The sequence below is a fragment of the Bombina bombina genome, chromosome 9 (genome assembly GCF_027579735.1).
Source record: "Bombina bombina isolate aBomBom1 chromosome 9, aBomBom1.pri, whole genome shotgun sequence".
NCBI classification, from domain to species: Eukaryota; Metazoa; Chordata; class Amphibia; order Anura; family Bombinatoridae; genus Bombina; species Bombina bombina.
The window spans coordinates 27,866,770-28,010,948 of NC_069507.1; the positions used below are offsets into that span (position 1 = coordinate 27,866,770).

A 144,179-nucleotide genomic window follows, 5' to 3' on the forward strand; every position below is an offset into this window, starting at 1 on the left:
TCTTTTACCAATAAAGCTTTTTTGAAAAAATAAAAAAAAATAGGTGTTTTTGGCCATTCTACATATAAATATTCAGATAACTTCTTATCAATAATGCCATTCTTCAAAGCCCAATTTAATACACTCTTTGTTTCTATTTGTATTTTACTCACAGGATTACTTTGTAGCAGTTTGTAAGTATTAATATCTCCTAATTGTTGTTTAATCTCAGACATAATATTCCCTGTCAAGGATTAGTGGCTCCTCCCTTGTCTGCTCTCCTCACTAATATGTCTTTTTCTTTAAGGGAGTCAATAGCTTTTTTCTGAGGCAATGTTACATTTGGTTTGTACTCATTCAATGTTTTATTGCTGTGACTTTTAATTTCATCATATATTTAACTAGGTCAATATAAGTTTCAAAACTGTTATTGCCATAAGCTGGCGAACAAACACTTTTTTAAAAAAGACCCGTAGATTTTAATGTTAACATGTCATTTTTATAAGCAGTCGTGTTTTCAATCAACCGTGGGCTCTCATTAAATAAACATTTTAACTTTAATGTCCGAAAGAACCTGTATGGATCTTTTTACTTGCGATTATTTACCAACATGGAGTTACGTAAGGAACCCTACCTTAATACAGTGAGTTCACTAACTTCTGACCCGTTGAATTGCCTGTCTCCATCCCCATATGTCAGGCCAGAACAGCCCGCACATGGAGCGGTAACACCCGCTGTGCATTGGCACTCAATAGCTCCTTCCATAACTATTTCTAGTGCAACCTACCACCTTAATGTGACCGATCCAATCCTGTCCCCGGAGAGAGTGCAGAGGAGGGTGGCCGACTCCCTTGCCTTTAGGCCGGACCTGTGGCGGGCTGGAGGTTCAGACCATGCGATATGTGAGAATAGTCTCTCATGGAGCGTGCGACTTGTACTAGTGTCCCATCATAAGCAACAAAGTATTCACATCAGGATGGGACAATTAGATCTGCACCTTAGTTTGATTGTAAATCTTCTCACAAGGACTGGAGTGGGCTATTTTAATTATCAAGCCAACGGACACCTGTCCAATATGAAAAGCAGGTACACTGCATCTCGGACTACCTAACATGACCAAACAACATTTGATGTTTACCCCCTTTAACAAAGTATAGACAAGAAGATTAATTACTGACTTTTTCATTGACTGTATGAATGAAGACTATGTCTGATACTTTATAGTCACAATTTATTTGTTCAGGTTCCTTGTCTCATAGACACACATATATTGATGATTTAACTTGCCATCACCCTTGCGATTTTAACTAATTAACCGTGCTTCAGTTAGCCTCTTGTGACTAAATTTTACTGCATATCAGGTCTAAGATTTAATTATTGAGATACGCATACTCAAAATTCAAGTCTCAGTGAGTCATATGGCCCAAGATGCCAAAAGCAAATACTTTAAGCAGTCAAATTATGCGTAGGGATATATCTATGAGGGGTACAAATAGGGAGACCTACAGATGCATATATCTTTTTACATAGATCTCTTAAGAGGGTTCCCATATGCTTTTTAGTTTTAGTATATCCTCTCGTTCTAAGGACCACCTCAGCACCTAATAGCAGGCTAAAGATATCCCTGCATCTCCTATAAGACTGTATATGTGTTTTATCTAGCCCTAAGTGCCATTTACATCCTACCTATGCTACTACTAATGTACCAGTAGTGTTGACAATAATATATTTTGCAACCTACTTATTTTATAACTTGCTAATTCTACTATAATTTCTACATTATGTAATACGTGCCATATATTTCCCATTCGCCCCTTTTGAGTTATCAGGGAAGGCACAAATTTCTCTGGCTGTGATTCTAAAAGTTTTATGGTTATATTAATCTCATATGTAGATCCATGATTAACACTACATCAGTTGCTAGTTTATATAAATTATTTCTCCAATGGTCCACAAGTGATAGTTTATAATATTAACATCCCTCTCTTGTACTAAATATACTTTCTTGGGTCCAAGAGTCGCCCAGTGAAGCTCTAGAGGGATTTACTATTACTATGAGTTATAAAATGAGGTTCCATTGTTATGTTTATTATTTTTCTTACCAGAATATCTAGATAGGTACTCCCTGACATTTCTTTTCGAGAATTTATATTAACACAATATAATAGTAACTAATGTGCTATTTACCAATTCTGTCATAGGTATGATTATCGATGTACTTGTTAACAACCTCAATAAAAAAATATTAACTTGATTTCCCTACAACTATCTGGCAGTGTGTAAGATTATTGTTTAACCAATTATCTTCTGCCAGATTAAAGTGTTAAACGCATAAAGCAAATGCCGGAAACACCACATACAGAAGAAATACAGATTTTATTTTAGTTTTATGTCCCTTTACCAGAATAATGTATGCTGAACTTACAATAAAATGTTTTATAAGCATATTTCACAATACAGCAGATCAGTATTACTAATTAAACATTTTGAAATAATCTTCGCATTAAGACAGTATATGTTTGTATCATCTTTATTATTTTTCTTGGGTTTAGTCTGAAGATGTCTGATGTAACAGAACCAGATGATGTGAGATCATTTGTACTTTTCAAATTTACTTTCTCTTGCAAGATGTATCGAGTCCATGGATTCATCCATACATTCTCTTTGCCTACTCTAAGTACTAGGAAGGGTAAAGTGAGTGTGGTGACAAAAATGTTAGTTTTTATTTTCTCAAGCAAAACTTTGTTATTTTAAATGGTACCGGTGTGTACTATTCACTCTCTGGCAGAAAAGGGATGAAGATATCTGCAAGGAGGATGATGATCTTAGCACTTTGTAACTAAGATCCACTGCTGTTCCCACAGAGGCTGAGGAGTACAGGAAAACTTGCATTGAGGTATGTTCAGTCATTTTTTTTCTAGACAGACTGTGATATTTCTAGAAAAGGCTGTCAGTATCCCCATGAGGGAAGGGTAAGCTGTATTCTGATACTTAGTAGGGAATCCCAGCTTGCATAAAGGGCTCAGTTGTTACTGGTGACACTTGTAGAAAAAACTATTTTTTATTGAAAGATTAACGTTTTGTGAGGCACTTTGAGGGCTCAATTATGGCTTATTAAATGTTATTAACCCACATGGCTAGTTCAGAAACACTTTAGTGTGTTTCTTTTAGGCCCCACTAACATCGAGTGAGGTGGGAGGGGTCTATTTTGGCGCCTCAGTTGTGCAGTTTCTTTTACACAGAAGACATCCAGCTGCTTCTCCAGAGGGTCCTGCTGTGCTTGAGGGCCTAAAGGAAGCTTTTTCCCCACAAATTTATCCCTAAGGGCAGGTAGGCGCCACAGCAGAGCTGTGGCAAGGTGCTGAACGTTTTTTTTACCGGTTTTTGACGTTTTGTCAATCCGGTTTTTACATTAAGGGGTTAATCGTGTATTTGTCTGGTGGTGCAATATTACTAAGGATTTATGATTTCACTGTAAAAATTTTGAAAAGTTTACTGCTTTTTTACACTATTTTGCAGAGTTTGTGCATCTTTTTTTCTCTTAAAAGCACAGTACCGTTTTTTTCCAAGTATTATTTACTTTGAATAAAGTGTTTTCCAAGCTTGCTTGTTTCATTACTAGCCTGTTTAACATGTCTGACATCAAGGAAACTCCTTGTTCAATGTGTTTAGAAGCCATTGTGGAACCCCCTCTTAGAATGTGTCCCACTTGCACTAATATGTCTATAAATTTTAAAGAGCATATTATAGCACTTAAAAATATAGCAATAGATGATTCTCAGACAGAAGGAAATGAGATTATGCCATCTAGCTCTCCCCAAGTGTCACAACCAGTAACGCCCGCACAAGTGGCGCCAAGTACCTCTAGTGCGTCGACTTCGTTTACTTTACAAGACATGGCCACAGTTATGAATACAACACTCACAGAGGTTTTATCTAAACTGCCTGGGTTACAAGGAAAGTGTGACAGCTCTGGGTTAAGAACAAATGCTGAGCCTTCTGACGCTTTAGTAGCCATATCCGATATACCCTCACAATGTTCTGAAGTAGGGGTAAGGGATTTGCTATCTGAGGGAGAGATTTTTGATTCAGGGAAGACACTCCCTCATACAGATTCTGATATGACGGCCTTTAAATTTAAGCTTGAACACCTCCGCTTATTGCTCAGGGAGGTATTAGCGACTCTGGATGATTGTGACCCTATAGTGGTCCCAGAGAAATTGTGTAAAATGGACAAATACTTAGAAGTTCCTGTTTACACTGATGCTTTTCCAGTCCCTAAGAGGATTGCGAATATTGTTACTAAGGAGTGGGATAGACCAGGTATACCGTTCGCTCCCCCTCCTGTTTTTAAGAAAATGTTTCCCATATCTGACACCATGCGGGACTCGTGGCAGACGGTTCCTAAGGTGGAGGGAGCTATTTCTACTCTCGCCAAGCGTACAACTATACCTATCGAAGACAGTTGTGCTTTCAAAGATCCTATGGATACAAAATTAGAGGGCCTCCTAAAATTTTTGTTCATCAAGGTTTTCTTCTCCAACCTATTGCGTGCATCGTTCCTTTAACTACTGCAGCTGCTTTCTGGTTCGAGGCTCTAGAAGAGGCTCTTCAGATGGAGACTCCATTAGAGGATATTATGGATAGAATTAAGGCCCTTAAGCTGGCTAATTCTTTCATTACAGATGCCGCTTTTCAACTGGCTAAATTAGCGGCAAAGAATTCAGGTTTTGCCATTTTAGCGCGCAGGGCGTTATGGCTTAAGTCCTGGTCTGCTGATGTGTCATCAAAATCTAAACTTTTGAACATCCCTTTCAAAGGAAAGACCCTATTCAGGCCTGAACTGAAAGAGATTATTTCAGACATCACTGGAGGGAAAGGCCATGCCCTCCCTCAAGATAAAACAAATAAAATGAGGACCAAACAAAATAATTTTTGTTCCTTTCGGAACTTCAAGGGTGATCCCGCTTCAGCTTGCCCTGCTGCAAAGCAAGAGGGGAATTTTGCCCAATCCAAGTCAGTCTGGAGACCTAACCAGGCTTGGAACAAGGGTAAACAGGCCAAGAAGCCTGCAGCTGCCTCCAAGACAGCATGAAGGGGTAGCCCCTGATCCGGGACCGGATCTAGTAGGGGGCAGACTCTCTCTCTTTGCTCAGGCTTGGGCAAGAGATGTTCACGATTCCTGGGCTTTAGAAATTGTGTCCCAGGGATATCTTCTGGACTTCAAAGACTCCCCCCAAGGGGGAGATTTCACATTTCTCAATTGTCTGCAAACCAGACAAAGAGAGAGGCGTTCTTACGCTGTGTAGAAGACCTACATACCATGGGAGTGATCCGCCAAGTTCCAAAAGCGGAACAAGGGCTAGGGTTTTACTCAAACCTGTTTGTGGTTACCAAAAAAGAGGGAACTTTCAGACCAATCTTGGATCTCAAAATTCTAAACAAATTCCTCAGAGTACCATCATTCAAGATGGAGACTATTCAGACTATTCTGCCCCCGATCCAGGAGGGTCAATATGACTACCGTGGACTTAAAGGATGCGTATCTGCACATCCCTATTCACAGAGATCATCATCAATTCCTCAGATTCGCCTTTCTGGACAGGCATTACCAGTTTGTGGCCCTTCCTTTCGGATTGGCCACGGCTCCCAGAATTTTCACAAAGGTGCTAGGGTCCCTTTTGGCGGTTCTAAGACCGCGGGGCATAGCAGTGGCGCCTTATCTAGACAACATCTTAATTCAAGCGTCGACTTTCCAGCTAGCCAAGTCTCACACGGACACCGTGTTGGCTTTTCTGAGATCTCATGGGTGGAAGGTGAACGTAAAAAAGAGTTCTCTTTTCCCGTTCACAAGAGTTTCCTTTCTAGGGACTCTGATAGACTTGGTAGAAATGAAAATATTTCTGACGGAGGTCAGAAAATCAAAACTCTTAACCACCTGCCGAGCTCTTCATTACATTCCTTGGCCATCAGTGGCTCAGTGTATGGAGGTAATCGGACTTATGGTAGCGGCAATGGACATAGTTCCTTTTGCCCGCCTACACCTCAGACCACTGCAACTATGCATGCTCGATCAGTGGAATGGGGATTATGCAGATTTATCTCCTCAAATACATCTGGATCAGGAGACCAGAGATTCTCTTCTCTGGTGGTTGTCTCAGGACCACCTGTCTCAGGGAATGTGTTTCCACAGGCCAGAGTGGCTCATAGTAACGACAGATGCCAGCCTGCTGGGCTGGGTTGCAGTCTGGAACTCCCTGAAAGCACAGGGCTTATGGTCTCGGGAGGAAACTCTCCTCCCGATAAACATTCTAGAACTGAGAGTGATATTCAATGCGCTTCAGGCGTGGCCTCAGCTAGCTGCAGCCAAATTCATCAGATTTCAGTCGGACAACATCACGACTGTAGCTTATATCAATCATCAAGGAGGAACACAGAGTTCTCTAGCGATGATGGAGGTAACCAAAATAATCTGATGGGCGGAGACTCACTCTTGCCATCTTTCAGCAATCCATATCCCAGGGGTAGAGAACTGGGAGGCGGATTTCCTAAGTCGCCAGACTTTTCATCCAGGGGAGTGGGAGCTCCATCCGGAAGTATTTGCCCAGCTGACTCAGCTATGGGGCACACCAGAATTGGATCTGATGGCATCCCGTCAGAACGCCAAACTTCCTTGTTACGGGTCCAGGTCCCGGGATCCCCAGGCAGTACTGATAGATGCTCTAGCAGTGCCCTGGTCCTTCAACCTGGCCTATGTATTTCCACCGTTTCCTCTCCTTCCACGTCTGGTCACCACAATCAAGCAGGAGAGAGCTTCGTGATTTTGCTAGCACCTGCGTGGCCACGCAGGACTTGGTATGCAGACCTGGTGGACATGTCATCTGTTCCACCGTGGACTCTGCCGATGAGGCAGGACCTTCTAATCCAAGATCCATTCAAGCATCCAAATCTAATTTTTCTGCGTCTGACTGCTTGGAGATTGAACGCCTGATTTTATCAAAGCGTGGTTTCTCTGAGTCGGTCATTGATACCCTGATTCAGGCTAGAAAGCCTGTCACCAGGAAAATTTATCATAAGATATGGCAAAAATATCTTTATTGGTGTGAATCCAAGGGTTACTCATGGAGTAAGATTAGGATTCCTAGGATATTGTCTTTTCTCCAAGAAGGTTTGGAGAAGGGATTATCAGCTAGCTCCTTAAAAGGACAGATATCTGCTTTGTCTATTCTTTTACACAAGCGTCTGGCAGATGTCCCAGACGTTCAGGCGTTTAGTCAGGCTTTAGTCAGAATCAAGCCTGTATTTAAACCCGTTGCTCCGCCATGGAGCCTAAGCTTAGTTCTTAAAGTTCTTCAAGGGGTTCCGTTTGAACCTATGCATTCCATAGATATTAAGCTTCTATCTTGGAAAGTTCTGTTTTTAGTAGCTATCTCTTCGGCTGGAAGAGTTTCTGAGTTATCTGCTTTACAGTGTGACTCACCTTATCTTGTTTTTCATGCAGATAAGGTGGTTTTGCGTACCAAACCAGGATTCCTTCCTAAGGTTGTTTCTAATAATAGGAATATCAATCAGGAAATTGTTGTTCCTTCGCTGTGTCCTAATCCTTCTTCAAAGAAGGAACGTCTGTTGCACAATCTTGATGTGGTTCGTGCTTTAAAGTTCTACTTACAAGCAACTAAAGATTTCCGTCAAACATCTTCATTGTTTGTTGTTTATTCTGGTAAGCGGAGAGGTCAAAAGGCTACGGCTACCTCTCTTTCTTTTTGGCTGAAAAGCATCATCCGTTTGGCTTATGAGACTGTTGGCCAGCAGCCTCCTGAAAGGATTACTGCTCATTCTACTAGAGCAGTGGCTTCCACATGGGCTTTTAAAAATGAGGCTTCTGTTGAACATATTTGTAAGGCGGCAACTCGGTCTTCGCTTCATACTTTTTCCAAATTTTACAAATTCAATACTTTTGCTTCTTCGGAGGCTATTTTTGGGAGAAAGGTTCTACAAGCAGTGGTGCCTTCCATTTAAGGTACATGTCTTGTCCTTCCCTTCATCCGTGTCCTAAAGCTTTGGTATTGGTATCCCACAAGTATGGATAAATCCGTGGACTCGATACATCTTGCAAGAGAAAACAGAATTTATGCTTACCTGATAAATTTCTTTCTCTTGCGATGTATTGAGTCCACGGCCCGCCCTGTCTGTTTAAGACAGGTAGTATATTTTTATTTGAAAAATTTCAGTCACCTCTGCACCCTATAGTTTCTCCTTTTTCTTCCTAGCCTTCGGTCGAATGACTGGGGGGGGTGGAGCTAAGGGAGGAGCTATATAGACAGCTCTGCTGTGGGTGCTCTCTTTGCCACTTCCTGTTAGGAAGGAGAATATCCCACAAGTATGGATGAATCCGTTGACTCGATACTTCGCAAGAGAAAGAAATTTATCAGGTAAGCATAAATTCTGTTTTTATTATTTAGTTTACTTCTTGTTTGCCTTCTTTTAAAGCCTACATAAGTAGGTGCAGAAACAGCTAGTTCCCAGTAGGGCATTGCTGCAATGCAGCGGATTTATAACTAACTATGACCTAGATTTAGAGTTTGGCGTTAGCCGTGAAAACCAGCGTTAGAGGCTCCTAACGCTGGTTTTAGGCTACCTCCGGTATTTGGAGTCACGCTCACTTTTCAGCCGCGACTTTTCCATACCGCAGATCCCCTTACGTAAATTGCGTATCCTATCTTTTCAATGGGATTTTTCTAACTCCGGTATTTAGAGTCGTGTCTGAAGTGAGCGTTAGAATTCTAACGACAAAACTCCAGCCGCAGGAAAAAAGTCAGTAGTTAAGAGCTTTCTGGCCTAACGCCGGTTTATAAAGCTCTTAACTACTGTACTCTAAAGTACACTAACACCCATAAACTACCTATGTACCCCTAAACCGAGGTCCCCCCACATCGCCGCAACTCGATTAATTTTTTTTAACCCCTAATCTGCCGACCGCCACCTACGTTATACTTATGTACCCCTAATCTGCTGCCCCTAACACCGCCGACCCCTATATTATATTTATTAACCCCTAACCTGCCCCCCACAACGTCGCAGCCAGCTACCTACAATAATTAACCCCTAATCTGCCGACCGCAAAGCGCTGCCACCTACATTATAGCTATGTACCCTTAATCTGCTGCCCTAACACCGCCGACCCCTATATTATATTTATTAACCCCTAATATGCCCCCCTCAACGTCGCCTCCACCTGCCTACACTTATTAACCCCTAATCTGCCGAGCGGACCGCACCGCTATTATTATAAAGTTATTAACCCCTAATCCGCCTCACTAACCCTATAATAAATAGTATTAACCCCTAATCTGCCCTCCCTAACATCGCCGACACCTAACTTCAATTATTAACCCCTAATCTGCCGACTGGAGCTCACCGCTATTCTAATAAATGTATTAACCCCTAAAGCTAAGTCTAACCCTAACACTAACACCCCCCTAAATTAAATATAATTTTAATCTAACGAAATTAATTAACTCTTATTAAATAAATGATTCCTATTTAAAGCTAAATACTTACCTGTAAAATAAATCCTAATATAGCTACAATATAAATTATTATTATATTATAGCTATTTTAGGATTAATATTTATTTTACAGGTAACTTTGTATTTATTTTAACCAGGTACAATAGCTATTAAATAGTTAAGAACTATTTAATAGCTAAAATAGTTAAAATAATTACAAATTTACCTGTAAAATAAATCCTAACCTAAGTTACAATTAAACCTAACACTACACTATCAATAAATTAATTAAATAAAATACCTACAATTACCTACAATTAAACCTAACACTACACTATCAATAAATTAATTGAATACAATACCTACAAATAACTACAATGAAATAAACTAACTAAAGTACAAAAAATAAAAAAGAACTAAGTTACAAAAAATAAAAAAATATTTACAAACATAAGAAAAATATTACAACAATTTTAAACTAATTACACCTACTCTAAGCCCCCTAATAAAATAACAAAGCCCCCCCAAAATAAAAAAATGCCCTACCCTATTCTAGATTACTAAAGTTCAAAGCTCTTTTACCTTACCAGCCCTGAACAGGGCCCTTTGCGGGGCATGCCCCAAGAAGTTCAGCTCTTTTGCCTGTAAAAAAAAAACATACAATACCCCCCCCCCCCAACATTACAACCCACCACCCACATACCCCTAATCTAACCCAAACCCCCCTTAAATAAACCTAACACTAAGCCCCTGAAGATCTCCCTACCTTGTCTTCACCTCACCGGGTTCAGCGATCGGTCCAGAAGAGGGTCCGAAGTCTTGATCCAAGCGGAGCAAGAAGAGGTCCTCCATCCGGTTGAAGTCTTCATCCAAGCGGGGCAGAAGATGTCTTCCATCCGATTGAAGTCTTCATCCAAGCGGGATCTTCTATAGTCATCCATCCGGAGCGGAGCGGCAGGATCCTGAAGACCTCCGACGCGGAACATCCATCCTGGCCGACGACTGAACGACGAATGACGGTTCCTTTAAATGACGTCATCCAAGATGGCGTCCCTCGAATTCCGATTGGCTGATAGGATTCTATCAGCCAATCGGAATTAAGGTAGGAATATTCTGATTGGCTGATAGAATCAGCCAATCAGAATCAAGTTCAATCCGATTGGCTGATCCAATCAGCCAATCGGATTGAACTTGATTCTGATTGGCTGATCCAATCAGCCAATCGGATTGAACTTGATTCTGATATTGATTCAGAATATTCCTACCTTAATTCCGATTGGCTGATAGAATCCTATCAGCCAATCGGAATTCGAGGGACGCCATCTTGGATGACGTCATTTAAAGGAACCGTCATTCGTCGTTCAGTCATCGGCCAGGATGGATGTTCCGCGTCGGAGGTCTTCAGGATCCTGCCGCTCCGGATGGATGACTATAGAAGATCCCGCTTGGATGAAGACTTCAATCGGATGGAAGACCTCTTCTGCCCCGCTTGGATGAAGACTTCAACCGGATGGAGGACCTCCTTTTGCTCCGCTTGGATCAAGACTTCGGACCCTCTTCTGGACCGATCGCTGAACCCGGTGAGGTGAAGACAAGGTAGGGAGATCTTCAGGGGCTTTAGTGTTAGGTTTATTTAAGGGGGGTTTGGGTTAGATTAGGGGTATGTGGGTGGTGGGTTGTAATGTTGGGGGGGGGGGCATTGTATGTTTTTTTTTACAGGCAAAAGAGCTGAACTTCTTAGGGCATGCCCCGCAAAGGGCCCTGTTCAGGGCTGGTAAGGTAAAAGAGCTTTGAACTTTAGTAATCTAGAATAGGGTAGGGCATTTTTTTTATTTTGGGGGGCTTTGTTATTTTATTAGGGGGCTTAGAGTAGGTGTAATTAGTTTAAAATTGTTGTAATATTTTTCTTATGTTTATAAATATTTTTTTATTTTTTGTAACTTAGTTCTTTTTTATTTTTTGTACTTTAGTTAGTTTATTTCATTGTAGTTATTTGTAGGTATTGTATTTAATTAATTTATTGATAGTGTAGTGTTAGGTTTAATTGTAGGTAATTGTAGGTATTTTATTTAATTAATTTATTGATAGTGTAGTGTTAGGTTTAATTGTAACTTAGGTTAGGATTTATTTTACAGGTAAATTTGTAATTAATTTAACTATTTTAGCTATTAAATAGTTCTTAACTATTTAATAGCTATTGTACCTGGTTAAAATAAATACAAAGTTACCTGTAAAATAAATATTAATCCTAAAATAGCTATAATATAATTATAATTTATATTGTAGCTATATTAGGATTTATTTTACAGGTAAGTATTTAGCTTTAAATAGGAATAATTTATTTAATAAGAGTTAATTAATTTCGTTAGATTAAAATTATATTTAACTTAGGGGGGTGTTAGTGTTAGGGTTAGACTTAGCTTTAGGGGTTAATACATTTATTAGAATAGCGGTGAGCTCAAGTCGGCAGATTAGGGGTTAATAATTGAAGTTAGGTGTCTGCGATGTTAGGGAGGGCAGATTAGGTGTTAATACTATTTATTATAGGGTTAGTGAGGCGGATTAGGGGTTAATAACTTTATAATAATAGCGGTGCGGTCCGCTCGGCAGATTAGGGGTTAATAAGTGTAGGCAGGTGGAGGCGACGTTGTGGGGGGCAGATTAGGGGTTAATAAATATAATATAGGGGTCGGCGATGTTAGGGCAGCAGATTAGGGGTACATAGGGATAATGTAAGTAGCGGCGGTTTACGGAGCGGCAGATTAGGGGTTAATAATAATATGTAGGTGTCAGCGATAGCGGGGGCGGCAGATTAGGGGTTAATAAGTGTAAGGTTAGGGGTGTTTAGACTCGGGGTACATGTTAGGGTGTTAGGTGCAGACGTAGGAAGTGTTTCCGCATAGCAAACAATGGGGCTGCGTTAGGAGCTGAACGCGGCTTTTTTGCAGGTGTTAGGTTTTTTTTCAGCTCAAACAGCCCCATTGTTTTCTATGGGGGAATCGTGCACGAGCACGTTTTTGAGGCTGGCCGCGTCCGTAAGCAACTCTGGTATCGAGAGTTGAAGCTGCGTTAAATATGCTCTACGCTCCTTTTTTGGAGCCTAACACAGCCTTTATGTGGACTCTCAATACCAGAGTTATTTTTATGGTGCGGCCAGAAAAAAGCCGGCGTTAGCTTTTCGGGTCGTTACCGACAAAACTCTAAATCTAGCCGCTAGTGTTTAATCTTGTTTGCAGGAGTTAAATATATAATTGTATTGTTAAATGTAACATATTAGAGCTTTTTCTTTTAAGGAGATTTAGTGTTAAGGAGACAAACTGAAATTCTACCATATAAAAAAAAAAAACACTTTTCAAATAAGTTACAAATATTTTTGCATAAAAAAAATGTTATGTTAAAGTGATTTATTTTGAACATAACAGGAAGTGCACATCTGTGTAAAACTGGTCATTAAAGGCTGATTGCTCATTGGTTGATAAGCACAACTCTTACTGTTTTATTGGTTGACAAGTGACAAGCATAAAACTATTCTCTTTTTTTTCAGGGCAGTAACATCTTCTGGTTTACAAAAAAAATGTAATACATTTTAAAGTGTTCTCTTTATGTGCAACAAATAAAGCAATACTGGAATATAACAAATAAAGCAATACTGGTATAGTCGTTTGTCTCCCTTCCTTGAGGCTACGGGTTCTAATCCACCCTATGCTGTGAGAGAGTTATTACTTTTGGGATTTCATTTTGAGAAATAAAATAAGTTTATCTAATAGCCCAAAAACAATTAACAATAGAAAACCTATGGTAGTATAGTGGTAGTGTCAATGGTTTACCAACTATGAAGTCCCCAGTTCGAATCCAGCCTGTTTTTTAGGGGCTAGTGCAAATTGTAATATATATATTTTCTAGTTTTAACGATTTTTCAGTAATTACTTAATAATTGTAAATTCATTCACACAGGCAAATGCAGATTGCTATATGACAACACAATTTATAGATTATTAATAATTTCTAAAAATAGGAGATCTCTATACGGTTATTTTATATAGTGTGTTTTCTACAGATGGTTATGTACTAATATTGAGTTCACGCTGATGAAGATACTGATCACTTGGCATTGTTTTAAGGTATAAGAAGGAAATAAGTCGGTTTATATATGAAACAAATGCTGATTGCAAACAAACAAAAATCGGACACTCTAGGGTTAATAACAAAAAACCCTTTAAATAGAGAGAGATAGCCGGAAACAGGTATCTTGACAAAGGCTCCCTGGAGAGCTGAAACGCGTAGAACCTGTTACCCGACACGAAGGAGGACACTCAGCTGATTTTTTTGGCGTCTTGCTCCAGCTCCCAGAACCGCTACACCACTTGTGATTAAAATCATCTATACAAGCAGGAAAAACGGTAGGAGCATATTGAAGGAGCTGAGGAAAACATCGTAAGTGTGCACACTTAAAATAGAGACTTTGTTTACAACTTAACAATCGTAATTGGATTGGTATAACTTTCAAATATAAGCGGCAGAAATAGAGACTCCACCCCCACAGCTGAATCATTGGGCTAGTGAGAGACACCGCTTGAGGCTTTTCTTGTTTCTGACATGTTGTAATGTTTTAATCTACACTGAAGATAACTTACAAACTTGAAGTGCAAAACAAGGACATTACCATTGTGGCTATCATAATATTAAGCAAAACCGACTTACACTTATAGACTCTGCTCTATCTTACAGTGATCGATGTATTGATGAAATAATCACCAACAATTTGTGCATCTAAAATTGTACATAATTCTATCGTTATATCAGAGTGATCCAGAGAGGTCTATTGCATTATGTTACCATTTTAAAGTTTTTTATTGATTGAAGCTAGTAATATTTTAAGCTTTTTTATAACACCGGTGTTACATTTAGAGATCATTTTTTCTTTTTATCATTTTTTATCATTTAGTATGTTACAAATAACCGCTTTTATATGCAAATATTAATAAATTGAAACCACTTTATTCATTATAGCAATTTGCATGTGCATTCATTCCATTTATAAAATTATACACACATTATTCTCACTACTGTATTTGGACTGACTTATAATCTATACTTAATCAAGGTATTTAACAGATCAACTATACAGTTAGACAGCCGTAGGCGCCACCTCCATACGTTGTTGTTTTTTTCCCTAATCCCAATCAACTGCACAAGTTGTGAGAAGTGCAGTTAGTGAGGTTGGCTAGTCTAACTTTAGCTTAAGTCTCAGTTCTCACAAATCTTGGTTACTTGTATGGAATGTTTATTTAACCAATATGAGGGGATTTGCAGTACAGGGGCTTGCTAAGCATTTTGTCGTCCACATTCAGATTCTGTATATCTTTATCATAGCTATCTGTTTACATGTTGCTGATGTTAAAGGGGCAGTAAACCTAGAAAATAATGTTATATAATTCTGCACATAGTTAGCGCCAAGCTTTGTAAAGCAAAGGGTTAGAGAGATATTTTACAACAAAAACAGAACGCGCTCCTGGCTCTACTGAGCGAATCCGTTTTCTTCTCCTAAGCGTATCGCTGGCATGCTGTCTAGTCACGGTGTGCCCGATCGCGCTATTAAACTCAATGTAGCTCGCTCCCGCTCTGGTAGACAACGTGCCACGATGCGATTAGGAGAAGAAAACAGACCCGCTCAGGAGCGGTGTTCTGTTTTCGTGGTAAAATATATATCTAACCCTTTGCTTTACAAAGCTGGCGCTAAGCTAATGTTATATAATTCTGCACTATGTGCAGAATTATATAACATTATTTTCTAGGTTTACTGCTCCTTTAAACTATTACTCCTACCCTATAAGCAAAACTAACACCATTCACTATAGCAATGCACTGAGCTCTCTTTGGCAACCAGCGGGTTAAACAAATAATAGGAAAATTGGCAATATGCCTCATAATAAATATATACTTCATATTTACATATCCCTTATCTGCTTCCAGTTCTGGCTAAATTGACCTGGTAACCAACCTTACAAAACAGTGCAAATTCTGTATAACACCATTTTGGTAAATTCTTCATCTGGTTAAAAACAATATTTTGGCAAATAAATAGGTTGTTTTGGTTTGAAACTGTATAAATGAGATCAGCAGTCTGCTCTCTGAACAATCCCTTGTAGTCATATGCAGAGTCACACATGCAGTTCCGGACAATAAAGTGTAACGTGTTTCTCTATGAGTAAAAGTATTTCAAGATGCTCAAACACTGCAGCTGTCTTGGGCTTTGCCTGTGAGGTGGGTGACACTGTTTGCAAAAATATCAACTCCTTCAATTTCTACTTCTCAAAAGAAATACAAAGGTTTTGTTTTTTTTAATAAAAATATCATTATAAATCACAGGCCACGTGTCTTTATAATGGCTTGTTTCCAATATAATCCTGAAGTTGGTGATCATACAGTTTTTTGGTTGAGTATTTAGAGGTAAAAATATAATTTACAGTCTTTAAAAACACATCTAGAAACGTTAAGGTCAGTGATGCATGTTTCGTCTTATATATATTTCGTGCATATAATCCCAAAATTTTTCCTGGCTGGTTTCATTTCGAAGAATCATAATAGTAAGGGCTTCTCCCTGATCTAAACTTTGCCAGAAATCTTGCAGCCACATCTGTTTCCAGCTGTAAAAACATAAATAAAAACGTTAGTAAAAGAAACAGCCATTTTTCACAGATGACGCGTCTGTATTATTTATTTCTATGGATAATAGATGGAGACTAGAAAGAATTTATAAATTAAATAATGTTTAGTTATGCGTAATGAAACTGTTTTGCAATGTACTTTCATTATTTATTTTGCTCCCTTTTCATGTAATTAAGCATTAAAAATTGAGACATTTCTAATTCCCAAAGCTTGAACTGCAACTGCTGACTTTTCAAAGCTAACTCTGCTACATATACGTCCCTAATTTGCTTAAGCTGATAACAACTGAAACCCAATGCACTTTATACTAACATTATGACAGTGGCTAGCCTTTTTGTCTCTGGACTAAAGCCCAGATTGGAATGAAATTAATTTGAACACATTCGTTTGTACAACACTCTAACATCTGTTTAATGTAATCGTATTTCTAATGCTTTCTTTAAATGTAATATTCAATTAGAATTCTGCAATATTCGAATTAGAAAAAATTGAATCAATATACTTGTAGTATTATTTATAATACTCTCTTTCCATATAATATTCAAATGATGCAATATTCAAATTAGAAAAATAATATATTTGTATCTATTTTGTATTCATTTACTAAATTCCCTACCACATGAACTATTGAAATACTGAATAGTATTTGTTAAAGTGAATGTCAAGTTAAACAGATTACATAAAGTGAAAAGATAGCAGTTAAAAAATGAATGAGAGTTTCATTCATGAAATCGTTAGGATATACTTATCTTCAGAGCTATTTCACTATAAACGCTACACGGATAACAGCTGAAGCTCCGTTCGCCATTTTCAGCATTTGATTGACAGATAACTCATCTACAATCAACTAATCGTTGTTTTCCCCCTGGGTAGTGACGTTTGTGCAAAGGGGCTGAACGCCCCGGGGGGAAACGACGATTAGTTGATTGCAGATGAGTCATCTGTCAATCAAATGCTGAAGATGGCGAACGGAGCTTCAGCTATTATCCGTTTAGCGTTTATAGTGAAATAGCTCTGAAGATAAGTATATCCTAATGATTTCATGAATGAAACACTCACTCATTTTTTAACCGTTATCTTTTCACTTTATTTAATCTGTTTAACTTGACATTTACTTTAAATCAAATGTTGCATTCGTAATTTCAAATGTGGATATTCAATCAAATTATGAACATTCAAAAATTAAAGTAACATTTGAAAACCGGAAATAACATTCAACTACTGAATGTTATGGATTTTCATTCTTATCAAAATTCGATTGCCCAAAACGAATGTCCACAGGACTATTCGTTATACCAAGCGAATTGCACTTTCAGCACATCTGCCCATCCAGAGTTGGCAGCTATGGAGAAGCCAGAAGATTGTCTTTATACATTTTCAATACAAACAAACAATAATACACAAATTACATTATGGGGCTTGATGATACATTTATAAAATAACTATTTTCCTGTTAGAAACACAGCCTATGGATGGTGAGGTCATGTAACTGTCATTCCTGACTAAGTCACAATAAACACTGCTTTTAACCTCTCTATGAGGACTAAACACAGTTACCTAGGGTCAGTTAGTTCTAACTACTGAGATCATGTGATGTTTGCTTTAGAATGTCCCTTTAAACTAAAAATGCACTCAGCCATAGTACTGTATGCAGCACAATAAAGTGTAAGCACTGTTAAATGGTAAATGTATTTAAATAAGGAACACTGTTTTTTGTGCTTTATTCAGCTCAGCTCTTGACCATGTACTCTACACTTTAGACAATGTGCACGATTTGTAAAACAATATTATTAATAACATACCTGTCGGTTTCTGGTAGCTCCTCCAGAGACCCCAGCCCAGGCACGGGCATTGGACAACCCATATGGCTATGCCCTGCTATCCTTGGTTCTGGGGCTGGAGTCTTCCTCCTTGTTTTCTTGTGTTCCTTCTCAGAAGCCACTCTGGCATTCTCCTTATCACAGACAAAGCACTCAAACCCATTGAGGTAGTTAGGTGACGTCATATCATTCACTCCCCATTCTCTCTTTTCCATATTGTCCAGCAGGAATTTGTTTGTGATCCCTCCAGGCTTTTTGTAGTCTAAATATTTCAGGTAGGCTTCATCATCTGCATCCAATGACAGAATAAAGTCCGCCAGATGTTTTGGAGAAGCAAAGTCATCGATCCTTATAATGGAAAGGTGGTTGGGCATCCAGTCCTGTACTGGTGGGGAACCGTGGTAAATAGGAATTGCCCCTAAATGCATTGGACGCCAGAGCTTCTCTGTCATATAATCATCACAGATGGCATTTTCCATGGCCAAGTGGAACTTATACCTGGCAGTAAACATCATAAACTCTGGATCTTCCGTTGTAGCTGTAGATGTATCCTCAAGTCTTTTACTTGGATGAGGGCGATTATTCAGACACTGGCCATATGAATCTATCTAGAATATAAATTACACGGTATATTCATTTGTAACATTTTTACCACCTCCTTATTTATTATTAATATCACAAACAAGTAATGTATTTAGTGTTTGTGCTGCATTAGGCCCTGGGAAATCACCTCCAACAACTTCACCTCATATTTGTCTCATAGACCTCCCACAAGCAGAGGCACATGGACAGGTCACACACACCCACTAGTCAGAGTTATTGACTTGTAATAAAAGAAATGAATAAGGAATCATGACATAGAGCCCCCCTCCATACCCAGTGCCCTAGGCCTAAACACACCCCTCCATACCCAGTGCCCTAGGCCTGAACACACCCCTCCATACCCAGTGCCCTAGGCCTAAACATACCCCTCATACCCAGTGCCCTAGGCCTAAACACACCCCTCCATACCCAGTGCCCTAGGTCTAAACACACCCCTCATACCCAGTGCCCTAGGCCTAAACCCACCCCTCCATACCCAGTGCCCTAGGTCTAAACCCACCCCTCCATACCCAGTACCCTAGGCCTAAACACACCCCTCCATACCCAGTGCCCTAGGCCTAAACACACCCCTCATACCCAGTGCCCTAGGCCTAAACACACCCCTCATACCCAGTGCCCTAGGCCTAAACACACCCCTCATACCCAGTGCCCTAGGCCTAAACACACCCCTCCATACCCAGTGCCCTAGGCCTAAACACACCCCTCCATACCCAGTGCCCTAGGCCTAAACACACATCACAGCATATATCCTGAACTCAGAACCTGCTACGATTTGTAAACATCAGTTATAAAAAGGGATATAAACAGTTTTTCTGTTCCTTTCACCAGGAAAAAAGAAAACAACTTTCCAGTTTCCTCCGTTAACAAACTGGCCTCTTTATCTTGGTCTCCAATGTTGTAACTTGGCTCCTTTAAGAAGAGCATACTGAGGTAGGCTAGAAGTGTGCATGTGTATTGAGCACTATAAGCAGCAGTTTTTAACAATCTTTAATGTATTGTAGATGGTGGGCTTTTCAAAACAGGGTCCTCCTCATGAATGAATTTGTTTAGTCTGTTTTATGAATCTGAATCCTTTTAACATGGAACATTAGCCTTGTACACCTCTCCTTACTTATGTACTCATCACTACATAATTTGTCAATATTATAAATAAATAATAATAATAATAATAATAATACAGTGCATGACACATGCACGCTCCTGAGGCTACTCCAGTATCCTCTCTTAAAAAATAGCTATGTTTTAACCAAGAGAAAGAGGTTAGTTTGAGAACAGAATTTAATTGGAAAGTTTATAAAACACTGAATCAGGAACGTTCTGACTTCCATATCCATTTAACAATTTGGGTGATGTGCAGTGATTGGTCCTAAAAGCCCACACTAGCTGTGCTCTTACTGGTCTACTGTACACACACAACCCATCTAATAGAATCCATCCTGCCCAATCTGTCATTTGGGGACCGGACAAGGTTTGCAGCCAGAAAACCTGTCCACCACAACGGTATCCACTCTCGCACAACCAACTGCGCTGCTCCTCCCCCTGCTCTCGCACAACACACTGCTCTGCTCCTCCCCCTGCTCTCGCACAACACACTGCTCTGCTCCTCCCCCTGCTCTCGCACAACTAACTGCTCTGCTCCTCCTCATGCTCTTGCACAACCAACTGCTCTGCTCCTCCCCTGCTCTCGCACAACCAACTGTGCTGCTCTCACCCTGCTCTCGCACAACCAACTGTGCTGCTCCTCCCCCTGCTCTCGCACAACCAACTGCGCTGCTCTCGCACAACCAACTGCGCTGCTCTCACCCTGCTCTCGCACAACCAACTGCGCTGCTCTCACCCTGCTCTCGCACAACCAACTGCGCTGCTCTTACCCTGCTCTCGCACAACCAACTGCGCTGCTGCTCCCCCTGCTCTCGCACAACCAACTGCGCTGTTGCTCCCTCTGCTCTCGCACAACCAACTGCTCTGCTCCTCCCCATGCTCTCGCACAACCAACTGCTCTGCTCCTCCCCATGCTCTCGCACAACCAACTGCTCCTCCCACACAACCAACTGTGCTGCTCCTCCCCCTGCTCTTACACAACCAGCTGCGCTTCCCCTCCCCTTGCTCTTGCACAACCAACTGCGCTGCTCCTCCCCCTGCTCTCGCACAACCAGCTGCGCTTCTCCTCCTCCTGCTCTCGCACAACCAACTGCTCTGCTCCTCCCCCTGCTCTCGCACAACCAACTGTGCTGCTCTCACCCTGCTCTCGCACAACCAACTGTGCTGCTCTTGCACAACCAACTGCGCTGCTCCTCCCCCTGCTCTCGCACAACCAACTGCGCTGCTCCTCCCCCTGCTCTCGCACAGCCAACTGCGCTGCTCCTCCCCCTGCTCTCGCACAGCCAACTGCGCTGCTCCTCCCCCTGCTCTCGCACAACCAACTGCGCTGCTCCTCCCCTGCTCTCGCACAACCAACTGCGCTGCTCCTCCCCCTGCTCTCGCACAAACTGCGCTGCTCCTCCCCTGCTCTCGCACAACCAACTGCGCTGCTCCTCCCCCTGCTCTCGCACAAACTGCGCTGCTCCTTCCCCTGCTCTCGCACAACCAACTGCGCTGCTCCTCCCCCTGCTCTAGCACAGCCAACTGCGCTGCTCCTCCCCCTGCTCTAGCACAGCCAACTGCTCTGCTCCTCCCCCTGCTCTAGCACAGCCAACTGCTCTGCTCCTCCCCCTGCTCTCGCACAACACACTGCTCTGCTCCTCCCCATGCTCTCGCACAACCAACTGCTCCTCCTACACAACCAACTGTGCTGCTCCTCCCCCTGCTCTTACACAACCAGCTGCGCTTCCCCTCCCCTTGCTCTCGCACAACCAACTGCGCTGCTCCTCCCCCTGCTCTCGCACAACCAGCTGCGCTTCTCCTCCTCCTGCTCTCGCACAACCAACTGCTCTGCTCCTCCCCCTGCTCTCGCACAACCAACTGTGCTGCTCTCACCCTGCTCTCGCACAACCAACTGTGCTGCTCTCGCACAACCAACTGCGCTGCTCCTCCCCCTGCTCTCGCACAAACTGCGCTGCTCCTTCCCCTGCTCTCGCACAACCAACTGCGCTGCTCCTCCCCCTGCTCTAGCACAGCCAACTGCGCTGCTCCTCCCCCTGCTCTAGCACAGCCAACTGCTCTGCTCCTCCCCCTGCTCTAGCACAGCCAACTGCTCTGCTCCTCCCCCTGCTCTCGCACAACACACTGCTCTGCTCCTCCCCATGCTCTCGCACAACCAACTGCTCCTCCTACACAACCAACTGTGCTGCTCCTCCCCCTGCTCTTACACAACCAGCTGCGCTTCCCCTCCCCTTGCTCTCGCACAACCAACTGCGCTGCTCCTCCCCCTGCTCTCGCACAACCAGCTGCGCTTCTCCTCCTCCTGCTCTCGCACAACCAACTGCTCTGCTCCTCCCCCTGCTCTCGCACAACCAACTGTGCTGCTCTCACCCTGCTCTCGCACAACCAACTGTGCTGCTCTCGCACAACCAACTGCGCTGCTCCTCCCCCTGCTCTCGCACAACCAACTGCGCTGCTCCTCCCCCTGCGCTGCTCCTCCCCCTGCTCTCAACCAACTGCGCTGCTCCTCCCCCTGCTCTCGCACAACCAACTGCGCTGCTCCTCTCCCTGCTCTTGCACAACAAACTGCGCTGCTCCTCCCCCTGCTCTCGCACAACAAACTGCGCTGCTCCTCCCCCTGCTCTCGCACAACAAACTGCGCTGCTCCTCCCCCTGCTCTCGCACAAACTGCGCTGCTCTTCCCCCTGCTCTCGCACAACCAACTGCGCTGCTCCTCCCCCTGCTCTCGCACAGCCAACTGCGCTGCTCCTCCCTTGCTCTTGCACAACCAACTGCGCTGCTCCTCCCCCTGCTCTCGCACAACCAACTGCGCTGCTCCTCCCCCTGCTCTCGCACAACCAACTGCGCTGCTCCTCCCCCTGCTCTCGCACAACCAACTGCGCTGCTCCTCCCCCTGCTCTCGCACAACCAACTGCGCTGCTCCTCCCCCTGCTCTCGCACAACCAACTGCGCTGCTCCTCCCCCTGCTCTCGCACAACCAACTGCTCTGCTCCTCCCCCTGCTCTCGCACAACCAACTGCGCTGCTCCTCCCCCTGCTCTCGGACAACCAACTGCGCTGCTCCTCCCCCTGCTCTCGGACAACCAACTGCGCTGCTCCTCCCCCTGCTCTCGCACAACCAACTGCGCTGCTCCTCCCCCTGCTCTCGCACAACCAACTGCGCTGCTCCTCCCCCTGCTCTCGCACAACCAACTGCGCTGCTCCTCCCCCTGCTCTCGCACAACCAACTGCGCTGCTCCTCCCCCTGCTCTCGCACAACCAACTGCGCTGCTCCTCCCCCTGCTCTCGCACAACCAACTGCGCTGCTCCTCCCCCTGCTCTCGCACAACCAACTGCGCTGCTCCTCCCCCTGCTCTCGCACAACCAACTGCGCTGCTCCTCCCCCTGCTCTCGCACAACCAACTGCGCTGCTCCTCCCCCTGCTCTCGCACAACCAACTGCGCTGCTCCTCCCCCTGCTCTCGCACAACCAACTGCGCTGCTCCTCCCCCTGCTCTCGCACAACCAACTGCGCTGCTCCTCCCCCTGCTCTCGCACAACCAACTGCGCTGCTCCTCCCCCTGCTCTCGCACAACCAACTGCGCTGCTCCTCCCCCTGCTCTCGCACAACCAACTGCGCTGCTCCTCCCCCTGCTCTCGCACAACCAACTGCGCTGCTCCTCCCCCTGCTCTCGCACAACCAACTGCGCTGCTCCTCCCCCTGCTCTCGCACAACCAACTGCGCTGCTCCTCCCCCTGCTCTCGCACAACCAACTGCGCTGCTCCTCCCCCTGCTCTCGCACAACCAACTGCGCTGCTCCTCCCCCTGCTCTCGCACAACCAACTGCGTTGCTCCTCCCCCTGCTCTCGCACAACCAACTGCGCTGCTCCTCCCCCTGCTCTCGCACAACTAACTGCGCTGCTCCTCCCCCTGCTGTCACACAACCAACTGCACTGCTCCTCCCCCACTCTCGCACAACCAATTGCACGGCTCCTCCCCCTGCTCTCACAAAACCAACTGTGCTGTTGCTCCCCCTGCTCTCGCACAACCAACTGCGCTTCTCCTCCCCCTGCTCTCACACAACCAGCAGAGCTTGCCAATCACCCTGGACAAGTCAGTCTGAGGTGGCAAATGGCTTCAGGAGCAGGCTGCTGATTCTTAGGGATCGATTTATGAAGCTGCGGCGGACAGGGGTGCACATACGCTGAATTTTGCTGCTGGAATTCAGCATTGTACAAGAACGCAATTTTGCGCTCTTGTGCAACGGCACCTTCTGCTCACGCACAGCCAATCATGCATGGGCAGGAGCTGTCAATCTCCACGGTCGGAAGAGACTGGGGAGATTGAAATTTGCCAACGAAGAGGTGGCAAAGAGGTTAGGAAAGCAGTGGTCTCTTGTGTAAATACGGATTGCAGGTTCTCTTGTGGGAATCTGCAGTCGTAGGGGCTCGAAGGCTGGCGAAAGCCTTTGATAAATCGACCCCATAGCATGAATGTACAGGATGGAGTGAAAAGCCTGCACATCACAGTTTGCAGATTTATAAAATAAGTAGCAGAGCTCACTAGCAGATCAGCAGAATTCACTAGGAAAGTAGCAGAGCTCATTGGCAGAACTCAGTTCCAAAGCAACAGAGCTCACCAGCAGGGCGGCAGAGCTCACTAGCAGAGCAGCAGAATTCACTAGCAGGGCGGCAGAGCTCACTAGCAGGGCGGCAGAACTCACTAGCAGGGCGGAAGAACTCATTAGCAGAGCATCCAGAGCTCACTAGCAGAGCATCCAGAGCTCACTAGCAGAGCATCCAGAGCTCACTAGCAGAGAAACCAGAGCTCACTAGCAGAGAAACCAGAGCTCACTAGCAGAGCAGAAGAATTCACTAGCAGAGCAACAGGGCTCACTAGCAGGGCAGCAGAGCTCACTAGCAAGGAAGAGCTCACTAGCAGGGCAGCAGAGCTCACTAGCAGGGCAGCAGAGCTCACTAGCAGGGCAGCAGAGCTCACTAGCAGGGCAGCAGAGCTCACTAGCAGAGCGGCAGATTTCACTAACAGAGCTCACTAGCAGAACTCAGTTCCAGAGAAGCAGGGCTCACTAGCAGAATTCAGTTCCAGAGAAGCCGGGCTCACTAGCAGAGCTCACTAGCAGAACTCAGTTCCAGAGCAGCAGAGCTCACTAGCAGAGCAGCAGGGCTCACTGACAGAACTCAGTTCCAGAGCAGCAGAGCTCGGTTCCAGAGCAGTAGAGCTCACTAGCAAAACTCAGTTCCGGAGCAGTAGAGCTCACTAGCAGAACTCAGTTCCGGAGCAGTAGAGCTCACTAGCAGAACTCAGTTCCGGAGCAGTAGAGCTCACTAGCAGAACTCAGTTCCGGAGCAGTAGAGCTCACTAGCAGAACTCAGTTCCGGAGCAGTAGAGCTCACTAGCAGAACTCAGTTCCGGAGAAGTAGAGCTCACTAGCAGAACTCAGTTCCGGAGCAGTAGAGCTCACTAGCAGAACTCAGTTCCGGAGCAGTAGAGCTCACTAGCAGAACTCAGTTCCGGAGCAGTAGAGCTCACTAGCAGAACTCAGTTCCGGAGCAGTAGAGCTCACTAGCAGAACTCAGTTCCGGAGCAGTAGAGCTCACTAGCAGAACTCAGTTCCGGAGCAGTAGAGCTCACTAGCAGAACTCAGTTCCGGAGCAGTAGAGCTCACTAACAGAACTCAGTTCCGGAGCAGTAGAGCTCACTAGCAGAATTCAGTTCCGGAGCAGTAGAGCTCACTAGCAGAACTCAGTTCCAAAGCAACAGAGCTCACCAGCAGGGCGGCAGAGCTCACTAGCAGGGCGGCAGAGCTCACTAGCAGGGCGGCAGAACTCACTAGCAGGGCGGAAGAACTCACTAGCAGAGCATCCAGAGCTCACTAGCAGAGCATCCAGAGCTCACTAGCAGAGCATCCAGAGCTCACTAGCAGAGCATCCAGAGCTCACTAGCAGAGCATCCAGAGCTCACTAGCAGAGCATCCAGAGCTCACTAGCAGAGCATCCAGAGCTCACTAGCAGAGCAACCAGAGCTCACTAGCAGAGCAACCAGAGCTCACTAGCAGAGAAACCAGAGCTCACTAGAAGAGAAACCAGAGCTCACTAGCAGAGCAGCAGAATTCACTAGCAGAGCAACAGGGCTCACTAGCAGAGTGGCAGCGCTCACTAGCAGGGCAGCAGAGCTCACTAGCAAGGAAGAGCTCACTACCAGGGCAGCAGAGCTCACTAGCAGGGCAGCAGAGCTCACTAGCAGGGCAGCAGAGCTCACTAACAGAGCGGCAGAATTCACTAACAGAGCTCACTAGCAGAACTCAATTCCAGAGAAGCAGGGCTCACTAGCAGAACTCAGTTCCAGAGAAGCCGGGCTCACTAGCAGAGCTCACTAGCAGAACTCAGTTCCAGAGCAGCAGAGCTCACTAGCAGAGCAGCAGGGCTCACTGACAGAACTCAGTTCCAGAGCAGCAGAGCTCGGTTCCAGAGCAGTAGAGCTCACTAGCAGAACTCAGTTCCGGAGCAGTAGAGCTCACTAGCAGAACTCAGTTCCGGAGCAGTAGAGCTCACTAGCAGAACTCAGTTCCGGAGCAGTAGAGCTCACTAGCAGAACTCAGTTCCGGAGCAGTAGAGCTCACTAGCAGAACTCAGTTCCAAAGCAACAGAGCTCACCAGCAGGGCGGCAGAGCTCACTAGCAGAGCAGCAGAATTCACTAGCAGGGCGGCAGAGCTCACTAGCAGGGCAGCAGAACTCACTAGCAGGGCGGAAGAACTCACTAGCAGGGCGGAAGAACTCACTAGCAGGGCGGAAGAAATCATTAGCAGAGCATCCAGAGCTCACTAGCAGAGCATCCAGAGCTCACTAGCAGAGCATCCAGAGCTCACTAGCAGAGCATCCAAAGCTCACTAGCAGAGCATCCAGAGCTCACTAGCAGAGCATCCAGAGCTCACTAGCAGAGCATCCAGAGCTCACTAGCAGAGCAACCAGAGCTCACTAGCAGAGAAACCAGAGCTCACTAGCAGAGAAACCAGAGCTCACTAGCAGAGAAACCAGAGGTCACTAGCAGAGCAGCAGAATTCACTAGCAGAGCAACAGGGCTCACTAGCAGAGTGGCAGCGCTCACTAGCATGGCAACAGAGCTCACTAGCAAGGAAGAGCTCACTAGCAGGGCAGCAGAGCTCACTAGCAGGGCAGCAGAGCTCACTAGCAGAGCGGCAGAGCTCACTAACAGAGCTCACTAGCAGAACTCAGTTCCAGAGAAGCAGGGCTCACTAGCAGAACTCAGTTCCAGAGAAGCCGGGCTCACTAGCAGAACTCAGTTCCAGAGAAGCCGGGCTCACTAGCAGAGCTCACTAGCAGAACTCAGTTCCAGAGCAGCAGAGCTCACTAGCAGAGCAGCAGGGCTCACTGACAGAACTCAGTTCCAGAGCAGCAGAGCTCGGTTCCAGAGCAGTAGAGCTCACTAGCAGAACTCAGTTCCGGAGCAGTAGAGCTCACTAGCAGAACTCAGTTCCGGAGCAGTAGAGCTCACTAGCAGAACTCAGTTCCGGAGCAGTAGAGCTCACTAGCAGAACTCAGTTCCGGAGCAGTAGAGCTCACTAGCAGAACTCAGTTCCGGAGCAGTAGAGCTCACTAGCAGAACTCAGTTCCGGAGCAGTAGAGCTCACTAGCAGAACTCAGTTCCGGAGCAGTAGAGCTCACTAGCAGAACTCAGTTCCGGAGCAGTAGAGCTCACTAGCAGAACTCAGTTCCGGAGCAGTAGAGCTCACTAGCAGAACTCAGTTCCGGAGCAGTAGAGCTCACTAGCAGAACTCAGTTCCGGAGCAGTAGAGCTCACTAGCAGAACTCAGTTCCGGAGCAGTAGAGCTCACTAGCAGAACTCAGTTCCGGAGCAGTAGAGCTCACTAGCAGAACTCAGTTCCGGAGCAGTAGAGCTCACTAACAGAACTCAGTTCCGGAGCAGTAGAGCTCACTAGCAGAACTCAGTTCCGGAGCAGTAGAGCTCACTAGCAGAACTCAGTTCCGGAGCAGTAGAGCTCACTAGCAGAACTCAGTTCCAAAGCAACAGAGCTCACCAGCAGGGCGGCAGAGCTCACTAGCAGGGCGGCAGAGCTCACTAGCAGGGCGGCAGAGCTCACTAGCAGGGCGGCAGAACTCACTAGCAGGGCGGAAGAACTCACTAGCAGAGCATCCAGAGCTCACTAGCAGAGCATCCAGAGCTCACTAGCAGAGCATCCAGAGCTCACTAGCAGAGCATCCAGAGCTCACTAGCAGAGCATCCAGAGCTCACTAGCAGAGCATCCAGAGCTCACTAGCAGAGCATCCAGAGCTCACTAGCAGAGCATCCAGAGCTCACTAGCAGAGCATCCAGAGCTCACTAGCAGAGCATCCAGAGCTCACTAGCAGAGCAACCAGAGCTCACTAGCAGAGCAACCAGAGCTCACTAGCAGAGAAACCAGAGCTCACTAGCAGAGAAACCAGAGCTCACTAGCAGAGCAGCAGAATTCACTAGCAGAGCAACAGGGCTCACTAGCAGAGTGGCAGCGCTCACTAGCAGGGCAGCAGAGCTCACTAGCAAGGAAGAGCTCACTACCAGGGCAGCAGAGCTCACTAGCAGGGCAGCAGAGCTCACTAACAGAGCGGCAGAATTCACTAACAGAGCTCACTAGCAGAACTCAATTCCAGAGAAGCAGGGCTCACTAGCAGAACTCAGTTCCAGAGAAGCCGGGCTCACTAGCAGAGCTCACTAGCAGAACTCAGTTCCAGAGCAGCAGAGCTCACTAGCAGAGCAGCAGGGCTCACTGACAGAACTCAGTTCCAGAGCAGCAGAGCTCGGTTCCAGAGCAGTAGAGCTCACTAGCAGAACTCAGTTCCGGAGCAGTAGAGCTCACTAGCAGAACTCAGTTCCGGAGCAGTAGAGCTCACTAGCAGAACTCAGTTCCGGAGCAGTAGAGCTCACTAGCAGAACTCAGTTCCGGAGCAGTAGAGCTCACTAGCAGAACTCAGTTCCGGAGCAGTAGAGCTCACTAGCAGAACTCAGTTCCGGAGCAGTAGAGCTCACTAGCAGAACTCAGTTCCGGAGCAGTAGAGCTCACTAGCAGAACTCAGTTCCGGAGCAGTAGAGCTCACTAGCAGAACTCAGTTCCGGAGCAGTAGAGCTCACTAGCAGAACTCAGTTCCGGAGCAGTAGAGCTCACTAGCAGAACTCAGTTCCGGAGCAGTAGAGCTCACTAGCAGAACTCAGTTCCGGAGCAGTAGAGCTCACTAGCAGAACTCAGTTCCGGAGCAGTAGAGCTCACTAGCAGAACTCAGTTCCGGAGCAGTAGAGCTCACTAGCAGAACTCAGTTCCGGAGCAGTAGAGCTCACTAGCAGAACTCAGTTCCAAAGCAACAGAGCTCACCAGCAGGGCGGCAGAGCTCACTAGCAGAGCAGCAGAATTCACTAGCAGGGCGGCAGAGCTCACTAGCAGAGCGGCAGAACTCACTAGCAGGGCGGAAGAACTCACTAGCAGGGCGGAAGAAATCATTAGCAGAGCATCCAGAGCTCACTAGCAGAGCATCCAGAGCTCACTAGCAGAGCATCCAAAGCTCACTAGCAGAGCATCCAAAGCTCACTAGCAGAGCATCCAGAGCTCACTAGCAGAGCATCCAGAGCTCACTAGCAGAGCATCCAGAGCTCACTAGCAGAGCAACCAGAGCTCACTAGCAGAGAAACCAGAGCTCACTAGCAGAGAAACCAGAGCTCACTAGCAGAGAAACCAGAGGTCACTAGCAGAGCAGCAGAATTCACTAGCAGAGCAACAGGGCTCACTAGCAGAGTGGCAGCGCTCACTAGCATGGCAACAGAGCTCACTAGCAAGGAAGAGCTCACTAGCAGGGCAGCAGAGCTCACTAGCAGGGCAGCAGAGCTCACTAGCAGAGCGGCAGAGCTCACTAACAGAGCTCACTAGCAGAACTCAGTTCCAGAGAAGCAGGGCTCACTAGCAGAACTCAGTTCCAGAGAAGCCGGGCTCACTAGCAGAACTCAGTTCCAGAGAAGCCGGGCTCACTAGCAGAGCTCACTAGCAGAACTCAGTTCCAGAGCAGCAGAGCTCACTAGCAGAGCAGCAGGGCTCACTGACAGAACTCAGTTCCAGAGCAGCAGAGCTCGGTTCCAGAGCAGTAGAGCTCACTAGCAGAACTCAGTTCCGGAGCAGTAGAGCTCACTAGCAGAACTCAGTTCCGGAGCAGTAGAGCTCACTAGCAGAACTCAGTTCCGGAGCAGTAGAGCTCACTAGCAGAACTCAGTTCCGGAGCAGTAGAGCTCACTAGCAGAACTCAGTTCCGGAGCAGTAGAGCTCACTAGCAGAGCAGCAGAGCTTACTCTTGTGTGTATCTATGGCTCAGGCAGTGCAGAATTTGATTGGCTGTACTGCCCACATGTTGTTTTCTTACACAAATAAAGTAACTACAGGGGATGGCAGACAGCTGTGTAAACAACTGGGGGTGGGGTGGAAAATACAGGTAAAAAGTTTTTTTTTTATTAGATACAACGATGTATTGAAAGCAGAGGTTACCCTGAGAATCAATAGTAAGTAAATACATTTTATGTAAATATTAGTTCTTCAAATATTTATCTAAGTGTAAAGTATAAGTTTCCATAAAGTAATAGATGCCGCCATATTGTAAGACGGATTTGCGTAGCTTTAAAACTCAGTTATCTACAGGCCAGGTAAAGGGATAGAAAGGTCAAAATTGAAATGTGAATAGATGCATTTCAATATGAAATAGAAGCATTTTTGCAATATACTTCCATTAGCAAAAATGCTTCTAGTAAAAGTTATTACGGTTATTCTGTAGCATACGTACATATGCTGTGAGGGACTGTGCACCGGTATTCAAACAATGTGTCTGATCAGAGCTACTGATCAGTTCTCCTGCACTCTAACAGAAATTCTAAAGTCCTAGTCTGTTGGGGGACCAAGTGAAATGTTGTTTGAAACACTGGCATCAGCCTCATATCAGACTGTTTTGTACAAAATGTGTAGGAGCTATGACACTGGCTTTTAAAGGATAATGGCATTGGTTATAAATGCACCCAGAAGACTTTTTCAAATTGTTGCCTCTCTAGAGAGTGTTGTTACTTTATACATACCATAGTAGTACCAGCAGTTGTCAGACAGTTAAGTTAGTTTATAAAACAGAAACACATTTATATTTACATAATGCATTAGTACAACTGTATAACACACATGGGTTTACCTGGATATATTTCATTAACTCTTTAACATATCTGTCTCTGTCTGATGGGACATCACAGTGGGATTGCATGTACAAAACTGGGGCATAGCCATTCTTGCGCCATCTGTTTTTTTCCTCCATAGTTATTGCAGGATTCTGCAAGTAGCCAATGGTTGGCAACCACTGCAGGGTCAGGGGGTAATCAGACTCCCTTCTGAAGGTAGCAGTGTAATTAAAGAGTCGAATCCCTGGCAGATGTGAGAGGACATAGTTATTCATTGGGGATTCCTCATGAAACAGTGCCCAGGTCTGGTGGGGCAGCCGTGGCAGAGGGGCTTCGTAGGCCCTGAAGTCTGTCCCATAGAAGATAATAGACTTAGTCCTTTTGTGCAGCTTTACTTGTTTGTTCTTCGTGACCAAGCAGGAGCTTGCAGGGCAATCTATCCGCTCTGTCTCCCCAGGGAAGTGAGGGAAAAGGTTCTCACTCCACCACAGCAGGATTGGCAGTTCTTTGTTACTTCTGCTGTCATTGTTCCCAGGACCCCTGTAAGAGTCAGCAAGCAGGGTCCCCAGCTCAGCTGCAGAGAAGGTACTGGAGGGCTGGAATGAGGAGGACTCCCAGTGCTCAGTCATTGGCATGTGGTTAGTTTCCTGGTGCCCATCTGACCAGCCCTCCTCCTCTCCATCTGTGATTAAATCCCCCTTATAGAGCACATGACTGGAATCATCCTGTCTGTGAGCAGCAGTGACAGAACACAACAAACACAAGCTGTAAAGTGCAACAAAGTATCTAAACAAATGGCATGTGCCACAATGTCTCCAGTCACAGACACTAGATAAATAAGATAACTCTCCCCTCCCCACATCATCCCCGGTACTGGAGAGCTGGGGGCAGCTACCCTGAGGTCTGGATACATGATCCCTGGTCTTTGTTTGTGCAGTGCCCTGCAGCCTGTCTACCTGAGTATCCATCCTATAAAACTGGCATGCATGGTGCCCTGCCTTACCACCACTCCGGGTACCTCCAGCCCTGCGCCCCATGCCAGTTCCCTGCTACAGTTACAGGCGGATGAGCTGGGTAACTGCTGGATGGGACATGCTGGCTCCTGGCTCAGCCTCCTGCCTGTGTGGCTGTATAGGAGGAGATTCATCACTCTTGCACCCCTCCTCCTGCAGGAAACAAACTTTATTAGCAAAGAACAGGCACAATTTACAGGAAGAAAACTGAATCCCCCAGACCAAGCCAGTGATTTATAGAAATAACACTTTGTATTTAGATAAAAGGATAAAATATTGTGATAGTGATACAAATATTATTTATTAAGCAGTGCTTTATTTTTATAAACATGTTTGCCAGTAGTGTAACAATCATGTACAATAAAGGAGATAGACTCACTGCTTGCTCTCACAAATCTTTTTGCCTATGTGCAGGAAATATTGTCTATTTAGTGAATATGGATGTCTGTTATCTACATTTCTTTCTATAAATTGTGACAATTTACAATCTTTAGCAGACAGATGGGAAAGACTTTTAGATCAATAGAATATAAAATCTTGTAGTTTGATTTGTTAGGGTTACTAAATGCACTTCTGTGTCTTCCGTTAAAAAGTTAATAGTAACACTCAATGCTAAAAAAAAAAAAAAAAACACATTTATTATTTATCTATCTATCTATCTATCTATCTGTCTATCTCAGTGTTTCTTAAAGGGACATTAAACACTTTGAGATGCTAATATAAAATGATAAATTGTATATAATAAAACAACTCTGCAATATACTTTCATTATTTATTTTGTCCTCTTTGCCTGTAATTCCATTCTGAAATTGTGAGCTTTTCAGTTCCTGTTAGAAATGGAAGTGCAGAACACTGTTAAATCCAGCACAACCATTGGCTGCACACTCTAGTGACCTATTTATAACTGACCCTAATTGGCCACAGCAGAGAAGGTAACACAAGTTACAACATGGCAGCTCCCAGTGTTTTATAGACACTAAAACTTTACACTTATTTTGTCACTTTTTAAACAATTAATGAAACTTTAAAAAATACATCTACATGTTAGTCATGGACTAATCTTTTCTTTGAATGCATCATTCTATCTAGCATGTATTTAGTGTTTAATGTCCCTTTAATGCCAAGTCTTCAGGGCACACTAACAGGGTAGAATTTCAGGATTACCTTGGGTGAGTGCAGGTTAATTACCATGGTTACTAATCAGCTAATTATTTCACCTTAGGTCTAGATTAGATATCCTGAACATCTGGCTTGTTAGTGTGCTCTGAGGACTAGAAATGAGAAGCAAATGTAACCTATATCCTCGCACTCAGGAATTGCCAGCAAGGGATAGAAACAGGATACTATAATATGCCATAAAAAAGCCTTTATTGATGAATGCTCATAAATGGACTGAAAATGTCTAGGTGGACAGGTCATAACGCGTTTTGTTTGTTCTCAACTTTCTCAATGACCTACAATTGGCATGTAGACACACACCCCTATTTAAGGGGTTTAGAAACACCTCTGTCTACAACGTCCAGACAACTCTCTGATGCAGCTGTAGTGTGCACCACGCCCGTGCTTAACCCTTAAATTAGCACAGAAAACCGATAACCAAGTTCACAGAACTGCAGGAGTGTGTTATCCAAATATGAAACCGTTCAAGTTATGGGCGAAAAGTCACTACTGAGAAAGCTACTGCAAAACGTGTCTAAGGGTCGGAGGTATATAGCACTATACATGGCACTGAATAGAAATCAATTCCAGGTCTGTAAAAATTTTATTCAAAGTTTTTAAATAAAAGCTATGTTTTACATTATTTGAACTGGATGTATAAAGAATTTCTTTACCAAGAACCTGTAATAGCAATTATGCTTTAAAATCGATACAAGTTGACACTAAGTGTTAAAAAGTTATGACATTTTGTGACACATTACTCAGCACAGGTTTCTTCAGTCAACCGTACTATTGTCATATGCACATTTTCGCCCATAACTTGAACAGTTTCTGTCTACTATGTGTCTCATGTCAATTAAACTAAAAGGAACTCACAATATGTTCTACATTACAACTTACTGGGTAAAATGTAAATGCACGCATGCAATGTGACATATAGTTTATACATTTAAACATTCTATTTTCTCAAGATATATCTATATTTTCCCCCAGAAAGTATTTATATACACATAATACATTAGCCATTCCATACATGTCCATTATAACCAAAAACACTTTTTGTACAAATTAACCTTTGATAGAACAGTGTACAGTATATATACTCAAGCTATAATACTATGAAAAGAAGGTGGTCAAAGGGATTAACTCATGTTGTTTGTATTTTTCATGTATGCTTTATCACTGTTTAGAGGATCCTAATTGTCCCATATTGATACTGAAAAGGAGCTATTTAATCAGCATATAGTTTTATGTCCTAACCTGAATTTAGACCTCTGGGTACTCTAGTATTTAGCTGGAATATCCAGTAAACTTCCTTCTGACCTAGAAGTTTTATTCTGTTACCTCCCCTGACCTGCTGTATGCCCTGAAATGACAGGGACCGACTATCACCATTATGTAAATTGCGGAAATGTAATGCCACGGGGGTATCAGATTCCTCATCCCCTATAGATCTTCAATGTTGCACAAATCTTTTTTTGAGGGGTCTTGTCGTTTGACCGACATACTTTATGTTGCAAAGTTTACACGTCAATAAATATACAACATATGAGGTATTGCAATTGATGTAATTCTTAATTTTAAAAACTTTTTCATCATTAGTAGATGTGAATGTATTACCTAAGGTTGTGTGGGTGCAAGATTTGCACCTTCGGCTTCCACATTTAAAAAAAAAACCTTGTTTAGGTGTAAGTCAATTCCTTGTATTCTCTACAGGTAACATTGATGGAGAAAGGATGTTCGATAAGGTTTTCGACTTCCTTGTCACAAATTGGCAACCATTCTCCACAATTTTATCCAAAGTCTCATCTACTCGCAATATAGGTAGTGATTTTCTTATAATGTCACAAATAATACTGTATTCCCCTACTGTAAGTTGTAATAAAAACATAATTTATGCTTACCTGATAAATTTATTTCTCTTGTAGTGTAGTCAGTCCACAGGTCATCCATTACTTATGGGATTATATCTCTTCCCCAACAGGAAGTTGCAAGAGGATCACCCAAGCAGAGCTGCTATATAGCTCCTCCCCTCACATGTCATAGCCAGTCATTCGACCGAAACAAGACGAGAAAGGAGAAACCATAGGGTGCAGTGGTGACTGGAGTTTAATTAAAATTTAGATCTGCCTTAAAAGACAGGGCGGGCCGTGGACTGACTACACTACAAGAGAAATAAATTTATCAGGTAAGCATAAATTATGTTTTCTCTTGTTAAGTGTAGTCAGTCCACGGGTCATCCATTACTTATGGGATACCAATACCAAAGCCAAAGTACACGGATGAAGGGAGGGACAAGGCAGGAACTTTAAACGGAGGGAACCACTGCCTGAAGTACCTTTCTCCCAAAAATAGCTTCCGAAGAAGCAAAAGTGTCAAATTTGTAAAATTTTGAAAAAGTGTGAAGTGAAGACCAAGTTGCAGCCTTGCAAATCTGTTCAACAGAGGCCTCATTTTTAAAGGCCCAGGTGGAAGCCACAGCTCTAGTAGAATGAGCTGTAATTCTTTCAGGAGGCTGCTGTCCAGCAGTCTCATAGGCTAAACGTATTATGCTACGAAGCCAAAAGGAGAGAGAGGTAGCCGAAAGCTTTTGACCTCTCCTCTGTCCAGAGTAAACGACAAACAGGGAAGAAGTTTGACGAAAATCTTTAGTTGCCTGCAAATAGAACTTCAGGGCACGGACTACGTCCAGATTATGCAAAAGTCGTTCCTTCTTTGAAGAAGGGTTAGGACACAATGATGGAACAACAATCTCTTGATTGATATTCCTGTTAGAAACTACCTTAGGTAAGAACCCAGGTTTAGTACGCAGAACTACCTTGTCTGAATGAAAAATCAGATAAGGAGAATCACAATGTAAGGCAGATAACTCAGAGACTCTTCGAGCCGAGGAAATAGCCATCAAAAACAGAACTTTCCAAGATAACAGCTTGATATCAATGGAATGAAGGGGTTCAAATGGAACGCCCTGCAGAACGTTAAGAACTAAGTTTAAGCTCCACGGCGGAGCAACAGTCTTAAACACAGGCTTAATCCTAGCCAAAGCCTGACAAAAAGCCTGAACGTCTGGAACTTCTGCCAGACGCTTGTGTAGAAGAATGGACAGAGCAGAAATCTGTCCCTTTAACGAACTAGCGGATAAGCCCTTTTCTAAACCCTCTTGTAGAAAAGACAATATCCTAGGAATCCTAACCTTACTCCATGAGTAACTCTTGGATTCGCACCAATATAAATATTTACGCCATATCTTATGGTAAATTCTTCTGGTAACAGGTTTCCTAGCCTGTATTAAGGTATCAATAACCGACTCCGAGAAGCCACGCTTTGATAGAATCAAGCGTTCAATCTCCATGCAGTCAGCCTCAGAGAAATTAGATTTGGATGGTTGAAAGGACCCTGAATTAGAAGGTACTGCCTCAGAGGCAGAGACCATGGTGGACAGGACGACATGTCCACTAGGTCTGCATACCAGGTCCTGCGTGGCCACGCAGGCGCTATCAGAATCACAGATGCTCTCTCCTGTTTGATCTTGGCAATCAGTCGAGGAAGCATCGGAAATGGTGGAAACACATAAGCCATGTTGAAGACCCAAGGGGCTGTCAGAGCATCTATCAGCACCGCTCCCGGGTCCCTGGACCTGGATCCGTAACAAGGAAGCTTGGCGTTCTGGCGAGACGCCATGAGATCCAGATCTGGTTTGCCCCAACGATTAATCAGTTGGGCGAAGACCTCCGGATGAAGTTCCCACTCCCCCGGATGAAAAGTCTGGCGACTTAGAAAATCCGCCTCCCAGTTCTCCACGCCTGGGATGTAGATCGCTGACAGGTGGCAAGAGTGAGACTCTGCCCAGTGAATTATCTTTGAGACTTCCAACATCGCTAGGGAACTCCTGGTTCCCCCTTGATGGTTGATGTAAGCCACAGTCGTGATGTTGTCCGACTGAAATCTGATGAACCTCAGAGTCGCTAACTGAGGCCAAGCTAGAAGAGCATTGAATATCGCTCTTAACTCCAGAATATTTATTGGGAGGAGTTTCTCCTCCTGAGTCCATGATCCCTGAGCCTTCAGGGAATTCCAGACTGCGCCCCAACCTAGAAGGCTGGCGTCTGTTGTTACAATAGTCCAATCTGGCCTGCGAAAGGTCATCCCCTTGGACAGGTGGGGCCGAGAAAGCCACCATAGAAGAGAATCTCTGGTCTCTTGATCCAGATTTAGTAGAGGGGACAAATCTGAGTAATCCCCATTCCACTGACTTAGCATGCACAATTGCAGCGGTCTGAGATGCAGGCGCGCAAATGGTACTATGTCCATTGCCGCTACCATTAAGCCGATTACTTCCATGCACTGAGCTACTGACGGGTGTGGAATGAAATGAAGGGCACTGCAAGCATTTAGAAGTTTTGATAACCTGGCCTCCGTCAGGTAAATTTTCATCTCTACAGAATCTATAAGAGTCCCTAGGAAGGGAACCCTTGTGAGTGGTAATAGAGAACTCTTTTCCACGTTCACCTTCCACCCATGCGACCTCAGAAATGCCAGAACTATCTCTGTATGAGACTTGGCAGTTTGAAAACTTGACGCTTGTATCAGAATGTTGTCTAGGTACGGAGCCACCGCTATGCCTCGCGGTCTTAGTACCGCCAGAAATGAGCCCAGAACCTTTGTAAAGATTCTTGGAGCCGTAGCTAACCCAAAGGGAAGAGCTACAAACTGGTAATGCCTGTCTAGGAAGGCAAATCTTAGGTACCGATAATGATCCTTGTGAATCGGTATGTGAAGGTAGGCATCCTTTAAGTCCACTGTGGTCATGTACTGACCCTCTTGGATCATGGGTAGGATGGATCGAATAGTTTCCATTTTGAATGATGGAACTCTTAGGAATTTGTTTAGGATTTTTAAGTCCAAGATTGGTCTGAAGGTTCCCTCTTTCTTGGGAACCACAAACAGATTTGAATAGAATCCTTGCCCGTGTTCCGTCCGTGGAACTGGGTGGATCACCCCCATTAGTAAGAGGTCTTGTACACAGCGTAGAAACGCCTCTTTCTTTATTTGGTTTGCTGATAACCTTGAACGATAAAATCTCCCTTGTGGAGGAGAAGCTTTGAAGTCCAGAAGATATCCCTGAGATATGATCTCCAATGCCCAGGGATCCTGGACATCTCTTGCCCAATCCTGGGCGAAGAGAGAAAGTCTGCCCCCCACTAGATCCGTTTCCGGATAGGGGGCCCTCTCTTCATGCTGTCTTAGGGGCAGCAGCAGGTTTTCTGGCCTGCTTGCCCTTGTTCCAGGACTGGTTAGTTTTCCAGCCCTGTCTGTAACGAGCAACAGCTCCTTCCTGTTTTGGAACGGAGGAAGTTGATGCTGCTCCTGCCTTGAGGTTACGAAAGGCACGAAAATTAGACTGTTTGGCCTTTGATTTGGCCCTGTCCTGAGGCAGAGCATGGCCCTTACCTCCCGTAATGTCAGCGATAATTTCTTTCAAGCCGGGCCCGAATAAGGTCTGCCCTTTGAAAGGAATATTAAGCAATTTAGATTTAGAAGTCACGTCAGCTGACCAGGATTTAAGCCATAGCGCTCTGCGCGCTTGGATGGCGAATCCGGAGTTCTTAGCCGTAAGTTTGGTTAAATGTACAACGGCATCCGAAACAAATGCGTTAGCTAGCTTAAGTGCTTTAAGCTTGTTCATAATTTCATCCAATGGAGCTGTGCGAATGGCCTCTTCCAGAGACTCAAACCAGAATGCCGCTGCAGCAGTGACAGGCGCAATGCATGCAAGGGGCTGTAAGATAAAACCTTGTTGAACAAACATTTTCTTAAGGTAACCTTCTAATTTTTTATCCATTGGATCTGAAAAGGCACAACTATCCTCCACCGGGATAGTGGTACGCTTAGCTAAAGTAGAAACTGCTCCCTCCACCTTAGGGACCGTCTGCCATAAGTCTCGTGTGGTGGCGTCTATAGGAAACATTTTCCTAAATATGGGAGGAGGGGAAAAAGGCACACCGGGTCTATTCCACTCCTTGCTAATAATCTCTGTAAGCCTTTTAGGTATAGGAAACACGTCAGTACACACCGGTACCGCATAGTATCTATCCAACCTACATCATTTTTCTGGAATTGCAACCGTGTTACAATCATTCAGAGCCGCTAATACCTCCCCTAGCAATATGCGGAGGTTCTCAAGCTTAAATTTAAAAGTAGAAATCTCTGAATCCAGTCTCCCTGGATCAGATCCATCACCCATAGAATGAAGCTCTCCGTCTTCATGTTCTGCAAATTGTGACGCAGTATCGGACATGGCTCTCACATCATCAGCGCACTCTGTCCTTAACCCAGAGCTATCACGCTTGCCTCTTAATTCTGGCAATTTAGATAATACTTCTGTCATAACAGTAGCCATGTCTTGCAAAGTGATTTGTAAGGGCCTCCCTGATGTACTTGGCGCCACAAAATCACGCACCTCCTGAGCAGGAGGCGAGGGTACCGACACGTGAGGAGAGTTAGTCGGCATAACTTCCCCCTCGTTGTCTGGTGATAATTTCTTTACATGTAAAGACTGACTTTTATTTAAAGTTACATCAATACATTTAGTACACAAATTTCTATGGGGCTCCACATTGGCCTTCATACATAGTGAACAAACAGATTCATCTGTGTCAGACATGTTTAAACAGACTAGCAATGAGACTAGCAAGCTTGGAAATTACTTTTCAAATAAATTTACAAGCAATATAAAAACGCTACTGTGCCTTTAAGAAGCACAAAAAGCTGTCACAGTTGAAATAACAATGAACCAAATTAGTTATAGCAACCAAATTTTCACAGTAAATGTATTAAGTTAGCAAAGGATTGCACCCACCAGCAAATGGATAATTAACCCCTTAATACCCAAAAACGGATAACAATTTAATAATTAACATTTTTATCACAGTCAAACACACTGTCACAGGTCTGCTGTGACTGATTACCTCCCTCAAAATGAATTTTGAAGACCCCTGAGCTCTCTAGAGATGTCCTGGATCATGGAGGATGAAGTAGGAAGATTGTGACTGAATTTGCACTGCGCAAAAAAGCGCTAAAATAGGCCCCTCCCACTCATATTACAACAGTGGGGAAGCTCAGTTAACTGTTTCTATGCAGAAACAAAAGTTAGCCATGTGGTAAAAATCATGCCCCAATAAGTTTTATCACCAAGTACCTCACAAAAAACGATTAACATGCCAGTAAACGTTTTAAACATACATTTTAAAAGTTATGAAGTGTTATTAATAAGCCTGCTACCAGTCGCTGTTACTGCAGTTAAGGCTCATACATTACTTCAGTATTAACAGTATTTTCTGAGTCAAATTCCATTCCCTAGAAAAATACTTCAGTGTACACACACTCATCAGCCTAATACCAGTCGCTACCACTGCATTTAAGGCTGAACTTACATTACATTGGTATCAGCAGTATTTTCTCAGTCAATTCCATTGCTTAGAAAATTAATTTACTGCACATACCTTGTTTGCAGGGGGGCCCTGCATGCTATTCCCCTTCTCTGAAGTTACCTCACTCCTCAGATGAGAACAGCCAGTGGATCTTAGTTACGTCTGCTAAGATCATAGAAAACGCAGGCAGATTCTTCTTCTAATGCTGCCTGAGAAACAAACAGCACACTCCGGTGCCATTTAAAATAACAAACTTTTGATTGAAGAAATAAACTAAGTTAAAAAACACCACAGACCTCTCACAACGACCTATCTTTAGTTAGGTTGCAAGAGAATGACTGGCTATGACATGTGAGGGGAGGAGCTATATAGCAGCTCTGCTTGGGTGATCCTCTTGCAACTTCCTGTTGGGGAAGAGATATAATCCCATAAGTAATGGATGACCCGTGGACTGACTACACTTAACAAGAGAAAATAGTTTTTTTATGGAAATCAGTGTGCGTTTTCTTTTTCTGTCTCAACATATCATCTCTGTTCATAGAATCTACCTGGGACTTTGCTTCAGTTAAATGTTGTAAAGTGTACGCCCTTTCTAGAAATCGCTCTGTAGTTTTTTCAGAATGGATTCCATAGGACTCTGCTGTGCTGCAATTTCGTTTGGTCCTCATATACTGTCCCTTAGGGATGGCCTTTAGAACATGTTTGGGATGACTAAAGTTTGCTTTAAGAAGAGTATTCCTATAAAAAGCTCTACCTGCAATCTATTACCAGTGACATTCGTTTTCAATAGTACCTCCAGAAAACATAATTTATGTAAGAACTTACCTGATAAATTAATTTCTTTCATATTAGCAAGAGTCCATGAGCTAGTGACGTATGGGATATACATTCCTACCAGGAGGGGCAAAGTTTCCCAAACCTTAAAATGCCTATAAATACACCCCTCACCACACCCACAATTCAGTTTAACGAATAGCCAAGAAGTGGGGTGATAAGAAAAAAGTGCGAAAGCATATAAAATAAGGAATTGGAATAATTGTGCTTTATACAAAAAAATCATAACCACCACAAAAAAGGGCGGGCCTCATGGACTCTTGCTAATATGAAAGAAATGAATTTATCAGGTAAGTTCTTACATAAATTATGTTTTCTTTCATGTAATTAGCAAGAGTCCATGAGCTAGTGACGTATGGGATAATGACTACCCAAGATGTGGATCTTTCCACACAAGAGTCACTAGAGAGGGAGGGATAAAATAAAGACAGCCAATTCCTGCTGAAAATAATCCACACCCAAAATAAAGTTTAATGAAAAACATAAGCAGAAGATTCAAACTGAAACCGCTGCCTGAAGTACTTTTCTACCAAAAACTGCTTCAGAAGAAGAAAATACAACAAAATGGTAGAATTTGGTAAAAGTATGCAAAGAGGACCAAGTTGCCGCTTTGCAAATCTGATCAACCGAAGCTTCATTCCTAAACGCCCAGGAAGTAGAAACTGACCTAGTAGAATGAGCTGTAATCCTATGAGGCGGAGTCTTACCCGACTCAACATAGGCAAGATGAATTAAAGATTTCAACCAAGATGCCAAAGAAATGGCAGAAGTTTTCTGGCCTTTCTAAAACCGGAAAAGATAACAAATAAACTAGAAGTCTTTCGGAAAGACTTAGTAGCTTCAACATAATATTTCAAAGCTCTAATAACATCCAAAGAATGCAACGATTTCTCCTTAGAATTCTTAGGATTAGGACATAATGAAGGAACCACAATGTCTCTACTAATGTTGTTGGAATTCACAACTTAGGTAAAAATTCAAAAGAAGTTCGCAACACCGCCTTATCCTGATGAAAAATCAGAAAAGGAGACTCACAAGAAAGAGCAGATAATTCAGAAACTCTTCTGGCAGAAGAGATGGCCAAAAGGAACAAAACTTTCCAAGAAAGTAATTTAATATCCAATGAATGCATAGGTTCAAATGGAGGAGCTTGAAGAGCCCCCAGAACCAAATTCAAACTCCAAGGAGGAGAAATTGACTTAATGACAGGCTTTATACGAACCAAAGCTTGTACAAAACAATGAATATCAGGAAGAATAGCAATCTTTCTGTGAAAAAGAACAGAAAGAGCAGAGATTTGACCTTTCAAGGAACTTGCGGACAAACCCTTATCTAAACCATCCTGAAGAAACTGTAATATTCTCGGTATTCTAAAAGAATGCCAAGAAAAATGATGAGAAAGACACCAAGAAATATAAGTCTTCCAGACTCTATAATATATCTCTCTGGATACAGATTTACGAGCCTGTAACATAGTATTAATCACAGAGTCAGAGAAACCTCTTTGACCAAGAATCAAGCGTTCAATCTCCATACCTTTAAATTTAAGGATTTCAGATCCTGATGGAAAAAAGGACCTTGAGACAAAAGGTCTGGTCTTAACGGAAGAGTCCACGGTTGGCAAGAGGCCATTCGGACAAGATCCGCATACCAAAACCTGTGAGGCCATGCCGGAGCTACCAGCAGAACAAACGAGCATTCCTTCAGAATCTTGGAGATTACTCTTGGAAGAAGAACTAGAGGCGGAAAGATATAGGCAGGATGATACTTCCAAGGAAGTGATAATGCATCCACTGCCTCCGCCTGAGGATCCCGGGATCTGGACAGATACCTGGGAAGTTTCTTGTTTAGATGAGAAGCCATCAGATCTATTTCTGGAAGTTCCCACATTTGAACAATCTGAAGAAATACCTCTGGGTGAAGAGACCATTCGCCCGGATGCAACGTTTGGCGACTGAGATAATCCGCTTTCCAATTGTCCATACCTGGGATATGAACCGCAGAGATTAGACAGGAGCTGGATTCCGCCCAAACCAAAATTCGAGATACTTCTTTCATAGCCAGAGGACTGTGAGTCCCTCCTTGATTGATGTATGCCACAGTTGTGACATTGTCTACCTGAAAACAAATGAACAACTCTCTCTTCAGAAGAGGCCAAGACTGAAGAGCTCTGAAAATTGCACGGAGTTCCAAAATATTGATCGGAAATCTCACCTCCTGAGATTCCCAAACCCCTTGTGCCGTCAGATACCCCCACACAGCTCCCCAACCTGTAAGACTTGCATCTGTTGAGATTATAGTCCAGGTCGGAAGAACAAAGAAGCCCCCTGAACTAAACGATGGTGATCTGTCCACCATGTCAGAGAGTGTCGTAAAATCGGTTTAAAGATATTAATTGAGATATCTTTGAGTAATCCCTGCACCATTGGTTCAGCATACAGAGCTGAAGAGGTCGCATGTGAAAACGAGCAAAGGAGATTGCATCTGATGCGGCAGTCCTAAGACCCAACATTTCCATGCATAAGGCTACCAAAGGGAATGATTGTGACTGAAGGTTTTGACAAGCTGATATCAATGTTAAACTTCTCTTGTCTGACAAGGACAGAGTCATAGACACTGAATTTATCTAGAAACCTAAAAAGGTTACCCTTGTCTGAGGAATTAATGAACTGATTGGTAAATTGATCCTCCAACCATGAACTTGAAGAAACAACACAAGTCGATTCGTATGAGATTCTTCGAAAATGAGAAGACTGAGCAAGTACCAAGATATCGTCCAAATAAGGAAATACCAAAACCCTATTCTCTGATAACAGAAAGAAGGGCACCGAGAACCTTTGAAAAAAATTCTTGGAACTGAGGCTAGGCCAAACGGTAGAGCCACAAAACTGGTAATGCTTGTCTAAAAAGAGAATCTCAGACACTAAAAGTGATCTGGATGAATCGGAATATGCAGATACACATCCTGTAAATCTATTGTAGACATATAATGCCCTTGCTAAACAAAAGGCAGGATAGTCTTACAGTAACCATCTTGAATGTTGGTATCCTAACATAACGATTCAATAATGATAGATCCGGAACTGGTCTGAAGGAATTGACCTTCTTTGGTACAATGAAGAGATAAAATAAAACCCCAGCCCCTGTTCCAGAACTGGAACTGGCATAAATACTCCAGCCAACTCTAGATCTGAAACACATTTCAGAAATGCTGAGCCTTTGCTGTGTTAACTGGGACACGGGAAATAAAAGAATCTCTTAGCAGGAGGCCTTAACTTGAAGCCAATTCTGTACCTTTCTGAAACAATGTTTCTGAAACCAGAGATTAAGAACGGAATTGATCCAAATTTCTTTGAAGAAAACGTAATCTGCCCCATACCAGCTGAGCTGGAATAAGGGCCGCACCTTCATAGGTACTTAGGAGCTGGCTATAGGTTTCTATAAGGCTTGGATATATTCCAAACTGGAAATAGTTTCCAAACTGATACCGCTCCTGAGGATGAAGGATCAGGCTTTTGTTCCTTGTTTTGAGGAAAGGAATGAAAATGATTATTTACCCTGGAAAGAAAGGGAAAGCAAAGTTGACTTAGAAGACATGTCAGCATTCCAAGTTTAATCCATAAAGATTTTCTAGCTAAAATAGCTAGAGACATATACCTGACATCAACTCTAATGATATCAAAAGATGGTATCACCAATAAAATTATTAGCATGTTATAGAATAATAATAATGCTATAAAATTATGATCTGTTACTTGTTGCGCTAAAGCTTCTAACCAAAAAGTTGAAGCTGCAGCAACATCCGCTAAAAATATAGCAGGTCTAAGAAGATTACCTGAACATAAGTAAGCTTTTCTTAGAAAGGATTCAATTTTCCTATCTAAAGGATCCTTAAATGAAGTACTATCTGCTGTAGGAATAGTAGTACATTAGCAGGAGTAGAGACAGCCCCATAACCTTAGGGATTTGTGTCCCAAAAAACTCTAATCTGTCAGATGGCACAGGATATAATTTGCTTAAACGTCTAGAAGGAGTAAATAAATTACCCAAATTATTCCATTCCCTGGAAATTACTTCAGAAATAGCATCAGGGAGATAAAACACTTCTGGAATAACTACAGGAGATTTAAAAACCTTATTTAAACGTTTACATTTAGTATCAAGAGGACCAGAATCCTCTATTTCTAATGCAAATAACACTTCTTTAAGTAAAGAACGAATAAATTCCATCTTGAACAAATACAAAGATTTATCAGCATCAACTTCTGAGACAGAAACCTCTGAACCAGAAGAACCATTATCAGTATCAGAATGATGATGTTCATTTAAAAATTCATCTGAAAAAAGAGAAGTTTTAAAAGACTTATGTATACTAGAAGGAGAAATAACAGACATAGCCTTCTTAATGGATTTAAAAAATAAAATCTCTTATGTTATCAGGAACACTCTGAAAATTAGATGTTGACGGAACATCAACAGGTAATGTAACAGTACTAAAGGAAATTTTATCTGCATTAATAAGTTTGTCATGACATGCAATACAAATAACAGCTGGAGAAACAGATACCAAAAGTTTATAGCAGATACACTTAGCTTGGTAGCTCCAGCACTGTGCAGTGATTTTCCTGAAGTATCTTCTGACTCAGTTGCAACGTGGAACATCATGCAATATGTAAAAGAAAAAACAACATATAAAGCAAAATTGATCAAATTCCTTAAATGACAGTTTCAGGAATGGGAAAAAAATGCCAGTGAACAAGCTTCTAGCAACCAGAAGCAATAAAAAATGAGACTTAAATAATGTGGAGACAAAAATGACGCCCATATTTTTTAGCGCCAAAAAAGACGCCCACATTATTTGGCGCCAAAAATGACGCCACATCCGGAACGCCGACATTTTTGGCGCAAAATAACGTCAAAAAAATGACGCAACTTCCGGCGACACGTATGACGCCGGAAACGGAAATAGAATTTTTGCGCCAAAAAAGTCCGCGCCAAGAATGACGCAATAAAATGAAGCATTTTCAGCCCCCGCGAGCCTAACAGCCCACAGGGAAAAAGTCAAATTTTAAGGTAAGAAAAAATGTTAAATTAAAATGCATTATCCCAAATATGAAACTGACTGTCTGAAAATAAGGAAAGTTGAACATTCTGAGTCAAGGCAAATAAATGTTTGAATACATATATTTAGAACTTTATAAACAAAGTGCCCAACCATAGCTTGGAGTGTCACAGAAAATAAGACTTACTTACCCCAGGACACTCATCTACATATAGCAGATAGCCAAACCAGTACTGAAACGAGAATCAGCAGAGGTAATGGTATATATAAGAGTATATCGTCGATCTGAAAAGGGAGGTAAGAGATGAATCTCTACGACCGATAACAGAGAACCTATGAAATAGACCCCGTAGAAGGAGATCACTGCATTCAAATAGGCAATACTCTCCTCACATCCCTCTGACATTCACTGCACGCTGAGAGGAAAACCGGGCTCCAACTTGCTGCGGAGCGCATATCAACGTAGAATCTAGCACAAACTTACTTCACCACCTCCATCGGAGGCAAAGTTTGTAAAACTGAATTGTGGGTGTGGTGAGGGGTGTATTTATAGGCATTTTAAGGTTTGGGAAACTTTGCCCCTCCTGGTAGGAATGTATATCCCATACGTCACTAGCTCATGGACTCTTGCTAATTACATGAAAGAAAGGGCATTTATTTCTTACTCATCTCCATGGTAAATTTTAAATTCAATTGATTTTGAGACCGATATGGCAAAAAATCAAATATTGGTTTCGTCTGGGGAGTTTGGTGAAGCTTCCTTTTTTTTCACTGAGCACCGGGCCGGAATGAAATAAACAGTAGTGTGTTCCCGTGGGGAGCGCTGAGGTTGCAACAGCTTACACCGTTACACGTGCAGCAAGGATTTAGCGAACAAGCCGGAACAGAGAGAGGCTTCCAGCGCAATGGAGCACTTACCGAAGTTTGAATTCTAGAAATGAGAAGCACTGATCTATCTACTGGAGTTAGAAACTGGAGGGGGAAACTGCAGTCCCACTAACAGATAAACTTACTTGCCCAATAGCTGCCCCCATCTAACTCAACACTAACATCATTCTCACCTTTCCATCCCCCACCTCCTGTTTCTCACCCTCCTTCCCATCTAGGTTGTAAATTCCCACAGGAACAGGGCCCTCAATTCCCCCTGTATTTGTTTGTTAAACTTTGTCTGGAGTCTTTTTTATATTGTACTTTCATTTTTGTACCCATGGACAGCGCTGCGGAATCTGTTGGCGCTTTATAAATAAAGAATAATAATAATCTACTATATATATTTTTTTTTAATTGAAAGCCTCTTTAAAAATGTGTGTGCTACATGAATCATGAAACAAAATGGGATTCATATTCCTTTAAAAGGACATTACACACTACATTTTCTTTACATGAATGTTTTGTAGATGATGCAGTTATATAGTCCAACTGGGAGTTTTTGTAACAATGTAGAGTTTTTTTCAATAATGTGGTTTCTATTGTTGCATGGTGAGTTTACTTTACAAATCAGTGCATTAACTGAACACAACCCCAGTAGAACTGGTGATGATATATTTGGTGGCTGAACTTCCATATTCATAGAAGAAGAAAAAACAAGAATACATTCAGTGTTTTAAACAGACATTAAAGTTCCACAATTCTGATAGAGCATGAGCTTTTAAAATACTTTAGTTTATTTCTATTATCAGATTGTCCACCATTATTTTATGTGCACACTTTCTGAGGCACCAGCTCCTACTGAGCATGTGCAAGAGTTCACAGTGAATATGTATATGAGTTTGTGATTGGCTGATGGCTGTCAAATGATGCATGCACCCACTTCCTGAAGCACCAGCTCCTACTGAGCATGTGCAAGAGTTCAGTGTATATGTATATGAGTTTGTGATTGGCTGATGGCTGTAAAATGATGCATGCACACACTTCCTGAAGCACCAGTTGCTACTGAGCATGTGCAAGAGTTCACAGTGTATATGTATATGAGTTTGTGATTGGCTGATGGCTGTCAAATGATGCATGCACACACTTCCTGAAGCACCAGTTGCTACTGAGCATGTGCAAGACTTCACAGTGTATATGTATATGAGTTTGTGATTGGCTGATGGCTGTCAAATGATGCATGCACACACTTCCTGAAGCACTAGTTGCTACTGAGCATGTGCAAGACTTCACAATATATATATATACAACTTTGAGATATATATTCATTTTAAATTCATAGTAAATTATATTGCATTTTATTTGAAAATTCATGAATTATGCATTTAAAGGGATAGTAAATATGTAAATGTGTTGAATAGAGCATGAGGTTTTAAATGGCTTTCCAGTTTACTTCTATTCATAATTTTGCATAGGTTGTGGTATCCTTTATAAAAGGGAAACTGAATCCAAAAATCTTCTTTCATGGTTCAGTTAGAACATACAATTTTAAACAACTTTCCAATTTATTCTCTTTGTATGCTTTGTTGAAAAGCATACCTAGGTAGGCGAACAGCAACACACTACTGGGAGCTAGATGATGATTGGTGGCTGAACATGTATGCCTCTTACTATTGGCTTTCCAATGAATTCAGCTAGCTCCCAGTAGTGCATTGCTGCACCTTAAATAAAGGATAACAAGAGATTGAAGCAAAGTTGATAATATAAGTAAATGTAAAGTTATTTAAAATTGTATTGTCTATCTGAATCATGAAAGAAAATGATGCATTTCATGTCCCTTTAAAGAGTAATCCTAGGTAAGCTCGGGAGCATGCACGTGTCTTTAGCAACCTGTTTATAGCAAGGTTATACAGACTTACAAATGCTGCTGCCATACAGCCTTAGGGTCGTGCACATGCCTTTAGCAGTGTATCAGGCTACCTAAGTTTACTCTTCAACAAAGGATACCAAGAAAACAAAGCTAATTTGATATTAGCGCTACGGAATTTGGCGGCGCTATACAAATAAATAATAAAAAATTGTAAAGTTGTTTAAAATTGTATGATCTGTCTGATGTATAAATGTTTAATTTTAAAAGGACAGGAAACCCACATTTTTCTTTCAGGATTCAGATAGAGAATATAGTTTTAAACAATATTCCAATTTACTTCTGTTATCTTATTTGCTTCATTGTTTGGTTATCCTTTGTTGAAGAAAAGCAATGCACATGGGTGAACCAATCACATGATGCATCTATATGCAGCCACCAATCAGCAGCTACTTAAGCCTATTTAGATATGCTTTTCAACAACGGATATCAAGGAAATGAAGCATATTAGATAATAGAAGTAAAGTGGTTTGTTCTGTCTGAATCAGGAGCATGTCCGTTTAATGGTCCTTTAAGAATGCGTAACTTGTACACATAACGCTCTCTAAGGCACAAACCACACAAAATCACTTCACTTGAGGTTTTTCATCTTCTTTTGGATGGAAAATCACTGGATGAATCTTTTATGAAGACGCATAATGGTGCATAGATATTAAAGGGACAGTAAAATCAAAATTGTTACCAAATTTGCATACTCTTTTTTTTTTTTTAAATATCCTTTTTTGAAGGAGCAGCAATGCACTACTGGGAGTTAGCTGAACACTTTGGGTGAGCCAATAAGCATATAAGTACAGCCACCAATTAGCAGCTAGTTCCAAGTAGTGCTTTGCAGCTCCTTCAACAAAGGGTACAAAAAAATTGAAGCAAATGTGACAACAGAAGTAAAGTTGAAAAGCCATTTGAAATTGTATACGCTATCTAAATCAGTGTTTTTCAACCAGTGTGCCGTGAGAGATCCTCAGGTGTGCCACGGCAGACTGACAACAGTGTGACATATTTTTTAAACTTGTTTTTTACTCCCAGTGCAGGGGTAGTCTGTAGGAGGCATAACAGCACAATACATACAGTATGTGTGTTTGTGTGTATGTGTATATATATATGTGCTGTATTAGGCTACTACATACAGTATGTGTGTGTTTGTGTGTATGTGTATATATATATATATGCTGTATTAGGCTACTACATACAGTATGTGTGTGTTTGTGTGTATGTGTATATATATATATGTGCTGTATTAGGCTACTACATACAGTATGTGTGTGTTTGTGTGTATGTGTATATATATATGCTGTATTAGGCTACTACATACAGTATGTGTGTGTTTGTGTGTATGTGTATATATATATGTGCTGTATTAGGCTACTACATACAGTATGTGTGTGTTTGTGTGTATGTGTATATATATATATATGTGCTGTATTAGGCTACTACATACAGTATGTGTGTGTTTGTGTGTATGTGTATATATATATATATGTGCTGTATTAGGCTACTACATACAGTATGTGTGTTTGTGTGTATGTGTATATATATATATATATATATATGCTGTATTAGGCTACTACATACAGTATGTGTGTGTTTGTGTGTATGTATATATATATATGTGCTGTATTAGGCTACTACATACAGTATGTGTGTGTTTGTGTGTATGTGTATATATATGTGCTGTATTAGGCTACTACATACAGTATGTGTGTGTTTGTGTGTATGTGTATATATATATATGCTGTATTAGGCTACTACATACAGTATGTGTTTGTGTGTATGTATATATATATATGTGCTGTATTAGGCTACTACATACAGTATGTGTGTGTTTGTGTGTATGTATATATATATATGTGCTGTATTAGGCTACTACATACAGTATGTGTGTATGTATATATATATATGTGCTGTATTAGGCTACTACATACAGTATGTGTGTGTTTGTGTGTATGTATATATATATATATGTGCTGTATTAGGCTACTACATACAGTATGTGTGTGTGTTTGTGTGTATGTATATATATATATATATGCTGTATTAGGCTACTACATACAGTATGTGTGTGTTTGTGTGTATGTGTATATATATATATGCTGTATTAGGCTACTACATACAGTATGTGTGTGTTTGTGTGTATGTGTATATATATGTGCTGTATTAGGCTACTACATACAGTATGTGTGTGTTTGTGTGTATGTATATATATATATATATGCTGTATTAGGCTACAATGTGTGATTTTTTTAAAATTTTGGGATGGTGGTTTGCCACAGGATTTGTTAATGTAAAAAAGTGTGCCACGGCAAAAAAAAGGTTAAAAATCACTGATCTAAATCACAAAAGAACATTTTCATTTTCTATATCCCTTTAATCATAAAATGAATTAAAGGGACAGTCTACTCCAGAATTTTTGTTGTTTAAAAAGATAGATAATCCCTTTGTTACCATTCCCAGTTTTGCATAACTAACATAGTTATGTTAATACACTTATTACCTCTGTGATTACCTTGTATCTAAGCCTCTGCAGACTGCTCCTTATCTCGGTTATATTAATATACTTATTACCTCTGTGATTACCTTGTATCTAAGCCTCTGCAGACTGCTCCCTTATCTCAGTTATATTTATATACTTTTTACCTCTGTGATTACCTTGTATCTAAGCCTCTGCAGACTGCTCCTTATCTTGGTTATATTAATATACTTATTACCTCTGTGATTACCTTGTATCTAAGCCTCTGCAGACTGCCCCTTATCTCAGTTATATTAATATACTTTTTACCTCTGTTAATACCCTGTATCTAAGCCTCTGCAGACTGCTCCTTATCTCAGTTATATTAATATACTTTTTACCTCTGTGATTACCTTGTAGCTAAGCCTCTGCAGACTGCTCCTTATCTCAGTTATATTAATATACTTATTACCTCTGTAATTACCTTGTAGCTAAGCCTCTGCAGACTGCCCCCTTATTTCAGTTCTTTTGTCAGACTTGCATTTTTAGCCAATCAGTGCTGACTCACATAACTACACAAGTGAGCACAATGGTATTTATATGGCACACATGAACTAGCACTGTCTAGCTGTGAAAAAACTGTCCAAATGCACTGAGATGAGAGGCAGCCTTCAAGGTCTTAGAAATTAGCATAAAAGTCTACCTAGGTTTAGCTTTCAACAAAGCAAATTTGATAAAAGTAATTTGGAAAGTTGTTTAAAATGACATGCTCTATCTGAATCATGAAAGTTTAATTTTGACTAGATTGTCCCTTTAAACTATTTTTTTTTATTTCTTGCTGATAAATGTATATAGGTGCATAGATTTATTTTTTACATCATGAGCAATTTGATTTCCATTTAATTTCTTGTTTAGTTCTAGATTAATTACAAAACAGATTTGCTGTTCTTCATGTATTTTTGACGAAGAAAAATAACTACAATTAACTTATTTACTGACTTCATTATAACTTCCCCTCCCACGCCAACAAGAACAGAACACATTTGCACAATTCACTAAAATACATCTGAACTTATTTATTCTTTCTTTACAAATTAAAAGATGCATTAGCAAAACAAAACACAAGTGAAAAAGGTTTGAATAAATGAATATAATTTATCTTTTTTCTGTTCAAATCAACACAACAATTAATACTAAGTATTAGCATGGAAATGCTACGGGAGCTCCTTCTAATGAGGGGTCTGTATTTGTTGTTAGAAGAAAATACTGTTAGCTATTATAAATTAGTTTTCATGAGACGTGAATGAGCAATATCCGAGGGTTTATAGAAGGTTCTCCATCTGAGCTTCTGGTAAAACCTCAGAAATCATTGTCCTTCCAATTGAGAAAAGTGGAACATGCAGGGGAGAGGTGGGGATAAAATTAAAGGGACAGTCATCTTAAAAGTCTTACTTTAGATTAAGCTGCAAATAGCCTCTTGCACCCTTTCTACATCATGTAACAGTAAAAAAAAGGTTTTTTTTAAAAATGAATATTGTTTCTGGTCACTTTGAAATGGCTGCCAAGTTCCGCCCACTGATGACATCATGATCCGGGCTGCATTAAAGGCTTCACTAGTTACAAAAGGCTCACTAATTGGATTCACCAGACTGTCAATGCTATTCAGCAGATTGCACAGATGTAGCCCAGATCGTGATGTCATCAGTGGGTGGAGCTTGGCAGCCATTTCAAAGTGACCAGAAAAAATAGTCATTTTGAAATAACTTTTTTAACTGTTCCTGCTGCATGGTATAGAAAGGGCGCAGGAGACTATTTGCAGCTTTATAGAAAGTAAGACTTTAAGATGATTAAGGTGTAGACTGTCCCTTTAAAAGCACACCGGTTGTTTACACTTTTTCACTTAGTCTAAAAGTGGTATTTTCAAAATTGAAAATACCATACTGTACAAACCAAATTGTCTATTTTTTGGTTAGTGTCAGGATTGTGAAGGGTGTGTTATTGTCAGGAAAATTATATATATATATATATATACACATATATATATATATATATATATATATATACATATATATATATATATACACATATATATATATATACACATATACACATACACATATATATATATATACACATATACACATACACACACATATATATATATATATATATATATATATATATATATATATATATATATATATATATATATACACACACACACATATATATATACATACATACACATACATGTACATATACACATACACACACATATATATATATATATATATATATATACACACACACACATATACATACACATGTGTATAAGATATTTTTTTTTTGTTTAATCCTATTTTAAATTGTTTCATTTGATCAGTCAACTGTCTGTTTCAAATCATTCTATGTAATGTTTATGTTGACCTAACCCTAAAGCATTGGTTTTTTTCTCTTTTAGAAAAAATGGAAAATATGGTAACCTATTGTTGATTGTTTAACTCGGTCTCAATAAAATTTCTGACATTGCACATTGTCTTCCAACCCACACAAAAAATAACAACATATATTTATAACAATAGTAAAAAAAAAAAACATTAATGTCAATTTTCTTTGTTCTGTCTAGAAGAGTGTTCTTGTTTGCTTGTATATTTATTTTTTTAAACATTCCTGGTTAGAAAATAAAAATACTTTCATGCTTGGGAAGGCTTGTCTCGGTCCTCAGTAACGTTGGGTTACCCTAAAATTTAGGAACTTGATATATGAGCATCAGTTATGCACAAGCACATTTCTTGCTAGTTTCAATGACAATATAAAAACAGCTTTTTATTTTTCATGAAATATGGTATAACGTGTGTGTGTGTGTATATGTATGTGTGTATATGTGTGTGTGTATGTATATATGTATGTATATATATGTGTGTGTGTATGTATGTGTATATATATATATATATATATATATATATATATATACACACACACATATATATACATACATATATACATACACACATATATATATATATATATATATATATATATATATTATATATATATATATATACACACACATACATACACACACACAAAATATATATATATTTTTTAAACATCCATTTAATCCATTTTTGTTGTTGTAGGGATTTGCTATATCAGACTGGGGTCATGTTATGCTTAAAGGAACACTTCTGTAATGAAACAATATTGCAATATATCTTCATTATTTTGTCTCCATTTCATGTAATTTAGCTTTGAAAATGATACATTTTCTAATTCTCAGAACTTGAAATGCACCTGCCATATTGTCAAGGCTAACCCTGCTACATATGTATCCCTAATTAGCTTTAGCAGATAACATATGTAAAGCAATGTACCTAATACTAAAATTATGACCATGGCTAGCCCGTTTGCAGACTAATGCCCAGATTGGCTCATCCAAATAAGAACATCGAAATGTCGTAGTTCTGTAATTCAGTAATTTAACATATCCTTATTGGATTCTGTTAACTATGATTTTATTATCTAAGGAATATTATTAGTTGTGAAATGAAATATTAAAATAAAACGTTTGAAGGGCACGAAATTGTCAGAAATTGGACGGACGACATAAGCAATACATAGCAATTTTAAAACATTGTAACTTAGCAAATAATGTTGAATTCCATAGGAACATTAATGATAGGCGATTTAATGCTGTAGAGATAAAGGAATAAAAAAGTGCTGCCTGGGTAAAATATATATATTTTTTGGTAATAAGAACAAGACAAACTCATATGTAAGCCGGATTAAATGTTTAATCCCCCAGATCTTTTACACTGTACAGCTTTAACTCCTTATTTGCCAGAGTGGTACATGCATCAGAATATAAAGCATTGTAGTCTCTCTGGGAAACAAGGAATTAAGACGGAATCTAATATAATTTTTTTTAGAGCAGTTATGATACAAATATGTTTTTTGTCAAGATGAGATTAATAAAACCATGAAAAACAAAAACACAAAAACCCACAGGCACAACTTCATAATGTCTGTATACTAGAAGACTTTCATCAGAGGATATCGGAAATATTTTGAGTTCTTTATAGATTTTCTCAACCAGTTCACCCTTTTTCACCATTGCGGGGATAATTACCAGTGTATTTTTTTTTTTTTAAAGATTCTTCAGCAGACGAGAACCTACATTCATTATGCAAGAATTTGCAAGCAGCAGTCTGGCTTCCATTTTAAGAACTTTGGAGACAATCTGTACAATAAACTGCTTCTCTGAGGCCGTTCTAATGAGATCTTCCACTTTGTTTTCTTAAATTGTAGTTTTGGGGAAATCTTTTTGGGTTGGGAACTACAAATGTATCAATAGGAAGGTGGAAATCAAAGAAGAAAAAATAATTGCTCCTGTTCAGGTTGTGGTAGCAGAATTAATAGATCAAGATGGTGGTTTAGTGAAACATGTTGAAACGTCACTGAAGGAGCGCGTCTGTAGTCTTTAACTTAAAAGCTGTCGAATTTCCTTGTGCATGTGACAGAGGAAGTCTACGTAAGATGCTCCGCCATTTATGTTTTTGTCTTCTACTAATAGGTGTTTGAAAAACATTTCCATTTTGTCATCTTGTTTTACGATCATCAGCTAAGGATGGGAAAAAAAAAAAAAGGTTTAACATGACAAAACACAAGAACATTATAATATACACCCAGGTTTTATTTAGTATAACGTGATTGATACATATACACACAGGTTTTATTTAGTATAACGTGAATGATATATATACACACAGGTTTTATTTAGTATAACGTGAATGATATATATACACACAGGTTTTATTTAGTATAACACGTGATTGATACATATACACACAGGTTTTATTTAGTATAACGTGAATGATATATATACACACAGGTTTTATTTAGTATAACGTGAATGATATATATACACACAGGTTTTATTTAGTATAACATGAATGATATATATACACACAGGTTTTATTTAGTATAACACGTGATTGATATATATACACCCAGGTTTTATTTAATATAACACGTGATTGATACATATACACCCAGGTTTTATTTAGTATAACACGTGATTGATATATACACACCCAGGTTTTATTTAGTATAACACGTGATTGATACATATACACCCAGGTTTTATTTAGTATAACACGTGATTGATATATACACACCCAGGTTTTATTTAGTATAACACGTGACTGATACATATACACCCAGGTTTTATTTAGTATAACACGTGATTGATATATACACACCCAGGTTTTATTTAGTATAACACGTGATTGATATATACACACCCAGGTTTTATTTAGCATAACACGTGACTGATACATATACACCCAGGTTTTATTTAATATAACACGTGACTGATATATACACACCCAGGTTTTATTTAGTATAACACGTGATTGATATATACACACCCAGGTTTTATTTAGTATAACACGTGATTGATATATACACACCCAGGTTTTATTTAGCATAACACGTGATTGATACATATACACCCAGGTTTTATTTAATATAACACGTGACTGATATATACACACCCAGGTTTTATTTAGTATAACACGTGATTGATACATATACACCCAGGTTTTATTTAGCATAACACGTGATTGAAGATATGAAATGTACCTCTTTCTCTATACATCCTTTTCTGAAACTTAGCTCCTTTTCATGAGAGGTGTTGAGCGCTATATTTTAAACATTATTACAAACATAGCTGCCATAAAGTGCTCAAGTCACATGCACACTCCTGATCCTATGCTCTCATGGTAAGAAGCTAAGTTTCAACAATGGTAAAGATGTGCATTTGATCAGAGAAAAGTGTTTGTTTGCTAAATCTGACAGTTTGAAAAAGGACAGTACAGTCAGAATGAAATGTTCATGATTCAGACACAACATACAATGTTAACAACTTTCCAATTCACTTTCACTATTATCAAATCTGCTTTGTTCTTTTGATATCCTTTGTTAAAGAATAAAGGTAGGCAGGCTGATAGGAGCTTAGAAGTGTGTACGTCTAGTATTATTTGGCAGGAGTGTTTGCAATTATGTATAACACTGCTATAAACAATGTTGCAAACACTGCTGCCACATGGCTAAAGACACGTGCACGCTTCTGAGCTCACCTAGGATTACTCTTTCATAAACTATACCAAGAGAACTAAGCAAAATTGATAATAGAAATAATTTGGAACACTGTTTTAAATTCCATGCCGTATCGAATCAATATTTGATTTTGCATTTACTGTCCCTTTGTTGTGATTTCCATATCCCTTTAAATATAAAGCAGGTTTATTAATTTATAGTACGGATTGACAAATCTTGGAAGCTACAGCTGCTTAAATTTTGCATGTTTGGATTATTGTACACGTATCTATACACAAAGCCTCTTGCCTAACTCAGCAGTTTGGATCAGATTTATATATAATACATTTTACAAACCCCCCCCCCAGAAAGAAATGAATCATTCTGGGTATATATTACCTTCATATATCGGGGTCTCTGTGCTCTGAACATTGTGATAATTGTGTGCATTTTCTTTGAAATCGAGTTATCGAGCTGTGGAAGTGAACTCTGAAAACACAAAAATAAATACATAAATAATTGCCCACATTACACCACAAAGCACAACAAAAAGAACAGATTCTTCAATGCAACAATTTACCAAAAAAAGAGCTAAGTTTATGCAACAGATAATACAGTAAAACACAGTTTAAAACGTAAGAAACACTAAATTATCTTAAAGGGGCATTAAATCGCTGGGCACAACTACAATAAAATGGATACTACACATTATGCTATTGATCTTCCTGTGCCTTTAACTCTCTTCACATGCTCTTATTTCAACACCTTAAAGGTGCCAGATGGGGAACCTCCGCCTCCTCATACTGGTTGCTTCCATTTTGGAGCGTCTCACAACCATGTGGCAGAAGCATTTACAGATTTGTGATGTTGCTGGCTATGTGACAACTGCATCATGGTAGTGTGTGTGATACAGAGCAGGAGCTTTAGATTTCTTCTACATTAAGTCCTTTTTTTAATATATATTTTTTGTAACATTAAAACTGTGTTAAATGCAAAAATGTAAAGTTCCCACTATCATGCATACTAACTCCAAGCAAATGATAAAACCGTCAAAAACCCAGCACCATCACTGATCTGTGATTGTACAGCAGTTCTGTCACAGGCTGTGTGACTACGCATGTTCCATTTTGGCGGTGCTCGGTATGAAGAGGCGGAGCTTCAGCATCTGGCAGTGTTAAGGTGATAAATTAGGCGAAATAGTGTCACCACAAGTTCGGTAACCACATGCCTGTAGATAGTTAGCATCTGATGACTTCACCCTTCCTTGTGAGGCCTGCACATGTGTAGTATCTGACCTACATTTTGCTGTCCGATCCTCGAAAAAGCAGTCACTTTATAGTGAAACGTACGTTGGATACTATGCTTACGTGCCGGTCAGAAGGAAGAGTGGGGTCATCAAACTATCACTATACAGACAAGCTAACAATTTCCCGAACTTAAAGTAGCCCTATCCAGTGCCATCTGTAGTCTGAGTAGCTATGTAAATACATCTGATATGCTCTCATTACCTTAGTGACTAAATATAGCCAGCGTCATGTTTAGTTAAATTTTTTTATTTTTAAATAAATATTTTTTAGACCATAAGGAGAATACAGTTTACCAGTTCAGTATAACACAGGTGTGCACCATATATAGAGCTATTTAAGCGCCTGTGTACAAGAGTAAGAATTTGGCACAGATTTTTTTTCTACTTACACATATATAGAATTATGCTATGATTTATAAATCTTGAGGCACAAATAATTCTTATGCACTAAGGAGGCTCACTTGAACACTTATTGGAGTATTATATTCACACATATCATTTGCATTCACATTTTTTTTTAAATTTTACTTTTAAGTCCCTTTAAATAAAATAGACGATACCACCAACATCACCACTTACAATGCTACAGTCAATCTGGCTAAAAGAAGAAACTCCAAAAAGGTTCTGGATCAGTGACTGCTGCACGTTTGCTCCAATCCACACAAATAAATTTAAGCCATTTTCAAGCAGGTACACTTCCCCTCTAGAAAGGCGTTCTTCAGATGTACGGATAGCCACAGGTAAGGTCTCACTGCTGGGGTCCACCTTTGTCTGTTCAAATAAGAAGCAAATCTTTTAAAATGCTTTAAAACATCTGAACTAAAAGACAGACATTCAAAACAGACTGGTGTATAAATAGTTATGTTACAAATCAAAAACTAGTTAAGGCTCTGGCTATCAAGGGGTCAAATAGAAAAGTATATCCCAGTTAACGTCACTCTAGTGTTCGGCAACAACAGCGTTTCTTCAGTATTTAAATCTGAAAAGGATTGTTAATTGTTATTAGGATATTTTATGTAGGGAAAACACTTACTAAGGGCAATAGTCTAGGGTAGAAGAAGACATTTGTATCTGCAACGTCCATGGGTGAAACAAGCTGACGGATATAGGCACGGTCATCCAGGGTCACCTCACCGCCAGGCTGCAGCACGTCGCTCTTCAAAACACAGTTCAGATAAACAGGGAGCAGCTTCATGCATTCCGGGAGTATGAGCTGTCAAAAGAAAAAATCATTGACAAAAAAAAAAAGGTATATTTGATGAAAAACGAAATTTATGCTTACCTGATATAAGTATTTATTTGTGGACACGGCGAGTCCACGGATCATCTCTAATTACTATTGGGAATATCATTCCTGGCAAGCAGGAGGCGGCAAAGAGCACCACAGCAAAGCTGTTAAATATCACCTCCCTTCCCTCCAACCCCAGTCATTCGACCGAAGGAAAAAGAGAGAAAGGAAGTAGCACAAGGTGCAGAGGTGCCTGAGGTTTACAACACAAAAACTGTCTAAATAAACAGGACGTAACGTGGATGCACCGTGTCAAGAAATACATTTATCAGGTAAGCATAAATTTAGTTTTCTTTCTAATGACACGGTGAGTCCACAGATCATCTAATTACTATTGGGAATCAATACCCAAGCTAGAGGACACAGATGATAAGGGAGGGACAAAACAGGGAACCTAAACAGAAGGCACCACTGCTTGAAGAACCTTTCTCCTAAAAGAAGCCTCAGCCAAGGCAAAAGTATCAAATTTATAGAAATTTGAAAAAGTGTAAAGAGGACTAAGTTGCAGCCCACAGAAGCTTAATTTCTGAATGTCCAGGAAGAGGAAAGAGCCCTCGTGGAATGAGTCGTAATTTTCTCAGGAGGCTGCTGTCCAGCAGTTTCATAGGCCAAATGAATTATACTCTTCAGCCACAAAGAAAGAGAAATAGCCGTAGCTTTCTGACCCTTGCGTTTCCCGAGAAAACAACAAATAAAGCAGAAGACTGGCGAAAATCCTTAGTCGTCTGTAAATAGTATTTCAACGCACGCACCACATCTAGGCTGTGCAACAGACGCTCTTTATGTGAAGAAGGGTTAGGACACAAAGAGGGAACGACGATTTCCTGATTAATGTTCCAGTCCGAAACCACTTTAGGAAGGAAACTTAACTTAGTACGCATAACTTCCTTATTCGAATGAAAAATAAGGTAAGGGGATTCACACAGCAAAGCCGAGAGCTCTGAGACTCTACAAGCAGAAGAAATTGCAACAGGAAACAAGACTTTCCAAGATAACATCTTAATATTTAAAGAATGCATAGGTTCAAACGGAGCCTGCTGAAGAACTTTAAGAACCAGGTTAAGACTCCAAGGAGTAACAGATTTGAACACAGACCTGATTCTGCCCAAGGCCTGACAGAAGGATTGTACATCTGGCACGTCCGCTAGACGCTTATGCAACAATATAGATAAGGCAGAAATCTGACCCTTCAGGGTACTAGCAGATAATCTCTTCTCCAGACACTCCCGGAGAAAAGACAAAATCCTAGGAATCTGAACTCTACTCCAAGAGAAACCTCTGGATTCACACCAATACAGATATCAACGCCATATCTTATAGTAAATCTTTCTGATAACAGGTTTACGAGCCTGAATCATAATCTCAATGACCGACTCAGAAAAACCACACTTAGATAAAATTAAGCGTTCAATCTCCAAGCAGTCAAGCTTCAGAGAAACGATATTTGGGTGAAGGAAGGGCCCTTGAAGTAAAAGGTCCTTCCTCAGTGGGAGTCTTCAAGGAGGGAGAGATGACATCTCCACTAGGTCTGCATAGCAGATGCGGCAAGGCCACGTTGGTGCAATGAGGATCACCGACACCCTCTACTGTTTGATTCGAGCAATGACCTGAGAGCGAACGGAGGAAATAGGTATGCTAGACTGAAATTCCAAATGACTGCCAGAGCATCTATCAGTACAGCCTGAGGATCCCTTGACCTCGACCCGTACCTCAGGAGCTTGGCATTCTGTCGAGATGCCATGAGATCCAGCTCCGGCTGTCCCCATTTGAGAATCAAGTTGAAAAACACCTCCAGATGGAGTTCCCACTCCCCCGGGTGAGAGGTCTGTCTGCTCAGAAAATCTGATTCCCAATTGTCCACTCCTGAAATGTGGATAGCAGATAGACAGCAGTTGTGGGTCTCCGCCCACTGAATAATCTTGGCTACCTCTGATGGTTGATGTAAGCCACTGAAGTTATGTTGTCCAACTGGAACCTGATAAACCGGGCTCAAGCTAAATAAGGCCAGAAGAGCATTGAAGATTGCCCTCAGCTCTAGGATGTTTATGGGGAGAACAGACTCCTCCCAAGTCCATGTCACCTGAGCCTTTAGTGAGCCCCAGACTGCCCCCCATCCCAGCAGGCTGGCGTCCGTTGTCACAATCACCCAGGAGGGTCTGCGAAAGCAGGTTCTCTGGGAGAGATGATCCTGAGATAACCACCAAGGAAGAGAGTCTCTTGTTGCCTGATCCAGATGAATTAGCGGAGACAGGCCCGCATAATCCCCGTTCCATGGCAGCTACCATCAGACCGATTACCTCCATACATTGAGCCACAGATGGCCGAGGAGAGGACTAAAGGACCAGACAATAGTCGAGGATCTTTGACTTTCTGACCTCTGTCAGAAATATTTTCATTGATAAGAAATCTATTATGGTTGCCAGGAACACTACCCTCACTACTCTTGCCCAAATTCACCTTCCATCCGTGAGAATGCAGAAAAGATAACATCTCCATGTGGGAGTTTGCTTGTTGAAAGGATGGCGCCTGGACCAGAATGTCGTCCAGATAAGGCACCACTGCAATGCCCCGCAACCGGAGCACCGGCGAGCAGGGCTCACAGGACCATTGAGAAAATTCTGGGAGCTGTGGCAAGGCCGAAAGGAAGAGCCACAAACTGGAAGTGTTTGTCCAGAAAGGCGAACCTCAGAAACTTGTGATGATCCCTGTGGATGAGAGCATGTAGGTATGCATCCTTTAAATCTACTGTTTCCATGAATTGACCCTCTTGAACCAAGGGAAGAATGGAACGAATAGTTTCCATCTTGAAGGACGGTACTCTGAGGAACATGTTTAGACTTTTCAGATTTAAAATTGGTCTGAAAGTTCCCTCTTTTTTGGGAACCACGAACAGATTGGAGTAGAATCCCAGACCCTGTTCCTGCATTGGGGCAGACCCTTCATGCTGACTTTGAGTCACTAACGGGCTTCTTAGATTGCTTCCCCTTGTTCCAAGACTGGTTGGACCTCCAGGAAGGCTTGGACTGTTCCTGCTTGGCAGAGGAAGTCTTACCCTTGAAGTTTCGAAAGGAATGAAAATTACCCTGACGTCCCTTCTGCTTATTCCTCTTACCCTGAGGGAGGAAATGACCCTTACCTCCCGTAATGTCTGAAATAATTTCCGCCAAGCCTGGCCCAAACAAGGTCTTACCCATGTAGGGAATCGCCAAAAGCTTAGACTTAGATGACACATCTGCAGACCATGATTTCAACCATAAAGCTCTGCAGGTCAATACTGCAAAACCAGAAATCTTTGCTCCCAACTTAACTTGTAGGGAAGCATCCTTAATAAAGGAATTGACCAACTTAAGAGCCTTGATCCTATCCTGGATTTCCTCAAGGGGAGTATCTGTCTGAATAGATTCAGACAACGCATCAAACAAGCATGCCGCCGCACTGGTGACGGTAGCAATACACACCGCAAGTTGCCATTGTAAACCCTGGTGTACATGCATATTTTTTAGTAACCCTTCGAACTTCTTATCCATAGGATCCTTAAAGGAACAGCTATCCTCTATAGGAATAGTGGAAATTGTCCCTTCCACCTTGGGGACAGTCTGCCAAGACTCCTTGAAAGAGTCAGCTATTGGAAACATCTTCTTAAAAATTGGGGATGGAGAAAAAGGGATACCAGGTCTCTCCCATTCCCGAGTAATAATCTCTGTAGCCCGGTCTGGTACCGGAAAGACCTCCACTGTGGAAGGAAGTCAAAGTATTTGTTTAACTTACTTGACTTCTTAGGATTGACCACGACAGTCATGTCAGAGTCGTCCAGAGTGGCCAAAACCTCCTTAAGTAACAACCGGAAGTGTTCTAGCTTAAACCTGAAGGATACAACTTCAGCGTCAGCAGAAGGAATTACACTGTCTGAGTCTTCACCCTCAGATGCTACCAAAGTATCTTCCTCCTCAGACTTCTGAAAGGGAACATGCGGAATAGCTACAACTGTATCAGAAACCTTACTTACCGATTCTTTACTTTTCCTCTTGCGTTTCCCCTGCAACATGGGAAAGGCAGACAGTGCATCAGTTACCGCAGAAGCATAGTTGCCAACAGTCCCTGATTTCCAGGGACAGTCCCTGGATTTTGTTGTATGTCCCTGGATTTTTTTTGTCCCTGGAAATGTCCCTGAAAATCTCCTTTGCACAACATTTTGTTGTTTGCATATATATATATATATATATATATATATATATACACACACATACACATAGACAGATAGATAGATGATAAATAGATATAGTTTATTATTTAAATATAATTCATTTCTAATGGAATATTGTTATTATTATTGAATGGGTTCACATATTATTTGTCTTTCTAATTTTGATGCTGTGTTGTAAACATAACCATATGCCCAGAATGTGTTCCAGAAACTGGGTAGGTGTAAGAGCTTGGTGCTGTAATCTGTATAATACTATGGATAAGTCTAAATTATACAATTACTATCAAATGGGTGTGTTTTGATTGCAGAACTGAGTGGGCGGAGCAGTTGAACAGTAGGTCGTCAATACTCCAGTAACCCGCTTGCTTGCTCTGCTGCAAAGTGTCCCTGGAATTTTTTTTTAAATGTTGGCAACTATGCAGAAGATATGTGGGTAGCAATGTCTTGCAGGGCACTGCATGTGTGGACAATAAAGTTTGGGACACTTGAGGAGAAAGCTGCGGCATATCTTGAACAGGAGCCTCCTGAACAACCTCTGCTCTAGATAATGATGGCTCAGTATCAAAAAGTTTCACCCTGTAAAGGGATTGGTGGTTCCACATTAGCATCAAAACACATGCCACAAGTAACATTTTGCAGGGCCTCTTGGTCCATCTTTTACCCAAAAAGAAAACCCCCAAGCAATAAAATACTCTTATTCCTCTTTAAATTTTATTGAGAAAGAAACGTTACTGTTCCTTTAAATTTTAAACTGACACTTTATTTTTTAATAGTAGCGCAGCGGCTTTACATAAAATTAAGGCAACCTCTACACTTCAGCAAGCTCTGCTGAGGTGCCTACCTGTCCTGCTGGCTGCCGGAATAAATAGCAGTTAGCGATCCGGATTCCCACCACAGCTGCACGAGCCGGCTCTCAAGCGATCGTTGCTTCTAAAAAGCCGAACCGCAACGGATCCTCTACCATCCGGTACACACCGGAAGAGGAAAAAAATGCGCGCAAAAGAAAACCCCTTGCCGCAAGCATCCTAAAGAAATGTTAAAAAACAAACAAAACAAAAAACACCAAAGACTTCACTCTGTCCGGAATACACCGGACACCAAAATCCTGAATGAGCCTCAATAATATTCACTATCAGAAATGTAGCCTCTGACATCCTCGTCCCCAGTGTCTGCACCACTGCCACACAATAACCCATTACCCATAATAGGATGATTGCCTTAAGTCCCAAAACAGAGTTAATTGTTACAATGCCAGGATATCCCCCTTGAGAGAATTAAAATTGGCACTTGCCTCAATGTAAATCTGTCCGGCAGAACGGCAGCTTACCTGGTTTGAGAGGCTTCCTCCCTCACATGGACCTGTGGAAAGAAGAAAGACTGAATAATCTTACTCAGGCTTTCAAGTCAGGGCAGCAATAACTGATTGAGAGGCACAGTGGGGATTATACCCCACAAGTTCCCAATTGCTTAAAAGCCACCACTGCTAAACCCCAGAAAATAACAGGGCAAACCTGCTTTGCTTTAAAATAAAACTCTTAATTGAAGAATTCTTTTTTCAGACACCTAAACTTTACCACCTCCTTGCTTTTAACGTAGGCAAAGATAATGATTGGGGTTGGAGGGAAGGGAGGTGATATTTAACAGCTTTGCTGTGGTGCTCTTTGCCTCCTCCTGCTGGCCAGGAGTGATATTCCCAATAGTAATTAGAGATGATCCGTGGACTCACTGTGTCATTAGAAAGAAAATGCAGCTAAATTTGAAACGATCATTGATAAAGGGACATGAAAACCCAAAATATTTTCTTTCAGGATTTAGACAGAACATACAATTTTAAACAACTTTACAGTTTAGTTTTATTATCAAATTTGCTTCATTCTCTTGATATCCCTTAACTGAAGTAGTGCGCTACTGGCAGCTAGCTGAACACATCTAGTCAGCCAATCACAAGAGACAAATGTGTGCAATCACCATTAGCTCTCACTAGTATAGAAGATAACAAAAGAACAAAGTATATTCGAAAACAGAAGTGAATTTAAAAGTGCCTTAAATTTATATGCTCTGTCTGAATCATGCAAGTTTAATTTTGACTTTCCTATCCCTTTAAAAGGAACATGAAAGTCGAAATCAAAGACTTTCATAATTTAAATTAAGTGTGCTCATATAAAAAAAAAACAAAAAAAAAAAAAAAAAAAACTGTTAAGTTTGCTTATTTTGTTCGCTTGATATCCTTTGTTGAAGCGCATACTTAGGTAGGCTCAGGAGCCTGCATGTGTCTTGAGCACAATATGGGTGTAGTGTTGCGAATGCTGCTGCCATATAGTGCTCAAGACAAACGCATGTTTTTTTACAATTGCTTGCACTAATTCTTACAGTCTTAAGTGCAAACAAACAGTTCCTGCTAAGCTTGTGCAAGTGTTCATAGCTTATATACATAAATAAGGAAGTGACTGGCTAATAAGTGTCATGTGGTACAGTGGACAAGGAGATTAACGTATCTGCTACTTGTTTGAAATTGTAAGTGGAATTGTATTGTCCCTTTATTATTTGTTTGTCAATTATGCAACCACTGTATTTATTGGTCCTTTAATAAAAAGGACATAAACTGTGCTTTATACAGAATTGTAAAAATACAGAATATTGCACTAATTAAACATTCATGTTACTGCCAGATATTTCTTAACATATTATTATTAGTTTAGATGCTCAAAGAACACTGCAATAGGGGGAACCGTTTCCCCAACAGAAGCATAAAAGAGAGTTCACTTGCAAAGACAGGAGTATAGAATATTATCACATCAAAAAATACAGAAGGTAAAAAAAGATTATGTTTTAAAAAAATTATTTGGCAGGGGGTAAATGCTCAGGACCCCAACAGAATATTACAAAAACCTCTCTTGTATCCGTTTAAGTTTTTTGTACAAAATGAATGCAGATGAATGTGGCATAAAGTATAACGGCACAATAATAAGTAGCAACGGCTCACTAAAAGATTAACAAATATTCAGTTGTGTATGTACATGCTACATGTATCAGTTACTGAGAGTAAAACAGGGGTAAGATGCGTTACCTGGCCAGCAGATGAGGGGCTTGCACAGTTTTTCCTATAGCAGGCCAGGATCTGCGCACACTGGTTGATAAGGGTATCCCGCACGGTTTTTGTTGGGTAGTTTAGGACTCCACGGAACGCTGCAAAGGAAATCATCAGTGAGCTTTATTAAAGGCTGCCCAGCACTAACAGGCTGAGTATGAATATACGGCTACAAAATTCTTTATCCAAACCGCTTGGGACCAGAAAAGGTTTGGATTTAGAATATTTGTAAATGAACATCAGTAAAATGAGACTGCTTACACAATATCATGCATCGTAAAGGTAGTTTAGCATAATGTTTATATACATAAGATAGTACTGTAGTCAGAAGGGTAAAGGGTTCTGTTCTAAAATACAAATGCTAATCTATTTTTATTTAAAACATAAAAGGCAAAACAAAGACACAGGCAGAGAAGATTGTGAATTGCTGCTGATAATTTTTTTTTTTTTTTTTTTAAATATTAATGAAAGTGGATTTTGGAAGCCTGGATTTGGGGATGTGTGCCTGTACGACTATGAAAGGTTATCCTGGGGCACAAAACTCTTCAATGACTGCACAAATAATGCTCAAATGTACAAGAATACTGTAAAACCACAAGCTGTGCTATTTCATATGTAATAACGAGCATTGAGCTACAAATCCCTTTAGAACAGTAACGTGTAACACAAAATATTTGTATACATTGGTTAATGAATGCTCTTTAGCAGACGCTTATATTTAGCTTTATACATCTCATTTATTTTTGTAGTCTTTAAAGGGATAGTCTGGTCAAAATTAAACTTGCATGAATCAGATAGAGCAGCAATTTTAAGCAACTTTCTAATTACTCCTATTATCAATTTTTCTTTGTTCTCTTGCTATCTCTTTATTTGAATGTAAGCTTAGGAGCCGGCCCATTTTTGGTTCAGAACCTGGGTACCGCTTGCTGATTGGTGGCTACATTTAGACACCAATCAGAAAGTGCTACCCAGGTGCTAAAACAGCTTACATTTCAAATAAAGATTCCAAGAGAACGAAGAAAAAAATGATAAAAGGAGTAAATTAGAAAGTTGCTGCTTTATCTGAATCGTGTAAGTTTAATTTTGACCAGACTATCCCTTTAAGTTAATCATCTCACATTCATTAAGCCAGATAGAGATCCAGCTCAGTTCTCAAGTAAGAAACACAAATAGCAAACTCATGACTTTTGTATTTATTTAGGTTCTTCAAGGGACTTTGCAAGCAAAGCCTTTGTAAAGTGCACGTGAAAGCAGCAACTTATGTAACAAATCATTTTAGGTTTAAAAAGGTAAAAGTTTATTTAAATTAAAGCGAACAAGAACTAAATGCTACAAACAGTAGTTATGCTTAGTGGCTGATCGGGACAACTCATACAGCCAAATCTCAGTATATTCCTTCAGCTTCATAACATATTTTTTAAGTACATATTAAAGAAGGAATAAAAAATGTGCATCGTGCCCCACTGAGAACTCTGTATCAATAGTGACATCAAACTAATAATGGAAGCAGGAAATAACCTAGATTTAGACTAAGCCGGTAGGTTGTTCAATTCAGATACCACCATCAGGAAGTTTTGAAGATTCAGTAAAAACAAACAAGAATCACTCACCGAACTTTGCAAAATAGTTGATAAGTGTGTCGGTCTCACAATTTCGGTATAAATCAGCCAGCTGGGTGCAGCAGTTCAGTGCCATGTTGTGAATACGGAGTTTACGCTGTCCGCCGCAGCTTGTATACAGCACAGCGCACTGTGAGATGGAATCATGAACGTAAAACGTATGGTACAAATAACACAATAACAATAACACAACCATAAAGTAAAGGAGTAAAGAAAGTTAAAGGGACAGTAAAGTCCAAATTTTAATGAAATAGTAATGTAATTTTAAACAACTTTCCAATTTACTTTTATCACCAATTTTGCTTTGTTCTCTAGGTATTCTTAGTTGAAAGCTAAACCTAGGAAGTTCATATGCTAATTTCTTAGACCTTAAACCACCTCTAATCTGAATGCATTTTTGACAGTTTTTCACCACTAGAGAGCATTAGTTTATGTGTTTCATATATATAACATTGTGCTTACTCCTGTGGGTTACTTAAGAGTCAGCACTGATTGGCTAAAATGCATGCCTGTCAAAAGAACTGAAATAAGGGGTCAGTTTGCAGAGGTTTAGATACAAGGTAATCACAGAGGTAAAAAGTGTATTAATATAACTGTGTTGGTTATGCAAAACTGGGGAATGGGTAATAAAGGGATTATCTATCTTTTTAACCCTTTGAGTGCTAAGCATTTTCCCACCTGGGTGCCAAGATGGATTTTAGTTTTTTTTTTTTTTTATTTATTTACTTTTTTTTTCCAGATCCCCAAGACTTATACCGTTGGAAAGGTTAGGGGTCTGTAGTTGCTTAGATACCTGAGATACAAGCATCTAAGCAGCATGCCCTATTTCCCTATACTGTCTATTGTGAATTTTAAATAAAGTTGCGCATGACGTCACCACGCAAAACGTGAAGCCCCGGCGAGGACTGTCACTATGCAGGCATGATTGCCGGGTTAGGACCGGTTGGAGCCCCCAGATCTCCCTAAATGTGGGAGAGTGCTAGCGACGGCTCAGAGCCGTCGTTAGCACTCAAGGGGTTTAACAACAAAAATTCTGGTGTTGACTGTCCCTTTAAGTACATTTTGCAAGTAAGCTGAGCTCCACCCCCCACCACAGAAACCCATTTGCTTCAGTTTATCAAGATTTAGATGAGAATAATTTATTTATTTCACCATCTTACTGGTTTACGTGATATATGCCAATCTTACAAACACAGCTGCTAATGTTTTAGTCTGACCTGAAGAAGGGCCCCAACGTCTTCATTCAGTTTATCGTCGTGCTTAAACTCCACGGTCACAGTTTTATCACAGTCCAACCCAGCAAGCTCCACGTCTGTGGTGTTGCTCATGTAAAAAGCACCAAAGAAATCAGTCGCCCGGATGCCTGGAACAGAAAGTATAGTTTGTTACAAAATCTCTGCCCTTCACTTTCATTTTATAGAATTACACAATTATGTCTCATCCTACATAAGGGTTAAATGACTGAGAGCTCACAATACTGTAGCCCACATGGGAGCCAAAGGGTTTACTATTCAGCTGAAATATTAAGAGCAGTGTTTATCCATTAAACACAGACTCACTCACCTGTGCTAGTCCTAACTCTCAGCACGGCGTCAAATCCAATGTCCTTCTGCACATCCCGGCGCAAGTCATTTAGGAACCGTTCTTTATCAGTTTCAATCTATAGAAATATAATAAAACAAAAAGTGTAATGTTATAATCACAACCTCCTAATGACCTTACATAATAACCAAGGCCGTATTATTAACATGAGACATGTGGTCACATCAGCTTGTGTGTCAGTATAAGCAATCCGAGCATTTTAACACTTTAATAAATATTCTAGTATCAGGTACTATACTGTAAATAAAGGGTCATGAAAACACTTTTTTCTTTCACAATTCCAACAGAGTATACAATTGTAAACAGCTTTCCAATTTACTTTTATCTAATTAGCCTTATTAATCTTAGTATCCTTTGTTGGAGGAGCAGCAGTGCACTACTGGGAGCTAGCTGAACACATCCAGTCAACCAATGGCGAGAGAAATGTGTGCAGGCACCAATCACCACCAGCTAGCGACCAGTAGTATAGAATATGTATATATTTTTCAACAAAGGAAACCAAGAGAAAAGTGAATTTGAAAATAGAAGTAAATTTAAGTGTCTTTTTCATTTTCCTATCCATTTAAACACTAAATAAATGCAAGTTAGAATGATGAATTCAAATTAAAGCATAGCCTGAGAATAAAATAGTTTTTTTTATATATATTTAGTTTCTTAAATATTGAAAACTTTAAGTGTAAAGTTTTAGTGTCAAAAAGCGAATCAGCTGTCATGTTGTAACCTAAGTTTCCTTCTCTGCTGAGACCCATCAGGGAAATTTATAAAAGGGTAACTAGAGCGTGCAAGCAATAGCTGTGTGTAATATAGCAGTGTTAAGTCTGCACTTGTAACCGGAATTAGAAAGCCCACACTCTACAGGAAAAGGAGAAAAATAATAAAAGCAAGGGGTTTTACTACATATAATTAAATCTATTATATCACACTTTCAAAGTGTTTAATGACCCTTTAAGTCAGGACTCCCCAGACAGCAATACTAATCTTATACTTGATACGGTTAGTTATTTCATTTGCTATAAAGAGAGTATTACAACAGAACAAAAAACATCCTGATTTAATAAACGTTACAGTTAAAGGGCCATGATAACAAATCAGATCATCATGTCATTTTAACACTAGCGACTCTACAACTGTGTGTTTAATCCCTTTGTGGAGGTTAAAAACATAGTTAAAGTACCACTCAGTAGCTGCAGCAGTATGGTTAGTACCATAGCTTGCAGCCTCCACTAACAAACAATATTACCACACAAGGCTTTGGAAATTATTTGAAGTTCTGTATATAAGTACTTACCTGAAAGAAAGTGTATTTGTAGACGGAGCCACCAGTTTGGTAAGGAACCACACCAAGGGTAGCCACATCAACGTACTGATTGGGAAAGAGGAACAAGTCTACACAGCACCCCTGTGCTACACAATCCTTTGCCAGCGTATTGTAGAAATTAGTTTGCGGTTGGAATAAAGTCTGCAGGAAGAGACAGAGGCTATCAGCTTAGGGTTTAGCCAAAATTAGAAATGCTTTAACACTATAACTGCCAGAAAGAATGACATCACACTGCACCTCTCTCTGCAAGCCAAGGGATTTAATTATAATGAAGTCTGAACCAAGGGCAGAAGTAGATCTTGCTGATCAGCCACTAAACACTGCACAACTACTAATTACTATTAAGCGAACCGGAAAATACTCTTATTTTACAATAAATGATCTAACAAACACTAGCATAACAAAGAATAACATAATTTATGCTTACCTGATAAATTCCTTTCTTCTGTAGTGTGATCAGTCCACGGGTCATCATTACTTCTGGGATATTACTCCTCCCCAACAGGAAGTGCAAGAGGATTCACCCAGCAGAGCTGCATATAGCTCCTCCCCTCTACGTCACTCCCAGTCATTCGACCAAGGACCAACGAGAAAGGAGAAGCCAAGGGTGAAGTGGTGACTGGAGTATAATTTAAAAAATATTTACCTGCCTTAAAAAACAGGGCGGGCCGTGGACTGATCACACTACAGAAGAAAGGAATTTATCAGGTAAGCATAAATTATGTTTTCTTCTGTTAAGTGTGATCAGTCCACGGGTCATCATTACTTCTGGGATACCAATACCAAAGCAAAAGTACACGGATGACGGGAGGGATAGGCAGGCTCTTTATACAGAAGGAACCACTGCCTGAAGAACCTTTCTCCCAAAAATAGCCTCCGAGGAAGCAAAAGTGTCAAATTTGTAAAATTTGGAAAAAGTATGAAGCGAAGACCAAGTTGCAGCCTTGCAAATCTGTTCAACAGAGGCCTCATTCTTAAAGGCCCAAGTGGAAGCCACAGCTCTAGTAGAATGAGCTGTAATTCTTTCAGGAGGCTGCTGTCCAGCAGTCTCATAGGCTAAACGAATTATGCTACGAAGCCAGAAAGAAAGAGAGGTAGCAGAAGCCTTTTGACCTCTCCTCTGACCAGAGTAAACGACAAACAGGGAAGACGTTTGTCGAAATTCCTTAGTTGCCTGTAAATAAAACTTTAGGGCACGAACTACATCCAGATTGTGCAGAAGACGTTCCTTCTTCGAAGAAGGATTTGGACACAAAGAAGGAACAACAATCTCTTGATTGATATTCCTGTTAGTGACTACCTTAGGTAAGAACCCAGGTTTAGTACGCAGAACTACCTTATCCGAATGAAAAATCAAATAAGGAGAATCACAATGTAGGGCTGATAACTCAGAGACTCTTCGAGCCGAGGAAATAGCCATTAAAAATAAAACTTTCCAAGATAACAACTTTATATCAATGGAATGAAGGGGTTCAAACGGAACGCCTTGTAACACGTTAAGAACAAGGTTTAAACTCCATGGCGGAGTAACAGTTTTAAACACAGGCTTAATCCTGGCCAAAGCCTGACAAAAAGCCTGAACGTCTGGAACTTCTGACAGACGTTTGTGCAACAGAATGGACAGAGCTGAGATCTGTCCCTTTAATGAACTAGCAGATAAACCCTTTTCTAAACCTTCTTGTAGAAAAGACAATATCCTAGGAATCCTAACCTTACTCCAAGAGTAACCTTTGGATTCGCACCAATATAGGTATTTACGCCATATCTTATGGTAAATCCTTCTGGTAACAGGCTTCCTAGCCTGTATTAGGGTATCAATAACTGACTCAGAAAAACCACGTTTTGATAAAATCAAGCGTTCAATTTCCAAGCAGTCAGCTTCAGAGAAGTTAGATTTTGATGTTTGAAAGGACCCTGTATCAGAAGGTCCTGTTTCAGAGGTAGAGACCAAGGTGGACAGGATGACATGTCCACCAGGTCTGCATACCAAGTCCTGCGTGGCCATGCAGGTGCTATTAGAATAACTGATGCTCTCTCCTGTTTGATTCTGGCAATCAATCGAGGAAGCATCGGGAAGGGTGGAAACACGTAAGCCATCCTGAAGTCCCAAGGTGCTGTCAGGGCATCTATCAGGACTGCTCCTGGGTCCCTGGATCTGGACCCGTAACGAGGAAGCTTGGCGTTCTGTCGAGACGCCATGAGATCTATCTCTGGTTTGCCCCACTGATGAAGTATTTGGGCAAAGACCTCCGGATGAAGTTCCCACTCCCCCGGATGAAAAGTCTGACGACTTAAGAAATCCGCTTCCCAGTTCTCCACTCCCGGGATGTGGATTGCTGACAGGTGGCAAGAGTGAAACTCTGCCCAGCGAATTATCTTTGTTACTTCCATCATTGCTAGGGAGCTTCTTGTCCCTCCCTGATGGTTGATGTAAGCTACAGTCGTGATGTTGTCCGACTGAAACCTGATGAACCCCCGAGTTGTCAACTGGGGCCAAGCCAGGAGGGCATTGAGAACTGCTCTCAATTCCAGAATGTTTATTGGTAGGAGACTCTCCTCCTGACTCCATTGTCCCTGAGCCTTCAGAGAATTCCAGACGGCACCCCAACCTAGAAGGCTGGCGTCTGTTGTTACAATTGTCCAGTCTGGCCTGCTGAATGGCATCCCCCTGGACAGATGTGGCCGAGAAAGCCACCATAGAAGAGAATTTCTGGTCTCTTGATCCAGATTCAGAGAAGGGGACAAGTCTGAGTAATCCCCATTCCACTGACTTAGCATGCACAGTTGCAGTGGTCTGAGGTGTAAGCGTGCAAAGGGTACTATGTCCATTGCCGCTACCATCAAGCCGATTACCTCCATGCATTGAGCCACTGACGGTTGTTGAATGGAATGAAGGGTGCGGCAAGCACTTTGAAGTCTTGTTAACCTGTCTTCTGTCAGGTAAATCTTCATTTCTACAGAATCTATAAGAGTCCCCAGAAAGGGAACTCTTGTGAGTGGAACGAGTGAACTTTTCTTTTCGTTCACCTTCCATCCATGTGACCTTAGAAATGCCAGTACTAACTCTGTATGAGACTTGGCGGTTTGAAAGCTTGAAGCTTGTATCAGAATGTCGTCTAAGTACGGAGCTACCGAGATTCCCCGCAGTCTTAGTACCGCCAGAAGAGCACCCAGAACCTTTGTGAAGATTCTTGGAGCTGTAGCCAATCCGAATGGAAGAGCTACAAACTGGTAATGCCTGTCTAGGAAGGCAAACCTTAGGTACCGGTAATGATCTTTGTGAATCGGTATGTGAAGGTAAGCATCCTTTAAATCCACAGTGGTCATGTACTGACCCTTTTGGATCATGGGTAAAATTGTCCGAATAGTCTCCATCTTGAACGATGGAACTCTTAGGAATTTGTTTAGGATCTTTAAGTCCAGGATTGGTCTGAAAGTTCCCTCTTTTTTGGGAACCACAAACAGATTTGAGTAAAACCCTTGTCCCTGTTCCGACCGTGGAACTGGATGGATTACTCCCATTAACAAGAGCTCTTGTACGCAGCGTAGAAACGCCTCTTTCTTTGTTTGGTTTGTTGACAACCATGACAGATGAAATCTCTCTCTTGGAGGAGAGTATTTGAAGTCCAGAAGGTATCCCTGAGATATTATCTCTAGCGCCCAGGGATCCTGGACATCTCTTGCCCAAGCCTGGGCGAAGAGAGAAAGTCTGCCCCCCACTAGATCCGATCCCGGATCGGGGGCCCTCAATTCATGCTGTTTTAGGGGCAGCAGCAGGTTTCCTGGCCTGCTTGCCCTTGTTCCAAGACTGGTTAGGTCTCCAGCCTTGTCTGTAGCGAGAAACAGATCCTTCTTGTTTTGGGGCAGAGGAAGTTAATGCTGCTCCTGCTTTGAAATTCCGAAAGGAACGAAAATTAGACTGTCTGGCCTTAGGTTTGGCCCTGTCTTGAGGCAGGGCGTGGCCTTTACCTCCTGTAATGTCAGCGATAATTTCTTTCAAACCAGGCCCAAATAGGGTCTGCCCTTTAAAAGGTATATTAAGTAATTTAGACTTAGAAGTAACATCAGCTGACCAGGATTTTAGCCACAGCGCTCTGCGTGCCTGAATGGCGAATCCTGAATTCTTAGCCGTAAGTTTAGTAAGATGTACTACGGCCTCCGAAATGAATGAATTAGCTAGTTTAAGGACTCTAAGCCTGTCCGTAATGTCGTCCAGAGTAGCTGAACTAATGTTCTCTTCCAGAGACTCAATCCAGAATGCCGCTGCAGCCGTGACCGGCGCAATGCATGCAAGGGGTTGCAATATAAAACCTTGTTGAACAAACATTTTCTTAAGGTAACCCTCTAACTTTTTATCCATTGGATCTGAAAAGGCACAGCTATCCTCCACCGGGATAGTGGTACGCTTAGCTAAAGTAGAAACTGCTCCCTCCACCTTAGGGACCGTCTGCCATAAGTCCCGTGTGGTGGCGTCTATTGGAAACATTTTTCTAAATATCGGAGGGGGTGAGAACGGTACACCTGGTCTATCCCACTCTTTAGTAATAATTTCAGTTAGTCTTTTAGGTATAGGAAAAACGTCGGTACTCGTTGGTACCGCAAAATATTTATCCAACCTACACATTTTCTCTGGTATTGCAACTGTGTTACAATCATTCAGAGCCGCTAACACCTCCCCTAGTAATACACGGAGGTTCTCCAGCATAAATTTAAAATTTGAAATATCTGAATCCAATCTGTTTTGATCAGAACCGTCAGCCGCAGACAGAAGCTCTCCGTCCTCATGTTCTGCAAGCTGTGACGCAGTATCTGACATGGCCCTAGTATTATCAGCGCACTCTGTTCTCACCCCAGAGTGATCACGCTTGCCTCTTAGTTCTGGTAATTTAGCCAAAACTTCAGTCATAACAGTAGCCATATCTTGTAATGTTATCTGTAATGGCCGCCCAGATGTACTGGGCGCCACAATATCGCGCACCTCCCGAGCGGGAGATGCAGGTACTGACACGTGAGGAGAGTTAGTCGGCATAACTCTCCCCTCGCTGTTTGGTGAAATTTGTTCAATTTGTACAGATTGACTTTTATTTAAAGTAGCATCGATACAGTTAGTACATAAATTTCTATTGGGCTCCACTTTGGCATTGGAACAAATAACACAGGTATCTTCCTCTGAATCAGACATGTTTAACACACCAGCAAATAAACTTGCAACTTGGAATACAATTCTAGTAAATTATTATGAAAACGTACTGTGCCTATAAGAAGCACAGAAGATTTATGACAGTTGAAAATTAATAAACTGAAACAGTTATAGCATCAATCCTTGTAAACAACACAACTTTAGCAAAGGTTTGTTCCCATTAGCAAAAGACAACTAACTGATAGCAGAAAAAAAATAATTTTACAGAATAAACGTTTTTATCACAGTCAACTACAATCTCACAGCTCTGCTGTGAGAATTACCTCCCTCAAAACAAGTTTTGAAGACCCCTGAGTTCTGTAGAGATGAACCGGATCATGCAGGAAATACAATGAGCTGCTGACTGAAATTTTTTGATGCGTAGCAAAAGCGCCAAAAAACGGCCCCTCCCCCTCACACACAACAGTGAGAGAGATCAGAAACTGTCAGAAATTAGGATCAAGCATCTGCCAAGTGGAAAAATAGTGCCCAAACATTTATTCACTCAGTACCTCAGAAAATGAAAACGATTTTACATTCCAGCAAAAACGTTTAACATAAATTAAGAGTTATTAAAAAGCCTGTTGCTAGTCCCTGCAAATAGGCTAAAAAGTTTTATGTACACAGTGTAATTCCAGTGAAGTACCATTCCCCAGAATACTGAAGTGTAAAATATACATACATGACATTATATCGGTATGGCAGGATTTTCTCATCAATTCCATTGTCAGAAAATAAAAGCTGCTACATACCTCTTTGCAGATTAATCTGCCCGCTGTCCCCTGATCTGAAGTTTACCTCTCCTCAGATGGCCGAGAAACAGCAATATGATCTTAACTACTCCGGCTAAAATCATAGTAAAAACTCTGGTAGATTCTTCTTCAAACTCTGCCAGAGAGGTAATAACACACTCCGGTGCTATTATAAAATAACAAACTTTTGATTGAAGATATAAAACTAAGTATAATCACCATAGTCCTCTCACACATCCTATCTAGTCGTTGGGTGCAAGAGAATGACTGGGAGTGACGTAGAGGGGAGGAGCTATATGCAGCTCTGCTGGGTGAATCCTCTTGCACTTCCTGTTGGGGAGGAGTAATATCCCATAAGTAATGATGACCCGTGGACTGATCACACTTAACAGAAGAAAATGGATTTTATAATTGTACAGAAGCACAAATAAAAGGACAACAAAGTAGATTTATTATCACATTGACTAACTCCTCATCTGCACAACCCCCTGATACATATGAGTGTTACCTTCTCCTTGTCAGTATTAATCAGCTTCTTGTCATCTCTGTTCTTCAGTTTTCCTGGAGCTTCAGCAATAGGCAAAGTTGTGTGGAAAATGAAAAGCTTCCCAGCACATTCTGCTGCCTGAAAAATACACACAAATGCATGAGTAACACTAAGTATTCTTTAGAAGAAAACCGTATACATCTCCTTAGATAAATATACACAAATGAGTAACACTAAGTGTTCTTTAGAAGAAAACCGTATACATCTCCTTAGATAAATACACACAAATGCATGAATAACACTAAGTGTTCTTTAGAAGAAAACCGTATACATCTCCTTAGATAAATACACACAAATGCATGAGTAACACTAAGTGTTCTTTAGAAGAAAACCGTATACATCTCCTTAGATAAATACACACAAATGCATGAGTAACACTAAGTGTTCTTTAGAAGAAAACCGTATACATCTCCTTAGATAAATATACACAAATGCATGAGTAACACTAAGTGTTCTTTAGAAGAAAACCGTATACATCTCCTTAGATAAATACACACAAATGCATGAGTAACACTAAGTGTTCTTTAGAAGAAAACCGTATACATCTCCTTAGATAAATATACACAAATGAGTAACACTAAGTGTTCTTTAGAAGAAAACCGTATACATCTCCTTAGACATAAACCCATTTTTTTCTTTCAAGATTCAGATAGAAGAAGAAATGTTAAACAACTTTCCAATACACTTCTATTATCAATTTTGTCTTGATAAGCTAAGGAGTGGCAATCCCAGAGGCAGAACTTTTTTTCACTTTCTGCGATGAGATTTTTTTCGTGAAAAATTTTCTGCAGGTCATTTTTAAATCAAATTTAATTTTAAATTAGGCAGTTACACTAAAGCACCAGTTTAATTGCAACATATTAGTTAAATGGAGTATAAAGCAATATTTAAAGTTTTATAATATAGTGCAGTAGTTGAAAATGTCATTGCAAATTAGCTGCAGACATAGTCTAACATAGAAGTAGTAATTAAAAGGGTGCATTGCTCATACAAACATCTTACATTCAGAAAAAAACAGCTTTGAAGACAGTTAAAGGCTAGGGGATGGGTTTGAAACCATCTCTGAGAGCCAGTCAATCAATGCACTATTTTGCAGCGCTCCTGCATATTTCACTGTTCACTTAAAACAGCACTTTGCTCTGGATGAACTTTGATCAGGAAAACACAGACAGTGCAGCCAGAGCACAGCTCTGTTTGAAGAGAACAGCCTAATGTGGAGCAGCGCTGAAAAGTTAAAATCGCTAACAGCTCCTGCATGTATCTTGTTCTTTCTGCAGACATGCTGCATTTTCTGCGATGACATCTCACATCACTGTATGTTCTGCCTTGGAGGCGGCAATGCACAAGAACTAGCTGTTGATTGGTGGCTGCCCATATATGCCTTTTGTGATTGGGTCATCCGATGTATTAAGCTAGCTCCATGTAGTGCAACAAAGGATACCAAGAGAATAAAGCAAGTCTGATAGTAGAAGTAAATTGGAAAGTTTTTTAAATTGTATGATCTGAATCATTATAGAAAATGTTTGTGTTTTATGTCCCTTTAAGCAAATAATTTAGCTTTTGGATAAGCTGCTGGCTTTGTGCGCCAATAAGCTTTCCTATTGCACATCATATTTATCTAGGGCAGTGATTTGCAACATTTTTTTTTGCTTTTTTACATTTAAAAATCCTGTGGCACACCACCATCCCAAATATTTACAAAATCACACATTGTAGCCTAATACAGGAGATATATATTATATATATATCACAATCATAATGATTGTCTGTGAATGAATATCAATGTCATGGTTGTAAATGATGCCTGATGAGCCTGTCACATACCTCCCAATATTTCAAAATTTGAAAGAGGGACACTGGTTGAAAAACACTGATCTAGGGTATAAACATTCACCTTCAGTGATTCCAGACCCGCTTGGATAACTGGGGCAAACAATGTCTCTGTTTCTCTCGTGTCAGCAAAAAGCTCTGGAATCTGGTCAAGCAAACTAGAAAAAAGTAAAAAAAAATAAAAAAATGTAAATTTAGGAACTGAGCAACGTATTCCAGCTACAGTTTAAAAGGTGGAAAAAAATATTTACACGTCTTCGCATTTGCACGGAACACTCTCTCACCTGGTGATAACCGTTCTAGATTCATTCACATTGACAAGGAAGCCATCCAGTAGAGGAACAAACATATCAGCCACATCTGAAACAACCATCATCTGCGGCTGAGCCAGGGAGCTTTTTACATTGTAGAAGTGCAGAACTTTATTGTAGGTGACAAAGCCCACCCGGATCGCTGACTCTTCCATGTTACCTTCTCTGTAGCAGGTGGGGAAGAAAAAAAAATATTATAAAGATGACCACAGCTCAAACCAATGTGTTTGTGCGGTTATAGAACAGTTACTCTGTACCAGGTTAAAGAACATAAAATAAAAGATAGTTGCTAAAATACTCATGTTAATAGGTCAAAATAAAACCTTTATGATTCAGATAAAAATGTGCAATAATAAATAAAATAAAAAAACATATTCCAATTTACTTCTATGATCAAATTTGCCTTTTTTTCTGGAATCCTTTGTTGTAGAGCATATCTATATAGGCTCAGGAACATGACTGTGTATTTTGCACTCTATGCAGAAATGTTTGCAACGTTCTAAGCTGTTGTCAGTCATGTTCCTATGCTCTACAACAAAGGATTCAAACAAAGGCAAATTTAATCATAGAAGAAAATTGAAGTTTTTTTTTTTTTTTTTTTAAATATTGTATGCCATGATTCAAATAAACATCCCTTCCATATAGATCCCTATGAGATGTAAAAACCGATAATACCATCACAAGGTACCTTTAGATTGTTGTACATTTTCTATACTGTATAGTGTATTCTTTATCTTTCTAACTGCCTGTTCTCTGTAAAACAACCAAACAAAATAGCTTAAATAGCTTCCAAAAATAATTTTACTGAAGACACAAAATGTTCAGCTACTTCTCACCTGGGCAAGTAGTCAATAAGCTGCTTCAGCTCTTCACAAACCAGGGATACTAAACCGCTCTTTACAGCGCTGTACGACACATCAATCATGAAGATGAAAGCCGGAGGATTAGGAAACTTGTTATTCTGATATTGAAAAAAAAAGAAAATGTATTATAACTAAAACTGAATGAATTAACCCCCTTCAAAAACATTTATACAAACAATCCCTAAATCCATGATGAAAACTGTCCCCCTCTCGCCCTCCTCTTATCTGTATGACATGACTCACATTTTATTCCACCAGAAAACCAAGTTCCTGTACTTTACCCCAAAGAACATACCCAGCCCGTCTACTGATTACTTTACCCTCTGCGACTCCCAGAACTTAGAACACTTTTGTTGTGAGTCCAGTGTAAGGGTTAAACTACAGAGCAGCCTTTATGAGTATTTGGGGGCTACATATGTGACAATTGGATGATGCTGGTTACCCATCACTGCTGTAATAGAAGCAACCTTCTGGATCTAAAACCATTAGGTATATTTATATATGATGCCCATGAACATAAAAACGAGTCAGCCCAAGAGACAGGTGATGTTACAGCTTAAACTGCAACTGCCGCTAAACTATGCCACATACAAGGGTACCAGAATGCCTTGCAGGGCACAGTGTAACACCAGTAACTCAGGTGAGCAAAGTGATGTCATGTTACCTTACAGTAGTCGACTGTTGCCGTGAACTCGTAAGATCCCATTGACAGCTCTGGTCTATCATAACAGTCCACTCTTTTCCCTGTGTGATCCAGGTGCTGGAAGTATTGAGGGGGCACTAAAACCACAAACCAAAATGTAGTAATCAGCATTAAACACACACACGAATTCCAAAGAGATTATGGTTAATTTGCATAAAGCTCTGGTCCCAGTAATTACATAGTATGGTTTAATCACAGTATGCAGGTCTAACGAGCTGATCTGTGCTCTCAATAATGTGGCCTGTTCTGGAGAAGAGAACTATAGGTGAGTGATTGTAACTCACAGGCATTTCTTCTGCATCATTTGGTTGCACCCCTCTAGAGAGCTGCGTAATACAGAGGAATTATATAACATAATAGTCATCATAACAACAAGAAAATTATCAACAACAATAGTTTCACGGACTCTCAATGGAACCATTTAAAATACGTTCATCAAGATATCTAATACCCAATAAAACTTAAGGTTAAAAAATAATAATCTTGCAAACAAAAAAAGAATGTTCATATAAAGGGACATGAAATCTAAACAAATTCTTTGATAATAATTAAGATAGAGCATGCAAAAAAAAATATTCTAATTTATTTCTATTACATTCTCTTCTTTCTCTTGCAATCTTTTCTTGACCATAAGCTCAGAAGAGATCATGTGACTGGAGCACTATCAGCAGCAGTTTTGCAAGAACACTATCTGGCAGCACTATTTCCTGCCATGTTGTGCTCCAGACATCTACCTAGGTATCTCTTCAACACAGAAAAACATGGGAACAAACAGATTTGATAATAGAAGTAAAATGGAAACTTTCAAAATGATTTGCTCTGTCGGAATCACAAAATATTTTTTAAGCGTTTCATATCCCTTTAACCTGTACAAATGTTTGTCACTCACCTTCTGAGACACAGCTGCAGAAACAGCACTGGAAGCGTCTTCCACCCTCAATGAACTGCATGTAGGGACACATGTACGCTTTACACCTATTACACCGGATGGGCCCACTCTCGCCATGGTCAACCACACAAGGAGGAGCCTAGAACACATGATTATCAGCATTGCAACCGGTTAGATTTAGTCAAGGGACAGACTTTTTCAGAAATAAATCTTAGCAAGTGATAACACTGGCTTTTCTATAAGAGAAAGCAATGTCAGCACTACTGCCATAGGTTTACTATCCGTGGGAACGGCTAAATCATTTTAACAAAAGCATAAGACAGTAAAAGGCGACAACCAATAATGTATTGAGAGAGCAGTTTTAGCTAATGATATTTATCTAATACACTAACATTATAGCTTTAATAAAGTCTAAAGTGGTTTTCATGTTACACATTTATAATGATTTGTAGTAAATAGCTACATTGTGGGGGGGTGGAGACTGAGGTCGAAGCGGCAGGACATGTGCTGGAAGAGCTCCTCAGTCTATCTTACATTATATGCGCTAATTTAACAATTTATCTGAAGTTTATACGCGGCAATATCACTAAAGAAACACAGAAACATACTCTTCCAGCTTTCTCCTGACCTATGCTCTTCAGTGAAATTACATAGACGATGAGAGAACTTTCTAATTGTGCGGCCTAAATCACAAAACTGTACATCAGCACCTAGCAGAGAAATGGAGAAAATTACGCAAGCGCTACTTGCCCTAGTAGAATACTTCGAAACGACAATGCTACAGAATATGAATTCCTTATGGCAGATAAAAAATCTGAGAATCTGCATCAATCTGACCCTAAAGAGTTAACCCCAGAGGGACCGACACCTACAAAACGATTAGGGCAGGCTCCTGGACATGTGAAGTTACTATGGATTGACACGGCCATGCAGGATGCGGTTGATCTACAACTACGGACTGCTGAATATATACCTCAAAAGACAGAAGCTCTAGTAGCCATACAAGGCGATTCTCTGGATGATCCAGCTCACCAACGCAGTAAGATGAGGCTAGCAGCGATGGGCCCTAGCTGTTCAGCCACGGATTCTCAATCGCTCTATTGGATAATCCTTGAAGAGGAGATCTCTAAAGTTCTGTCTAGAACTATATCCCCAAGAGGTTGAGAGCTTTCACCTCCACAACGCAGATATCACTGGCTATCTACGTGAAGAGGAGAACCCAATGGCTTTATTGCTAGTGCGTCACCCTGAAAGGTTAAGCCGATCTCTATGGAGACCCAAGCTCTTTGCATACTCTAGATGCCTAAACCTAATCTGCTTTTATAACTACTGTGGCCGTAACAAGAAATTTACCCATTTGCATTGCCTATACAGGTTACAATATATATATTTATGCAGAGTTCTCTGTGACCTAATCAGAACTGGCATTGGTTAACCTTGGCAGAACTGTTGACTTTATGAGATGAAGCCCTGATTCTGTTTAACTCTCATTTTGAATGACTATCCTTTGGTCTGCTATATTACCTTGTTAAATCATATCTTTAACCCGCAAGGCTGTATGCATATTATACTTTAAGTTAGGAATTATAGCGGTTTAAATATATTGTACTTGTAAGTGTGTAGGATCATAGTTGATATCATAATATTGTTGCTTATATTTCTATAGACTGGAATATTCTGAACACCTAAAGCAGGTTAAGACCTCTGCACTGTATGTCCTCTTATAGGCTTTCCATGTATTAATGACTAAAAGCTATTTTGAATTATAAATGCTGTTCATTGCTTATTCAAGTGCCAGATCTAGGATAAGTATGGCAACGTATAATGGAAATGTTAAGCTACCACTTTTTCAGTTGAATTTTTTTTTGTTGGGTTCTATACTGTATATATATATCTTATGATTCACTTAGTGCCATGGAAAATCAATGACTAATAACCCAACCACTTCTCAACGACCACATTACATATTAGATCCCCCCCCCCCCCCTAAAGTTTACTGCAGTAAACAAAGGAAATGCATCTTATAGACCTATTCCCTCAAACTGTTAATTTTAATGTCTTATGGAAATTTGGCAATAATATCTCCCGTTCCCCTATTTGTTTTTCTTTTATCTTCCATGCAATCCCCTTCAGTTAACAAAATACCAGGTCCTGGTATGTTATTCTGGGGACAACACTACATTAGCTGCTTAACTTTATTCCAAGGAGATATATAGTTGAAATATATAGTCTTGGTTAGCATAAAATAATTTAAAAAATGAGGCGCTGTACTATTTGTTCATCTAACGACCCTTACAGATCACGGTATCTAATATTATTTATGCTGTTTCATAATATTTGCCCATTGTGATACTTGTTAAGCGTTAGCTGTGCTGCAAATAATACTGCCTCCTTAGGCTGAGTGGGGATAACAGCTAGAGGGTTACCCCTTTAAACACCAGAGAGGATTCCAGAGCATCACAAAGCGCGCTCTGGCAACATCCTATGCTTTGCTTCTGATAACTTCTAAGTGTAAATAAACGTATCACAAACAGGGTGAGGTTTTCTTCCAGTAACTGGTATATTTATCTTGCTACCTCCTTAGAACACTCCTCTCTAGCACAAGTTACAATGGGATTTCCTTTACAGTGTCTAATTTTATACAGACAGCTGCATTGAAGTCTCTCTCTCTCCGGCCTCACACTAGAAAAGGAAACAGATTGAAATTTCAGACCATTGACTCAGTAATTGCATTGATCTGAGATGGTAATAAAAATTGCAAAAGGCAATGTAATAAATCTGTATAAAATGTATCCCCTCAGAGCATTAGCTAAGCACCCAATTTCTTAATGTCATCAAGTCGATATTTATCAAAGCTAGTCATCAGAATAAAATATGCCGTCATTAAAGACAGATATACACACACACACGTACAATATATATATATATATATATACACATACACACACACACATATACATACATACCAGAAAATGACAATGTGTAACTTAATAACACAAATATTGGTTTATTATCATTTATAAGTATAAAGGTTGATGGTAAATTTGTCATCTGTTTGAGATATATTAAAATTAAATTTCAATCATTTCTAAACTGTGATTAAGTTATGACCTTCTCTATGCTGTAGCCACCATGTAGATTTTAAGTAAAAATAATAAAAAGTTATTTAAGAAAAAAAATGTTTTTGAATCATATTACAATCCAGTTCTTAAAGGGACGTGACACCCACATTTTTTCTTTCATGATACAGATAGAGAATATAATTTTTAAAAGTTTCCATTTAGTGCTCTTGCTAACGTATAACATTGTAGCAAAACTGCTGCCATAGTGTTGCAGACACAAGCACACTTCTGAGCTTACATGCCTGCTTTTCAACAAAGGATAACAAAGTTGATAAAAGAAGTACATTGGAAAGTTGTTTAAAGATCAAAATTAAACACTCATGATTCAGATAAAGCATATAATTTTACACAACTTTTCAATTTACTTGTATTATCTATTTTGCTTAGTTCTCTTAGTATAGAAGAAAGAGAAGGGGGGTTGGGATAGCGCTTAAACAGCTTGAGTCTTGTGAAATAAGTGAAAGTATGTGATCTTAGATTAGTCAGTGACTACAGAAATGAGGGTATCCCTGATTTTTATTCTCGATTGTGAGGCTAGCTGCCTAGGTATATTAAATGGGAGTATCTGTTTTTTGTGGGTTTTTTTGTCATGTGACCAGAGTTTATGCAGATAGTTCTTATATCTCAGATAGTGCCTATATCTCAAAAAATGTAAACTAACCTTATATCTTACGATTTTATATCATACATATGTGGTAAACTATATTTATAGTATTGTGTTTTTATAAAAAACCAAAGAGAGGAGTATTGTATTTACAAAAAAGTTTTATTCTAATACAGATGAGAGTCCTAACGTAAATAGAGAAACAATAAAATCTAACACTTGGATGCCGGCATCTGATTCTATTTTTTAAAACATCGCTAAAATTACAGTAGCATTAAAAATAAATTAAATTCCTATATATATAAAACATTGCTGCTATTCTCTGGCAATAATTACAATTTTTAAGAAGCGACTTATGCTTATATACAAATCTCATGGTTACTTTATCTAGTACACATGTATCATAAGATCTTAATAGTATCTTTCTATCGGTATCCTTTGTATATCGTTACGGATACAGGTTAGCAATATATTTGCTTGGTGTATATTTGTGCTCATAACATAGATGTTCCAGGTCTACAGTGGTTATCACAGTTGCAAATAGTTGTGAAAAAAAAGGTTCGCCCCCAGTTATGCCAATTTATTCATGGGCCACTTTGAAGACGAACACATACATAATGGCCCATGGGGGGCGAACCTTGTGCTCTATTGCGGATATATAGATGATATATTTATCATCTGGCAAGGAGACATAGAATTACTGGACACCTTCATCATAGATCTTAACACCAATAGTCTTGGTATTACATTCACGCACGAATACAGTAGACAGAAAATACACTTTCTGGATATAGAAATTGAAATTAACAACCTACAAATAAGTACCAAAAACTACTTTAAAACGATAGACGCAAATAATTACATACACGCAGAAAGCTGTCATCTCAAACAATGGAAATCTAATATACCAAAAGGACAATATCAACGAATAAGGAAGAACTGCTCCACACTTGAAAGTTACCAATCCCAATCTGACATATTAACATCTAGATTTATAGAGAAAGGATACAATAAAGACACTGTAGAAAAGATAAGACAGGAAGTATTAACAGTAGACAGGGAGTCCCTATTAACAAAGAAAACCAAAAAAGAAAGAGAATGTGATGAATTCTTTATACCTTTTATAACTGAATATAGTAACCAACACTTTGAAATAAAGAAAATTCTGAAAAGAAATTGGCACCTGATAAAACAAGACCATATCTTAGGGAAAAGGGTAAGAAACCAACCAGACAATTTTTAAACGAGCCAAAAACCTTAAAATGATACTATCACCCAGTGAATACAGAGTAAGAACAAACATTGTTGATGGAGATCTGAACGGAAATAAAATAAAAGGTTTCTTCCCCTGTATATCCTGTAAATCATGCAAATACAGTGAAAAAAGTAAGGAGATAAGATCATCAAACTCAGACTTCTGCTTAAAAATCAACCAACTAATAAGATGTACTGACAGAAATGCCATCTACTGTATAAGATGTACATGTAATTTATTATATTTTGGACAAACAAGTAGAACTATAAAAGATAGAATACGAGAACATATTCTAAAGATAGAGCACGAATCAACAGAGACAATACTATACTCACATTTTAAAGAAAAACATTCCAGCAACTTAAAAGACTTTAAGTACTGGGGTATCAAAAAATTACATTTGGGAATAAGGGGTGGGAATATGAACACACTCCTTCTCAAAAAAGAGGCAGAATGTATATTCAACTTCAAAACATTACACCCATTTGGATTAAATTCTGAAATGGATTTAAATACATTAGTATAAACCAGACGATGGAAGATATAGACTGAACTGTATATATAAACACACAGTGAAAATGAGGACATACAACATATATAGAGACAAAAATACCGCGAATACCCATATGAGAAAGCATAAGACTAATAAAAGAGAAAGAAATGATAGCATCTGACAAATACAAATAAAATCGTAATCGAAATAAAAAACTAGGATAAAATAACAACTACAAAAATAGACACATAAAATCAGCAAAACAACTCACGAATTAAATCAAGTAAACTTGTAAGAGGGGTCCCATAAATATATAATTCATATTAATACACTATTTTTAAAGAAACTATAATATACATAAAAAGTTTTTGAAATAATATCTGTAAACCCACAAATTAAACACATAGTTAAAGTAACGAATTTCAAAAAAGTCTTTTTTCACAAACCATTCACATTCTCCCATAGATATACAATCTATAACAAATCTTTCTTTTTAAAGAAATTATAGCACACACATAAAACGCTTTTTTAAGTTATATTTATACACAATAAACACATAGTTAAAGTAACTAATCTTTAAACAAAAGTCTTTTTTTCACAATGGTTTCACACTTTTCTCAAAGGCACTATCAGACACATAAGGTGAATTAATATTCCATTCTATTATCAAAATCTTTAAAAGAACACATTAAACACATAGATAAAGTAATGATCCCCAAAATTATTTTTACAGAATCTAATAGATTTGAATAGAGCACAATCACATTTCCCCCCCCCTCCTTTTCTTGAGCTGAAATTTTAGTTAGAACACAGTCTCACACGATATATATCACAATTAAATATCACTTAAGTAAAGAAAGGACTTGAAAAAACTTGGAACATAAAGGAATACAAAAAACACAAAAAAATTTTTTTTCAAAACACTCAATCATGTAAACAAAGAACGGAGCAAAAACTTAGGTATTACGCTAATTTTAAAAAATATTGTACTAAAACAGATATGTGTTCACAAATAAATTGCAAGTATCATAAGTGAAATAATATCAGGTCTAAATGTAAAGCTGAGCATATACCAGCGATGCAATGAAGAGTGATAAGAGACAACCCTCCAGGAGGAGGAACAGAATAATAAACATCATTGATTGGCCAAGGAAAGGATCCAATCAGGAGGAGAGATACGATATTTAAATCCAGACTGAACAGCACACAAGCATCTTGATAAAGGCCCCAGGCTGAAACGCGTAGAGTTTGCTGACAGTTACCGGATATACAGGAACCAGAACCCAGCAGGTTGAGAGGCTTATTTTGAGTTCAAACTGGCTAGGGCAGGTACATTGAGCCATATCCCACTTCTCAGGGACAGACTCTATATGTTTAATCCCTGCCCCAGGACCCAGTAGTCGTTCCAGCCCCAATCACCTAGCTAAGGGTTACATAGACAAGAAGAGAATTACAACAACATCTCTGGAAAACTTTAAGGACCCGGATCTAAAACCCTGAGAAAAACAGCAAAGGAGAATACAAGGAACCACTTCACAAACAAAAGACCGGCCGGTCACCACTTTAATGAGGAACCCAGAATATGGACAATAAATCAAGGTTTTTAGAATAAGAGACACTTTTTTAAAAAAAGAGACACTCTTTTTTTTCACAACTATTTGCAACTGTGATAACCACTGTAGACCTGGAACATCTATGTTATGAGCACAAATATACACCAAGCAAATATATTGCTAACCTGTATCCGTAACGATATACAAAGGATACCGATAGAAAGATACAATTAAGATCTTATGATACATGTGTACTAGATAAAGTAACCATAAGATTTGTATATAAGCATAAGTCGCTTCTTAAAAATTGTAATTATTGCCAGAGAATAGCAGCAATTTTTTATATATATAGGAATTTAATTTATTTTTAATGCTACTGTAATTTTAGCGATGTTTTAAGAAATAGAATCAGATGCCGGCATCCAAGTGTTAGATTTTATTGTTTCTCTATTTACGTTAGGACTCTCATTTGTATTAGAATAAAACTTTTTTGTAAATACAATACTCCTCTCTTTGGTTTTTTATAAAAACACAATACTATAAATATAGTTTACCACATATGTATGATATAAAATCGTAAGATATAAGGTTAGTTTACATTTTTTGAGATATAGGCACTATCTGAGATATAAGAACTATCTGCATAAACTCTGGTCACATGACAAAAAAACCACAAAAAACAGATACTCCCATTTAATATACCTAGGCAGCTAGCCTCACAATCGAGAATAAAAATCAGGGATACCCTCATTTCTGTAGTCACTGACTAATCTAAGATCACATACTTTCACTTATTTCACAAGACTCAAGCTGTTTAAGCGCTATCCCAACCCCCCTTCTCTTTCTTCTATATTACATTTAGGTGTCAGTGTTTAGAGGTTACACCACCTTCGGGATCAGCAAGGAGTCCGAGTGTAGAATCTTTGTATCACTTCCCCCTTTCTTCTAGTTCTCTTAGTATCCTTTATTAAAGACTTATCCTAGGTAAGCTCAGGAGTGTGCATGTCTTTAGCCGTCTGACCGCAGTGTTTGCAACAATGTATATATCAATGTTATACATAGTTGCAAACTTTGCTGCTATAGAGTGTCTGTAGCATTATGTGGAAGCAGCAGCGTATGGAACTATGCATAACATTGATATACACATTGCTGTCACATGGCTAAAGACATGCACACTCTTGAGTTTACCTAGGATTACTCTTTAACAAAGGATATTCTATCTGAATCATGAAAGACAAATGTAGGGTTTGGGGCGTCTAATTAGTTTTTAATAAAAAAGTAGACCATGTAAACATACTCAATTAGGTTTTCAAGGAGTGTATTCTGATTGCTTTGGATTTGCAAACTATGACATTGTTCTACCCAGGAACTTTTTAATGGGTGCACCAACTGGCTGATTTTACTGACCCCTCGGCTAAAATGACATTACCCCAACCCGGCTATTTCATAATGCTACCCGGCTGTGAAGAACACTGCATGATCTTCTGATAAAGCGACAGTTGTATGGTGTGTGTGTGTGTATATATATATATTTTTATTTTTTTTATTTCTGTATTATATTAAAGGGAAGTGTATCTGTACTTGTACCTAGGCCCATTAATAAAACTGAATTTTGTGCATCATTTACTTTTGTGAACATTTATAACAAGAACAACAAAAAGATAGTAGTTTGTTACCTCCTCTGTTGGTAAAGTTGCCAGAGGCTTGATAACGGCAGCCAGAGGGACTTGTGACTGCTTTGCCATGTCTGCAGTGGCTGGAAAGTTGTATGATGTGCATCTTATATAACGAGGGCTTGCATTGCCTGCATTTAGATAATATAACATTTTATTGTTAATTTGATTAAAGTATACAATAAGCACTGTACCAAAAACTGTTGTATTCATCCCAAAATAAATAATTTGGAGAAAAGTAAGAGACAGCAGGTGAGAGTGACATGTTGAAGTAGCCGTGTAAAGGAGAGGGCACAGATAGTGAGGTATTGTTAATGGAAAAAAATGTTGCATTAGAATTTATTTTAGCCCCCTTTCATGTAATATAGCTCTGAAAATTGTGGATTGTCTAATTCTCAGACCTGAAAAAGCACCCTGCTGCCCATTTAATGCTAACTCTGCTACATATCTGCAAAATAATTAACTTCATACTAATAATATGACCATGTGTAGCCTTTTTTTCTTGCAGACTAAAGCCTGGATTCACTCTTCTAAATAAGCCAGCATGTGGCAAACAAGATGTTAATTTTGCTTTAAAAATGTTATTTTAATTACAAATAAACTGAACTCTGATGCTTTGTCGTTATTCTCAGCACTGATACAGGTTCCATATAAGCCTCATTAATGAGTTGCTAGAAGTGTTAAAAAGTAAATTTATGCTTACCTGATAAATTAATTTCTTCTATGGTAAGATGAGTCCACGGATTCATCCTTTACTTGTGGGATATTATCCTCCTGCTAACAGGAAGTGGCAAAGAGCACCCCAGCAGAGCTGTCTATATAGCTCCTCCCTTAGCTCCACCCCCCAGTCATTCGACCGAAGGTACAGGAAGAAAAAGGAGAAACTACAAGGTGCAGAGGTGACTGAAGTTTAAATCAAAAATATATAATCTGTCTTAAAATGACAGGGTGGGCCGTAGACTCGTCTTACCATAGAAGAAATCAATTTATCAGGTAAGCATAAATTTACTTTTCTTCTATAAAGGTAAGACGAGTGCACGGATTCATCCTTTACTTGTGGGATACAATACCAAAGCTACAGGACACGGATGAACGGGAGGGACAAGACAGATGGTTAAACAGAAGGCACCACTGCTTGAAGAACTTTTCTCCCAAAAATAGCCTCCGAAGAAGTAAAGGTATCAAATTTGTAAAATTTGGAAAAGGTATGAAGCGAAGACCAAGTCGCAGCCTTACAAATCTGTTCAACAGAAGCATCATTTTTAAAAGCTCATGTGGAAGCCACCGCTCTAGTAGAGTGAGTTGTAATTCTTTCAGGAGGCTGCTGTCCAGCAGTCTCGTATGCCAAACGGATGATGCTTTTCAGCCAAAAGGCAAGAGAGGTAGCCGTAGCTTTTTGACCTCTACGTTTTCCAGAATAGACAACAAACAAAGAAGATGTTTGACGGAAATCTTTGGTCGCTTGCAAGTAAAACTTTAAAGCACAAATCACATCCAAGTTGTGCAATAGACGCTCCTTCTTAGAGGAAGTATTAGGACACAGAGAAGGAACAACAATTTCCTAATTAATATTCTTATTAGTAACAACCTTAGGAAGGAATCCAGGTTTGGTACACAAAACCACCTTATCAGCATGGAAAACAAGATAAGGTGAGTCGCATTGCAATGCAGATAGTTCAGAAACTCTTTGAGCCAAAGAGATAGCAACTAAAAACAGAACTTTCCAAGATAGAAGCTTAATATCTATGGAATGCATAGGTTCAAACGGAACCCCTTGAAGAACTTTAACTAAATTCAAACTCCATGGCGGAGCAACAGGTTTAAACACAGGCTTGATTCTAACTAAAGCCTGACAGAACGACTGAATGTCTGGAACATCTGCCAGACGTTTGTGCAGTAGAATTGATAAAGCAGATATCTGTCCCTTTAAGGAACTAACTGATAGCCCCTTCTCTAATCCTTCTTGGAGAAAGGACAAAATCCTAGGAATCCTGATTTTACTCCATGCGTAGCCTTTGGATTCGCACCAATAAAGATATTTACGCCATATCTTATGATAAAATTTCCTGGTGACAGGCTTTCGAGCCTGAATCAAGGTATCTATGAGACTCAGAGAAACCCCGCTTGGATAAGATCAAGCGTTCAATCTCCAAGCAGTCAGCCGCAGAGAAACTAGATTTGGATGCTGGAACGGACCTTGAATCAGAAGGTCCTGTCTCAGTGGCAGAGTCCATGGTGGAAGAGACGACATGTCCACCAGGTCTGCATACCAAGTCCTGCGTGGCCACGCAGGTGCTATCAAAAACACCGAAGCTCTTTCCTGTTTGATTCTGGCAATCAAACGAGGAAGGAGAGGAAATGGTGGAAACACATAAGCCAGGTTGAACGACCAGGGTACTGCTAGAGCATCTATCAGTACTGCCTGAGGGTCCCTTGACCTGGACCCGTAACAAGGAAGTTTGGCGTTCTGACGAGACGCCATCAGATCCAATTCTGGTGTGCCCCATTGCTGAATCAATTGTGCAAACACCTCCGGATGGAGTTCCCACTCCCCGGGATGAAAAGTCTGACGACTTAGAAAATCCGCTTCCCAGTTCTCCACCCCTGGGATATAGATTGCGGATAGATGGCAAGAGTGAGTCTCTGCCCATCGAATTATTTTGGTAACCTCTATCATCGCTAGAGAACTCTCTGTTCCCCCTTGATGATTGATATATGCTACAGTCGTGATATTGTCCGACTGGAATCTTATGAATCTGGCCGACGCCAGCTGAGGCCATGCCTGAAGCGCGTTGAATATCGCTCTCAGTTCTAGAATATTTATCGGGAGGAGAGCCTCCTCCCGAGTCCACAAACCCTGAGCTTTCAGGGAATTCCAGACTGCACCCCAGCCCAATAGGCTGGAGTCCGTCGTCACTATGACCCACGCTGGCCTGCGGAAACACATTCCCTTGGACAGATGATCCTGTGAAAACCAACAAAGAAGAGTGTCTGGTCCAGATTTATCTGAGGAGATAAATCTGCATAATCCCCATTCCACTGTCTGAGTATGAAAAGTTGCAGTGGTCTGAGATGCAAGCGAGCAAACGGAACTATGTCCATTGCCGCTACCATTAAGCCAATTACCTCCATACACTGAGCCACTGATGGCCGAGGAATGGAATGAAGAGCTCGGCAGATGGATAACATTTTTGATTTCCTGACCTCCGTCAGAAAAATTTTCATGTCCACCGAATCTATCAGAGTTCCCAGGAATGGAACTCTTGTGAGAGAGATAAGTTAACTCTTTTTTATGTTCACCTTCCACCCGTGAAATCTTAGAAAAGCCAACACGATGTCCGTATGACACTTGGCTAGTTGGTAAGTCGACGCCTGGATTAAGATATCGTCCAGATAAGGCACCACAGCTATGCCCCGCGGCCTTAGAACCGCCAGAAGGGACCCTAGCACCTTTGTGAAAATTCTGGGAGCCGTGGCTAACCCAAAGGGAAGAGCCACCAACTGGTAATGCTTGTCCAGAAAGGCAAACCTGAGGAAATGGTGATGATCTTTGTGGATAGGAATGTGTAGATACGCATCCTTTAAATCCACGGTGGTCATATATTGACCCTCCTGGATCATCGGCAAAATAGTCTGAATGGTCTCCATCTTGAAGAATGGGACTCTGAGGAATTTGTTTAGGATCTTGAGATCCAAAATTGGTCTGAAGGTTAGCTCATTTTTGGGAACCACAAACAGATTGGAGTAGAACCCTTGCCCCTGTTTTGTTTTCAGAACTGGGCAGATCACTCCCATGGTATATAGGTCTTCTACACAGCGTAAGAATGCCTCTCTTTTTGTCTGGTTTACAGACAATTGAGAAAGATGGAATCTCCCCCTTGGGGGAGAATCTTTGAAATCTAGAAGATACCCCCGGGTCACGATTTCTAAAGCCCAGGAAGTCCTGAACGTCTCTTGCCCAAGCCTGAGCGAAGAGAGAAAGTCTGCCCCCTACTAGATCCGGTCCCAGATCGGGGGCTACCCCTTCATGCTGTCTTGGTGGCAGCAGCGGGCTTCTTGGCCTGTTTACCCTTGTTCCAAGTCTGGTTAGGTCTCCAGACTGACTTGGATTGAGCAAAATTCCCCTCTTGCTTTGCGGCAGGGGAAGAGGTAGAGGGACAACCTTTGAAATTTCGAAAGGAACGAACATTATTTTGTTTGGTCCTCATCTTATTCGTCTTATCCTGAGGAATGGCATGGCCTTTCCCTCCAGTGATGTCTGAAATTATCTCTTTCAGTTCAGGCCCGAATAGGGTCTTACCCTTGTAAAGGGATGGCTAAAACCTTTGATGACACATCAGCAACCCAGGACTTAAGCCATAACGCTCTACACTCTAAAATGGCAAAACCTGAATTCTTTGCCGCTAATTTAGCCAGTTGAAAAGCGGCATCTGTAATGAAAGAATTAGCTAGCTAGAGAGCCCTAATCCTATCCAGAATATCATCTAATAGGGTCTCAAGCTGAAGAGCCTCTCCCAGAGCCTTGAACCAAAAGGACGCTGCAGTAGTTACAGGAACAATGCACGCTATAGATTGGAGAAGAAAACCTTGAACAACAAATATTTTCTTCAGGAGACCCTCTAATTTTTTATCCATAGGATCTTTGAAAGCACAACTGTCCTCAATAGGTATAGTTGTACGCTTAGCCAGGGTAATAGCTCCCTCCACCTTAGGGACCGTCTGCCATGAGTCCCGCATGGTGTCTGATATGGGAAACATTTTCTTAAAATTAGGAGGGGAACGGAATACCTGGTCTATCCCACTCCTTAGTAACAATTTCCGAAATCCTCTTATGGATCGGAAAAACATCAGTGTAGGCAGGAACCTCTAGGAATCTGTCCATTTTACATAATTTCTCTGGAACTACAATAGGTTCACAATCATCCAGAGTCGCTAAAACCTCCCTGAGCAAAAAGCGGAGGTGTTCTAGTTTAAATTTAAAAGCCGTCATATCTGAGTCTGTCTGAGGGAACATATTTCCTGAATCAGAAATCTCTCCCTCAGCCAGCAAATCCCTCACTTCAGAACATTGTGAGGGTACATCGGATATGGCTAATAAAGCGTCAGAGGGCTCAGCGTTTGTTCTCACACCAGACCTACTGCGCTTCCCCTGCAACCCAGGCAGCTTAGATAAAACCTCTGAGTATAGTATTCATAACTGCGGCCATATCTTGCAGGGTGAAAGAATTAGACGCACTAGAAGTACTTGGCGTCGCTTGTGTGGGCGTTAACGGTTGTGACACTTGGGGAGAATTAGATGGCATAACCTGATTCCCTTCTGACTGAGAATCATCCTGCGACATACTTTTAGTAGCTAAAATATGTTCTTTACAATTTATTGACCTTTCAGTGCATGAGGGACAAATTCTAAGTGGAGGTTCCACAATGGCTTCTAAACATATTGAACATTGACTTTCCTCAATGTCAGACATGTTGAACAGGCTAGTAATGACTACAAACAAGCATGAAAACACTTTATTTAGTGAAAAAAAATAATCTTAAAAAACGGTACTGCGCCTTTAAGAGAAAAAAAAGCATACACGTTCTGCAAAACAGCCTAAACATGCACCAAATTTTTCAAAATTTTGTAAGCAGACACAATATATGTAGTTAAGATTGCCCCACAAGGTATTTTAACAATTAACCCTTTAATGTGCAAACCGAATTGAAAATAGGCCCAGATCCGGAAAAAAACACCCTCAGCACCTTGCCACAGCCCTGCTGTGGCCCTACCTGCCCTCAGGGATAGTAAATGTGGGGCCCAAAACATCCACTAGGGCCCTCAGGAGTTAGAGTTTGCTGCGAGAAACTAACTGCACATCTGAGGTGCGAAAATAGGCCCCGCCCATCTCACTCGATGTCTCCAGCCTCAAAGAATCGAACCAGAGCGGTTATAACTATCCATGTGGGTTCTGAGACCCAGAAATTAAGCCATGTGTGCCCTCAATAAAGTTGAAAAAATAGATATATAAGGAACAGCGCCAAGTATTCTATCTTAAAGCTCCCTCACAGGTAATCTTCCCTATGATTACCGTTAAGAATATGCAAATAACAAAACAGTATAAAGTTTAGGAGCGCTGAAAGCTGAATAAGATATTCTGGAGACTGATAATTTACCAAAATACATTTATTTAAAACATAGAAATTTATAAAAATTATGAGAAAAGTTTGACCACATATTGTTTATTTTAACCCATAGGGAGACGTCCCATGGTCAAACTTTTCTCATCATTTTTATAAATTTCTATATGTTTTAAATAAATGTATTTTGGTAAATTGTTTATCAGTCTCCAGAATATCTTATTCAGCTTTCAGCGCTCCTAAACTTTATACTGTTTTGTTATCCCTCAATAAAGTTGCCCAAACGTTATTGCCCACAAAACGTTAAAGCACTCCCAGATCATAAAAATGTTTGCCCTACCATTTAAAATAAACTCTTGCTTGAAGAAATTAAAAAACTAATATTTTATCACCTCTTTCACTTTACCCTTCCTAGTACTTAGAGTAGGCAAAGTGAATGACTGGGGGGTGGAGCTAAGGGAGGAGCTATATAGACAGCTCTGCTGTGGTGCTCTTTGCCACTTCCTGTTAGCAGGAGGATAATATCCCACAAGTAAAGGATGAATCCGTGGACTCGTCTTACCTTTATAGAAGAAATAAACCGCTATCTACACAGAGCGCTGCAGTAAATTATATAGCACAGGCAGCAAGTCTTATTATCCATGCTCAGTTCTGTGTAAAGTATATAGGACAGGCAGCAAGTCTTATTATTCATGGTCAGTTCTGTGTAAAGAATATAGGACAGGCAGCAAGTCTTATTATCCATGCTCAGTTCTGTGTAAAGTATATAGCACAGGCAGCAAGTCTTATTATCCATGCTCAGTTCTGTGTAAAGTATATAGCACAGGCAGCAAATCTTATTATTCATGGTCAGTTCTGTGTAAAGTATATAGCACAGGCAGCAAATCTTATTATTCATGATCAGTTCTGTGTAAAGTATATAGCACAGGCAGCAAATCTTATTATTCATGATCAGTTCTGTGTAAAGCACAACCCACAATCTCACAGTGCTAGGTACATGAGATGGCAGCCCGCAAATAAAGGAAGAAACCTGCAATGCTTTAAATGAAGTGCAGCTATTGTGTAGGGTTACTGTTCCTTTAATGATTTTCTTATTAGGACAGCAATTTAGCAGCGTTTATGTACCTTGATCTCTGACAAAGAAGTTAGTAGTTACAAGCGGTGGAACTTGCCCTCTTGGTCCTGTGATGAAAGGTTCAGAGCCCCGGTTGTTCCTATCGTCTTCTATGACTTGTATCTAGGATAGAAAACAAGTATTAAAGGAACAAATCCCAGCTCAAAAATAAAGCACCACACATCTAGAACTGTCAAGGCAGCAGATGACTCCGTAGGATGTGAGCGAAACAGCTGTGTGTGTTTAGAGTTCTGGATGTCATCACATATGACCCAAAGTACAGGAAATACAACTGATTTTAGAAGAAAAAAAAAACAGGACAGAATGATCATGCAAATCACAATGGTAACATCCGGAAGGTATCATCACAAAAATATAAAAGCCCAGCAGAAGATAGCAGAAAGGTGCAGCTTTTTCTCTATGCAAGACAAGTAATGTACACGATTGGGTTAGGGTGCGGTAACTGCAGCATTCAGAGCAAACTAGAAGTGTAACATAATGTGACACCTAAACCATAAACAGACCAGTCCTAATGCGGTGACAATTTATAAACAAATGATAATCTGTTACTGACCTAACATGTGCAATCTTTTTTTTTTTTTTTTAATCAATTGATGGTCTGTATCACAGGGAAATTAAGTCTGTATAAAATATAAAGTGCTGGCTAAATTAAAACCATAAACAGCCTGTAAATGTGACAGCCTGCTTTTGTTGTTACAATAATGTGACATTAACTGCCGCTGGTCTCTCTGCCCATAGCGGATCATCAACAATTTTATGTATGACACTTAGTAGACTATGGCAGTGAAGGCCACTTGTGTAGCACGTGCCAATCCCTCACTAGTGCAGCACGTGCCAATCCCTCACTAGTGCAGCACGTGCCAATCCCTCACTAGTGCAGCAATGCTTTATACAGCAAACAGAAGAAAAAACTAGAGTCTGATGCATTTCACAAACCAAGGGAACTGCTAATATAATTCCTTAAGATTACTGTCTTGCTAAAGTCACATCAGATACTGTGAGAAGGCTATGAAACAAACATGCATAACACATCTATTGCTATAGTGACATCACTGTCTTGCTAAAGTAACATCAGATACTTAAAAGGGACATGAAACCCAAAAATGTTTCTTTCATGATTCAGATAGAGAATACAATTTTAAATAACTTTTCAATTTACTTCTATTATCTAACTTGGTTCATACTCTTGGTATCTATTGTTGAAGGAACAGGAATGCATTACTGGGAGCAAGCTGAAAGCCAATTAGAAGAGGCATATATGTGCAGCCACCAATCAGCAGCTTCTGAGCCTTTCTAGGTATACTTTCCAACAAAGGATACTAAGAGAAAGAAACAAATGGGATAATAGAAATAAAATGGCATGCGCTCCCTTTAAGTAGCGATGCTTTACAGATCACACCTATGTGCATTTTTAGAGTTTGCCAACGCAGCACATGCACCTTATAAATACCGTTATGTGATTGGCTGCCCTAATCTGACTAGCTCAGTATCATGGCTGACTTTACACACAATATAATATGTTCTGATAGATCCTCAAGAACAAGATGAAGACAGCACGACACGTACACACAGCTAAATCTGTTAGGTTTGTTGTCTTTATCAGTGAGAGCAGGTGTATGCAAGGGAACACACAGAGCTAAATGTGTTAGGTTTGTTGTCTTTATCAGTGAGAGCAGGTGTATGCAAGGGAACACACAGAGCTAAATCTGTTAGGCGTGTTGTCTTTAACAGTGAGTCTATGCAAGGGAACACACAGAGCTAAATCTGTTAGGCGTGTTGTCTTTAACAGTGAGTCTATGCAAGGGAACACACAGAGCTAAATCTGTTAGGTGTGTTGTCTTTATCAGTGAGAGCAGGTGTATGCAAGGGAACACACAGAGCTAAATATGTTAGGTGTGTTGTCTTTATCAGTGAGTCTATGCAAGGGAACACACAGAGCTAAATCTGTTAGGTGTGTTGTCTTTATCAGTGAGAGCAGGTGTATGCAAGGGAACACACAGAGCTAAATCTGTTAGTTTGTTGTCTTTATCAGTGAGAGCAGGTGTATGCAAGGGAACACACAGAGCTAAATCTGTTAGGTGTGTTGTCTTTATCAGTGAGTCTATGCAAGGGAACACACAGAGCTAAATGTGTTAGGTGTGTTGTCTTTATCAGTGAGTCTATGCAAGGGAACACACAGAGCTAAATGTGTTAGGTTTGTTGTCTTTATCAGTGAGTCTATGCAAGGGAACACACAGAGCTAAATGTGTTAGTTTTGTTGTCTTTATCAGTGAGTCTATGCAAGGGAACACACAGAGCTAAATGTGTTCGGTTTGTTGTCTTTATCAGTGAGTCTATGCAAGGGAACACACAGAGCAAAATCTATTAGGTTTGTTGTCTTTATCAGTGAGAGCAGGTGTATGCAAGGGAACACACAGAGCTAAATCTGTTAGGTGTGTTGTCTTTATCAGTGAGAGCAGGTGTATGCAAGGGAACACACAGAGCTAAATCTGTTAGGTTTGTTGTCTTTATCAGTGAGTCTATGCAAGGGAACACACAGAGCAAAATCTATTAGGTTTGTTGTCTTTATCAGTGAGAGCAGGTGTATGCAAGGGAACACACAGAGCTAAATCTGTTAGGTGTGTTGTCTTTATCAGTGAGAGCAGGTGTATGCAAGGGAACACACAGAGCTAAATCTGTTAGGTTTGTTGTCTTTATCAGTGAGTCTATGCAAGGGAACACACAGAGCTAAATCTGTTAGGTTTGTTGTCTTTATCAGTGAGAGCAGGTCTATGCAAGGGAACACACAGAGCTAAATCTGTTAGGTGTGTTGTCTTTATCAGTGAGTCTATGCAAGGGAACACACAGAGCTAAATCTGTTAGGTGTGTTGTCTTTATCAGTGAGAGCAGGTCTATGCAAGGGAACACACAGAGCTAAATCTGTTAGGTGTGTTGTCTTTATCAGTGAGAGCAGGTCTATGCAAGGGAACACACAGAGCTAAATCTGTTAGGTGTGTTGTCTTTATCAGTGAGAGCAGGTCTATGCAAGGGAACACACAGAGCTAAATCTGTTAGGTGTGTTGTCTTTATCAGTGAGTCTATGCAAGGGAACACACAGAGCTAAATCTGTTAGGTGTGTTGTCTTTATCAGTGAGAGCAGGTCTATGCAAGGGAACACACAGAGCTAAATCTGTTAGGTTTGTTGTCTTTATCAGTGAGAGCAGGTGTATGCAAGGGAACACACAGAGCTAAATCTGTTAGGTGTGTTGTCTTTATCAGTGAGTCTATGCAAGGGAACACACAGAGCTAAATCTGTTAGGTGTGTTGTCTTTATCAGTGAGTCTATGCAAGGGAACACACAGAGCTAAATGTGTTAGGTTTGTTGTCTTTATCAGTGAGTCTATGCAAGGGAACACACAGAGCTAAATGTGTTAGGTTTGTTGTCTTTATCAGTGAGTCTATGCAAGGGAACACAGAGCTAAATGTGTTAGGTTTGTTGTCTTTATCAGTGAGTCTATGCAAGGGAACACACAGAGCTAAATGTGTTAGGTTTGTTGTCTTTATCAGTGAGTCTATGCAAGGGAACACACAGAGCTAAATCTGTTAGGTTTGTTGTCTTTATCAGTGAGTCTATGCAAGGAAACACACAGAGCTAAATCTGTTAGGTTTGTTGTCTTTATCAGTGAGTCTATGCAAGGGAACACACAGAGCTAAATCTGTTAGGTGTGTTGTCTTTATCAGTGAGAGCAGGTGTATGCAAGGGAACACACAGAGCTAAATCTGTTAGGTGTGTTGTCTTTATCAGTGAGTCTATGCAAGGGAACACACAGAGCTAAATCTGTTAGGTGTGTTGTCTTTATCAGTGAGTCTATGCAAGGGAACACACAGAGCTAAATCTGTTAGGTGTGTTGTCTTTATCAGTGAGAGCAGGTGTATGCAAGGGAACACACAGAGCTAAATCTGTTAGGTGTGTTGTCTTTATCAGTGAGAGCAGGTGTATGCAAGGGAACACACAGAGCTAAATCTGTTAGGTGTGTTGTCTTTATCAGTGAGAGCAGGTGTATGCAAGGGAACACACAGAGCTAAATCTGTTAGGTGTGTTGTCTTTATCAGTGAGAGCAGGTGTATGCAAGGGAACACACAGAGCTAAATCTGTTAGGTTTGTTGTCTATCAGTGAGAGCAGGTCTATGCAAGGGAACACACAATATAATATGTTCTGATAGATCCTCAAGAACAAGATGAAGACAGCACGACATGTACACACAGAGCTAAATCTGTTAGGTTTGTTGTCTTTATCAGTGAGAGCAGGTCTATGCAAGGGAACACACAGAGCTAAATCTGTTAGGTGTGTTGTCTTTAACAGTGAGTCTATGCAAGGGAACACACAGAGCTAAATCTGTTAGGTTTGTTGTCTTTATCAGTGAGTCTATGCAAGGGAACACACAAGGGGCACTAAAGGTCACTATTATACCAGTGGTGAGATTAGTGGCACAGGGTGGGGCTGCATGCATTAGTAGGGTGAACGATGGGTGTCATCATGCAGAGAGAAGATGGGAATGATTCACTATATGGGGAAGACAGACACGCGTCACTTACTGGACTAGGTATTGCGTCTGGGTCTATTCTGTGCCTTGTTTTTTGCTGGGGCGGCAGTTCATTAAGCTGCTTTATTGTTTACGAGACAAGAACAGACAGGAAGCCACAAGATAGCAGAGAGAAAGAGTATTAAAGAATAACGAAACAAAGAGAAAAAAAAAGGCAACATTGTTAGCTGCTGGAAATTCTACAACCTCCTAGACAGTGGGCAGAAGGATATTACTGAGCGGCTCTTCATGCAACAGGTTAATGGGATAGCTGCACTTACAGGTCTCAGGTAGGTACATGCTATGTATAAAGAGACCGTAACAGTAGATAACAAGTGCGTAAACATAAACAGGACAGAATTATGTACAACAAATGTTCTATTCTTGTCACTAAATAAAGCTGGCTACAACAACAAACAAAGACATGATAATTAAAGGGACATTACGGTATAAAGAGAAAAAATATACATCTACTTCATTATTTTATTGTGTCTGATCTCTGCAAAAGGGTAAATATAAAGGCTAAAGTTGCGCCCTAATGCCACTCCGGATGAGGACACTTTAGTGAGCATATTGTACACACTTAAAGGGACAGTCAACACTAAAACTGTTATTGTTTAAAAATATAGATAATGTATTTACTACCCATCCCCCAGCTTTGCACAACCAGCATTGTTATAATAATATACTTTATAACAATAAAACCTCTAATGTCTGCCTGTTTCTAAGCCATTAAATACTGCCTCTTATCACATGCTTTTTATTTGCTTTTCACAACAGGGGAGTGCTAATCCATGTGAGTCACTATAGATAACATTGTGCTCACGCCCGTGGCAGACACTGCACTAATTGGCTAAAATGCAAGTCAATAGATAATAACTAAAAGTCATGTGATCAGGGGGCTGTCAGAAGATGTTTAGATACAAGGTAATCACAGAGGTAAAAAAGTATATTGATCTAATCATGTTGGTTATGCAAAACTGGGGAATGGGTAATAAAGGGATCATCTATCTTTTAAAACAATAAAACTTCTGGTGTTGACTGTCCCTTTAATTTGTATATGTCCAAGCTTTTAATTACATGATACATTTTTGCATGAAGTACAGCGTCCCTTTATGTCAGACTCTAACTAGTCAGAACTAAAAACACGTGTGTGCTACTCATTTGCTCAAGCACTGACCATATACGTATCTAGAGCTAAAGGTGGGTGTTCCAAAAGTGCAACTTTGACAATATAGTTAACCATTTGTAGGGGTTAAAAAAAACAAACAAATTTGTTTAAAAATCAAATCCTTTAACAAAATAAAGTTGTTTTTTACACTCAAATGTCTCTTTAAAAAGGGACAATATAACCAGGCAAGCAGCTGATAAAGAATCTATTCAAAGCTGTTGCAGGAAAACCTTTACAAGCGGGCAGGGGTCTCTCCACATCCCACAGGTTTTCTACAGCCAATACTGTAGAAAAGCAGCAGTGACAAAAGCAGCTATTTCACATGACAGAATAAAGGTAGATAGTTGTGAATAATTTAATACACATTTTATACTTCAATGTCCCTTTAAGTACATTATCTAACACTGTGACAACCGCTAAAGCTTTTATCTTGTACAAATAAAAATAAATGATTATACAGAGCAGTCAATTTTGGTAAATCTCTCTAACAATATATTAATATGTTTGTGCTGCGCAGTAGAATAATAACAAACATAATGAGAATCTCATACTTATTTTTTTCCTTTTGCAAACGGTTAGTTTCTGAAAATGTTACTGATTTTAGTATAAGTCTCTAGATACCTTATGGGGGAAACAGGGGTAAATGGTAAAGGGCATGGATTTCATAAATAAACTTTCATGATACAGTGTCTAATAATAAAAAAAAATAATCAAAATTTCATATTGTTTTAGTAATATCAAATTCACCTATTTTGCTTGGTATCTTGCTGAAACAGTTTTCCATACTGAAGTAGCCTCAAGAGAGTGCACAAATCTTAGCAGTGGCGTTTTCCACAACGTTTGTAACAATGTTTTTCATATAGTAAGACACAGGTACGCTCCTGATCTCAGTATACTCTTATTTATTTAAGAGGGCTAAGTTTCAACAAAGGAAAGTGAGATAAACAGGTTAATTTGATAAAAGTAAATTGGAAAGCCATTTTGTTTATTAAACTAAACCCTCTATATGAATCATGAAAGTTTAATTTAGTCTTCAATATCCGTTTAAATTTGATAGAAATGAAAAACGAAAAAACTTCCAAAAGCTATTGACAGAAAAATCCTGTACCAGACGGCTTCCAAGTGAAGCCACATAACTTATGTGTTTGATGAGCTGTCGGCCCTTTAGCACCAGCTGTAATATGCATGGAAACAAAAATAAATGCACAGTGATAGGTGCATTGCAAACAAGCAATTCATTGATTTTGATCTGAAACTAATTTAGTTAAAATGTTTATGGCAGAGATATGGTGTCTTTTTGTGTATTACACCGGAACTCGGCACAATGTCACAAGGTTTGTAAATAATACCGGCATCTAATGACACCAAGTATGAAACTCTATACAAAAATGAACTGGCAAAACAAAGCACATATAAGTGAAGCCAAATAGAAGCCGAGAGTAGCTAAAGGATATCAGTTTTATGAGCCTTTGAGAGATGTGGCAGAACATTTTATTCTTTAATAGCAAATGATTAAAAACAATTACACAGATCTGAATGCGTGAAAACAGCAAATTGTTTAATAAAGTACACTATTTAGTAATTAAACTGCTTATTTCTTCCCACGGCACAAAGTACATTTTTAATGTCTCCTGGGATAAAGTGAAAGATGTCAACACTTACAGGACTAGGTATGGAGTCTGGATCAAGCTTCTTCTGCGGAGGTGGGGGGGCAGGAGGTCCTTGGGTGCCCGGTTGGCTTCCATAGTTAGGAGCAGGTGGATATGCAGAAGGATATCCTGGCTGTGGACCCCTAGCCTGTCCAAAGGCTCCTGTGTAAAAAGACCAATGGCGTGTCACATAATCAGATGGTATTTCTGTGATGATGGCTGTATATGCTGGCACAAAACATGTATTCTTTAGAACAGGTATAAATACATTTGTATACAATTTAGTAATTAGCCAGGAGGTCCAATATAAACCTTTTTTTAAGGAGTGAAAGAATGGGCTGCGTGCACAAGTGCATTAAAACAAACAAAGACAAAAACACACACACGGAACTTGAAGTTATAGCTTAAAGGTTTGTGCCTTTCCACATTTGTAAAACTTTGCATCATAGTAAAGTTTTATTACAGTGTTTCTCAACTAGAATCCTTGAAGCCAACAGATATATTCATTGTAATTAATGATTCACCTGTGATGAAGAAAATATTGCCTTATCTGTTCCTACAGAATATCTACAGTAGTGTTCCTTGCCTTGCTGGAGCTCTGGCATCCTCGAAAATCCTACACAATATGCTCCTGGAGTTCTTGTTAGGACCACAGCAATACAGGGATATCCACATAGTCCACAATACTATATAATTCATAAAATCCAAATCCTTTATTGAAGCATATTAAAACAAGTGGTCATGCAACGTGTCAGGCTCACAGGCCCTTAATTCATAGCAAACCTATACACCTTGTTATGCATGATTGAGGGCCGGTGAGCCTGAAACGTTGCATGGCCGTTTGTTTTAATATGCTTCAATAAAGGATTTGGATTTTATGAATTCTATAGTGCTGTCGACTATGTGGATATTTCTGATATAAGCTGGAGGTCGACAGCTTGGTCTTAACTTGCACTACACCTAAAAAGGTGAGAAACTCATTGCTGTACCCAGCTTGAAGCAATACACGGATGCTTGAGAATAACTACAGCTTAAAGATTACCGATGTTGACAGGAGTTTGGTACATTTGTGTATCCAATCAAGACCTACAGCTGCTGCCCTGATGAAGTACAATTTCACTATGCAGTCAGAATATTCTTGCTTAATGGAACTGCAGCTGAAGTGCATCTGATTTTCTTTAACCACTTGGCTGCCAAAGAGGGTGTGATCTACCTTGCAGCGAATTTAGAATGAGGCCCCTAATGAAGAGCATTCTTTTAACTACAAGCATGTGGAACTGAATTAACAATGTGCATTGGTATTTAAACTAAAAAAGAAAATCAAGGCCACGAGACATTTAATTAGAAGCATAGTAATTTTTGTTACTGCTGGCTAATAGGTATGCGTGTAAGAAAGTATTCAAAGTGGACTTTACCTTGTAATTAACCATTAATCTGTGAACACAAAGCTCTATTAAAGTAATAGCGCAGGGGCGCCCTATAGTGCTTTATTATTCCTCTAAAAGGGACATGAAACAAATATTTTCTTTCAGGATTTAGATAAAGCATACAATTTTAAAAGGGACAGTAAACTCAGAAGTAATCATAAGTTTCATATTTATGTATTTTTTCTTTACTAATTTTATCTCAAAACTTAGCCCCCTTGTATATTACCTGGCCGCCTACCGCTCTGTTGACTTTTTTTTTCTATTTCAAAGTAATGGCCATCCACCTATCGTGGTATGGAATAAATTTCTGAACGTGCACCTCATTACTGAGTACGCTATAGAAGCACATCTGACGCATGCACAGTTGTAATTAGATAGGAAGCTGCTCTGAAAAGACATCGGCGTGAGCGAGCTTCAGTGGGAGGAAATGTAGGCGTGCCACAAATGTAATGTGAGCTGAAGAAAATAGCTCTATAACACCCATATTAGATTTGTCATCAAGGGGTTGGAGAAGTACTGGCCACTAACGGTTCTATTCCTAAAAGATTAAATAATACATATAAATATTTTTAAAGAATATGTGGTTCAAATGTAAAGATAAAACTGAAACACGGACTGAGGATGTCGAGAATTGTAAATTTACTGACCCTTTAAACTACTTTCTCATTAAATTCTTTTATCACATTTGCTTCATTCTCCGGATATTCTTTACTGAAGGAGCAGCAATGCACTAATGGGAGAATGCTGAACACATCTTGTCAGCCAATCACAAGAGGCAAATGTGTGAAGGCACCATTCACCAGCAAGCTCCCACTACTGTAGGTTATGTATATTATTTTATTTTTCAACAACTGATACCAAAAGAACAAAGTACATTTGAAAACAGAAGTGAATTTAAAAGTGACTCAAAATTACACGATCTGTCTGAATCATGCAAGTTTAATTTTGACTTTCCTACCCCTTTAAACCTGAGTTTGTTTTTCTTAAATAAATAAATCAATACATCCATACAAAATATGTTTGTGCATTAAAAAGCATACCGTTCTGCTGTAAAGGAAATCCTCCGGGGCCAGGCGGCACTGAAGGTGGTGGCCCCTGAAGACCAGTCATTGGTGGCCCTTGGGGAACTCCAGGCCTGGGGGGCTGGGGTTGTGTAGTGGAAGCTTGATTGCTCAGCATGGTAGGGGGTCCTGAAATAACTTGTCCTAGAGGACCTTGTAGTGACATAGGCTGATGGCCACCAGAAACAGATGGTGGAAAATTAGGTGGAGGAAAGTTTGATGCAGCTGATGAAGCTGGTGGTGGCTGAGGGGCAAAACCATGTGGAGATGGAAGGCGCTGTGGGGCTTGCGGACCAGAAAAATGCTGCTGTGGGGGTGGTTGAGCTTGCGGCAGTCTAGTGGGGGGCATTCCTTGGGACAAATTCATAGGAGATGGCACTTGGTTACCGGAGTACGAAGTGTAATCACCAGATGACGAGGCAGGAAAGCTTCCGGAGACCGGGGGGAGGGTGCTTGGAGCCCCTGTAGGAAAATCAGTACGTGCTCTTTAAAGGATCATTAAATACAGTGGAATTGCATAATCAACAAGTGCGTAATTAAAAGACACTGTAACAGCACTTACATTATAAAGGAGAAGTTGAGGTTTTTTTCAAACAAATTTCAAAATTTACTTCAAATTTGCCAGCACCTTGTGACAGCCAATCAAAAGACTCATATACACTGAACTCGTGCACATGCTCAGTAGGAGCTGGTGACTCAGGAAGTGTTAATATAAAAAAGAATGTGCACAATTTCATAATGGAAGTAAATTGGAACAACTCTTAAAACTTCATGTTATATCTGAATCCCAAAAGTTTGACTTTAGGTTCCCTTTAAGTAAAATAAGAACCTCGAGCTTCCAATACACGTGATACTGTAGTATACAAACAGCTCTACTACTCAGTGTATAGGAATCGAGGACAATGCCTCATACCTAGTTACAATGACAAAGTGCTCTTCTACGGACAGTACCAGTGATTTAACAAACAGACAAATGATGTTTGTTCCATGCTCATTCTAAAGGTCCGTGACCATCAAATTGCAGGAAATCAATACCTGGTTTAGGCAATAAGCAAAACTCTTTTTAACATCTAGCTTTTTTGCCGGTCTGATTCAAACTTCAAAATGGGCAAATTCTGTAGTTTATTAATAGAGGACTTGTTTAATAACTAGCATAACGGCTTTTATTATTAATAAGAGCATAGTACAGTACTACGAAGCAGCATAAAACAAAATTACATTAAATACTAAACAAGTACAAACACACAATTAAATATTTCTTAAAATTTCTTTCAGTGGCAAAAAAAAAAAAAAAAAAAAAAAACCTCATTCCTATATTTTCACACAAAAGAATAATTTTTGAAGACAGGTGAGAGTCACTCTCCAGTATAAAAAATGACAATGCCTCTGCCACCCAGACATTTTATCACAATTAGTATGCAATAGTAACACATCTGTAATGTCACCAAGTCTTACCGTAACTTATTCCTGAAGGGGGAGCAGTAGATGTGGATACGCCGCTAATTTGCATTCCCATCATTTGGTTGGTTAGTTGCTGTGTACTAGTTGTGGATGGAGTATACGGCTGAAAACTACCTGGCTGAGGTAGAGTTCCTGATTGTAGGTACGGCTGGGACATTGGGGGTCTGAAAAAATAAATATACTATTTTTCTTATAATTTGGTCTTTCTGGTCACTAAATACTCATTAATAGCTAATCAGATATATTACATATAGCATTAACTAAAACTGTATATAAACATGCTGCATGACAGACATTTTGTCTGTACTAAGAAGCCTACATCAGACAGGTGAGAGTCAAGCTCCGGTATAAAGTGACAATACCTCTGCATCTGGTTGCCTAGCGATGATGGCCCATTTTGTAGGTCTCCCTGGCCGTAATGATTATACATCTGCTGCTCTGCAGTACGAGGAACTGCTGCTGAAGGCGGTGGCCCTGATGTGGTTGGAGATCTCACGGGACCTAAACATACATAAAAATCCGTTTGCAGATGTAACCAATATGCCAATATAACAGATATGTTTAATATTAGATTCCGTTCAAAAAGTTTCTCCATTATAAAGGCCTCACATGCTCTAGTGATGTGGGGGACCCACAAGAAAAGATATGACAAAGTGACTTGGGAAGGAAAACAAATATCAGTTACACTGACGGTGTTAAAAAATACATCTAAGACCAGGTGGAAAGCACAAAGTCTATTTCCCAGAGGAGCAGAGCTTTGAGAACAGTTAATCGTGTTGGGTTTGCTAAAGACCCTATTAGCTGACGTTAAAGGGACATGAAACCCAACATTTCTCTTTCATGAGTCAGAGCATACAATTTTAAACAACTTTCCAATTTATTTCTATTATCAATTGTGCTTCGCTAGCTGAACACATCAGCTTGCCAATTACAACACACACACACCAATCAGCAGCTAGCTCCCGAGACTACCTAGATATGATTTTCACCATAGAATACCAAAAGAACTAAGCTAAATTAGCTAATAGAAGTAAATTATAATGGAATGCTCTTTCTGAATGATAAAAGAAAAATTTTGGGTGTCAAATCCCTTTAAAGAGGCAAAATATAAGAATGAAGGATAAGACTTATTCCACCCATTTGTGAAAGAGAGTGTGTCCCAGTAGGGTGACAAAGCAAAGTATGCAGGTGCTATAGAGAGCAGAAACCCTAAATCTCTCAACCCTTTACTGTGAGTTGTGATCATTATCTCGCACTGAGCACGCTCAAAACTATATTAGTGCGCTATTAAATAAACCAACCGTAAAAGGACAGTGTTTGTGGTACACTAACTAGTATACCCAGAAGCCCACTCACACTAAACAAATACACTTATTTACCTATATAATCAGAGGGGACAGAATTGTCAGACATGAAACAATCAGGGGCCCCTTTTGAAGGGAAACCTGAATTAAGAGGGAAACCTGGAAATACAGAAACAGGCGTTAAGATACAGCAGCGAACATAGCAAAAGCAGAAAGTTCAAGCATTTCCTGGGTCAAATTCCCATCTAATTCCACTTTTTACAAAAAAACTAATTATACAAAGAAACCTATCAGTAATATTATATATGTTACCAGTTTAATCAGTAACATTTCAATTGGCTTACTGCATTTTCTTAGATTGTTTTATTTCTAACAGTCCCTCAGAGTGGGCATAATGCAACTGCCATATACCGTGACAAGGTACTAAAAACTGATGGCTTCCCAACGACTGTCCACCTGTTTCTACTAAGTAATAGATTTTTTGCCACATGCATTATCTGCTTTTAAAGACCTATAAAGCACAAGCAAAAGAAAGTGAGAGGACAGGAGGGAAGAGTTTGAATAAGCAATAACTGGAGCACCACTGACAATTAAAGGGACACTGAAACCAAAAATTTTTATTTTCATTTTTAAGCAACTTTCTATAATCAATTTTTCTTCATTCTCTTGCTATCTCTATTTAAAAAAGAAGGCATCTAAGCTATTTTTTGATTCAGACTCTGGACAGCACTTGTTTATTGGTGGGTGAATAATCCACCAATCAGCAAGAACAACCCAGGTTGTTCACCAAAAATGGGCCTAGTGTCTAAACTTACATTCTTGCTTTTTAAATAAAGATACCAAGAGAATGAAGAAAATTTGATAATAGGAGTAAATTAGAAAGTTGCTTAAAATTGCATGCTCCATCTGAATCACGAAAGAAAAAAATTTAGTTCAGTGTCCCTTTAAGCAGTTGAGACACTGAGGTGTCACGGTAAGGCCATTTACCATCAGTCAGGTAATACAAGGAATTTTACTCTGTGGTTCTGCGTATTTACCCCCTATGTGTATGCAAATAAGACTTTCTTTAACATTCTGTTCACTTCATTGTTCTTTTCAAGCTATGCAGACAATATTATTTACAAAAAGCCAACCTCAGGTGGTAACACTACACACAAGCTTTTTTTCCTTAAAGTATTATTGGAAAATCCAGATTGCATAAGACATAATATACTGGCAGGGCATAACAGAATCATACATCTATGTATATATGGCTTGGCTATTTATTGCAAACAAAACAAACCAGTCCCTTTCTTAACCCTTTCATGACAGGGTTATAATGTCTACATCGGGACGACGTTCCTATGTAGACAAATTAAAATCACACGATTGTGCACACGATCGCGAGATTTCAATTATTGGATCGGGTCTGGGGGCGTCCCTATGACACCCTCCAGACCGCAATCAAATCCAGGATGCACAGTTGGCTTCAGGACAGCCGTTGGCTATGACGTTGTATTCCGTCAAAACGGCGCTAAAGCCCAGCGCCGTTTTGATGGAATACAACGGCGGCAAAATGTTAATACACTGAAGACAAGGTAAAGATGTATCTGGCAAAAACAGTTTTCTAATAGTTAATCACAAGTAAGGTCCAGAGAGGAACTGCAACAGGGTAAGTTTAGATACACAGTACAATACAATTAGACCACTGGTTTGCAAACCTGTTCTCAGGCCTCCCTAACAGGGCAGATTTTCAGGATTAACTTGGATAAGAGCAGGTAAATAGCCATGTTTACTAATCAGCTGATTGTTTCACCTGTGCTCTAATTCAGATATCCTCCAAATGTGGCCTGTTAGGGACGTCTGAGGACAGGTTTGAAAACCAGTAAATTAGACAATGTAATTGATACAGCAGGAAGCCACTTACTGCAAAGAGCTAACAATCTACATTTAACAAATCATTTCAGCAGCAGTTTTAATAAGATATTGCATAGAAAACACACAGATTACAGTGCTCTCCCCAAGTCCTATTTAATGGGCACACCAACCAGCAGATGTTACTGACCACCCAGTTAAAATAAATATTAAGATAAGATTAGCGATTCATTTTTTCAATGTTTTTCTTGCACAGATTATCATTGAATCAATGTTAAATTATGCGCATCATTTGTGATTTATATACCTTAAGTAACACACACACATATATATATATATATATATATATATATATATATATATATTAGACAGTTATAATATTGCAAGTATTACACTGCAGCCACCTGGATTATAATAACTGGACAACACACATCAATATAATTAAAGGGACACCGAACACTTTTGGTTTAGAACCCAGGACAGCACTTATTTATTGGGGGGTGAATTTACCCACCAATCAGCAAGAACAACCCAGGTTCACCAAAAATGGGCCGGCATCTAAACTTACATTCTTGCTTTTCGAATAAAGATACCAAGAGAATGAAGAAAATGTGATAATAGGAGTAAATTAGAAAGTTGCATAAAATTGTTGCTCTATCTGAATCACAAAAGAAAAAAATATGGGTTCAGTGTCCCTCTAAATTAAAAAAGAATGCAAGCAGCTACTAACACTAATGACGTAGCATGTTATGTTTATACATAATATTCAACAAGATTATTTTTATATAAAGTATATAAAACAAACAATTTGCCTCAAACCTTGGGGAGGGGCATGTTGCGGGTAGCCCTGCATTGGGCCATTGTACCCCGGGTATTGAGGGCCCCCTGGCATTGACTGACCCCCGTAAACAGGCTGCTGGTAGCCCCCGGCCTGAGACTGCATGTAGGGAGTAGCGAGATGCTGTTGCTGATTTACGTTCATCTTATGTACATCCCCAGACAGCTCTCACCTGTTCAAAAGGAAGAAGACAATAGTCACTAAATTACAGCATTTAATATGTGCCCTTTAAAAATAAAGCCTTGGCGAGTTTGTGTTAATGTACCAGATGTGCAGTAGCTTCAAACCAAGTGTATAAAAGGTAAAAATATTAATAAAGAAACAAAAACACAGGTGTAAACTTAAGTTACAAATATTAAACAGGAAAGAGACAGAAAACAGACCGCATAGTTCAGTGTTGTTTGAGACAATAATCACTCCCTAACCGCACAGCACAGTTTAGTCAAGGGCTTAACCAATTCCAACTGCACCTCTAAAATTGACCCTATGGAGATATATACAAAAGTCTCAGTCAGATCTATCACCTTTACAAGATGCTACCTTCTAATATTTGGAGCTGGCGCCTAAAGCAAATTTATCCGACTTATTCTGTTGCATCATCTCCCACCAAAACTTGCAGGTTAGTTTCCATTGTAGATTTTATATATAGGTCAGGAAATGTCTGCTGGCACACACAGAGTAAAACTTTACATATTGTTATGGCTAACCCCAAGAGTAACAAACTGATAAGCCACTAAATGTTTCATTGTGTTTCTACATAAACACACATTGGAATAGATGGGCCTCATTTAAATTCAATATAGCACTTGCTGCACTGAATACAATGTTTGTCACTGTAGGGCACAGCAAGTAGTTATTAGGATCTTGTTCATTGGTAATGACAATGCAACATTCCACTACAATAGCAAGCCATTATCTCTAAAGAATATAAAGTACATGTGTGTTTCTGTATAGCACTACTGTAACTAGAGGTGGGGGGACAGGAATGTTTAGTTTAACCAGTTATTTTAGCAAACCAGTGTTACTGCTGTCACCAACAAAAAATAGTAATCATTACTGATAGACATACACAAAACAGACAAGTGAAATACATATTCATATACTACCTAAAATTCATTCATTAAATTGTATAAAATGCTACAAAGGTCAAATTTATTGCTATGCCTTATTTTATTATATATATATATATATATATATATATATATATATATATATATATATATATATATATATATATACACACACACACACACACACATACATACACACACACACACACACATACATACACACACACACACGCAAAAAAAAAACTGGTTCCAAACCCCACTGTCAAATTTCCTTCACGACCAATCAGCTGACAAGAGTGTTTATAGCAACGGTTATGTTTACATTAGGTAGTAGCATGCAGGGCTGTCGTAGAGTATTAATGACAACTTATTTTGGTCATTAAATGGTTTATATTAAACATTATTGTCATTTTATTAACACATATAAGTCTAATGTAGCTATTGCACTGTATTTATACTAGCATGGGTATTACATAAATACATAACTCCTCCTTTAGAAGGAAACATAAGAGACAAGAACCTCAATTCTTAACCTCCTGTAACATGCTTTGATTGGAATGACACATTGTATGCTAAATAAAATAAACATAATTTGACTCAAGCATTCCCTAAAGACATGACATTTCAGGGGTGTGCGTCTCAGGGTGAACATGTGGGGGTTGGCAGAGGCTTCGTCTCAGGGTGAACATGTGGGGGTTGGCAGAGGCTGCGTCTCAGGGTGAACATGTGGGGGTTGGCAGAGGCTGCGTCTCAGGGTGAACATGTGGGGGTTGGCAGAGGCTTCGTCTCAGGGTAGTGAGGTTGGCAGGGGCTGTGTCTCAGGGTAGTGAGGTTGGCAGGGGCTGTGTCTCAGGGTAGTGAGGTTGGCAGGGGCTGTGTCTCAGGGTAGTGAGGTTGGCAGGGGCTGTGTCTCAGGGTAGTGAGGTTGGCAGGGGCTGTGTCTCATGGTAGTGAGGTTGGCAGGGGCTGTGTCTCAGGGTAGTGAGGTTGGCAGGGGCTGTGTCTCAGGGTAGTGAGGTTGGCAGGGGCTGTGTCTCAGGGTAGCGAGGTTGGCAGGGGCTGTGTCTCAGGGTAGCGAGGTTGGCAGGGGCTGTGTCTCAGGGTAGTGAGGTTGGCAGGGGCTGTGTCTCAGGGTAGTGAGGTTGGCAGGGGCTGTGTCTCATGGTAGTGAGGTTGGCAGGGGCTGTGTCTCAGGGTAGTGAGGTTGGCAGGGGCTGTGTCTCAGGGTAGCGAGGTTGGCAGGGGCTGTGTCTCAGGGTAGCGAGGTTGGCAGGGGCTGTGTCTCAGGGTAGCGAGGTTGGCAGGGGCTGTGTCTCAGGGTAGCGAGGTTGGCAGGGGCTGTGTCTCAGGGTAGCGAGGTTGGCAGGGGCTGTGTCTCAGGGTAGCGAGGTTGGCAGGGGCTGTGTCTCAGGGTAGCGAGGTTGGCAGGGGCTGTGTCTCAGGGTAGCGAGGTTGGCAGGGGCTGTGTCTCAGGGTAGCGAGGTTGGCAGGGGCTGTGTCTCAGGGTAGCGAGGTTGGCAGGGGCTGTGTCTCAGGGTAGCGAGGTTGGCAGGGGCTGTGTCTCAGGGTAGCGAGGTTGGCAGGGGCTGTGTCTCAGGGTAGCGAGGTTGGCAGAGGCTGTGTCTCAGGGTAGCGAGGTTGGCAGAGGCTGTGTCTCAGGGTAGCGAGGTTGGCAGAGGCTGTGTCTCAGGGTAGCGAGGTTGGCAGAGGCTGTGTCTCAGGGTAGCGAGGTTGGCAGAGGCTGTGTCTCAGGGTAGCGAGGTTGGCAGAGGCTGTGTCTCAGGGTAGCGAGGTTGGCAGAGGCTGTGTCTCAGGGTAGCGAGGTTGGCAGAGGCTGTGTCTCAGGGTAGCGAGGTTGGCAGAGGCTGTGTCTCAGGGTAGCGAGGTTGGCAGAGGCTGTGTCTCAGTGTAGCGAGGTTGGCAGAGGCTGTGTCTCAGGGTAGCGAGGTTGGCAGAGGCTGTGTCTCAGGGTAGCAAGGTTGGCAGAGGCTGTGTCTCAGGGTAGCGAGGTTGGCAGAGGCTGTGTCTCAGTGTAGCGAGGTTGGCAGAGGCTGTGTCTCAGGGTAGCGAGGTTGGCAGAGGCTGTGTCTCAGGGTAGCGAGGTTGGCAGAGGCCGTGTCTCAGGGTAGCGAGGTTGGCAGAGGCTGTGTCTCAGGGTAGCGAGGTTGGCTGGTGTGTCAGGGTAACCAGTTGACCCTGTGATTTGCAGGTTTAGGCAGGATGGGCGTACAGATGCTGACAGGAGGTTGGGTAATAATATGTCAGCTACACATCACACACTGGGCATTTGTCACAGATAACAACCGGTGGGAGAGGTACCCCTGGCTATGTATCAGGGTGCACTAAGCACTGGGCCTGATGTAGCTGACACTGACATCCCAGCGCGCTGTATCTATAGCAGACGGTCAGTCACCATCACCCCGGGACCTACATTCTCGCTGCTCTCACAGTAAACAGCGGCTTTTCCGTCCTCTCCTTACTATGACCCGTGCACCGGTACTTACCGACTTCCGCTCTCTCTTACTTCCCTGTCCGCTCCCAGACAGCGCACTACTCTGCTTCCTACCGGAAGTGACGCCGAGAGTCATCTAAGGAAGAAAGACAGCTTCTCTGCGGCTGCCACGTCCTCAGTCACCCAAAAGCAGGGCAAGCCAGCCTCACCGAGAGCACTACGCAGGCGCAGGGCTGGAAGCAGACTATGCGACCACACATGCGCAGTACTGGGACAATCGAACACCATATTTGTTATGGGCATAAGGTAAAATGTAACTCAATATGTGGAATTATATTTGGATAATACTTTTATACCAAAGATTCAGAAATGTTTCAATTGAAATATTAGGTTAATGCCTAAACTCAAATACACTTATTTTGTGCAAGACGAGTTGTCTTTATTTCTGTACATTTAAAAACTATAGAACTTTCCCCATGTTCACATATTATTGTGCTCCAGTAATTCCGAATGCCTAAACATCTTACAAAATGAATAGTGGTGCTAAACCTTTTCCCTTTCTTGTATGGAAGGCCACTGGTTGCCAGGTGTCCAGTATTTTAGCAGGCTGTCCTGGAAAATCTGTACAAAAATACTGGACACTTAAATGTCCAGTATTTTTAAAGACCCCTGTCAGCTAAATGTAAAGGGCCTTCTAGACCTTTATTATGCATTAGAAATATGGCTCAAAAAGAAGTTACATTGTGCATTTTCTATTATATGTGTTGCAGACAACCATGGGGGTGCTAAATCATTACTGGATGTGTACCTCTAGCAGCCAAGGGGGTCACATCACTGCTCTGTACATGTTACTGGCAACCGAGGGGAAAAAATGACTGCTTAGTTGTGACAAATATATTTGTTGGGATCAAGGTGGGGCCTAAGGTTTAGCTTTTGTGGAGACATTGTGTGAACCCAGCTACGTCCCGTATCCAATCACCTATAGGTCGTCCGGCAGGGTTGTATGTGGCCCTAGGGCCATAGCTTGGGCAGCCTTGTAATAAAGGGTTTGGGCTGCTCACTCTTGTGTTTTTAAGCCAGACTCCAATTCACTATGGGAATTTTAGCTATGACAGCAGCAGCCAGCATTGCTGCCATAATATTGTTACAGAGATGTCACTGTGGCTAGCGCTATGTTACCTATACATCACTTTGGCAGATAACATTGCTGGTGGTGAGGTAACCTCTCATTAAACCATTGGATGCCAGTGAGGACTGCAGTTCACTTCAATTCAGGTCCCCCATTCCTCCCAGAAGTTAGCACCCCCAATTAAGTGGTATCCCTAGATGCTTCATCAAATTGCAGACAACATACTAAAAGATTGACTTTATCCCCTGCACCCTTTTTAAGAAGCGCCAGACCTAGGCTCAATTTCGGTCCAGCACTGAGTTCCAGGAGCCCGTCTAGGCTGGTGAGGTTTTGCCGGCCCCCTGGTAGCCGGCAGCCAGCATTTTAGCGCATCTCTGTGATACATTATTTAAACATTGATTATATAATATGTGTTAGTTATAAAGGAGAGGTTTACTATTTAGTATATTTTATTATAGTGAGGTATTTTTCTGACAGTAAGGCGTATGTGGGAGTTAGCTGGGGTGTTCCAGGGTAGTGTAGTTTAGACATTACATAAGTGTAGGCGGTATTAGGAACTTAGCTGGGTGTTCCAGGGTTGTGTAGGTTAGGCGTGACGTACTGGTGGTCAGTTGGAATTAGCTGAGAGGTGCAGGGGGAGTGTAGGTTAGCTTTGATGTAGGTGTATTAGGTCGATGGGAGGTAGCGAGACGGTCAAGGGGCGATTAGGATGCACTTTGATTCAGACACATTGACACCGAATTGATATGTTCGAATCAGCGAATTGCAGTTTGTGAGAAGGGCAGCGCCTAAGGTAGTTAGAGTAGATGTAATAAAACTTAGGTCCCGCAGGCAATATTTGGAGTATGCCTACACTGAAACTATTTTTATTTTCAGTGAGTGCACTGTCTGTGCACTGTAGGCACACTTCAAATAGGGCCCCACCCCCCGGCCACGTCCCTTTAAAAAAATCTAAATCTATTCGATACTTTGAATATCGTGACCCTGTATTACGTTAGCAAACACCCACATACCTTTGTTGATCCTGTTTTTTTGAGCCGCAAAAGAGCTGTAATTTCTTTTAGGCACTGCCCTATGTCCTTCTAAAGGCAATGCCCAATTAAATGGCCTTTTCAGGGCAATCTTTTTTTAGGGTAGGGTTATTTTTTTAGTTTAGTTTTTCTCTTAGATTAGGCTTTTTTTGGGGGGTAGGGGGGTACTTTTATACTAGAATGGGGTTGAAGTTATTAGGTGAAAAAACATAATTTATGTAAGAACTTACCTGATAATTAATTTCTTTCATATTGGCAAGAGTCCATGAGCTAGTGACGTATGGGATATACAATCCTACCAGGAGGGGCAAAGTTTCCCAAACCTCAAAATGCCTATAAATACACCCCTCACCACACCCACAATTCAGTTTAACGAATAGCCAAGTAGTGGGGTGATAAAGAAAGGAGTAAAAAGCATCAACAAAGTTATTTGGAAATAATTGTGCTTTATACAAAAAAATCATAACCACCATAAAAAAGGGCCTCATGGACTCTTGCCAATATGAAATAAATTAATTTATCAGGTAAGTTATTACATAAATTATGTTTTCTTTCATGTAATTGGAAAGAGTCCATGAGCTAGTGACGTATGGGATACAAATACCCAAGATGTGGAACTCCACGCAAGAGTCACTAGAGAGGGAGGGATAAAACTAAAAACAGCCATTTCCGCTGAAAATAATTAATCCATAACCCAAAATATAAGTTTATTCTCATAAATGAAAGGAAAAAAATTAAATTTAGAAGCAGAAGAATCAAACTGAAACAGCTGCCTGAAGAACTTTTCTACCAAAAACTGCTTCCGAAGAAGCAAATACATAAAAATGGTAGAATTTACTAAATGTATGCAAAGAAGACCAAGTTGCAGCTTTGCAAATCTGATCAACTGAAGCTTCATTCTTAAAAGCCCAGGAAGTGGAGACTGATCTAGTAGAATGAGCTGTAATACTCTGGGGCGTGGCGGGGCTTGACCCGACTCCAAATAAGCTTGATGAATCAAATGCTTTAACCACGAAGCCAAGGAAACAGCAGAAGCCTTCTGACCTTTCCGGGGACCAGAAAAGATAACAAATAGACTAGCAGTCTTCCGGAAATCTTTAGTAGCTTCAACATAATATTTCAGAGCTCTCACCACATCCAAAGAATGTAAAGATCTCTCCAAAGAATTCTTAGGATTAGGACACAAGGAAGGGACAACAATTTCACTATTAATGTTGTTAGAATTCACAACCTTAGGTAAGAATTTAAATTAAGTCCGCAAAACTGCCTTATTCTAATGAAAAAAATCAGAAAAGGAGATTCACAAGCGAGAGCGGATAATTTAGAAACTCTTCTAGCAGAAGAGATGGCCAAAAGAAACAACACTTTCCAAGAAAGTATTTCAATGTCCAAAGAATGCATAGGCTCAAATGGAGGAGCCTGTAAAGCCTTCAAAACCAAATTAAGACTCCAATGATTTTGAACCAAATTGGTCCAAATATTTTTGAAAAATCTTAATCTGCCCCCTACCAGCTGAGCTGGAATGAGGGCCGGACCTTCATGCAGACTTGGGGGCTGGCTTTGATCTCTTAAATGGCTTGGATTTATTCCAATTTGAGGAAGGATTCCAATTGGAAACAGATTCCTTGGGGGAAGGATTAGGTTTCTGTTCCTTATTTTGTCGAAAGGAACGAAAACGGTTAGAAGCTTTAGATTTACCCTTAGGTCTTTTATCCTGAGGCAAAAAAACTCCCTTCCCCCCAGTGACAGTTGAAATTATTGAATCCAACTGAGATACAAATAACTTATTACCTTGGAAAGAAAGATAGCAATCTGGACTTAGAAGTCATGTCAGCATTCCAAGATTTAAGCCACAAAGCTCTTCTAGCTAAAATAGCTAAAGACATAGATTTAACATCAATTTTGATGATCTCAAAAATGGCATCACAAATAAAATTATTAGCATGTTGAATCAAGTTAACAATGCTAGGCAAATCAGGATCCAATACTTGTTGCGCTAAAGTTTCCAACCAAAAAGTTGAAGCAGCTGCAACATCAGCCAAAGAAATTGCAGGCCTGAGAAGATTACCTGAATATAAATAGGCTTTCCTTAGATAAGATTCAAGTTTCCTATCTAAAGGATCTCTAAAAGAAGTACTATCTTCCGTAGGAATAGTAGTACGTTTAGCAAGAGTAGAGATAGTCCCATCAACTTTGGGGATCTTTTCCCAAAACTCTAAAGTAACTGCTGGCAAAGGATACAATTTTTTAAACCTTGAAGAAGGAATAAACGAAGTACCAGGCCTATTCCATTCCTTATAAATCATATCAGAAATAGCATCAGGAACTGGAAAAACCTCTGGAATAACCACAGGAGGTTTATAAACAGAATTTAAATGTTTACTAGTTTTAATATCAAGAGGATTAGTTTCCTCCATATCCAATGTAATCAACACTTCTTTTAACAAAGAACGAATATACTCCATTTTAAATAAATAAGAAGATTTGTCAGTGTCAATATCTGAGGTAGGATCTTCTGAACCAGATAGATCCTCATCAGAGCAGGATAATTCAGCATGTTGCTGGTCATTTGAAATTTCATCAACTTTATGAGAAGTTTTAAAAGACCTTTTACGTTTATTAGAAGGCGGGATGGCAGACAAAGCCTTCTGAATAGAATCAGAAATAAATTCTGTTAAATTTATAGGTATATCTTGTGCATTCGATGTTGAATCAACAGCAATAAGTTATGAACAGCAACAGGTAATGAACTACTACTGATGGATACATTCTCTGCATGTAAAAGTTTATCATGACAACTATTACAAACCACAGCTGGAGATATAACCTCCGCAAGTTTACAACAAATGCACTTAGCTTTGGTAGAACTGTTATCAGGCAGCAGGGTTCCAACAGTGATTTCTGAGACAGGATCAGATTGAGACATCTTGCAAATGTAAGACATAAAAACAACATATAAAGCAAAATTATCAATTTCCTTATATGGCAGTTTCAGGAATGGGAAAAAATGCAAACAGCATAGCCCTCTGATAGAGAAAAAAAGGCAAGAGGCATATAGGAATGGGGTCTTAAATAATGAAAATATTTGTCCGGAAATGACACACTCGCGTCACAGAAGACGCAACCTTGTGAAGGACTCGGCGTCGACTAAGACAACGGAAATAACAAAAACGTAACTTCGCGCCAAAAAAATCTTGCGCCAAGAATGACGCAATAAACTTTGGCATTTTGTACCATTGCGAGCCTAATTCTGCTCGCAAATTTAAAAAACAGTCAATTTGAAAAAGGTAAGAAATACATTTTTCCTAAAAAAGCATTTCCCAGATATAAAACTGACAGTCTGCAACAGGAAATATACTGAAAACCTTAATCATGGCAAATATAAGTACAATACATATATTTGGAACTTTATAAAATACATAAAGTGCCAAACCATAGCAGAGAGTGTCTTAAGTAATAAAAACATATTTACCAAAAGACACCCATCCACGTATAGCAGATAGCCAAACCAGTACTGAAACGGTTATCAGTAGAGGTAATTGAATATGAGAGTATATCGTCGATCTGAAAAAGGGAGGTAGGATATGAATCTTTATGACTGATAACAGAGAACCTATGAAATAGATTTCCCGTGAGTAAAACCATTGCATTCAATAAGTGATACTCCCTTCACATCCCTCTGACATTCACTGTACTCTGAGAGGAATCTGGCTTCAAAATGCTGAGAAGCGCATATCAACGTAGAAATCTTAGCACAAACTTACTTCACCACCTCCATAGGAGGCAAAGTTTGTAAAACTGAATTGTGGGTGTGGTGAGGGGTGTATTTATAGGCATTTTGAGGTTTGGGAATCTTTGCCCCTCCTGGTAGGATTGTATATCCCATACATCACTAGCTCATGGACTCTTGCCAATTACATGAAAGAAAGAGCTATGTCACTTTAGGGAAATGCCCTACAAAAATCCCTTTTAAGGGCTATTGTTAACTTATAGTGTTAGTTTAGGGTTTTTTATTTTCAGGTGTTTTTTTTATTGTTTAAAGGGGGCCTTAGTTTTATTATAGGCATAACTGTGTTTTTTTATTTTTTTGGTAGTGTTGTATTTTTGGTTTTGTTATTTTGTGTAAATTTAGGGCTAGATTACAAGTGGCGCATTTTAGGGGGGGGGTTTCGCCAAAACTCCGCTAGAGTTGATTTTTTTGATCCAGTTAAGTTGCAATCGTAGTAAAAGTTTAAAAAAGAACATATTTTGTACTAGCGTTAACCAGAATAGCGCAAAAAAAAACTAACTTAATTTTCCACCTGCGCGTACATGTATTCCCCTATCGAAATCAATGGAGAGAAAAAAAATAGTGTTGCACAAATGTGCGCTGGTGTTACAAGTTAAGCCCAATGCAAAGGTGAGCTTGTGCTCGCATTGCTGGGAAGCAATGTGTTTATGAGAGCGTGCTTTCATAGGCTCCAGTGTGAGCCTTGTTCTCATGTATATTTATTCATATACATATATATTTACTGGGAACACACAATAATTTAGCGCTCCACTTGTAATATGGCCCTTAAAGGGACACTAAACCCAATTTTTTTCTTTCATGATTCAGATAGAGCAGCAATTTTAAAGGGACATTAAACACTAAATACATGCTAGATAGAATGATGCATTCAAAGAAAAGATTAGTCCATTAATAACATGTAGATGTATTTTTTAAAGTTTCTTTAGTTGTTTAAAAAGTGACAAAATAAGTGTAAAGTTTTAGTGTCTATAAAACTCTGGGAGCTGCCATGTTGTAACTTGTGTTACCTTCTCTGCTGTGGCCTATTAGGGTCAGTTATAAATAGGTCACTAGAGTGTGCAGCCAATGGTTGTGCTGGATTTAACAGTGTTCTGCACTTCCATTTCTAACAGGAACTGAAAAGCTCACAATTTCAAAATGGAATTACAGGCAAAGAGGACAAAATAAATAATGAAAGTATATTGCAGAGTTGTTTTATATATACAATTAATCATTTTATATTACCATCTCAAAGTGTTTAATGTCCCTTTAAGTAACTTTCTAATTTACTCCTATTATCAAATTTTCTTCATTCTTTTTGTATCTTTATTTAAAAAGCAGAAATGTGATGCATAGGAGCCGGACTATTTTTGGTTGAGAACCTGGGTTATGCTTGCTTATTGGTGGGTAAATGAAAGCCTCCATTAAGCAAGCACTATCCATGGTACTGAACCTAAAATGGGCTGGCTGCTAAGATTTACATTCCTGCTTTTAAAATAAAGATAGCAATAAAATGAAGAAAAATTGATAATAGGAGTAAATCAGAAAGTTGCTTAACATTTTATGCTCTATCTGAATCATGAAATAAAAAAATTGGGTTCAGTGTCCCTTTAATGTTTTGAATTTTTCTGTCAGGACTCTGAATACCTCCTTTTGTCGCCATTTCTCTCTCCCTCACCGGCAACAGTGGATGACTGTCAGTATACAGGCACAGTCCTAGGAAGTTTTAGTGACCTGAAATCTCCTTTTTAACCCCTTCTTCACTCAGGAGGTTGGAAGTATCCTCATAAGGCTGCTAAGGGGGTTGGTAATTGGAATAAAAAATATTTGTGTTTCTGGCCTTTTTCCTTTATTCCTCCTGGGTTCTGAGGTGTGAATATAGGTTGTTTTTACTATAGACGATTGCACCTTTATTTTAGTTTTCTGAGACGTAAATTTATTTCAGCTGCTTTCATTGTTTAACCCTCCAGAAGAGACCTCTAATGAATATGACAAACGAATACTCTAATGAGAGGGCGCTAGAGCTAAAGTAACTTGACACACCTAATCATATAAATAGAAAATGTTCAATTTTACTCAGTATATAAAAAAGATTTCAGGGACGTCTCCCTAATAAAGATACATTGCTCAACACAAATAAAAAACAATAAAAATAACAATATTACAATTATCTTAAAGGAATACCACCCTGGTAAAAAATATTGCGCAAAAAATATCAAAAATTATTAAAAATTATATAAAAAACACGGGTTTGTGGGTCAGATCACAACATATAAATCTTATGGTGAATCTTCAACTTATAATGTCCCTTTTTCAGAGTTAGTCCAATAAAACTTTCTGGTAATATAACAGGTGTCAGTCCGATAGAACTTTCTGGTAATATAACAGGTGTCAGTCCGATAGAACTTTCTGGTAATATAACAGGTGTCAGTCCGATAGAACTTTCTGGTAATATAACAGGTGTCAGTCCGATAGAACTTTCTGGTAATATAACAGGTGTCAGTCCGATAGAACTTTCTGGTAATATAACAGGTGTCAGTCCGATAGAACTTTCTGGTAATATAACAGGTGTCAGTCCGATAGAACTTTCTGGTAATATAACAGGTGTCAGTCCGATAGAACTTTGCTGGTAATTTTATAAGTGTAACTTTCACTCTATAGCTGTGATATGTAACAATGTTCCACTTGATATATGTATATAACAGTATCTGTTTAAGTACACCAGAATGTACTGTTTTATGTACTTTGTATCCGTATATCACCTCTGAATGTGGACAGTTGTAACAGTGACTCACGTAATGTTGCAGCAGCTCCGATCAAATTGCTGCTGGTGTCGGTCTGATTACCTTTAGCACGCCGCTCTTTGCGTGTGTAAGGCTTGTCAACCTTAAGCTTTTCGTCCGCTGTAAAAAGACTCACCGCTCCTTGTGTGTGGAAGTCCTGCTGAATCCCGGCTGACAGCCCCTGGGATGTGAGACACACCGTTTCCTGCGTGTGAATGATCCGCTGTGTCCCGGTTCAGATAAAGTAGATGATTTGAGCAAACACCCGCTCTTAGCGTATTACACGCGCGGGCCAATACTAGGTACCTAGTGAGATGGGTGAGTCTTTTTACAGCGGACGAAAAGCTTAAGGTTGACAAGCCTTACACACGCAAAGAGCGGCGTGCTAAAGGTAATCAGACCGACACCAGCAGCAATTTGATCGGAGCTGCTGCAACATTACGTGAGTCACTGTTACAACTGTCCACATTCAGAGGTGATATACGGATACAAAGTACATAAAACAGTACATTCTGGTGTACTTAAACAGATACTGTTATATGCATATATCAAGTGGAACATTGTTACATATCACAGCTATAGAGTGAAAGTTACACTTATAAAATTACCAGCAAAGTTCTATCGGACTGACACCTGTTATATTACCAGAAAGTTCTATCGGACTGACACCTGTTATATTACCAGAAAGTTCTATCGGACTGACACCTGTTATATTACCAGAAAGTTCTATCGGACTGACACCTGTTATATTACCAGAAAGTTCTATCGGACTGACACCTGTTATATTACCAGAAAGTTCTATCGGACTGACACCTGTTATATTACCAGAAAGTTCTATCGGACTGACACCTGTTATATTACCAGAAAGTTCTATCGGACTGACACCTGTTATATTACCAGAAAGTTCTATCGGACTGACACCTGTTATATTACCAGAAAGTTCTATCGGACTGACACCTGTTATATTACCAGAAAGTTCTATCGGACTGACACCTGTTATATTACCAGAAAGTTCTATCGGACTGACACCTGTTATATTACCAGAAAGTTCTATCGGACTGACACCTGTTATATTACCAGAAAGTTCTATCGGACTGACACCTGTTATATTACCAGAAAGTTCTATCGGACTGACACCTGTTATATTACCAGAAAGTTCTATCGGACTGACACCTGTTATATTACCAGAAAGTTCTATCGGACTGACACCTGTTATATTACCAGAAAGTTCTATCGGACTGACACCTGTTATATTACCAGAAAGTTTTATTGGACTGACACCTGTTATATTACCAGAAAGTTCTATCGGACTGACACCTGTTATATTACCAGAAAGTTCTATCGGACTGACACCTGTTATATTACCAGAAAGTTCTATCGGATTGACACCTGTTATATTACCAGAAAGTTCTATCGGACTGACACCTGTTATATTACCAGAAAGTTCTATCGGACTGACACCTGTTATATTACCAGAAAGTTCTATCGGACTGACACCTGTTATATTACCAGAAAGTTCTATCGGACTGACACCTGTTATATTACCAGAAAGTTTTATCGGACTAACTCTGAAAAAGGGACATTATAAGTTGAAGATTCACCATAAGATTTATATGTTGTGATCTGACCCACAAACCCGTGTTTTTTATATAATTTTTAATAATTTTTGATATTTTTTGCGCAATATTTTTTACCAGGGTGGTATTCCTTTAAGATAATTGTAATATTGTTATTTTTATTGTTTTTTATTTGTGTTGAGCAATGTATCTTTATTAGGGAGACGTCCCTGAAATCTTTTTTATATACTGAGTAAAATTGAACATTTTCTATTTATATGATTAGGTGTGTCAAGTTACTTTAGCTCTAGCGCCCTCTCATTAGAGTATTAGTTTGATATATTATCTATTTGGGGGAGATAGTTGGAGAGTGGCACAGGTATCTTCTTGGATTATAGCGCTGTATATTTTGTGTGTTTTCTCTAATGAATATGAAACAGTTCATTATCCTTCTCAAAACTGTTCCTGTTGGCCAAGTTAACCAGTTGTGTACAATTGTGCTCCACAGCTCCAGTTCGCTAGCCAAAATCCTTTCATTATGACTCCTGGCAGAAATTGAATGCTTATGCCTATCTATGTAGCTCAAGGGGATTCCACAGCTTTTTCCCCAGAGTTCAAATCAAACCTTCTCAAAACTATGACAGAATTTTTGGTGGTCATCCCCAAACCAAGTAAACATAAACGAAACCTGGAGATTTATTCCCTGCCACCTGTGGTGCACAGGGTCCTGAATCTCAGATTAAAGGGCCAGTATACTATAAAATATTTTTCCTAAATGTGTTTCCAATTACTTTTTTTACCAGTTGGAGAGTATAAGATTTGCTTTTTTAAGGCTTATTTATGTATATGAATTAGCTGATTTTGTGTTTTGAAGCCACAACCATAAAATGGGTTGAGATTGTAGGTATAATCAGATTTCATTACTTTATCACATTGTGTACATATACCTGCTTTGTTATCTTATATCTGTCCATAAACCAATCACCAATACATGGAGAGAACAATGGAAAATTAACATTTTATTACCTTATCTCTTCTATAATCCACTGAGAGTGTAATTTCTTCTACTGGCTGTGATAACACAGCTTGGCCTTGAGGCCAAAAACTTTCAGGATGGACGGGGATACCACAGGCTAAATAAACTATTTTAAATGCCATTATAAGGGTAATGGAAATACTTGTAAACAATTTAATACACTCCAGCAGGTAAAGTGGATCATTGGGAACAAATTAAAGGGGAGACATTTTTTGAGTAAACTGTCCCTTTAATTTACCATCTATCTTACAAAGGTCTGACTCTGCTGTGTAGTGTCCCTGTCAGAGGGATCTGAGGGTGAAATTTCCTCTGAGGAATCTAAACCAATGGCAGAACCTGAGATTAATTCCACCTTTAGATTTAAAGTATAACATATCCATTTCCTGCTTCAGGAAGTTTTGAATACCTTAAGTTATCAGAGCCTAAACCTGAAGATTCCAAATCTGTAAATTAGTAAACTCAGGTCATTTAAGCTCCACCCAAGGTACCTAGGGCCTTTGAAGCGCCAAATTTGCTTACAGATTACATAGCCAAATAATGGGAAAAGAGAAGTATTCCCTATGCACCCTCTAACAAGTTCAAAAGAATGTACCCACTTTCAGAAAATAATTTGGTAGGCTTGGGAAGTAGCCCCTCGGGTATATGGGCCTATTTCCACTTTAGCAAGATGCACTTCTATTTCTATGGAGGATAGTTTTTCATTCAGGGATTCAATGGACCAAAAATCTGAGTTTTTACTTAGAAAACTGTTCTCTGCAGTCAGCCTTTTCAGCTGAGACCTGCATGGCCACAGATGCATCCTTCTGGTGTGATTCTCTTTCTCAGATGATTTCTGACCAATCTTCTTAGGATGATGGCACAATTTGTTGCAGCCATGTCTGGTATCCAAGGGGTTAACCCTAACATGACTACCACATTGTCACCATTCACCTGTCACACCTGTGAATATAATGCTTGATATATAGACATTATCACAGTCAGTGAGATGTCATTAATGGAGAGATATTTTTATAGTCAAGACCTTCACCCGGGACATTGCAGTCATAAGAGTGTGGTTGTCGATTTCCTAACGGCATAAATGTGCATCAGTTACCCAGACACTATGTAAAGCAGTGCATGTTAAGATCTGTTGCACTCTTTACACACATACACACACACATATATATATATATATATATATATATATACCCACACACACACACATATATATACACCCACACACAAACACACACATACATACACGGTGCTCGGACAAAATGCTGATGGACAGAATGCCGAATCACATTTGTCGGTCAGACATATGTCCGATAGACTGTGTTCCGATGTCAGCCGAGGAACGTACGCTCTAGAGTGCTCTGTTCTAATCAGAGCCTTGGGTGCCGCAATCGCCTCTGGGAACCTAGCCATGTTTCCCATCTCCCAGTGACGTGCTTTTAACTATCTGTCTATCTATCTGTCTGTTTATTTTTCAATCTTTATCTATCTGTCTATCTTTCTATCTGTATCTATCCATCTTGTGGCCAGACTGTTATCCGACGGCCATTTGTCTGTTGGAATATTATCCGTCACACAAATGTCAGTCAGACAAATGTCCATCGGATAACAGTCCGGCCATGTGCACACACACATACACACACACATACATATACACACAAACACGCACGCACACATACACACACACACATACATACACACACACATACATACACACTTACATATACACACATACACACACACATACACTCATACACACACACACGTAAACAGACATAGATAAACATACATGCACACACGTATACACACATAGCTAGATAAACACATCAAGCTACATCAACCTTCCTGTAGAGACCCCAGCCACCTTGTAGGGCTGTGACAGGAAGTAATGGATACTGCAGATATGAAGCTTAAAAAAATAAATAAAAAGATAAAATCATTTTAAAATTATGAATACTACATATTGCAATGTTTCCTATTGAGTATAAGCCACTGCTTAGTGAGTTTTTATTACAACAATGAGACAGACTGTTTCATATTCTATTAAGTTTCATATTACTATAAGGTTCTTTAATGTTTAATATACCATACACACTACTGCTTTAAATAAAATAATGGTTACATTATACATTTATTTGTAAAAGTGCTTCATTAAACCTATTAAAAACAAGGGCACTTTAATTAATCAAAATTGACATTTCACTGTTTTCTTCAAAAACTTACCTTTTAATCCTGGCAGCCGCTCCAGCACTTCCTCCGCCTGTCGCAAGCCGTCTTCGTGGACCCAAAATGATGAATCCTGCTTCCTCCATCAGGCCAAGATTCCCCCCGTGAGGAAGCTGTGATTGGAGGAAGCCTGATTCGTCATTTCTGTCAGGGTGCCAGGAATCAGACTGAGATGAGAAGTGCAAAAATAATCACACCTTTATTAATAGCAAAAAATAATAAAATGTCCACAAGTCAAATAACAAGCCAGGAGTCAAAACCAGAGCTGGTAGTCAGATGAGCGGGAATCAGGAACAAGGAGAACAGCAGAGTCAGGAACAAGCCAGGGATCAGGAACCAGAAGGGACGTCAGACAGCCAGGTAATACACAGGAACGCAAGGGCAAAGCATACTGAACAGAGACCCTTTAAATAATAAGTGATGACATCACAATTCTGAGACTGCAACCTGTCTCACATGGATGATGTACACCAGTCTGGCCATAAAAGGGCGTGCAGGAAATGAGCAGTATCACACACTATGCACCAGGGTCAGCAAGAGAGGTGAGTAAAATGGCTGGCAGCAGCACTTGGCAAACAAAGCAGGGAAAAAACCCTGACAGTACCCTCCCCTCAACGATCCCTCCCTCGCGGGATGACAAAAGGCTTATTGGGGAAATGGGCATGGAAGGCACAGAGGAGGGCAGGAGCATGAACATCAGAAGAGGGAACCCATGAACGCGGTCCATGGACATACAAGAGTCAATAATGCTGCTGACCTCATATTCTTCATGGTTGTCAACAAAGATAGGACAGGGATGAGGCAACACAGTGGTAAACCGATTACAAACCAATGGTTTCAAGAGGGAGACATGAAAAACATTGGAGAGGCGCATTGCAGGAGGAAGGTCAAGAGCGTAGGCCACAGGATTGACCCGTCGGAGTATTCGAAAAGAACCAATATAACGGGGAGCCAGTTTATTGGAAGGCACCCGAAGGTTCAAGTTGTGGGAGGACAGCCAAACCCTCTCACCAACCTGATAGGAAGGCGTGGGCAGACGCCTATGATCAGCCTGGAACTTTTGGCGCTGCATAGAACGATGAAGGCAATCCTGAATCTGCACCCACGTGGAACGGAGTTGCCAGAGATGCTCATCCAAAGCCGGAATACACTGAGACATGAATGAATTGGGCAACAAGGATGGTTGAAACCCATAATTCGCCATGAACGGGGATAACTTGGAGGAAGCATTAATAGCACTATTACGAGCAAACTCTGCCCAAGGTAATAGTTCAGACCAATTATTGTGGTGATCTGAGACATAGCAACGGAGGAACTGTGCCAGAGCTTAATTAGACCGTTCCGCAGCCCCATTGGATTGAGGGTGATATGCCGAGGAGAAGGAAAGCTGGATCTCCATTTGAGCACAAAAGGAACGCCAAAATCTGGAGACAAACTGGCTACCCCGGTCTGACACTATCTCCTTGGGTAACCAATGTAAACGGAAGACCTCCCGGGCAAAAATTGAAGCAAGCTCCTGAGCGGTAGGCAGCGTCTTAAAGGGAATGCAATGTGACATTTTAGAAATAACGGTCAACCACCATAAGGATAACAGTATTGCCATTGGAAACAGGGAGCTTGACAATGAAGTCCATGGAAAGATGTGTCCAAGGACGCTCACCATTAGCAATAGGTTGAAGAAGACCCACAGGAAGACGTTGAGGAGTCTTATTCTGTGCACAAACTGAGCAGGAGGCAACATACGCAGAAACATCAGAACGAAGACCTGGCCACCGGAATTGTCGAGTGACAGACCAAATCATTTGGTTCTTGCCTGGGTGACCTGCGACTTTAGGATAGTGGTAAGTGTGCAAAAGTTTAGTTCGAAGATTCTCAGGAACAAAACACTTACCACTAGGTTTCTCAGGAGGTGCATTGGTTTGTGCAGCCAAGATCTCCTCCCCCAAGGGGGGAGAAGTCAAATAGCACATATGGTAGCCAAAATATGGTCAGGAGGTATAACTGGAGTAGGTACAGACTCCTCCTTGGACAGAGGTGAAAATTGTTGAGAGAGGGCATTAGCCCTAACATTCTTATTACCAGGCAGGTAAGAGACCACATAATTAAACCGAGACAGAAATATCACCCATCTGGCCTGTCGGGGGGACAAACGTTTTGCTTCAGATAGATAAGTTAAATTCTTGTGGTCAGTAAGAATGAGCACTGGTACGCTAGTACCCTCGAGAAGATGCCTCCATTTCTTGAGTGCCAAAATTATGGCCAATAATTCCCTGTCGCCAATTTCATAATTGCACTCCGCTGGAGACAATTTCTTAGAGAAGAAACCGCATGGATGCAAGGAACCGTCAGGCGTAGGACATTGACAAGAGGGCACCTACTCCAGTCTCAGACGCATCGACCTCAAGAACAAAAGGCAGGACAGGGTTAGGATGAGCCAGAACTGGAGCGGCAGCAAAGGCAATCTTAAGACTATCAAAGGCAGTAGGTGACCAACGGAGTGGATCATTCTCTTTACGGGTCATGTCTGTGATAGGATTTGCGGATGATCCCCCGCGACAGAGCATCGGGAACATACTCCTCCATAGCACAATTAGCACAGAGGGTAAACCCGGCCCCGAGGAGGAATGGCTCCGGGTTGCAGGTCTATGGCACAATCGTAAGACCGGTGAGGAGGCAAAGTACCGGCACGCACCTTGTCAAAAACTTCTAGGAACTCTCGGTACTCCTCTGGCAATTGAGATACAGAAGAAGTGCACAAGAATTAAACTGGTTTCCGAAGACAAGTAGAAATACATTGTGGAGACGACGACAAAATTTCAGACCTGCGCCAGTTGAGACTGGGATTGTGCTTTTGGAACCAGGGATAACCCAGAACAACTGGAAAATGCAGAGAATTTATCACCTGGAACTGGAGGGTTTCAAAATGGAGAGCCCCAACAGCCATGGATAACGGAGCGGTTTCGTGAGTAACAAGTGCGGGCTGAAGGGGCCTGCCATCAATGGCCTCAATAGCAAGCAGAACGGCCAGAGGCGAAACAGGAATGGAGTGCTTTGATACAAAAGAACCGTCAATGAAATAGCCCGCAGCACCGGAGTCAACAAGAGCCTGGGTGACTATGGAGGAGTCCACCCAGGAAAGGACAACCGTGACTAAAGGTTCCTCCTTTAGCGGTTCCGGGGATGAGGATAAACCACCCAAGGTCTGCCTCCGACAGGACCTTAGGTGTGAGCGGTTTTCGTGTAGGACAAGACTTCAAAAGGTGGCCCTGTAACCCACAATAGAGGCAGAGCCCCTCCCTCCTCCTAAAGGCCCTCTCTGCCACGGAGAGACGCGTGAATCCCAACTGCTTCGGCTCAGCAGTACCTGGTGACTCAGGGCCAGGAGGCATGGGAAGAGAGGGAGGTATCAGTGGGAACGAACATGTAGGAGACAACGGAACAGGAGGCTTACGCAAGCGCTCCTTGAAAAAGAGCGCCTCTCTCTGAGTCTGATGTCAATTAGGATAAAAAACACCAATGCCTCGAGATCCTCTGGTAAATCACTGGCAGCAACTTCGTCTTTTATCGCATCAGAGAGCCCATGAAAGAAGGCGGCAACAAGGGCTTCATTGTTCCAACCTACCTCTGCGGCAAGTGTACGGAACTCAATGTCATACTGAGCAACAGATCTTGTACCTTGCTGAATAGACATGAGTCGTTTAGCAGCAGAGGAGGAGCGAGCCAGAACATCAAATACCCTTCGAAAGGAGGCCACAAATTCAGGGTAATTTGAAATCACAGGTTTATTAGTCTCCCACAAGGGGTTAGCCCAGGCAAGAACTGTATCAGAGAGTAACAAGATGAGAAATCCCACCTTAGCTCTGTCAGAGGGAAACGCCTGAGGTAACATCTCAAAGTAAATGCCCACCTGGTTCAAAAACCCTCTGCACTGATTAGGATCACCTCCATAGTGGCAGAACCGGACATGCTCCTGGTAGGTCTAGGTGCATCAGCGGAAACAGGAGCAGCCATAACTTGTGGAACACTTTGGTCCAAATGAGCAGTGCGCGTCAGCAGGGTTTGCAGGGCTAGTGCAAATTGATCCAAGCGGTGATCCTGTTCATCCATCCTGGAAATTATGGTAGGTAAAGGTGGATTATTAGCATCATCAGGATTCATGGCGCTTGTGTAATGCCAGGGTGCCAGGAATCAGACTGAGACGAGAAGTGCAAAAATAATCACACCTTTATTAATAGCATAAAATAATAAAATGTCCACAAGTCAAATAACAAGCCAGGAGTCAAAACCAGAGCTGGTAGTCAGATGAGCCGGAATCAGGAACACGGAGAACAGCAGAGTCAGGAACAAGCCAGGGATCAGGAACCAGAAGGGACGTCAGACAGCCAGTTAATACACAGGAACTGGAACTCACAAACAGGTCTGAGACAACGCAAGGGCAAAGCATACTGAACAGAGGCTCTTTAAATAATAAGTGATGACATCACAATTCTGAGACTGCAACCTGTCTCACATGGATGATGTACACCAGTCTGGCCATAAAAGGGCGTGTCACTAATTCATCAAAATGGACCTTCACTATAAGGAGAAATCACAGGACACATACATGCATATTCTATTTTGCAATCAGTGGCATGATGTTGCAGCAGCTCGGAGCCTACATTCCTATGATTGGCAGGTCACATGCATTTAAAAGGGACATTGTTCACTAGGTTTTCCTTTACATGTTTTGTAGATGATCCATTTATATAGCCCATCTGTAGGTGTTTGTGTAACAGTGTATAGTTTTGCTTATTTTTAAATATAATTGTGCTGATTTTCAGACTCTCAACCAAGCCCCAAAGTTTTAGATGTATACTGATGTCTACAGACTCTTGTTTGTGTAATGGGTCTTTTCAAATGCAGGGGAGGGGGGAGTGTCTGCCTTTCATGCTTTACCAGCCCCTTTCACTGGGTGTCCCAGTCTAACCTCATCAGCAGTGCTAAACTGGAAGCTAAGTAAGTTTTTAAAAGGTTTTATACTGGATTTTTAGATCAGTATCTGTGCATATTCTTCTTTATAGTAGTGTCTATTACATGCAGTTATATGAAAAATTGGTGTATACTGTCCCTAAGAGGTTTCACTAAGTACTGTAGCTCTTACTAGAGATCTTCTGCATTATATATATATAGTGGTAAAAATCTATTCAAAATGAAAAGCAAAATCAGTTTATAATGTTTTGGCAGCAGAGAGCTTTACTAATCCAAGCACTTATATTATCATGCAAAGCGATGGCTCATTTTCTTGTTTGCTGTTGTTACTTGTTCCTGCAGTTGTCTGACAGTCCCCAGATCTTTTGCCAGCAGTATTCCTGCATGATATGATCCTGAAATAGTCATCTTACTGACAGCTCTAGTGCATATTAATTCACTTATCAGTGACTGTTCTGATTAGCTTTTCAATAGCTCCTTTCCACTTTTTTTAATATCACAAGAACATCTCATTCGTCCTCTGCCTCACTTGAATAATTCAATTATAGAATAAGAGGTGCCTCTCCTATAAAATGCCATTTACTTATCTTACTAAAAACACATAAGAGACTTTTAAATTCACTTCTATTTTCAAATGTGCTTCGTTCTCTTGGTATCCTTTTTTGAAAAATAATATGCACATATCCTACACTAGTGGGAGTTAGCTGCTAATTGGTGCCTGCACACATTTGTCTTTTGTGATTGGCTAACTAGATGTGTTCAGCCACCTGCCAGTAGTGCAATGCTGTTCCTTCAGCAAAGGATAACAAAAGAATTAAGCAAATTTGATAATACAAGTAAATTGGAAAGTTTTTTAAAATTGCACGTTCAATCCAAATAATAATAATAAAAAAAAGTTGGGGTTTCCTGTCTCTTTAAATACAGAAGAAATGCATAATCCACAGATGCTCAATAAAAAGACAATACAACAGCACTCTGAATGTCAAATTATCAGTAGATTTACTTTCTAAGGAATTACACTTATTTCTATGTCCACTGTGTCATGTGGCAGCATCAACCAATCACAGACACACATATGTATACACTGTGAACTTTTGCACATGCTCAGTAGGATCTGGAGAATCAAAATGTGTGCATATAAAAATACTGTACACAAATTGATAATGGAATTAAATTAAAAGTAATTTAAAAAAATAGATTTAATTGCATGCTTTACTGAATCATGAAAGTTTAAATTTGACTTCAGTGTCCCTTTAACAACTTGTTTGCTTACTTTGTTAGTCTATAACCAAACTCCAACCACTGCTTGCTTTATTTTGTGACATTCTCCAGAATCCAGACTTATTTCTAGAGTAGACAATGCTAGCCACTATCATTGTTTTAGCAAAACTTGCATTACTCTGCAGTATATTATCTTATCACTTTTGCTGAGGTCAATTAGGGACATATATGTAGCAGAGTTATGCTTATGAACAGTGTGCACTTTTAGTACTCCGAATAATAATAATAAAAAAATCTTCAGTATGCTATTGTGGAAAGGAACTAAGTTGTTTAGAAAGAATACCATTAGAAAGAGGTAAATTTGGTGATAGAAACATGGGTGTCCACAGGGGGGCAAGGAGGGGACATCCAGACGCGGCTCTTAAGTTAGGCAAGGCTCAAATATGAGGCCCTCGACACAAAACAAAATGCAAAATTCTACCAAATAAATCTGAATATGAATTGCTCTGAATTTTGCTGAAATCTGTCCCTATGTGCATTAAAGTTCTCCAAAACCTTTCCTATAGGTTTTTGCAAATATTCAACCTGAATATATTCCCACTTTCCAAAGCTCCCAAACAAGTCTCTTGTATCAGTGTCTCTGGTCGGGTGTGCAACAATTTGACCATAAGCCTAACTAAGGCCTCTAGTTATTAAGGTCTGTCTGACCTGATCCAACAGTGCGGATCAGGTCCGACAGACCTCGCTGAATACGGCAAGCAATACGCTCGCCGTATTCAGCATTGCACCAGCAACTCACAAGAGCTGCTGGTGCAACGCCGCCCCCTGCAGACTCGCGACCAATAGGCCGCCATCAGGGGTGTGTGGTGTCAATCGACCCGATCGTACTCGATCGGGTTGATTTCCGGCGATATCTGTCCGCCTGCTCAGAGCAGGCGGACAGGTTATGGAGCAGCGGTCTTTGTGACCGCTGCTTCATAACTACTGTTTCTGGCGAGCCTGCAGGCTCGCCAGAAACACGGGACATCAAGCTCCATTCGGAGCTTGATACATATGCCCCTAAATCTCAAGGCTGCAGGGGGTATAGGTAGAGGGAAAAAGAAAAAGTTTTTGAAAATTAAAAAACATATTGCCTTTACTAAACAATCATTAAAAATACATGGAGGACAGCACCCGTATCTTACCTGTTTTGCGTCTATACACGGTGCTTACTCTTACTATTTTGGAGTCATGTTCCTACTCACTATTTGCTGGATCGCCGCTCATATGTGTAAGTCACTAATAGGATGCTTTATGTTAAAGGGATATTAAACCCAAAAAATGTATTTCATGATTCAGATAGAGAATACAATTTTTAACAACATTTCAATTTACTTCTATTATATAATTTGCTTCATTCTTTAGATATCCTTTGTTGTAGAAATAGCAATGCACATGGGTGAGTCAATCACATGAGGCATCCCTGTACAGCCACCAATCAGCAGCTACTGAGCCTATCTAGATATGCTTTTCAGCAAAGTATATCAAGAGAATGAAGCAAATTAGATTATAGAAGTACATTAAAAAATTGTTTAATACTGTATGCTCTTTCTAAATTGTGAAAGAAAAAAATTGGGTTTCATTTCCCTTTAACAGAATATCGGATGATCTATAGCAGCATGCCTTGTTTTGGTATAGGCGCTCATTTTATACTACCTATTCCTATTTATTTTTTAATCCCCATTTATCCCTATCTGGTGCTTTGTTCTACATTGATAACATTACAACAACTTGGACTGAGTTAGTCTGTTACTGATATAATTTTTTTTCTAAATTAACAAGTGATATTAAAAACGTAAGCAGTTGTTCTGTACTTGGATATTCAGGGCTGTGGGGTCACTGTGACTTGGGATGTGTACCCTGTCCTATTTGAGAGTGCAGTCCATTTCTGTGTTTATATATATATATATATATATATATATATATATATATATATATATATATATATATATATATATATATATATATATATAAAATCCCACATAGGGTCCCGCACTCACTTTTTAGTAACACAGCTGCCCAGTGTGCATTTAATTTGAAAATAGACAGCACCAGTAGAAAGCACTCACCAGGTCTTTTGCAGATAGTAAATCAAACTTTAATCATACATAGTAACGTTTCAGGGGTGCTAGCCCTGTCCTCAGACACCCCCAAAAACGTTACTATGTATGATTGAAGTTTGATTTACTGCAAAAGACCTGGTGAGTGCTTTCTACTGGAGCTATCTATCTATCTATCTATCTATCTATCTATCTATCTATCTATAGCCGCTAATTAAACTATATATATATATATATATACACACACACATATATATATACACACACACACATATATATATAGTTTAATTATTGAGTTTTATTTTTATTTATTATAATAATAATATCTTAGTCCCCAAATTTTTTCTATCATCTTTAAATCTTTATTTTTTTATTTGTCGCTGTGACAGATCACTATCTGACAGCATCTGGAATTTTGGGGTTTACAATACATTGCTGACTTTTTTATATTTGGCCAATTACTTATTTTTACCAACATCACCCAGAGCAGGATTTCTTATTAAATATTAATGCTTGGCTCACATAACGTTAACCACATTATACCATACTGACAAACAAAAAGGCCCTGGAATGACATCTACAAAGAAAATGAACTCCTTAAACAATGACATAATATCTGTAATATTTTATTTGATGAATATGGACATTGATAAACGGTACATTTAGGGCCAGATTACTTATGGATCGCAAATGAATGCTTCCGCTTGTAAAGTAATAAGCTTTTTGCGCTCGTCAGGTTGCGCTTGTTTTACGAGTTGAAAGTAAACTGTTTTCGCTCTCACGCTAACCCGACAAGCACAAAAAGCTGAAGTTAGAATATCGCATGCATGGTCACAATTTCCCCATAGAAGTCAATGGAGAAAAAAAAAGTGGAAAAAAAAACTGACACACCACTCTCGCGCAAAACCAATTGCATATTCTCATTTGTGCTAACCCTACATAAAAATATAAATATTTCACATTACAATATTCTTCACATACAAGAATATGTTCTATTTATTAATAAATACATATATCTGATGGTATTTTAGTACAATATGTATCTATACCAATATATATATATATATATATAAAACAATGAATGAAAAGTGCACTCACCAGGACTTTTCACCAGTTTTCTTAAACTGGTGAAAAGTCCTGGTGAGTGCACTCTTCATTCGTTGTTATATAAACTTTTCTGTTGCACCCTAGGCATTTGTATCTGGAGTCTGGAGTGCTTGTCTCTTTTGGTTTTATATATATATATATATATATATATATATATATATATATATATATATATATATATAGGTATAGATATATACAGATATATATATCTATTTATAAATACAGAGAACATATTCTGCTATGTGCAGAACATTGGAATGTGAAATATTTACAGTAAATACATAGTATAACACTTTATTAAAAATGAATATTGCATAAATATGCTTTTACGTGTTCTCCTCTTCTTGACTGCAAATGGCTTCAATACACACACACACGTATATATATATATAGTCTATATATGTGTACATAGGTATTTATGTGTCTATATGCGTATATATGTCTGTAAATACATATGTACATACATCATCTATATACAGTATCTATCTATACACTTACATACATACAGTATACATCTTTAGACATGTACAGTATATGTATGTATATCTCTATGTTAAAGCCCTTTGGCTGCCTTTTTCTAACACCTGAGACCTCATATCTTGGAGCCTTTATAACTTTTGTGACAATATTTTTTATTAGATAGTGCTGTTATGAGTGTAACTATACTTTGTAATGTATTTTTGATGTGTTTTGTGCAACTTTTTAGTTTCATGAAACAGTTAACCAGAGCTCTGATGTCGCAGTAATCATTCTAGCATAAGTTGCGATTGTGCTCAAGCGTTCGCGTTTACTTTCAACTCATAATACCAGCAGTAAACCCGACGTGCACAAACCCTCGCAATAAACCTCTTATCATAATCATAATCTAGCCTTTAATGGGTTAGATTTCGTCCATATTAAGTACATACTGAATTTAAACATTTAGCCAAAATGAAATGACTAATTTAACCTTCAGTAAACAATTTACCTTTGTCCTGGGGTCAAAAAAATTCAAAATACAAAGCTATTTCTAAACAACTTCACAGGATTTGCAGCAAATTGAATTAAAAGAAAACTAAGTTATTTTTACAGACATTATGGTATTTAAATAATTTGAACAGGTGGAAAGAGCCACAACCGAGGGTCATTATTACTAAAGGGACCTCAGAGAGAGCTATGGCTATAATTAGACGGCCGCTTGGATAGGCTTTTTTTGTGAGAATGCTCCATAGTGCAGAGGGAGGAATCTGCTCTCAGGGAGGGAGGATGAGACAGTGTGAGATTGACATGACATGTGCTAAGGGACGCCACTGGCTTCTTACCAAAAGTAGAACTAAATGACTCATCGTAACAAGTGGTGAAGCACCCAGAACAGCTCTGAGCAGTCAGGGTCCTGCTGTTGGCTTGTGTGCACTAGAGACGGGCAATGCTGGAGATGGAAAACAGACGGTCATAGCCAGGGACACCAAGAAACTACCATGGGGGCAGATGACCAAATACTTGTCACCTTGTCCGGAGAGGGCCCATGGGGTTTCAGACTGCAAGGTGGATCGGAGAAAAAACTACCTCTTCTGGTGTCAAAGGTAAGGTCATAATGTGGCCTTGCACCATCAGGAACTAGTGCCAACTCTTGCAAACACCTGATCAGGTTTCACACAACTTTTCAAATGTCGTTGGTAGCATGAAAAACATTAGCTTGCTCCAGGCGATCAGATATGTCATTTAAAAGTTAAAGGGACATCAAATCAATTTAAAGAGCATACTCAGGTAGGCTCAGGAGTGTTCACGCGTCTTCAGCAATATGTATATTAAACATTGTTACAAATATTTGGGTCCATCAAAATCCTTTAGAAAGTTTATCTAATGATTGTTCTTCAAAATTCACCATTAAAGTCTATGGAGATATTTGTATATAAATAATTTGATAATCTAAAAGATTGTGATCGACCCCATTGATGCAAATACTGCTGCATACACGTGCTCAAGGCATGTGCACGCTCCTTAGCCTACCTCAGTATGCTCTCAGGAATTATGTGTCAACAAAGGAAACAGAGAGAAAGAAATGAGTTGCTCTGAATCATGTGATTTTATTGTTGACTTTCATGTGCTTTTAAGTTTGTGGCTAGTAATCTGCACAAAGTCAAATACGGGAGTAGCTCATAACACGGGTTCAACTCCAAAGTAAAGTGACTCAGTATCCTAGATTCATTAAAATGAGAGAGAGAGAGAGAGAGAGAGAAGAGAGAGAGAGAAGAGAGATATGTAAAGATAGATAGATAGATAGATATATTCCTGCAAAAGGATGATACTTTTATAAAAATTATATTTTTTAAATGATATAAACAAAACAAACGTGAATATTTAAGTGATATATGTTTTTAAAAGGACATTAAAGTCAAAATTTAACAGACAGAACATACCATTTTTTCTTTTTACTTACATTATCATTATCATTTGCTCTCTTGGTATCAGGGACTTAGGAGCGTGCATGTGTCTTTAGCATTATATTTCAGCAGTGTTTGCAACTATGTATTACATTGCTATAAACATTGTTGCAAACAGCTGCCAGGTGGCTAACGATATGTGCACCCTCCTAAGCTCACCTTGGATTAATCTTAAACAAAGGATATGAGAGGACTAAACTATACTGATAATAGAATTAAATTGAAATCCATGCTACATCTAAACCATTTCATTTTATGTAGACTTTACTGTCCCTTTAATTAATTTATTACAATATGATAATGTGTAGCGCTCATATTTTTAAACTAATTTTTATTGAGGTTTAAAGTAAAACAAAATAACACAAAGGGGCCCATTTATCAAGCTCCGGATGGAACTTGAGGGCCCGGATTTGGCTCTCCAGAAACAGCAGTTATGAAGCAGCGGTCTAAAGATTCATCATGAACATATATTCATCCCAAATCTCTATTTAGTTTAATGTTATTTAAAGGGATATAAAAGCACAACAGGGAAATGCTGTCTAATATGTTATTGCTTATAAATAAATATGTGTTTGACCCCTGCAAAGAGATTAAACACACAGTTAAAGTCAGCACCAGAGCAACAATGTACTGCTGGGTGCACATCTGGTGAGCCTATCACAAACTGTGTGTAACCACCAATCACCAGCAAGCTGCAAATAGTGTAGGATATGTACATATGTTTTCAACAAAGGATACCAGGAGAACAAAGTAAATTTGAAATTATAAATTAATTTAAAGGGACACTAAAGTTAAAATTAAAGTTTTATGATTC

The 144,179-nt window shown here is 40.2% G+C and overlaps 3 protein-coding genes across 7 annotated transcripts in view; 1 reads left to right on the forward strand and 2 right to left on the reverse strand.

Annotated features, from left to right (window-relative positions):
- Positions 1–12,877: 12,877 nt before the first annotated feature.
- Positions 12,878–31,995, reverse strand: FUT11 (fucosyltransferase 11). The gene is made up of 3 exons (XM_053692002.1): positions 30,904–31,995; positions 17,960–18,585; positions 12,878–16,135 (listed from the first exon to the last, which is right to left on the reverse strand). The coding sequence occupies exons 1-3, from the start codon at positions 31,921–31,923 to the stop codon at positions 15,988–15,990; spliced, it is 1,794 nt and encodes a 597-aa protein (XP_053547977.1). The 5' UTR covers positions 31,924–31,995; the 3' UTR covers positions 12,878–15,987.
- Positions 31,996–55,341: 23,346 nt separating this feature from the next.
- SEC24C (SEC24 homolog C, COPII coat complex component) lies at positions 55,342–118,201 on the reverse strand. Of its 5 annotated transcripts, none has more exons than XM_053692004.1 (25): positions 118,076–118,201; positions 114,483–114,673; positions 111,885–111,968; positions 110,868–111,006; positions 110,500–110,669; positions 109,024–109,506; positions 106,570–106,718; positions 103,750–103,815; positions 99,164–99,275; positions 91,922–92,049; positions 83,219–83,357; positions 82,291–82,406; positions 81,600–81,724; positions 80,737–80,928; positions 80,517–80,610; positions 78,584–78,700; positions 72,115–72,285; positions 70,788–70,884; positions 70,442–70,587; positions 69,216–69,354; positions 67,585–67,703; positions 60,059–60,238; positions 59,605–59,796; positions 58,119–58,208; positions 55,342–56,241 (listed from the first exon to the last, which is right to left on the reverse strand). In XM_053692004.1, the coding sequence occupies exons 2-25, from the start codon at positions 114,643–114,645 to the stop codon at positions 56,101–56,103; spliced, it is 3,552 nt and encodes a 1,183-aa protein (XP_053547979.1). In that variant the 5' UTR covers positions 114,646–114,673; positions 118,076–118,201; the 3' UTR covers positions 55,342–56,100. The 5 variants fall into 5 exon arrangements, with proteins under 5 accessions (XP_053547979.1, XP_053547978.1, XP_053547981.1 ...); XM_053692003.1 differs by having other exon boundaries at positions 103,750–103,818; XM_053692006.1 differs by lacking the exon at positions 111,885–111,968 and having other exon boundaries at positions 103,750–103,818.
- Positions 118,202–142,232: 24,031 nt separating this feature from the next.
- The window catches only part of SYNPO2L (synaptopodin 2 like), a 94,099-nt gene continuing 92,152 nt past the window's right edge, over positions 142,233–144,179 (forward strand). Inside the window, exon 1 of the mRNA XM_053692008.1 lies at positions 142,233–142,504. Within this exon, the coding sequence (XP_053547983.1) occupies positions 142,400–142,504 (105 nt within the window). The 5' untranslated portion in view covers positions 142,233–142,399. The remainder of the gene's footprint in view (positions 142,505–144,179) is intronic.

Bases quoted from the DNA above. Each gene is read 5' to 3' on its own strand.
- SEC24C (XM_053692003.1), bottom strand. From the start codon at position 114,645: ATGAACGTAAATCAGCAACAGCATCTCGCTACTCCCTACATGCAGTCT. The intron at 99,276-103,749 runs GTAAGTGACGCG...TTTCTATCCTAG, and splicing joins CAGACGCAATACCTAGTCCA to ATACAAGTCATAGAAGACGA. The intron at 67,704-69,215 runs GTGAGTGATTCT...TTTCCTTTGCAG, and splicing joins CAACTATTTTGCAAAGTTCG to CGTTCCGTGGAGTCCTAAAC.
- FUT11 (XM_053692002.1), bottom strand. From the start codon at position 31,923: ATGGGGCGCAGGGCTGGAGGTACCCGGAGTGGTGGTAAGGCAGGGCAC. The intron at 18,586-30,903 runs GTAAACCCATGT...TTTATATTCTAG, and splicing joins AGTTAATGAAATATATCCAG to ATAGATTCATATGGCCAGTG. The intron at 16,136-17,959 runs GTATGTTATTAA...ATGTTTTTACAG, and splicing joins GAGCTACCAGAAACCGACAG to CTGGAAACAGATGTGGCTGC.